This window comes from Coffea arabica, chromosome 1c, assembly GCF_036785885.1.
Source record: "Coffea arabica cultivar ET-39 chromosome 1c, Coffea Arabica ET-39 HiFi, whole genome shotgun sequence".
Lineage (NCBI taxonomy): Eukaryota > Viridiplantae > Streptophyta > Magnoliopsida > Gentianales > Rubiaceae > Coffea > Coffea arabica.
This window is the reverse complement of record NC_092310.1, coordinates 27,429,804-27,573,982: the sequence shown is the minus strand read 5'-3', so window position 1 is coordinate 27,573,982 and position 144,179 is coordinate 27,429,804. Positions and strand designations below refer to the sequence as shown.

At 39.2% G+C, this 144,179-nt stretch overlaps 1 long non-coding RNA gene across 1 annotated transcript; it reads right to left on the bottom strand.

The window, feature by feature from the left end:
* Positions 1 to 35,141: 35,141 nt before the first annotated feature.
* LOC140006419 (uncharacterized) lies at positions 35,142 to 119,732 on the bottom strand. Its single transcript, XR_011814029.1, has 2 exons — positions 117,142 to 119,732; positions 35,142 to 35,608 (listed from the first exon to the last, which is right to left on the bottom strand). It is a non-coding gene; the product is annotated as an uncharacterized lncRNA (long non-coding RNA).
* Between the last annotated feature and the right edge of the window lie 24,447 nt (positions 119,733 to 144,179).

Here is a 144,179-nt window from a genome sequence, read left to right as displayed (position 1 = left end):
TTTGGGTGCTAATTTTGTACATTTTATTTAAGTATTGTTTAAATTGTTATTTTTGTATTATTGTTATTTGTTTAAAAAAAAAAAGAGAGGGCTGATGCATGCGGCGTGAGATCATTCGCACGAGAGCTTGTTTCTGTTTGGCTTGGCTCCCAATGGATCGGAGGGCTCTAGGATGCCCAGAAAACCTCCACTCTCATCCTCACCTTTGAGGTGAGGGTTTGAGAGTGGGGTGTTTGATATAAATAGAACAAAAAACGCAGCTTTGAAAAAAGGGGGGAGAGTCTGGACAGCTGAAAATCTGAAAAGAGAGGAAGGACTGAATGACGGCTAGGTTGAGGGTATTAGGAGAGGGCTCCCGTGAGAGAGAATCTGGGGTTGGCGGCTGGTTAAGAAAAGGGGACAGAAAATCAGGAGGCGATGGTAGAGGGAGAGAAGGAGAGAAAAAGGCTACGGGTAAGAAGAGCAAGAAGCAGAGTGACAGCGGAAAAATCTAGAGCAAGAGAGAGAGCTGGGGCTTCGGTGACGGCTAAGAAAAGAAAAGCCAGAGAGGAACCTGTTGGGGTGGCGCGAAGGGAAAAAGGAAGAGGCCGAGAGAGGCAGTTTTTTCTTGGCAGAATAGAAAAACGGAGGAGAAAGGAAGAGGAACCAGAAACTAGGAAAAGAATAGCGGCTGAGAAACAAAGAGGTTTGGGATGGCTAGTTGAGTGAGGAAACTGGAAAAGAGGGACGGCTAGGGCGAGAAAAATCGGAGAGTGAAGAGGACAGCAGCAGAGCATGGAGGGACGGCTGGAAATCTGAAAAAGGGAAAGGAAAAGATCTAGTGACGGCTGGAAAGGTGCAACCGAGAGAGCTAGGAGGAGAGGGAGTTGCGGACAGCTAGGTTTAGAGAAGGAGAAGCCACCAAAAAGAGAGTTGGAACTAGTGGCAACCACGGAAAAGGAACCCGCCGCCACCATTGTTGCCGAAAGCTTCATCAGAAACGGTACTGTAAGCCTTTCTTTTGCCCTTTCTTACCAATAGTTTCTATTGATAAATGACGGGTCTATGAGAATCATGATTTTGTTCAGTGTCTTGATGGCTGAATGTGATGTTTCCCGTGTGAGTGTGACCTCTTGTTCTGGTTCGTAGGCCGCCTGCTAGAATCCTTAGATCGAGTTTTCTGCTGCAACAAGATTGAATCTTTCGACTTGTTGCAGCAGCTTGGGCATATTAGTCTCCTTTTTCCTTTTGTTTGCTGAAGCTGTGGCTCGTTTGAAAGGCTTGTTTTGTTCTCTACTTTGATTGGAATGCTATGAATAGCATCTAATATTAGAGCTGTGTTTGGAAAGGTCATTAGCTGTGAAACTGATGAACGAATCTGGGATCTAAGGAATTCCTCCTCTGCTCAGTTGTTTCCCTCGTTGTACATTCAGCGTTGCTTCTTGGTGATAGTTTTAGGAAGCTTGATGAATATGTGGGATTGTTTTCCAGTTTAAGATCATCGCATGCTGTCAGTTCACCTGAAAAAATTGTAAACGAAAAACAACAGATCAGTGAAAGAAGATTGCTTTCTTGTGAATGCATTTTGAAACTGGGAGGGACCTGAATTTTAACCATGCATTGGGTATTCATTTTCTGGTTTGGGTCAGATGTCTTTAAGGGCTAGAGTTTAAGATTTTGGCAGGTATTCATGGCACTTGGTTGTGTTGTTTTGTTGCATCTTATGGAAATACTTAAACTAAACCTACCCATTTTCTATGTTACTCTGCATGAGCTCCTAGTTCGCTGTTTCAGGTTTGCGGCTTTGACACTTTATCTACTTCAGTTTCTGCTTGGTTGTCTTTGTTTGGCCGCAAGTTATGATCTGCTGAGATTTGTATTTATGGAAAATAACTCTTGTTTCATTTGAAGTGTTCAGTGCTAAAGGGGTTTGAGATGATAGGTTCACTGTTTTGCTTGAAGCTTTGCATGATTCTTCTGTATCAAAATTTGCAGAAGCATTGTTGTCGGAGAAAAACTGTTCTGAGATACCCGCATGATCCTTTCATCTAATTTGTTTTGTGCTTAAACATAAGGATTCTTGTGGTTAAAAGATGGAAAATGTTTGGAGTTTCTGCTACCATAGTCCAAGTGTTGGTTGTTTAAGTCATTAGTTGTAGTCGGATGGAAAGAAGCTACATCAAACACCATAAAGGCTTTGCTGCGAGCTTGCTGCCAAACCATCTTCAGTGAAGTATTTCCAATGTTTGCATGATTTCCTCCTATGTCTTTGCTTGTTTGGATGTCAAATTTATGTCTTGTTGTCTAGTTTAAGGTTTTGGGATGCTAGATCAAGAAAACTTTGGTTAAGTTGTGTGATCGAATCTGAATCTGGTGTTGGCAAGTGAAATGAAGAAGGCAGCAGTTTTGTTTGTCTCATTTGCAGAAAGCCTTCTACGTGATTGCATGGATTTTGCATGCCAAATAATTTCTAAAACTTCACTTTGACCCGTTGGCTTCTAACTAATGCTGCTAAGACCCAATCAATTGAATAATCTCCTAAATTTGGTCCTTGGTAGTTTTAATTTTACAACTTCATTGCTTGTTTGCTTCAATTGACTACTATGCTTTGTTTCAATTGCACTTAAATCATGACTTTAGGGGCTTTATGATCAAGTGAGCTTTGTATTTGCGCATTTCTTTTAATTTTTCTCATTTAAAGTGGTACCTTGACCCTTTTATTGTTTTGAAGCTACTTTCCCTTCATTTGCTTACCATTGCAAGGGAGGTACACTCTATCCTTTATTTTTTACTTTATTTGACCCTACGTGCGTATATGTGTCTTATATGTGCAATTGCATGACTTTAAGTATTTATTTCATTTTCACTTTATTTATTTCTTTAGTTGCGTAGTTTTTGCTTCAATTTTAGTTCAATTTTATCATTTGGGAGGCACTCGAATGCCAAAATTGTAATAGTTAGGGATTTAATTGTTTTATTCCTTCTTATTCCCCCTTTTAGATTGTAGTAGGCCTTCCCCCTTTTAGATTGTAGTAGGCCTTCCCCCTAAAAATGTAATAGTTAGGGCCTTAATTGCCTTATGTGTTTTGCATGTCTATGTGCTATGTGTTTAATCGCTTTCCTAGGTTTTGGCATCTAGATATGTGTGACGACCCCACTTCTCCCAAGGGCGAACCCAAGGGTATCGGCGGGCCGCCTGCCTAGCTCGCGCCAGGACTCAAAACTTAAAGCAACAAAACTAGATAAATCGAAAGAGCACTATATACAATATATACAATCCCAAAAGTTATATTTACATCTTCAAAAGTCTCGAGTCAAACCATTCTAATACACTATAACCACAACCAGCAGAAGATAGACCCTAAGAAGGGTCCTTATACAAACCACCAAAACAAAAACAAACATCCTAACTGTTCAACTATTACAAGCCAATCTAACTATACTAGTGTACGAGCCAAAAGTCCCCGCGTCGGCCCCTGCTAAGGAAAACAAAAGGAAAGGGGTAAGCTATATGCTTAGTAAGTAAACAGGGGCGAAAGTATAAATTTCACGTAACAACAGTTACACAGTAAACGTAAAGCAAAAGCAGAAAAGTAACATCACATAATAAGGATACAGGTGGCTCCAAAGCCAATTCATGTGCCATGTATGATCTCCTGCCGACACTCCGTCGACTACAATTAATGGTCCGTAGAACTTCACTTGTACTCCCACCGTACACCTTATCGCCCTCTCTAGCCAGGCACCTCACAAACTTGCTCGAGCGAACGAAATTGAGCTTGGTTCACAAGCTCGGATCACAAACTTGGTCCACATAATCGGTGAACCGGATTCTAAAAACTTGGTGACCTCAAACCAGGTTGGACTGACTTCGACCAAGCCCTAACCGGCTCGAATAGTCCATCTAGGTCATGAGATCGGGCCCCAAACTCACAAACTTCACAAAATTGATTCAAAAGTCACCCCGAGCCACAAGCTCAAGGGGTTTAGTTCCAAAATGATTCATATACATATATCATGTACAAATGTGTGCGCAAATTAGGGTTTAGGTCGAGTGCGATAAAGTACACCCTCGCCTAGGTACCCTTTTCATACATATCGAAACACATAAGCAACTAACACGTAAGAGCGGCCTGAATACTTACTCAAAATACAAAAGTAGTACAAAAGCGGAAATCACTTCGTGTGTTGGCTAGTAGTGGGCCCCACCGGCTCCGCCTAACTCACCACTGTCTGAAATAGAAGATTTTATCACATTATATCACAAACGGCTACTAACAGACCCAAAACAAGTAAAACGGCAAAATCCGACACACGCAAGTACGGAAACGGCAAAATCGGCACACGCGCTCGCGCGGAACGGCAAACGGAAACGGCCAAATCGGCCATCTCAACCCGTTTTGATCAAAAGTTAGGCTAGGAATATCGAATCAAGGTGAACGAGACACCGTTTCGAAGCTATGAGGAAGGCCTACAATTCTCATGAAGACACCTTAAACTAGATCCGAATCAACATAAGTCGAAATCATGGAAAACGGTACCAGAAGTTTGCATTTTGAATGACAGACAGGGTCTGTTTACTGGACCATAACTTCTAACTCACAAGTCAAAATCAGGAAATTCCAAAAGCATTAGAAAGCTGAGACATAAGGCTAAAACTTTGATGCTTTGGCCAAGACCTGAATCCACTCAGAACAGAACGAAAATTGAGTGCCAAAGTACCCGTCAGAACTGTCCAGATACAAGGCAGTTCTGACGATCAATTTTGTTTTGATCATAATGGAAGCTACGGAACTCGGATTTTGACGCACTTTATACCGTTTCAAAGCTGAGACCAAGATCTACATTTCTTATGAAGGATTTGACACCCAGATCGTACGGGATCAAAACGGAAAACCCACGGTCAGAAGCTGAAATTCAAAACGTACACAAACTAATGTCTAAAACAGGCCTGAGTGTTCTGTCTATAACTCAGAATACACTACTCCGTTTGATCTGAAATTTTACAGGAATATTTAGAACTTAAGGGGCTACATTTCATCAGTAGACCTCAACATCCAATTCCAAAGAAATTCCAGCCAAAACAACCAATTTCAGACGCAGTTCTTACATTCGGATGATTCCAGAACAGCAATAGTAATTTCGCCTTTTCGCATTCTACACTACTCCGATTGACCTCAAATTTTACAGACACCTCAAACACATCAATACCTACAATGTTCATGTTTTAAGTCAAGGCCAATTCGGCCTCTAACCATGAGATAAAAAACCGGACAGAAATGAGGGATATGAAACCCTAGTCTTCCAAATTTTCTTCCAAACCAAGAATTGCTTGCAATTATCAATCATTTACACCTACTAGAGTTATTAAACATCATTTCCAATCATCATAGATAGCCACAGCATCATGTTCATATTAAACCAGAAAAATCACCAATAAATTGAAAACTTCATCAATTCATCCAAAAGCAAGAAATAACCACAAAATTCATCACTTTAACTATCACTAGGCATCAATTAAGCTTCATTAGATGAAGGAGAAGGTTCATTCATTACTCACCTAGTAAAACAAGAGAGAGAGAGAGTTGCTTGACACCTTAGCTTCTCCAAACACTTCACCAAACTACTAAATAACACCTAATGAAGAGATTTTATGGAGTAGAAACAAGTTTATGTGATTGTTTTGGAAGATTTGAGCTAGAGAGAAGCTAGAAATTGGAAGAGTTTTCTTTCTTCTTTGTTCAAGATGGCCAACCAAGAGGGAGGAGGAAAGAGTGAATTTTTGGTAAGTTTTTGAGATATTTTAACTAAATGGTAAAAAGTCAAAAAGGTGAATAGTTGTCCAACAAGTCCAACCAATGAGACAGTGACACTTGTTACTCCATTTAAAGCATCTCTATCCTTTTTCTCTCTCACATCAATCACATCACAACCTCTACTTATCTCTTAACACCCGATAAATTTCACCCAGTGTCCGGAACTTAACCTAATTGGCCGAATTTTTCCGAACTTTTCGCACTAGCGGGTCCCACATCCGTTATATATCCTTAATTTCTCAAAAACTAACCGATACTAGAAAAATCATCTAAAACCCATATTTACTCATAAAAATTATCCTGGAAATTTTTCTAATAAAGAAAATGTGGAAAAAGGCGGGCGATAAATAAAACTCCACTTAAGCTTTCTAATATTGTAACACTAGAGGTTTGCTAATCCAGAGTTTGCCATCCATTTTCAAACTTGTTAAACCTCTGTAAACTATAACAAATCCTATTTTTACTTGTGCCAAAACACACACTAGAATACCGCATAAACTAGGGTTTTATCATAAGCAAAGTTAGGATTTTCAATCTTAGCCGAGCTTAGGGTTTCTCCTTAGCCTTAAAACCTTAATTTAACCGTACAAAATAATGAATAACCCTAATATCAACTTACGAATGAGCTGGGGCCTCACAATCTCCCCCACTTAGGACAATTTCGTCCTCGAAATTAATTCTTTGGTCAAAGCGTACCTTCGAAACCCGCCGAAGGGTCAGTCACCTCTTCTTGACCCACTGCATACACTCTTGCTGGCCCTTTGGGTCGATTTTCCCCGGCATTTGACGGCTTCGTTGTAGTCCCTTCAGTCGGTGGCTTGAGTCCTTCCTTCTGCATCTTGGGGCACCGGGCAATCAGATGTTCGGTGCTACCACATTTGAAGCATTTCCGTACCGAACTATTTTTCCAGCAATTTTCATCAGTGTGATTGCCCCCACAGAAACCACAGGTTGGTTTAGTGGCCGTACCAGACCCTCCACGCTGGGCGCTCCTCCGGGGCTCTTGCCTATCCGGACCTCGCCCAAATTTGTTCGGGGTTCTTGTAGGTCGTGGACCATCTGCGCCTTTGCTTGTCTTAGTAGGTGGCTCGTTTCGCGAACTCTGTCCAACCGTTGAGTCATTCGAGCTCGGTTGCCTCCTTTTCCGGTCATGGGAGGCTTTAACCTGTCCCCTGGCAGTCTCAATCCGTTGTGCTTTTTCTAGCGCTTGGCTAAATGTGTCCAACTGAGCAGCTGCTAGAGCCTCCTGGATCTCCACATTCAAGCCTTGGACAAAGCGACGAATTCGCTTTTGCTCTGTTAGTACCGGCTCTGGGGCAAAACGGGAAAGTTTCATAAACTGAGTCTCGTATTCCGCCACACTCGATGCCCCTTGACGTAGGCGGATGAAATCATCTTCCCGTTTTTCTTGCACAATGGGTGGTAAATATTTTTCGTTAAATTCCCGTGTGAAGTTGATCCAGGTCCAGGGGGTTTGTTCGTGCTCCCACTTGGTTTTAATCACATTCCACCAGGCTCGGACGGCCCCTTCAAATTGAAAAGCAGCAAAGGATATCTGCCGTTCCTCCGAGTACCTAAGCGCGGCAAAAATATCTAGCATACTGTCCATCCAACCCTCCGCTAGGTCAGGGTCGGGTCCACCTACAAACTTAGGGGGTGCAAATTTTTGGAACCGTTCTAAAGCACGGTCCTCTCTCTCATGATTACCCGGATTATGTCTCGGATTATGTCCAGGGTTCCCAGTACTGCTCCCCTGGCCCTGTTGATTTGACATTCGCTCCAGAAGATCGGCCATCCGCTGGATGGCTGTAGCGACTTGGTCTGGCTCTTGTCCTTGTTCCCTTTCAGGGCTTCGTGCTCGCCCTCTACCTCCACCTCGAGTACCGGAGGCCATTTAAGTGCAAAAGTCTATAGATCGGAACATTACATATACTTATTATTCAGACGATGAGCAAAAGTACGGACGTAAAGCGTATGCATAGAAGACACACAAAAGATAAGTTCAAAATGCTTTTCAAATATATACATATATTTACAAAATCACACCAAAAGATTTACACATTACCGACCTCCAGTCGGTACAAAACCCAATGTACACATGAGCACTGGCTCCAAAATCTAGTCAGACAACCGAATAACAAAAGAGAGTAGTCATGCTCGTTCCAACAAAAGTCATACACTAGCTAAACAAAAGTACAAAAGCGACCCTAATCGCCTCCCCTAGGGCCCAGGTTCCCAACGGAACCTAACGTGTCCACCTCGTCCATCCTCTCTGGACCGGTGGCCCGTGGCGGTGCCTCTGTGGCTAGATCTGGTAGGAGCTCGCAGTCGACCGACATACTCCGAGCCCTATCCCTCAGCTAGCTCTTCATAGCGAAGAGGTGCTGGTGTGTGTCCTGAAGCTGACGGTGCAAAGCATCCGTCCTCTCCCTCTCCTCTCGGAGACCCTGCTCCAAGTCCCTAATACGCATCGCCTGCCCAAGGCCAACCTCTCTAGCCTCGTCTAGCTGTCTAAGCAGGCTGCGTCGCTCGTCGTCCACAGCCAGGACGACCTCGTCAGGATAACAGTATGTGTACCAACATCCACAAGGTCGGTACGCCACCTGACCAAAAGGGGAGTATAAAGTGTAAGGCTCTCCAGGTCTCTGCCGATAGCGGATCGCCCGCTTACGCAGCATTCAATCCTCTACGCCTCTCGAACTCGGAAATCTCGGTCCCACGCCACTGGGTCCCGTACCACTCGAACCGCCCGGATACATACCTACAAAACATTAAGTCGTCAGTCAACCGGCATTTCAGCTTAAAAGATATCATTCAACTTAAAATGGTCAAATATGCCTAGTGCCTATCGCGTATGTCCCACTTGCCCAAGTCCTCTAACCTAGGCGCTCTGATACCACCTGTGACGACCCCACTTCTCCCAAGGGCGAACCCAAGGGTATCAGCGGGCCGCCTGCCTAGCTCGCGCCAGGACTCAAAACTTAAAGCAATAAAACTAGATAAATCGAAAGAGCACTATATACAATATATACAATCCCAAAAGTTATATTTACATCTTCAAAAGTCTCGAGTCAAACCACTCTAATACACTATAACCACAACCAGCAGAAGATAGACCCTAAGAAGGGTCCTTATACAAACCACCAAAACAAAAACAAACATCCTAACTGTTCAACTATTACAAGCCAATCTAACTATACTAGTGTACGAGCCAAAAGTCCCCGCGTCGGCCCCTGCTAAGGAAAACAAAAGGAAAGGGGTAAGCTATATGCTTAGTAAGTAAACAGGGGTGAAAGCATAAATTTCACGTAACAACAGTTACACAGTAAGAGTAAAGCAAAACCAGAAAAGTAACATCACATAATAAGGATACAGGTGGCTCCAAAGCCAATTCATGTGCCATGTATGATCTCCTGCCGACACTCCGTCGACTACAATTAATGGTCCGTAGAACCTCACTTGTACTCCCACCGTACACCTTATCACACTCTCTGGCCAGGCACCTCACAAACTTGCTCGAGCGAACGAAATTGAGCTTGGTTCACAAGCTCGGATCACAAACTTGGTCCACATAATCGGTGAACCGGATTCACAAACTTGGTGACCTCAAACCAGGTTGGACTGACTTCGACCAAGCCCTAACCGGCTCGAATAGTCCATCTAGGTCATGAGATCGGGCCCCAAACTCACAAACTTCACAAAATTGATTCAAAAGTCACCCCGAGCCACAAGCTCAAGGGGTTTAGTTCCAAAATGATTCATATACATATATCATGTACAATGTGTGCGCAAATTAGGGTTTAGGTCGAGTGCGATAAAGTACACCCTCGCCTAGGTACCCTTTTCATACATATCGAAACACATAAGCAACTAACACGTAAGAGCGGCCTGAATACTTATTCAAAATACAAAAGTAGTACAAAAGTGGAAATCACTTCGTGTGTTGGCTAGTAGTGGGCCCCACCGGCTCCGCCTAGCTCACCACTGTCTGAAATAGAAAATTTTATCACATTATATCACAAACGGCTACTAACAGACCCAAAACAAGTAAAACGGCAAAAGCCGACACACGCAAGTACGGAAACGGCAAAATCGGCACACGCAAGTACGGAAACGGCAAAATCGGAACACGCGCTCGCGCGGAACGGCAAACGGAAACGGCCAAATCGGCCATCTCAATCCGTTTTGATCAAAAGTTTGGCTAGGAATATCGAATCAAGGTGAGCGAGACACCGTTTCGAAGCTATGAGGAAGGCCTACAATTCTCATGAAGACAACTTAAACTAGATCCGAATCAACACAAGTCGAAATCATGGAAAATGGTACCAGAAGTTTGCATTTTGAATGACAGACAGGGTCTGTTTACTGGACCATAACTTCTAACTCACAAGTCCAAATCAGGAAATTTCAAAGGCATTAGAAAGCTGAGACATAAGGCTAAAACTTTGATGTTTTGGCCAAGACCTGAATCCACTCAGAACAGAACAAAAATTGAGTGCCAAAGTACCCGTCAGAACAGTCCAGATACAAGGCAGTTCTGACGATCAATTTTGTTTTGATCATAACGGAAGCTACGGAACTCGGATTTTCACGCACTTTATACCGTTTCGAAACTGAGACCAAGATCTACATTTCTTATGAAGGAGTTGACACCCAGATCGTACGGCATCAAAACGGAAAACCCACGGTCAGAAGCTGAAATTCAAAACGTGCACAAACTAATGTCTAAAACAGGCCTGAGTGTTCTGTCTATAACTCAGAATACACTACTCCGTTTGATCTGAAATTTTACAGAAATATTTAGAACTTAAGGGGCTACATTTCATCAGAAGACCTCAACATCCAATTCCAAAGAAATTCCAGCCAAAACAACCAATTTCAGACGCAGTTCTTACATTCGGATGATTCCAGAACAGCAATAGTAATTTCGACTTTTCTCATTCTACACTCCTCCGATTGACCTAAAATTTTACAGGCACCTCAAACACATCAATACCTACAACTTTCATGTTTTAAGCCAAGGCCAATTCGGCCTCTAACCATGAGATACAAAACCGGACAGAAATGAGGGATATGAAACCCTAGTCTTCCAAATTTTCTTCCAAACCAAGAATTGCTTGCAATTATCAATCATTTACACCTACTAGAGTTATTAAACATCATTTCCAATCATCATAGATAGCCACAGCATCATGATCATATTAAACCAGAAAAATCACCAATAAATTGAAAACTTCATCAATTCATCCAAAAGCAAGAAATAACCACAAAATTCATCACTTTAACTATCACTAGGCATCAATTAAGCTTCATTAGATGAAGGAGAAGGTTCATTCATTACTCACCTAGTAAAACAAGAGAGAGAGAGTTGCTTGACACCTTAGCTTCTCCAAGCACTTCACCAAACTACTAAATAACACCTAATGAAGAGATTTTATGGAGTAGAAACAAGTTTATGTGATTGTTTTGGAAGATTTGAGCTAGATAGAAGCTAGAAATTGGAAGAGTTTTCTTTCTTCTTTGTTCAAGATGGCCGACCAAGTGGGAGGAGGAAAGAGTGAATTTTTGGTAAGTTTTTGAGATATTTTAACTAAATGGTAAAAAGTCAAAAAGGTGAATAGTTGTCCAACAAGTCCAACCAATGAGATAGTGACACTTGTCACTCCATTTAAAGCATCTCTATCCTTTTTCTCTCTCACATCAATCACATCACAACCTCTACTTATCTCTTAACACCCGATAAATTTCACCCAGTGTCCGGAACTTAACCTAATTGGCCGAATTTTTCCGAACTTTTCGCACTAGCGGGTCCCACATCCGTTATATATCCTTAATTTCTCAAAAACTAACCGATACTAGAAAAATCATCTAAAACCCATATTTACTCATAAAAATTATCCTGCGAATTTTTCTAATAAAGAAAATGTGGAAAAAGGCGGGCGATAAATAAAACTCCACTTAAGCTTTCTAATATTGTAACACTAGAGGTTTGCTAATACAGAGTTTGCCATCCATTTTCAAACTTGTTAAACCTCTGTAAACTATAACAAATCCTATTTTTACTTGTGCCAAAACACACACTAGAATACCGCATAAACTAGGGTTTTATCATAAGCAAAGTTAGGGTTTTCAATCTTAGCCGAGCTTAGGGTTTCTCCTTAACCCTAAAACCTTAATTTAACCGTACAAAATAATGAATAACCCTAATATCAACTTACGAACGAGCTGGGGCCTCACAATATGCATGCTTATGTGTTATGTGAATTACGTGCTCACATGTCTACTTGCTTTAATTATGCACATTACTTATATATATGTGATGGATGAATGCGTCACCTTGGCTAGTCCAACGCTGGCCATGGTTTTTCCCCTCGAGCTCTCGTAAGTCCAATGCTTGTGAGAGAATTTTAGAAAAGGGCTAGTCCAATGCTAGACCCAATAGGCCGTCCCCTCTCGTTGGTACATACTTGCATGTTTCACTACATTTCATGCATTTTTCTTAGTTTTTTAGCATTCGGCATGCCCCTCCAACCCTTTCCCTTTCATTTTAGGTTTTTGCATCCTCATGCTAGTTATATGGTACATTTGCTTGAGAGTCCCCTTTCGGTAAGAGAAACGAGCGAGTGTGGCTACAAAATAGCCTTAGCACGCTAGTTCTTCCTTCTAATCAAAGGGAAAATTAAAATCATGAAGTTAGGAGTCATTCCCATACCCGACTTGATGCATTCCTCTAGGTTCATACACTCTCATTTTTTATCATATCACTTCCTCACCTTTTTTATCCACATTTTCTCACTACTTATTGTGAGAACCCGTTTTGCCCTAATATTTTTCCTAGGGTTTATTTCCCCCTTAATTGCATGTTTTCTGCATTTTCAGGCCTAGGAATATTTTTCTGGTAGATTTTATGAGTAATTATAGTTTTTAGATGATTTTTCTAGTATTGGTGAGTTTTTAGAAAATTAAGAATATATTTTGGACGTGGGACCCACTAGTGCGAAAAGTACGGAAAAATTCGGCCAATAAGGTTAAGTTTCGGATACTGGTGGAAATTTATCGGGTGTTAAGAGATAAGTAGAGGGTGTGTGACGCCCCGAAAAAAAATGAGTTTGAGAACCCGGAAATTTTCTAATTTTCTAGGGTTTATTTTTTTAACGCCCGCCTTTTCTACATTTTCTTGATTAGAAAAATTCCCCAGATAAAGTTTATGAGCAAAAATAGTTTTAAAATGATTTTTCTAGTATCGGTTAGTTTTTGAGAAATTAAAAGCGTGTTTTGGACGTGGGACCCGCAAGTGCGGTAAATGCATTATATTTTTTGACAACTTGTTGGAATTTTGTATTGAGTGATATTATTTTACAAGGTGTTAAGATATTTGTCTTGGAGAGACAAGAAGATAATCTCAAGCTTAAAGGGTGACAAGTGTCACCTTGTTATTGAAGGTTGGACTTTGACATTTGACCATCTTACTACCTTTACCAAATAAGTACCAAATTGATCCAAAATTACCTTCATTCTTCATCATCTTGGCTGAGCTTCACAAGGAGAAAAGAAAGGAAAGCTTTCATCTTACTTCTTCATTTCTTGCTCCAATCAAACAATTTAACCGATTAAACTTGGATTTCCTCCATAAAACCTCTTAGTTTAGTGGTATTAAGGTTGGTTGTGAAGTGGTTTGGAAGACCAAGGAGCTAAGTTGCTTCTTTTCTTGGGTTTGTAAGGTAAGTGACTAAGGAACCTTTCCTTTGATCTTGATAATGTTCAATTAGTGATTGGTGGTGGTTGAATAAGTGATTTTATGGTTGATTTCCTGATTTTGGTTGAAAATGATGAAGTTTTATTATTTTTGGGGATTTTTCTGTTTTCATATGGATATGATTATGGGGTCATGTATGATGATTGGAAATGATGTTTAATGACTCTAGGAGGTGGAAAAAGTGATTAATTGCAATCAATTTCTGTTTTGGAAGGAAAAGTGGAAAACTAGGTTTCAATGTTCTTCATTCTGTCCGAATTTATAGCTCATAGATAGAGGCCGAATTGGCCTTAGCTTAAAACATGAAAGTTGTAGGGAATGACATTTTAAAGGTGTCTACAAAATTTCAGGTCAATCAGTGTAGTGTGGAATGAGAAACGTCAAAATTACTATTGCTATTCTGGTTTTACCCGAAATTGGGATTTGCGACTGTAATTGGTTGTTTTGGCTGGAATTGCTTCCGAATTGGATGTTGAAGCCTTCTGATGAAATTTATTCCTGTTTCTTAGCTTTCATCTGGTTTTGGAATTTCTGGATTTGGACTTGGAGAGCCTGAGTTATGATGTTTCCGCTAGAATGCGTTCTGTGAATCTATTTTTGTGATTCTGGTATGGTATCTTGCATTTTTGACCTGGTTACACTCGAAACTGGGTTGAGTGACCTTCTGGAATATTGTAACCCTATCTCTTAGCTTCGAAACGGTGTATCTTACACCTTCATCCGACAATCGTAGCGCCTTTTGTACCATTACCGCAAAATGACGTCAAAACTATTTTTCTGGTTATGAGCTTAACTTTCATTTCCAGACTTTTTCCTAGCTTGACTTGTCTTTGTACTACTTGGAGCTTGCTGAATGACTATTGGATGAACTTGTTGTTGTGTGTGTACCTTTGGGACTGGCTGAGGAAATAATGAAGCCATGATGGCTGGAAAAGTAAGTAAATTTAGGGGAAGTGCTGTCCGAACTTTTAAAGGACTTGTTTGCATTGAGTTTGTGATCTAAGACTTGGATTTGAGCAAGGCAATGTTATGTGATGGATGATTTCTGAGCCATGGAGGTGAGTGACCCCAAACTATTGTTAAAGCTTCTTATGAAATGTTTCTTGCATTATTTACTCGACTGCATCTCATGCGTGCTTGCATGTGAATTCATGATATGATTTTGGCTTCAATGAGTTCTTGGGGAGTCTTGTGCTGGACACCAACGTCTCCACCTCTGTTTACTTGGAGCAAATGGCTCCGGAGCTCAAAAAGGGGCTCCCTCTTAATGTTAATGTTAATGTTAAATGATCTATTTGAGCGTTGGGTGTTCAAGTACTATGATTTCACTGGCTCACGAGAGCAATAAATGGACATTTGTTCTTTGAATCATGACATCATCGAAAGGATCGAAATGCAATATTGTGAAATATATTTGATTACTGATTTTACTGGTTACTCACTGAGTTTCTAGCCCACCCCAAAAATATTTTATTCCCCTCCACAGGGCTCAAGGCGAAGGAAAGACTTGTTGTACTTATTCACGTGACTGGATGGCTTATATTTTGTACAATTTGGATTTGGAATCATTTTATGTATAGTTGGGAATTAGTTTCCGCTGCATTTATGACATGTAATTATTGGAGACTTGGATGTATGTTTGTGGACCATGTGATGTAAATTTGAGATTTTTATTGTAATATATTTGAGGATTGTAGTGATCGACTGAGTCCCGGCGAGAGCCGGGCAGGCGACCCGCCGAACCTTTTGGTACGCCCTAGGGGGAGGTGGGGCCGTCACAGGGTGACATGGCATTGATGTGAGAGGAACCAAGTGATAGGAAGGCATTAAATGAAGTGCCAAGTGGCACTATGTGATTGGTCCACTTGTTGGACATTTTTGACTTTTCTTATCATGGATTAAATATCTCAAAAATTGACTAAAAATTCATTCTTTCTTACCTCTTGTTGGCCGATTCTCTCTCTTGGACAAGGAAGAAAAACTTCTGCAATTTACAAGCTTCAAACTATCTCAATCTTCCATTCCAACCAATTAAACTTAGATTTGCTCCATAAAATCACTCCATTAGGTGCTAGTAAGTGACTTGGTGAAGTTTTTGGAGAAGCTAAGGTGTTCCACCACTATCTTTCTCTTGTTTACTAGGTAAGTGGTACTTGAACTTCCTCCTACACTTAATGATGTTTAATTTGTGCCTAATGGGAGCTAAAGTGATGGATTATGTGATTTATTTCTTGGTTTGTGATGAATTGGTGAAGTTTTTATTTTTTTGAGGAATTTTCTGGTTTAATATGATCATGGTGTTGTGGTTGTTTATGATGGTTGATGATGAGGGGTAATGACTATGGTAGGTGTGAATGATAGATAATTGCAACCAATTTTGGATTTGGAAGGAAAAGTGAAAGTTAGGGTTCTATCATCCCCAATTTCTGTCCGGTTTTATATCATGTGGTTAGAGGCCGGATTAGACTTTACTCAAAACATGAAAGTTGTAGGTATTGATGTGTTTGAGGTGCCTGTAAAATTTCAGGTCATTTGGATGAGTGTAGAGTGAGTTATGCCGTTTTTACTGTAGCTGTTCTGCTTTGATCAGAATGCAAAAACTGCGATAGTAATTGGCCCTTTTGACTGGAATTGGTTTGGATTTTGAAGTTGGTGTCTTCTGATGAAATGTAGCTGAATGTCTTAGCTAACATATGCCTTTGGAATTTCGGCATTTGGACTTGTATGGACTGAGATATACCGATTACAGTTTTCTGTGTTTTGCAAACCTGTTTTGGGAATTCTGGGTTAGTATTTGGCATATTTGACCTAGTTGTGTTAGGAACTGTGTGAGAACTCGTAAAACCCTAATATTTTCCTAGGGTTTATTTCCCCTTAATTGCATGTTTTCTGCATTTTCTGGCTTAGAAATATTTTCTTAGTGGATTTTATGAGCAATTATAGTTTTAAGATGATTTTTCTAGCATTGGAGAATTTTTAGAAAATTAAGAGTAAATAGTGGACGTGGGACCCACTAGTGCGAAAAGTTCGGAAAAATTCGGCCAATAAGGTTAAGTCTCGGATACTGTGTAAAATTTATCGGGTGTTAAGGGATAAGTAGAGTATATGAAGTGATTGATGTGAGAGAGAAAAGAATTATAAGATTGCATTTAATAGAGTGACACTTGTCACTTTCTTATTGGATACCTTTTATGAAACACTATTCACCTTTTGACATTTTTTTTTGACTTTTGACCCAACTAAGTAAATATCCAAAAATTCACCAAAAATCACCATTTTTCTTCTCTTGTTGGCCGGCTCTCCTTAGCTCAAGAAGGAAGGGAACTTCTCCATTTTTGCAAGCTTCCATTTGGTCCAATCTACCACAAACCAAAGCTTAGAGTTGATTTCACTCCATAAAAACTTTCCTTCTAGTGTTAGTAAGTAGTTTGGTGAGATTTGTTTGAAGGCCTAAGGTGGTCAACATCCCTCTCTCTCTTGGTTCTTGGTAAGTGAAGCTTGAAACACCCTACTATCTCTAATGATGCTTATTTTGTGCTTAATGGAGGCATGAGAGGAGTAATATGTGATTTGTTTCTTGATTGGGTTTGTTTTGGTGAAGTTTTCATTTTATTGAGAATTTTTCTGGTTTAATATGAAATGAAGGTTGTGGCTTTGCATGATGAATGGTAATGGTTGATAATGACTCTATGAGGTGTATTGGATAGGAAAATGCAACTAATTTTGGATTTGGATGGAAAATTGGAAAGTTAGGGTTCTTGAAGCCCCAATTCTGTCCGGTTTTAGATCACTGTGTTAGAGGCCGAATTTGACTTTGCTCAAAACATAAAAGTTGTAGGTATTGATGAGGTTGATGTGCCTGCAAAATTTCAGGTCATTTGGATTAATGTGGAATGAGATATGACGAAATTACTGTAGCTGTTCTGCTTTGGACAGAATGCGAAAACTGCGATAGTAATTGGCCATTTTGACTGGTATTGGTTTAGATTTTGGAGTTGGTGTCTTCTGATGAAATTTATTTGGATGACTTAGCTAACTTATGCCTTTGGAATTTCGGCATTTGGACTTGTATGGACTGAGATATACCGATTACAGTTTTTTGTGTTTTACGAACCTGTTTTAGGAATTCTGGGTTAGTATTTGGCATTTTCGACCTAGTTAAGATAGGAACTGGATTGAGTGATCTTCTACATTGTTGTAGCCCTGTTCCATAGCTTCGAAACGGTGGGTCTTACACCCCCAACCGATATTTGTAGTGAGAGTTGTACCATTACCGCATTATGACGGCAAAACCGATTTTCTTCTTAAGGCTTAAGTTAAAGCCCTTTCTTAATTTCTGGTTTACTATCATGCTTATTTGTGCATACGAAACCCTATTGGGGTTGTGTTAAGCATTGCTATACGACTCGTTATCGAGTCTCATTGCATTTGTTGCGTGATTCTAGGGCGTGACGGTAGTTCACGGCGGATTGGTGACCACGGTGTATGAAACACCACTTTCTCGCTTGGTGAGTATACTACTCACTTACTTGCTATAATGTGGCTTTGTGCTATGTGTATTTGATGCCTTGAAGGCTTAATTGGTTATTGAAAGTGATTGAGGTGAGGGTGTACTTGACCGCTCTCACCCCTTGTGATTTTCTTCATAGCTATCTACTGTTCCACTGAAATACTGCATTTGTTATATGAGATACTGAATTCCATGCATGGAAACTGAATTGGGTTGTTTGGACGGTTGTCCTACTACTTTACTGTATCACTGAGCTCAACCCCGTTTGGTAGTCAATTGAATCGAGCCGGCGAGGGCTTGGTCGTAAAGATTGAATTGCCACGGGGACTGTACTGGGGAACCTTGTGGTAATGAGACCCTTGGTTCCGGTAAACTCGAGTATTACCAAAAATATTACTGAATGGAGTGCGGGCCCGGTTGGGGTATGTTGGGTGGAAGGAATGGAAGTAAAGAGTTGTCTACGGTTTGGTATTTTAACATTGACGGAGAGTCAATGAGGTTGGTTCAAGATTGCATGCGTGGAAATGGGCTCTTGAGAGCCGACCGTATCCTTTTACCGTTTTGCTTCATTGCTTGTTTGTGCACTTTAAATGAAGGTTCATTCTTATATGACTTTGATTGCTTATTGGGTGGTATACCACTGGGCTTTGGCTCATTCCGTGTTATTTGTTTTCCTTACAGGGATATAATTGCTTTTGAAAATGGACTGGATAGTCAATTGCCATACTGAGCTTGTAAATGTCTTTTGTATAGCTCTTGAAGTGAAACCCTAATGTATAACGGGTTCATTTCCTTTTGATAGGCAAATCGAATGTGTACTCCTTAATGAATGGTTTTGGCATGCCATTATGGTTGTAAATGTTGATTTCCATTGTATACATATGCTTGGCTATGGTTTAGATAAATTTCGGCTTCCGATTTTTTCGTTTTTTTATTTTGTGTTTTTGACTTGTTTGCGCGCAATGGTATGTTCCGGAACGTTTTAGATTGACGTAAACCGTACCGTTAGTCCTGGCGAGAGCTGGGCAGGCAGTCCGCTAACCCCTTTGGTTCGCCTTAGGGGAAGGTGGGGCTGTCACAAACTGGATTGAGTGGCCTTCTACATTGTTGTAGCTCTGTTTCATAGCTTCGAAACGGTGCATCTTGCACCCCTATCCGATAACCGTAGTGAAAGTGGTGTCATTACCGCATTATGAGGTCAAATACGTTTTTTTTGTTAAGGCCTAAGTTAAAGCCATTTCTTAATTTCTGGTTACCTATGATACTTATTTATGCATATAAAACCCTAGTAGGGTTATAATTGGTATGGCTATATGACTCGTTATCGAGTCTCTTTTAGGGCGTGCTTTCATTTCGGTTGTTTCCTAGCTAACTTTTGTACTTGTACTGCTTTGAGCCTAGTGAACGGCTTTTGGGAAATGAGGTGACTCTTGTGTGAAAGGTTGGGACTGATTTGAGGATATAGTGAAGCCTTAATGGCTGGGAAAAGTAAGAAATTTAGGGGAAGTGCTGCCCGATTTTCTAGGCCGTTTGGTTCCTTTAAGTTGGATTTGCCTTTGGGTGGAAATGAAAGGCTTTTGGGTTGTTTGCGCCTAAGTCTTCATGCTACCTTTTCGTTTCCAAGGGAATCATGTTTTTGCATTCTTGCATTAGTATTTATTTGGCAAGGCGTACGACGTGTAGTCGAGCCTCACATGTGCATTCTGTTTACTCGATTCTGGAAGTAAAACCTTCAATTGGTTTATTTTGATTATTTTAGGGTTTCTTGGCGATTAAGGCCAATCTGAAGTGAAACTTTTTGAAGTTGAATCGGTGAGTGTACCACTCCCCTCCATTGCTGTTTAACTTGATTTCTGCTCTGCAATCTGTTTATTTGTTCGAGACGGGGGTGTACTTTATCACACTCGTTCTCTAGTCTGTTCATATGCCAATTTACTATGCAAAATTTGAATCTGTTATCTGTGTCTGCATCTGTTCGGATTTCTATGACCTATGAGCTCAATCCTGTGGCTAAGTTATTCGAGTCGGGCCGGCAAGGGCCTGGACGATTAGATAACGAACCACGGTAGTCTGTTCGGGGATTTTTGGGTATTGAGACCCTTGATTCCGGTATACTCGAGTATTACCATTTCTGTTCGGTTACGGTGAGCGGGCCCGGTAAAGGGGTGTTTGGTGGGCGGAATTCGGTGTAAAGAGGGGTCTACGGACGTTTTGGTTCAATATACGTTGACGGAGAGTCAACCGGTTTGGATCAAGTACTGCGCTGGGAAATTTGGCTCCTGAGAGCCACCCGTATCCTTCTGATTTGAATCATTGGTTCTTTTGCTTTACATCTGACATGTGTATCTGATTTGTTAAATGTGAAATGCCATGATTTTAATGCTATCTGTTTGGTACCTCATTGAGCGCAAGCTCACCCCTTTCCGTTCCTTTTGTTTTCCTTACAGGAGATTAAACCCTTTTGGTCTGCATTTGACAATCGGTTGCCGACTTGAGCTAGTTGAACATATCTTTTGTATAGCTCATGTATTAAAACCCTAAGTGTACTTTTGGGGCGTTTCTCTTTTGATTTGGCAAACCGTGTATATGTATTATCTTTTGAAAGCTTTTGTATGTCATTTTGATTTGTAAACGCTAAAGTTCAGATGTAAATGTTTGTTAGCTATTTCGGTTGGGTTTTGACGGGTCGGTTAATATTCATGGCCGACTCCGGATTTCATTTTTTTTGTTTTGGGTTATTTTACCATCTTGACTTGTTTACGCTCGTTTGTAAGTTCCGGATCGCTATTAATAGCTCTACTCTGATCTGTAATCCTGGCGAGAGCTGGGCAGGCAGTCCGCTAACCCCTTTGGTTCGCTTTAGGGGAAAGTGGGACTGTTACACTTATATTTTTTCTCAATCCACTTGCCATGTTCACACATTTCTTTACTTTCCCTATCACTTATTTATTTTTCTACCTCACAAATTGCACCCAATTGCACTTATATATTTACTACTATTATACCATATTTTCATTCACTCGCACACAAACACCTTTATGTTCTCAATTGGCACATATGCACTTTTCTTACATTTGCACACTTACACTCATACTTGAGTCTTCATTTGCATTAACCATGACCTCTATGAGGGCTTTCCTTCTTGGCCATCATAACTCATGTGATTGGGACCAAAAAGCCTCATAAGAGACATTTTAGATTTAGGATTGCATTTTTCTTTCCTTTTCATATCCATTAGTCACATCCAACATGCAACGCATATTTTGGGTAGAAGAATTAGGAAAAGTGGGGTTAAGTCACGCAACTAGCTTTGGCTAGGGTGAGGGAGTGCCTTAGGTTTTGCCTTTGCCTTCTCCCTTATCAAATGTGACCCCCGATCCCTTTCTTTGGTTACGTAGACCTAAAAATTCTTTAAAAAGGGTTTGTTTACTTTTCTTTCCAAAAATCACTTTTTTGGGTGACTTGGTACACCCTAACTCTATACCAAGTGGCGACTCCTTTTCTATCTAAAACCCTTTTTGAACTTTGTTTGGCCAAATCGTCGTATTTCAATCCCACGGCCTTTTATTTTCACTTTCACACACGTTCACGTACATATCTTACACACTACCCTCACACCATCAAAAAGTGGGGCGCGACAGTCACTTAACTTTCAAACCAATCCCACAGTCCGGCATCCTAAACTTCAAACCAAGGATACACTACAAAGATCTGAAGTCAAAGCTCTGATACCAGCTATGATGCCCCCACTTCTCCCAAGGGCGAACCCAAAGGTATCCGCAGGACGCCTGCCCAGCTCTCGCCAGGACTCAAGGCAATTCAAATCGAACTTAACGATACATACCAAATACTACAAGTCGAAATAAAGAAAAGTCGCTTCCTTAACTAAATATTCAAATCTTACATCATGCTCACAAAAGATACATCAAGTCCCAAAATACAACCATTAAAAGTCGACTACACATTTACAGCCCAGATTCCAATCAAAAGTATAATCTAGTCGGCTTTTCCAAAATCTTCCAATCCAACCTGTTAAGGAAAACAAACTAATGGGATGAGCCAATACTCAGTGAGGCCAAGAAACACACATGCAAACACATAATCCAAGTAGCCACAATTTACATAGTAAGTAAAACAATAACGTTCGAATAATTCACATTTCGAATAGGAAAAATAAACAGAAACAATTGAACGATACTGTACCTCTCAGGAGCTAAATTTCACGTAGTCGAGTCGAAGTCTTGATCACATCTCACGTTGACACTCCGTCAACCACATAAATATCAAATCCATAGATACACCACTTTTCTTCGAATCCCGTCACCGTTACACCCCCTTACCAGGCCCGCTCATCAAATTTTTGATAATACTCGAGTATATCATGGCAATACTGCGCGAGTAATGCCGAGCAAGATCTCTCCAATAGATCATGCTCTACGAATATCTCATGGCTTGCTAAGCTTATCGACCAAGCCCATGCTGGCTCGATTCGCAAAGTTAGCCAACGAGTTTGGGCGTCCCCCGAATACGAATATGAATACGAATATAAGTAGATGAGCAACTGTGGCGGCCCCACTTCCCCCTGAGGCGAACCAAAGGGTTGGCGGGCCGTCTGCCCAACTCTCGCCAGGACTCACGCAAGCATTCTAACCCAAATCCTTTCGAAGGATAACTTACTCTATGATAAAACAATTTTTTCCAAAAAGGATCATCCTTAAATCCACATTAACTTCAGAGATAGCAATGATAAATTAGCCCGTCGAGGCTCTTAAACTTTCCACGTACTACGTACCAAAGTATAAAGTCGCACCAATCCGGATAGATAAATACATAAATCCCTATTACAAACTTACAAGCCAAGTAATCGAATTAGGGTTACACATTTTCCAGCTTCAAGTGGCAATCCAAAAGAAAGTACACTATAAAAGAAAACACATTACAGCCCACAGAATAGGTTATAGTATCCAAATACAATCCAATAGGAAAACATAAGTAAGCATCCAGCTTTTAGTTTCCAGAACCTGTTAAGGAAAACAATAAACATGGGGTGAGCTAAAGCTCAGTGGTGCCCCAAAACATGCAATCACATAGATCAAACAACGGATAACAATTTAAACAAATTTAATCAGTTAAGAAAGCGTATAACAGCACAAGGTAGGATACAGGGGCTCTCAGGAGCCATTTTCCCCGCTTGATCAGATACCCTCGTAGTTGACCCTCCGTCAACTTTCACTACTTATAGTCCATGTAGATCCACTTATTTTAATCCTAACCCGTCACCATTCATACCTCTGCTTCGGGCCCGAACTTCATCTACCGACGCAGTATACTCGAGATATACCCGTATTAAATTAGTCGAGGGATTCACCCAACGACGTAACTACATTTAGATTCACAGATTCATATGTTTGGTAGTTGGATTCACGAGTCGAGGGATTCACCCAACGACGCAACTACATTTAGATTTACGGATTCATTTGTTTGGTAGTTGGATTCACGAGTCGAGGGATTCACCCAACGACGCAACTACATTTAGATTCACGGATTCATTAGAAAACGTTTCATACACGTCACCACTCGAACGGCTAGTGCGATGAAGTACACACTGCTCACTTCGATGGATCAAAAACCATTTATTTCATTTTGACAATTATCACATAACGAGTTGATAAAGCACTTAACCACATAGGCATAAAACACGTAGAGACACTCACCAAGAGTGAAGTTCAAATGTCAAGTTGGGAATCGAGTTCCGCGTCCTCGCAATATCCTAGAATATCAAATATTGAAATTATAAGTTTTTAAGCTTATACAGATCGAGGTTTAATATAATACTAGTTTACTTTCCCATAGTAATTTCAAAAATCTACTTAGGTTGAAGCTTAACCAAAGTAGAAAAAAAATGTTTCTTATAGTTTTCGTTGAGGTACTTTTCCAAAAGAAATAATTAGTATTATTTTCCTGAAATTAGTCGACAAACCTCTGAACATCAAAGCTAGAAAGATACTTTGAAAATTTCTTTAAATCTACTGTTCTTGCAAAAATTGTCACTAAGACTATTTTATCTAAGATAAAGTTTCGTGCCGAGCAAGTTATTAAAATTATAAAAACTATTATTTTGGAGCTTTTCCTACCGACCACTATCCAAGGCAAATCTAAAAAAAAAGGAGTAAGACTTAGGGTTTTCAGAAACTAGAGAAATTATTTTTCTATACCTATGAAGGATAGTTTGAGCTAAAGAAATTTGTCGGTTTTGGCAGAACACTAGATATTAAGTTTTATTATCTAATACTAGGAAAAATATTTTTGGTTAGCTTGATAAAATTTACTCGAGTTCGCAAGATCGAAACAACTTTCACAGCTTTGCTTCCAAATCGAAATCACATTACAGCTCAAATTTGTCGACTTGAAGAAATCACGTTTTAAATAGCGAATCACTAGGCTTTATAAATCATTGGCCCTAGGTTTCGATAATTTCATTTCCGAAAGGAAAATAAAACAAGTGACCAAGGCTTCGTCAAACATTAGCTCTTGGTTTTTGGCAAATCTCAAATCATATCTCACTTAATTAAAATAACGTAAGGCCTTTAAGCAATTTCAGCAATTTAAGTTCATCACTTTAACACTTATATAAAAATCATTCAAATGGTCAAGGGCTTCATCAATCATTAGCCCTTGACAACATCAATTACTTCCAACCACAATTCAATCAAGAATTTGAACCACAAGTAACCTAAAATCTCAATCCAAATCCAAATTTAGTTTCACGAAGAAGCAGGACCTCCATACAAAACAGTCTACTTTGAGGATTCACTGCCAGCAGTACACATGGAGTAAAAATACGAAATTTCTACAGGACAAAGGCCTATGATTCTAGTTTCAAATGCCACTGACGGCGCCTTAATCGGATTTTCCTATACCACGATATAGACATTTTACTGGGACTGGTCAGTGAACATCTGGAAACCTGAGATTTCATTTTTCAATTGTGAAAACTCCTTTTTCTATTTTATCACCATAATGTTTTTATTTAAACCATCCATACATTTCTTATAGACTCCCAAAACAACATATCCCAGGCATTTCAACCATTATATTTCCAAGAAAAATAAAATAACTTTCCAGAACCCAATTAAACTTACCAAAGGCAACTGAAAATTCTGGTTCAACCTTGCTTGCGGCTTCCACAATTTTCCAGCAACCAATATACTTTAAATCAAATCTTTTTCTTTGATTTAAACATGGTTTCAAGTACTCAAGTTCGGCATGTAAGCACTTATCTAGTTAGTAAAAATTTCTACTTCAAAACCAAGTTCATATAGCAACTAAAATCATCCAGAAAATCCAGAAATTTTGTCCAACTAGTCACGGTTGAACATGCATGAAGAACTTTCTGTTTTCATTTTATTTTCTTTGTTAAACCATGCTTTTAAACTCTCAACTCCCTCATGCAATTATTTGGCTAGAAAATAAACATTTCCAGTTCAGAGATCTAGTTCAGACAACAGCCATTAACATCAAGATTTTCTAAAAATTTTCCTGCTTGGCTCGGATGATCATGCGTTGGCAGATTGCACTTTAAATTTTATTTTTCTGTTTTAACTAACTAATTAACCACATGCAGAGTCTAATTACTTGTTATTAGCTATCTACTTATGATTATAAGCTCAAACAACCAAATTAAGGCAACACAGGCTGCAAAAATCCATCTAAGCTCTCGGTAGTCTCCCTACTGGCACATAACAGAAATTCTTTTCTTAAAAAAAAACTCATCCGGCTGCCTATCATCCACATGCAGGTTATTAGATGATTTAAACTTCTTGTTTTTGAGTAGCTAAACACTTAATTAAGCTCAGATTATCGCATGAAGTCAGAAATAAAACTACATTTCCCAAATCAGTTCCTCAGCAGAAATGTTTAACACATGCAAGGCCACGGCTAGCTTAAACTACCTCTGATCATCCATTTTCCTTCCAGAAAATTTACCTCACAGCAAGCTAAGCTTTCACGCGAAAATCTGGAAAATTTTTCTCTCCTTGCTCTCGGCTTCACGCACAAGCTTGGTCCTGGTTTGATGAGTTGCGGCTGGAAGTGGTGAAGTGCGGTTTGATTGAGGTTGCAAGTGGCTACAGCTGGGAACTGGTTGCAGCTGGTGAAGATGAAGGTGCAGAATGGTGGGAAACTTGCTCACGGTTTCTCTCTGCCTCTACTCCAGCTCACGGACAGAACCAGAAATGGTTGCAGCTCGCGGCTTCTTCCCTCGATTGTGAAGTGCGACTCTCCCTCACTCTCTCCCTTTGTCGACAATGGCAAGGCAGAGTGAAATGCAGTTGTGGTTTGAGATGTGAAGTGGAAAGGAAATGAAGAGGGTGCCGTGGTTTAGGAGATGGTTGAGTGTGGAAGTTGGTTTACGTATAGAATTGGTGAGGTTGTGATTGGTCCATTGGGGCGGTAATGAATTGGTGAGGTTGTGATTGGTCAATTGGGGCGGTAATGGACAAGCTGTAAGAGGGAGTGTTTGGCCGTGCATGGTGATGGTTGTGGTGTAGTGGAGGTTTTGTGGGATTGTGAAGGGCATTATGATCTATTCACTTTGCCCCCTAACCTCTACTTAACTCTCAATTCTAACTTAATACCAACAATTTACCCCAATTGTGATTTGAAGGCCTAATTATACACTAGTATACTTAAACCATTTTTATCGAATTTTATCGAGTGCAAATTAGTATTAATGTTCCTATTAAATCCTAACATTTAACGTTAGCACTAATTGAAATTAATCATGGAAATTTAAATAATTTGTTTAAAGATAGAAAAGTTATCGACTCAAGTGTCATAAGTTTTGCATCAAGGAATTTAAGTATTCTAACAATTCATGTTAGCACGAAGAATTTAATCTAACTCTAAGATATTAATCTGGTCTAACAAAACTAAGAAATTCCATAATTTAGGAAACTTATATTATTTTTCACATAAACCTGTTTTTACGTACTTAATTGAAATCAAATAAAAGTAATGCTAGAATTTATTATGGAAAAGAAAAAAAATGTGAATGAAATATGAAATGTTGTTCATATATGCATTTTCAGGGTTCTCACAGCAACGCTCAAATCGATGATTCCAAATAAGAATCACAAATACGGATCACATATACGAATCACATCCACATTACCATGTACAAGTCGGATATGAATTCACATAGCAAAATTCGAATATAATTTCATTTGAAAGAGCACGAGTGCGGTAAAGTACACCCTAGTAGTGGGCCCCACCAGTTCCGCCCAGCTCACCACCGTCTGAAATAGAAGATTGTGTCACATAATATCGCAAACGGCTACTATCGTGCCTAACACAAGCAAAACGGCAAAAACGACACGCGCGCACGTAAATATGACGGACGGAAACGGAAACGGCCGTTAGCGGAAATGGCAGATTTGACACTCGTTTCTAGTTTACTCATAAGTTGAGCTACGAATATCGGATTAAGGCGTATGAGATGCCATATCGAAGCTTAAAGGATGAAAAACAACTGTTATGAAGACATCCAGAACTGAAACTGGAGGCTTCAGTCCCAAATGAACCAAACACAATCACTTACGAAATCTGGCCAATGCACAAATAGTCAGTTTTGAGTGCAAACTGTTTTCTATGCTACATATGGTCAAAAGAGCTGAAAATTGGCAGTTACATGGTTCATTCCAAATGGAACAACTTTCATGAAGGTCGGCAACCCAAATTCGGAACGGAAATTGGTCATCAGGACCAAAACAGATTTGACCAAAAAAATGGTCATTTTTACGGGCAGGCCTTATTTGCTCGGCTATATCTCAGGTTTTATAAATCCGATTCATGAAATTCCAAGGGCGTTAGAAAGCTCTGATATAGAGCTATAAGTTTGGTGTTTTGGTCGCAAGCCCAAACAGCTTGTAACCTAGTCAAATGTGAAGCCAAAGTTCCAGTCGTAAACTGTCCGGGTATAAAAACAGTTCTGACATGCATTCTAATTTTGATCATAACCCAGCCTACACAAGTCCAAATCCAGAAATTCCAAAGCCATCCTAAAGCTTAGAAACAGGGCTACAACACTGTAGAAGGCCACTCAATCTAAATCCTAGCACAACTAGGTCAAAAATGCAGAATACCAAACCAGAACCGTAATTGCAGGTTTACAAATCACACTATGCTATAATTAGTCCAACTCAGTCTATACAGGTCCAAATGCATTGATTCCAAAGGCATGCGGTAGCTAAGACATCCAGCTACATTTCATCATAAGACACCAACATCCAAATCCAAAGTAATTCCAGTCAAAACAGACGATTACAAACACAGTTTGTACATTCTGATCAACCCAGAACAGCTACAGTAAAATCGACATATCTCACTCTACACTACTCCAAATGACCTGAAATTTTACAGGCACCTCAAACACATCAATACCTACAACTTTCTTGTTTTAAGAAAAGGACAATTCGGCCTCTAACCACACGATACAAGACCGGACAGAAAGAGGGATTATGAAACCCTATCTTTTCACAATTCATTTCCAAACCCAAAATTGGTTGCAAATTCCTATCAAACACACCTACTACAGTCATTACCCCTCAATACCAACCATCATACATCACCACAACATCATGATCACATTAAACCAGAAAATTCCTCAAAAAAATAAAAACTTCACCAATTCATCACAAACCAAGAAATAAATCACATAATCCATCACTTTAGCTCCCACTAGGCACAAATTAAACATCATTAAGTATAGGAGGAAGTTTAAGCATCACTTACCTAGTAAACAAGAGAGAAGAAGTTGTAGAACACCTTAGCTCTCCAAAAAAACTTCATCAAACTAACCACTAACACCAAATGGAAAGATTGTATGGAGTAGAAACTAGTTTAAGCACTTGGTTTGGTTGATTTGAGCTAGTTGGAAGCTTGAAATGTTGAAGAGTTTTCTTCCTTCTTGCAAGAGAGAGGGCCGGCCACGATGGTAAGAGAAAATGGTGATTTTTGGTTAAATTTAAGATATTTAACCAATTTGGTCAAAAGTCAAAAAAATGGAATAGTAAATCTTAAGTCAAAACCAATGAAATGGTGACACTTGGCACTACCATTAATGCATTCCTATCCCTTCTTTTTCCTCTCACATCAATCAATTCACATCCTCTACTTATCCCTTAACACCCGATAAATTTTACACAGTATCCGGAATTTAACCTAATTGGCCGAATTTTTTTCGAACTTTTCGCACTAGTGGGTCCCACGTCCAATATACGTTCTTATTTTCTCAAAATCTAACCGATACTTGAAAAATCATCTAAAACTCATATTTACTCATAAAAATTATCCTGGAAATTTTTTTAATAAAGAAAATGCGGAAAAAGGCGGGCGATAAATAAAACTCCACTTAAGCTTTCTAATATTGTAATACTAGAGGTTTGCTAATCATTCAAACTTACTAAACCTTTGTAATTAAAACAAATTCTATATTTACCTATGTCAAGGCACACACTAGAATACCGAATATAAATTATAGCTCGAACCTTATAATAATAATACGTGAACTAGGGTTTTCAAGCTTAACCGAATTAGGGTTTCCTTCCTAGCCATAAAACCCTGATTTTTTTCTATACCGAATATCAAATAACCCTAATATCGACTTACGAACGGACTGGGGCCTCACATAGCCTCTGAAATTTGGAACTCTATTAGAGTTGTAATCCAGGTTTAAAAAAAATAAGCAGAATGAAAATTAAAGTTTCGAGCACCAAGATATGGTAGCTCAAAGTTACCCAAATTTCCTTGTTAAACAAGGGTTTTCCAAAATCAAGTCACGAACTTTGGAAGTTTAGTTGAGCAATGAAACGGCCTCAGAATAACACCAAAATTAGTAGTATAATACTACCATATAAGGGTTGTTCCTCTACCAAATTTTATGGAGAAATAAGCACAGAAAGTGGGTTAACAAAATCGTTGAAATCACAAGAAATTCTAAGGCTAAGCTGCCTTTGAACTTCCGTTTTGCCGTTTCCAAACATTTGGTCAAGGAACATCTCCAACATGGTTCATTCCAGTAGGGAATGTCCAAAATATGTTGAAGGTACATTCGATAGATGATTTACAATAAGAGGCTTTGTATAACAAGTCCCAAACCGTAGTTAGTTTCAAATCTGTCCAAATGCATGGTTTTCCTTCGCAAAACCAGTTTCGAATTTTGATCATAAATCACTCAATTCAACTCAGAATTGAGCTTGGTCGGTGGATTTGGAAAATAGATTCATAAGGCTACATTTTCACAGAAGAAACCATTTTCAAAATCTGTCCATAACCAGCTCATACGTGAGCATCAAATCGCAGTTCATAATCTGCCTCCTAGTGACAAACGAAACAGGACAGAAATTTTCAAACGAATGGTTTGGCTTACTCGAGTGGAACCAGAACATGAATTTTATACCAAATGAAATCTGGGAATGTCTAGTTTCCAGTGCCACAAACGGTACTCAATTCCAACATCGGAGCAATGAATTATAGCCGAAACAAGATGACTGTCTGGTAGTGACGGGAATCATTTTCCAGTTTTCTAAACTTTGGAAATCACTTCATTTAACCAACCAAATCATATTATTTTTCCATGAAACTTTTTACACAATCAGTATAACATGTAAACAACATAAACAAGCCATTAGGACCTCAAAATCTTGCATGAAAGTGGTAGAACAAACATGGGGCAAAATGGTCACTTTTTCCCCTTGCACCTCATTTGAGTTTTCATCAATAACCCAACATTAATCCACTAGTTTAAGCACTAAATAAACATTATTACCATCAAAACACCACAAATCAGTCCATATATCCAAGGTGGGAGTTCATAGAGACCACACAACCAAATTTTCCATCAAAACAAACTACCCATATGCAAGTAAGAGTTTAAAGGTGCACTAGAACTTCCATAAATTAAGTTTCCGAGGTTTGATCGTTACCTACTTACTTTGATGTGTACAACAGAAATTTTCGGTCCTCTCCTTGGCCAAGAAAACCGTGAAAAGCTCCCCCTTTTCTTAGCTAGATGTAATCTCCAAGAGTTAAGTTAGGTGCGGTCAAATTTTGAAGTGAAACTGAGGAAGTTTGATGGAGGAATTTGAAGACGAAAGTTGAAGCTTGGAGCTCTCTTTTCTCCTTGTGTTGTTCAGCTGATGAGAGCAGAAAAAGAAGAGCAATTGCTGATAATAAGCTTCCGTGAGAAGCTTTAAGATTTGGCCAAAGTTTGTTTCAAAAGTCAACTAGGAATAGTGCGCGTACGCGCGCGTTTTGTGCTTGATTCCTCTCGAGTTTATTTCACTAGTGTACTAAACCTCTAATGTACTTATATCCATATAAATATTATTCACTCTTAATTGTCTCAAAATAATGGTTTAAAGGCCCTCAATTAAATGCACACGTGAAAACGCGTACTTCCGATTTATACGTGATAGAGTGAAATTTCTAAAAATTCTTATAACGATAATATTACTAACTAATAATTGAGAAGTTAAACATAAAAATACCTATTTTGAGACTAATGTACAAGTTTCCAATTTTTTCCAAACTTATTGTATCCTCGATTCAATTATTTATTCCAATCGCGTATTCACTATTTTCACTTAACGAGTCTTCAGAAATTAAAATTTGAAACGAGTCACTTTAAAAATATAACTAAGCCATAGATCCCTTTAATTAGGTCTAAAAAGGTTAGAAAATAATATTTGGGGCAATTGGCCAAATAAATAATTAAATGAGCTAGAATTTGGAGTTTAAAATAGGTAAATTTTTGTGAGTCTTTACATGAGTCGAGTATTAATTCCTCAATGAACTTAATCTACCATTGATCAATCTTAATTCTCTAATATTAATACACTCTCGATTCAAATGTAGTCTCGAAAAACGTGCACTCATTGTTCCGAACTAAACGAGTTTTCGAAAAGTGAATTTTTCCAACAAAACGCTTTAAAAAATATAAAAGAGGCGTCATTCCATATAAATGGATTTCAAATGATCGAAATAAATAATTTGGAGAAAAATAAGTAAATAAATATTTAAGCAAACTATAATACATAAAAAAAAAAATTTTCGGGTCCTCACACACTTCTTCGCGTAGACAAATGTACAGTAAGAAACTATGCTCCAATGTTCATGCGCGACGGCTAGGTGAAGGTACTGATCTGCATTTTCCAGAACATTTACGGCAAAACCGTCCTTCCAAAGCACCCAAATTTTATTCGTTGCATTACATAAGCCTAGCTTAAAGCCAAACTTGTTAACGCTTCCTCCAAGTGACCAGCTTCTACCATTGGCTTAAGAATTACCAAAAAGGAGATTTTGTGATGCTTGATTAGTTTTTTAAGTCTACGAGTTGAGGCCTTTCCAGCAATCCCATGGATATTCCATACTAATGTGCTAATCATGTTGACTTCCAGTAGAGAATTCAGAGATGGCTTGACAGGCCTGCCGTGTGAGGATTGTTATTAGCAAACCTCTAATTATCTCTTAACACCTTATAAAACAATATCCCTTTGCACAAAACTCCTTTTAATCTTCTAAATTTATCGCACACACCTTACTAGTGGATCTCACTTGTATAATGCACTACGAACTTAACATGCACTAACTTATAGAAGAAAAAAGATAAAAATCTTGACTTACTTATACAAGTATCTAAAAAATTAAGGCAAATAAAGTAAAGTGAAGGAAAACGTATTCAAAGAAATAAGATAAAATATAAAATAATTTTTGAGTCCTCACAAAAAACCTTCATTTTTCTCTTCAAGCAAAAATTGCCACGCCAATCTCTATACATATGTCTAGACATACTAATTTACAAGATAAGAATTCATATTTGAAGACACGCATTAAATCTTCTCTTATAAGCTTGTCAAGTAAAAAGTTAAGCAGGGCTATTGAAACAAAAAAATGGAAACACAAATAAGAGAAAATTTTCTATTCTTAGTGCTATTGGTAAAATAACATCATCAATTCATACCCAAAAAGAAGGTATAAAGATCCTATGTAATTGCATTATGTATAATAACTTTCATGCTTTTGCATGATGATATGACATCTAAGGTATCTTTCTCACCCAACTCTTTATTATATCATATTTCTTTTACTTTTATTTAATGAAGTCAGAGCTCAATCAGTAATACTTTATTTGCTCAACATATTGTGATTATGATCATTAAACAAGTCAAAAGATATGTCTGCAACAATGATCACTTCTCAAAGCAAAAGTTTTCAATTTTTTGCTCAACACATTTCTATATTACATGAATTGAACCCCTCAAATATTAGTTTTTTTACTTTTTACTTCACTAATTCTACCAATATAGACAAATTGATGTAATCCTGTGGCATTACAAGATAATACTTGATTTAAAATTTGAAGAAGCCAAAGTTTCTTCTAGGAAATTATAATAACCTAAAACCTGGAAAATCAAATAGTGTAAAAAATACATTGGAGGGATGAAATTGATCTATAATTCACTAAAAACATAGATTTTCTAATCACACATAGATTTTGATTAAAAATATTAAAAATATTGTTTAGATTAGGAAGAAAAATATATTGAGAGGAATGAACTGTTCAAAAACATATTTTGAAGGTCTAAAATAAAATTATTTTTACTTCCAATAGAAGAACCAAAAAGTTCATCAATGCAAAGAACAATATGGCCAAGGGACTTTATGAACTAAGGCGTGTTGAGAATTGTAGGGACCACTAAGAAACCACGCATCCTTTGCATTTCGCGCTTATGAGTGTGTCTCATGTGAGATTATTTATCATTTATTTTTCTTCTTGAAATATCGTCTCAACATGATAATAGCACCAAAGGGGAATGCTTGGCAATATCAAATCAATCACTACTTATTTAACATTATCCTTCTCTTTATTCTATTGCATGCTATGAATGTGGATCTGTTCTCGATTGATTATTTTAAATGATTATAAATTCTAATTTTAAAGAATCAATTTTTGTAATGTATTCATGTTCTTTTATATTCAAATTATATATTTTTTAATAACAAAAAAGTTAAAATTCATAATCAATTAAAGAGTAGCTTTTATTAATTTTGATTATTCTCTACAATCACTTTTTTCTAATAAGATTTTACAAAATCTAAAGCAAACAAGAACAAGACTTGTTTTTCCAAATATTAATGTACTTTTGTTTCATGAAAAGATGTTTATATTAACTCTTACATCTAAAGGATCTATTATATTTAAAGGCCCAACTTAGCTAGTAGAGACATTAGTTAAGTGATTGTGATATTTCTAAATTTTCTGAATGAATTTTTTGTTATATTTATAAGGATTAACTTTTTATGCATTGACAGTGTAATGATTTTTTGTGCTAATAACTTTGGATATATGCTACATATGCATGATTTGAATTTTAAATTTGAATTCATGTTATATGATATAATTTAAACCATCTAGTGTAAAAAAAAATTATGCACTGACAATGTATAAAAAAAAATTATCCCATTTATAATTCCAATAATTTATACTATTAACCAATTTAACTACCAAAATTCTTGTTTTCATTCCCATAAATTTTGAACATGTACTTATAATTAATTACATACACTTATTCATATTCTCATGTACATGGTTACAACAAACTTCGATATGAAAAATATAAAATTTTATTCACATAACAAGTGAATTTATTTTATACCCACAATCAGTGTTACTCGTTTTTAAATTTTGTTTACATAACACACATCGCTACTTTCTCTTTTTGTCAATTATTGTAGATTTTATAAAATATAAATTAGTCTAAATCAACAATTGCTATTCTTTGGTAGATTATAGATTGTAATTGTTTTTGTCTATTAAAAATCTAAACACAAAAGCAAATAAAAGCACCAATAAAATATTTTAATTTTTTAAAATCAGAATATAGAATCAAGTGGAGTGATAAAAACAAAATATGTGACGATCCCACCTACTTCTAGGGCGTACCCTAAAAGTTAGCGGACCGCCTGCCTAATTCTCGTCAGGGCTCACTTACTTACCTTAACTTCAGAGATAACATTACCATTGAACAACTGAACATTCACTCTTAAGTACAACTCCAATCAGCTTGAAACATAAATTTGTCTAATAAAAGAAACAAAATACATGTTCTAAACATCCATTCTTAATGTCACACAAACTCAAAACAAAAGATTCAACCATCTCAAAATACGAAAGAAACCATGACTATACTATATACACACGGTAACAGATCTTCCCAAAATAACTTTCTAATTCAATCCAATCACTCTTCAATCTCCAACTTCTGTAGGGAAAACAAAGCTAAAAGGTTGAGTTAAAGCTCAGTGAGGTTCCACACAAGCAACAATCAATTAAACACTTAAACAAGTAGCAAAATTAAACAATTAAGGAAACACTTCACTGAATGAATTAGAGAACACTTCACTGAATAACCACTTTTAAAAGGATATGGTGCTCGCATTAGAGCCACTTCAATGCACTACACACTCCACCCAACTCCTCCGTATAACCTCCAAAACAATAAACACTTCCCTTGTAACATCCCGAATATTAGGAGGTTGTTTATGAAGAAAATATTAAAGTGTATTTATTTGGGTTTGATTTAAAACCTAATTTTGTTTTAAAAAGACTAGAAACCCTAATATTGTAGCCAAAAACCCTAGTTTACTTGTGACTAACCGGTTTTCCTAAATCTCTCATATTTTAATTGAAACCCTAATTTTAATTACTGGAATTGGAAAATTCCTCACGTTTTCTTAAAAATTTCTTTTTATTTGAAAATTATCATTTATTAAAGCCCTACCATCCAATTATTCCATGATAAGTGCAAATGAATCTAGAAAGTAGGGTTTTATTCTTCGGTTTCAAGTTTGGAGCAAAATTAGGGTTTTCGAGATTTTCCGCCGGATGAATTTTCGGTACAGAGTAAGGATTAAATTTGGAGATTAAAAGTGACTTTTAAGTGAAAAATAATATGTGATTAGTAGCAATGATATAAGGTTAGTGAATGGGAAGTAAAAACCCTAATACGTGTGTTTTTAAGAAAAACGGCGCGAACCGGCGGGTCCCGCGCACTACCGATTCAACGCACCACTTGACCACCACTTTCTTGCCATACAAGCTCATTAATATTTGAGCAAAATATCTCCTAAATTCCAGCTAAGCCTGACCGAAATTAATGGCTGAAAATACAAGAAAGAAAAAGAAAATTTTACTTGGTAAGGTTTGTGACAAGTGTCACACCCTTAGTGGCCATTGACCAAGACAATTGTTCAACCTTCTTATCTCCAAATTGGCTTCATTCACCTTCATTTTTCTGCCGAAGAGCCGTGAGAGGGAGAGAGAAAGACCAAGAGAGAAAACTTCTTCATTTCATCTTGAATTCAACAACTAAGTGAGAAATCAAACAAAACAAACCGATTAAACTTACCTTTGAGTGATTAGTTAGTGATTTGGGGTGAGATTTTTGAAAGAGAAGGCTTGGGCTACACTTAGTGAACTCTAGTCAAGGTAAGAAAGCTTATCTCTCTAAATTTTACTTTCAATCTTGTTAAATTAAGCTTAGCAACTTGATTTTGCGGTGGAATCATGGATATTATCATGTTTTGGAAGTTTCCCCTTTTATATGATGAACTAGGGCTTGAGGAATTTCTGCCCAATTTGTTGTATGATACTTGTATGTTGTAATTAAGGTTGTATAAGGTGTTTTGGTAGTGATTATACCAAGAAATTAAGGAAAGTTGCACTAAAAACTAAAAAAATTCCAGAATCTGGAAATTTTTCCCAACATTCTGTCTGAATTTGTAACTGTATGTTAGAGGCCGAATTGGCCTTAGGTCAAAGAAGGAAAGTTGTAGAGAATGGTATTTTATAGGTGTCTACAAAATTTCAGCTTTTTTCTAAAACATAAAAGTTGTAGTATTCTGACTTAGCTTTTAAATGCCTCTAAGAACACCTGATTCGGACTTTTGTACTCTGAGATATGACCATTACAGGGTAACGCGGTTATATAGCCGACGAATTTGTTTCTGGTTTAGTAATTTGAGGATTTGACTAAGTTACATTAGGAACTGGACTAAGTTACCTTCATGAACATTGTAGCCCTGTGTCTTAGCTTCGAAAAGACATAAGTTTTGCCTCAATCCGATAAGCGTAGCCTCGGATATGTTATTTCCGCATCCACACGTCAAATCTGTCTTGTGCTAGATTGTATTTTTGCACTTGTTATTATTGTGATTCTTATTCTTATGATATGATGAGCCTATGGAACGGCTTTTGACTTGAATTATGATATGTGTGACTTTGGGTTGTGGCTGAGGAAAAATAATGAAGCCTAAATGGCTGAAAAATTAGGTAAACACAAAGGGCATGCTGGCCAAATTTACGCTCGGAGACTACAGAACTATATTTGCAACTTGAGTAAGGATTAAGAGTGATTACTACTTGAGCCATCTAGGGTGCTTGAGTCTTCTTGTTCCGAGGTATATAAGTAAGGACTTGGCCGAACTTGTACCCTTGAGAAATGAAATAATGATTGCTCGGAGTATGTTTTCCTTATACTTTCGACTCACATGGCATTTTCAAGTATAAATGTTACAAAGTTTTATCGTTTAAAAAGCGAGCAAGTGTTTCACGACTACTCTCCAAGTGAATTCCAATTTCTTGATTTTTATTGAACGAAACGTCTAAGTTTCGAATCTTAGTCATGTTTCAAAGTTCTCAAACTGAGTTTTATCGCAGATTTGGACTCCGAACCCGGAGTATAACCTGAAAGTGACCAGTAAAGGCACTATATCTTTTGCTGAGTGCTTTCAAATACCGAATTGCACTAGATACTTGAACTTGATACGTGACCAATATGATTACATGTTATATACGTGAATTGTTAGGGCAAGCGTGTACTTTATCGCACTTGCCCTTACGAGATATACTTGTTTATTGTTGCAATTGACTTGATATACTTGTTTATGATGCGCGCATTTCCTGGAATTCCGAAAACCCTGTGGCGAGTTACTCTAGTCGAGCCGGCAAGGGCTTGGTCGATTGGGTAACGAACCCTGGGTCTCTTGTATTGTCGAGTGGAGTGATATCTCCTCGACTAATCGGTATACTCGAGTATTACCACCCGTGTTTCTTGAGGATTTTGGGCCCAGCTGGGGGTTTGAACGGTGGACGGAGAGTCGTGTAAGTGGTGTTCTACTGGATTGGTTACTTACTTGAAAGTTGACGGAGTGTCAACTACTACGTGATGAAGCTTCTGGTAATGAAATGGGAATTTGGCTCCTGAGAGTCATCCGTATCCTTATACTTTGGAGTGATTATTGCTTATTGGATTATTGTTGCTTGTGAAAAACTTCTACACTCGCTCATTTTAAGATTGCTACTTGACGTGTTATTGCTCACATTTATGAACTCTTCATGCTCGTTACTTTGCTATATCGAAAACTTGTACTTATAAATAATGGTCAATTTGCTATTTGGAACCTCACTGGACTTTTAGCTCATTCCACTCCATTTGTTTCCCTTTCAGGGGTACGAGCGAGGTGTGAGATATGTAAAGTCTAGCATAGACTAGTTGTTTGATTTTTGACTTGTACTTGGATTGTATACGTATTGAACTAGTTTGGTGTATTGAGACTTTGTACCTCGATTTCTATCAATGTAAATTATAAGCTTGAATTGTGAATGTTATTTATGGTTCATGGATGTGTGTACATGACTCGATTGAGATAGTGAGTGAGTCCTGGCGAGAGCTAGGCAGGCGGTCCGCCGAACCCTTTGGTACGCCTTAGGGGGAGGTGGGGTAGTCACAGGTGGTATCAGTGCTCCTTTTGAGCTCGTGCCGGGAGAAGGTTCTCGGACTGTGGGAATTGACTTGTTAAGTGTGGAACGATTGTCTATTGTTGGGGACTTTAGATATGTATGTTGGGTAGGAATCTCTAATGTAGACACCAAATTTTGAATAATTTGTATGTGGCATCTACTTCATGATTTTGTTTTTTTTTTTAGATCGCTTGCATTTAGTTCATTATTGTGTGTTTTGCATTTCTAGTTGTTTTTTTTATTTTAGTTTTAGTCATTTTGCCCTTTCAGTTTGTCTATTCATTTTTGTTTTGTCATTTTAGGTTTTTAATCACTTTTAAGTTTTAGATTTTAGTTTTTAGTTTTTAGTTTTTTTAGTTTTTAAGTTTATAGAGTTTTTAGAAAGAAAAGAAAAATCATTTTAGTCATTTTGTTTTTATTCAATGCTTTCTTGAAAGAAAAATGAAAATACAAAAGGCACACATAGGAGCCATCGGATGGCCAGGGAAAAGAGGGTTTAAGGGGGATGATTTCCAACCATTGAACATAGGGTTTTGGGGGTGTTTAGTTGATATAAAGGGAGAAGAAAGTAGTAGCCGAACAGGGGGTTTTTTTTGGGAGAGCATCGACAAGCTGAAAGGAAAAAACTGAGCAAGGGTTTTCACGGCTAAAAAAACTGGAGAGGTCTGAGTGAGGGACACAGCTAAAAATCAGGAGGGAATTTTACAGGGAGTGACGATTATAGACAGAAAGGGGAAGAGAGGGAATTGAAAGGAGGAGCAGGAGTTGCGGCTGCATCCGTAGGAGGAAGACCGACGTGAGGAAGAGACTAGGAGGCTTGTTTTTCCAGAAGTTCCATAGAAGTTTGATGCCGGCTCATTCCTTCTGACTTCAGCCCTGTCAAAAATCTCTATCAGGTCAAGATGAACCATGTTTTATCAGTGTCGAGCTTGATGATTGGTGAAGTCCGTGAGTTAAGTTGGTAGATAATCAGGTTTTTCTTTCTTTTTTTTTTGTTTTGTACATTGTTCACGAGCGGGAGCTGCGAACTTACTAAAAAAACAGAAAAAAAGTGGCAGAATTTTCTTGCAGAGGTTTTGTGTGCTTGAATGTTCAATTTCTGTGATTTTGAATGCTCAATATCAGTCCTTGGCTGTTTGGTTGAGAAGCTGTCTGTGTTGAATGAAGATTGGCACCTGATGAACATCACAAGCGTAGTTAACTGTAGCTAAAAATACAGGTTGCTGTTTCGATGATGGCATGATCTTTTGTATGAGTTTTTTTGATGTTCAAGCATAATGATCTTGCTTTATTGCATGGTCTCTTGTTGGTTTGGAGTTTTGTAGGATTGGGTGATGAATCTACATATTCATTGGAACTCATGAAATGCTTCATGCGCATGTTAGTTGCAACAGAAAGAAATCAGCCGAATGCATGAGTTTCGTTGTGTCTTTTGTATGAGTTTCATCTTACGTTTTGCTTGTTTAGATGTTGAAGTTCTATATTCGGTTGTTTAATCTAGAGTTTTGATGTTTGGTGGGTAAGGTTTAGATCAAAATTGAGCGTGGGGATTGAAATTTGCGTTTGGAATTTAAAGTTGCAGCAAGCATTTCCTTTCTGTTGTCTACCTCGTGAAATTTGCATGTTTTTGCATGAAAATAATTTCAAAAATTGCATTCCAACCCCTCAAATCCCCCTTTGTCCTACTATGGCCCGATTAGGTGTTTGTTCTTACAATTAGGTCCTAAAACACTTGCACTTTAACCCCCTAAGTTCCCTCTTGTCTTGTTATGGTCCAATTAGTTGAGTAATTTAATCAATTGTGTCATTCTAGAATTTTAATTGTTCTTGACATGCTTTGATATGATTTTGGGTAAAACTTTTAGTGAGTTTAGAATGATTTTGTAGATTTTAATAACCTTTATAGACTTATAGCTTTGATTTGAAACTTTAGTGGAATGTTGAATTTTGCCTTTCTATTGTAAGATGGGGTTTTTATTCATTTCTTGTGAATTTTATCATTTGATTGGAGGTCTCACTTTAGGTCCTTGCTTTTGTTGCATTTTAATCACTCAAGTCCCCTTGTTCACCGTGGCCTCAAAGTTTGGAAAAATCAAATCCATTTTGCCTTTCTTGAGCTTAATCCTATGTTTGCCTATTTTATGTGACTTTTTGGGATACATTTATTTTGGGTTTTAGATCATAATTGTGGCTTAAATAATTTTAGTTGGTTTGTTATCTTGTTGGGCTTAGATTTATGTTTGGCTAATGATATTTAGTTGGGTTTGTGTAAGAGGGTTTAATTCATTTTTGGGTTTTTGGCTTGGGCTAGAGGGTCATGGTCCATGTGTTTTGGTTGGCTAATTTTTGGGCCAAAATAATACTAGCCCACTCGTTTTTTCCTTGGACTTCCGATTGGGCCAAGTGATCTTGGCCCAAGAAGGGTGACAATGGCCCATTCCCTTTTGTTTTGGGATTTCCGATTGGGCTTGGAAGCTTTGGCCCAAACAAATAAAGGAAATGGCCCAATGGTTTGGTCCATTAAGAAGCCAGGAAACAATTTTGTAAATCAGTCCCTGAATTTCTCCTTAACTGTGCTGTGGCCTTGGATATTTTCAACTTCTTTCAATTGGATCCTTAGTTTAATTGCAAATAGGTCCCTGAACTTTATTTTACTTTAATTTTGGTCCCAAAATTTTGTCAATCTTTGCAATCAGGTCCTTTCTTCTTTTGACTTCTTAAATGTGGATTGTTGACATGATTTAATTGATTCAAATTCATGCTTATTTTTATCTTTTGTGATTATTTAAGTGGTACCTTGACCTCTTTATTATTTTGGAGGGTAAGTTAGTAATTTCACTACGTTAGGGCGTCGCTTCAAGGGAGGTACACTCTATTCTCCATTTGCACTTCATTTGACCCTACGTGCTCCTACGTGTTATGTGAATATGCATGCCTACTTCGCTTTCCTTACCTCCTTGCATGCATTTACTTGCTTTTACTTTTATTTAAGTTTTATGGGGTATGTGTACACCTCTTGGCTTGTAATAGATAGGGCTCGGAGAGCATCTTGTCCATTTCCCCTTCCCCTTTATGCTTTCATGGGGTATGTGTACACCTCTTGGCTTGTAATAGATAGTGCTCGGAGAGCATCTGGTCCATTTCCCTTTCCCCTTGGTTGCTTGCTTTTGTTGTTACATGTTAAATTGCTTTATTAGGCTCTTGCATCTAGTCGAGCATGCTAAGTGCTACGTGTTATGTGTTTACGAGCGTTTTGGCATGTCTACTCACTTTTTGTAGTATAGATGAATGTGATGGATGAATGTACGTTTCCGTTAGTCCAATGCTAGTCGGAATTCATAGAATGGGCTAGTCCAACGCTAGACCCTTAGGGATTTCCTCTCGTTAGTACATGTGTGCATGTTCATTACATGTCATGCATTCTTGTTAGTTTTATCATTTTGCATGCCCCTCGAACCCCTTTTCCCTCCATTTTAGGATTTTTGCATTTCATGCTAGTTATAGGGTTCATTTGCTTGAGAGTTCCCTTAAATATGGGATATAGACGAGTGTGGCTTTTTCTAAAGCCTTAGCACGCTTATATCCTCTCTATACAAGGGCAAATTGAGTCACGATTTAGGTCTCCCCGTCCCAATATGCATGAATTCCCTAGGCTCATGCATTCTAAGTCCACTCCATCATTACACTTTCACTTTTCCTCCCATTTTGCACACATGCACCTTTGTGTTTCTTCACTTGCACACGAGCACTTTTATCATTACTTGCACACATGCACTTCATATTATCATTTCACATACCATACCTTGCCCACTCACGTGCACATTTTCATTTACATATTTATTTTCTTTTATTACTTTTTCAAACTCATGTCTTCATATTGCACACATGCATTCCATTCATTTGCATCCCATTTGCATTATTCGTGACTTCTTCAAAGGATCGATATTGGGCTTCACAATTAATGTGATTGGCACCACTCAACCTTTGAAGGGAAATTTCCCCCAATCCCCCTAGGTCTAGGGTTTGCATTCATGTAGGGCACCCAAATGTAATAAATTCTTTGGTTAAAACAAGAAAATCTTTGATTAAATCAACGCAACTAACCTTGGCTAGGTCAAAGGGGTGCCTTGGATTTTATTCTTGCCTTCCCCTTTGTCAAATGTGACTCCCGAACCTTTTTCTTTGGTTTACGTGGATTAGGAGTCGTTTAAAAGGGGTTTTCTTACTACTTTTTCCTATTTTTCTTTAAAATCCATTTTTTAGGTGACTTGGTACACCTTAACTCATTACCAAGTGGCGACTCCAATTGTTTCAAAAAAAACTCTTTTTAAACCACATTTTGGGTCAAATCGTCGCATTCTCAAACCCCTATTTAGACCCATTTTTCTTTTCAATCACAATTCATTTTTCAATCACAAGAATACATTTTTTTTAAAAATTCATTTATTTATTTATCAAAAAAAAATGGGGCGCGACATCTAATACGGGTGATTTGCTCTTGAGCCTGGCCAGCTTGAGTGGTGAATTATCATATTTTCATATTCTTGTCCCCGAATACCAAAGAGTGACATCTTTACGATCAGTTGAGATCTCGTATAATATTCGGATAAGGTTGGATGGTGAAAGCAAAGGAGTCTGGACTTAAAAAATATTGAAGATATTCATGGGATTTGGGATCCTTCTTATTCACGTTTTTCGAGCCTTGATTAAGTGTAGTGCCTGAGCGATACCTTGGGTTAATGCTCTATAAGTTATGTGACTTGTTTTGATCGAATGTGTTGTATTGCCTTGTTTTATGATTTGCAATATTCTGTTTTATGTTGTTTATATTTATATAGTTACTTAGTGGTTATATTCTATCATTAATTAGTTGGTTATATTGCTATAGTTGGTTAGCTGCGAAACATGGAAGATCAAAGAAGTCGGACCAAGAAAATTAACCGAGAACGCGGTTCTAGGTGAGGCCGTGAAGGTGAACAAGCACAGGAACCGGTGCCAGAATCGAGAGAAGAGAGAGAGGCAACGGTTGACCCACAACCTGAACCCCAGGCTGCAGGGGAAGATCAAGTGGCAACTGCCATTCAACAGATGACTAACATTCTGGCTCGGTTAGTGGAACAACAGGGTCAAGCCCCTGTAAACCAACCTAGAGACCCTGATATGGGGCAGGATAAAGCTTTGGAGAGATTCCAAAAGTTCTCCCCACCCAAGTTTTTAGGAGGGCCAGACCCGTATGAGGCTGAGAAATGGCTGGAGGCCATGATAAATATCTTTGCTGCCCTAAACTATACTGAGGAGAGACAAGTCCAATTTGCTGTATTTCAGTTTGAGGGGCCAGCTAGGGCTTGGTGGAATGTAGTGAGGGCCAAGTGGGAGAGAGAGGGAACTGCCTGGACTTGGCTAAACTTTGTACGGGACTGCAATGAAAAATACCTTCCACCCATCGTCCAGGAGAAGAGAGAGGACGAATTCATTAAACTCCGTCAGGGGATGTTGAGTGTAACTGAGTATGAGACTCAGTTTACAAAGTTGTCCAAATTTGCTCCCGAACTGATAGCTACGGAACAAAGAAAAGTACGGAGGTTCATACAAGGACTGAACGTGGAGTTACAAGAAGCCTTAGCGGCGGTCCAAATTAATACATTCACAGAGGTTCTGGAGAAAGCCTTGAGGATAGAGACTGCTAGGGCACAAGTGAGAGCTTTTCATGCAAAAAGGAGAGGTGCGCCTGGTGGAAGTCAAAGGCAAGGACAAAGTGATTTAGATATGCCACCTTCTGAGATAGGTCGAGAAGATGGTAGTGAGAAAATTTCAAGGACGTCTAAGGAAAGTACTCCAAGAGGAGCTTCGCGTGGCTGGGGCCAAGCAAGAGGTGCCTCACAAGGAGGTCAGACCTCAACCCCTCAAGTACCTTGCGGGTACTGTGGGAAGGGCAATCACGTGGAGAGTGATTGTTGGCGAAAGGCAGGAAAATGTTTATGGTGTGGTAGCACCGAACACCAGCTTGAAACCTGTCCCCGTAGATCACGCCTAAACCCTGAACAAGCAAGTGTAGGAAGGACTAAGCCAAGAGTGCCAGCTAGAGCGTATGCCTTGAACCAACAGGCAGTACCTGAACCAACAGAGATAGTAGAAGGTACGATTCGTGATTTCTATTGTTTCCCTAAGTTTTGGCTATAGTGAGACCTAGGAGCCGGAAATGAATATATAAGGGAAATACCCTACGTTATTCGAAGTGCATGTATGAATTTCGAGGACGAAATTCTTTTAAGGAGGGGAGATTGTAACATCTCGAATATTAGGAGATTGTTTGTGAAGAAAATATTAAAGTGTATTTCTTTGGGTTTGATTTAAAACCTAATTTTGTTTTAAAAAGACTAGAAACCCTAATATTGTAGCCAAAAACCCTAGTTTACTTGTGACTAACCGGTTTTTCTAAATCTCTCATATTTTAATTGAAACCCTAATTTTAATTACTGGAATTGGAAAATTCCTCACGTTTTCTTAAAAATTTCTTTTTATTTGAAAATTATCATTTATTAAAGCCCTACCATCCAATTATTCCATGATAAGTGCAAATGAATCTAGAAAGTAGGGTTTTATTCTTCGGTTTCAAGTTTGGAGCAAAATTAGGGTTTTCGCGATTTTCCGCCGGATGAATTTTCTGTACAGAGTAAGGATTAAATTTGGAGATTAAAAGTGACTTTTAAGTGAAAAATAATATGTGATTAGTAGCAATGATATAAGGTTAGTGAATGGGAAGTAAAAACCCTAATACGTGTGTTTTTAAGAAAAACGGCGCGAACCGGCGAGTCCCGCGCACTACCGATTGAACGTACCACTTGGCCACCACTTTCTTGCCATACAAGCTCATTAATATTTGAGCAAAATATCTCCTAAATTCCAGCTAAGCCTGACCGAAATTAATGGCTGAAAATACAAGAAAGAAAAAGAAAATTTTACTTGGTAAGGTTTGTGACAAGTGTCACACCCTTAGTGGCCATTGACCAAGACAATTGTTCAACCTTCTTATCTCCAAATTGGCTTCATTCACCTTCATTTTTCTGCCGAAGAGCCGTGAGAGGGAGAGAGAAAGACCAAGAGAGAAAACTTCTTCATTTCATCTTGAATTCAACAACTAAGTGAGAAATCAAACAAAACAAACCGATTAAACTTACCTTTGAGTGATTAGTTAGTGATTTGTGGTGAGATTTTTGAAAGAGAAGGCTTGGGCTACACTTAGTGAACTCTAGTCAAGGTAAGAAAGCTTATCTCTCTAAATTTTACTTTCAATCTTGTTAAATTAAGCTTAGCAACTTGATTTTGTGGTGGAATCATGGATATTATCATGTTTTGGAAGTTTCCCCTTTTATATGATGAACTAGGGCTTGAGGAATTTCTGCCCAATTTGTTGTATGATACTTGTATGTTGCAATTAAGGTTGTATAAGGTGTTTTGGTAGTGATTATACCAAGAAATTAAGGAAAGTTGCACTAAAAACTAAAAAAATTCCAGAATCTGGAAATTTTTCCCAACATTCTGTCCGAATTTGTAACTGTATGTTAGAGGCCGAATTGGCCTTAGGTCAAAGAAGGAAAGTTGTATAGAATGATATTTTATAGGTGTCTACAAAATTTCAGCTCAATCGGAGCAACGTAGGTTGCGAAACATCCAAAATACCCTTACTGTTTTAAGTTTTTCCCCAGCAGTCCGTGTGATCAGTTTGTCCAGTTCATCACGTTTTTTGACTACGATTCGTACTGATTTAGCTTTTTGCTAAAACATGAAAGTTGTAGTATTCTGACTTAGCTTTCAAATTCCTCTAAGAACACCTGATTCGGACTTTTGTACTCTGAGATATGACCATTACAGGGTAATGCGGTTATATAGCTGACGAATTTGTTTCTGGTTTAGTAATTTGAGGATTTGACTAAGTTACATTAGGAACTGGACTAAGTGACCTTCATGAACATTGTAGCCCTGTGTCTTAGCTTCGAAACGACATAGGTTGCGCCTCAATTCGATAAGCGTAGCCTCGGATATGTTATTTCCGCATCCACACGTCAAATCTGTCTTCTGCTAGATTGTATTTTTGCACTTGTTATTATTGTGATTCTTATTCTTATGATATGATGAGCCTATGGAACGGCTTTTGACTTGAATTATGATATGTGTGACTTTGGGTTGTGGCTGAGGAAAAATAATGAAGCCTAAATGGCTGAAAAATTAGGTAAACACAAAGGGCATGCTGGCCAAATTTACGCTCGGAGACTAGAGAACTATATTTGCAACTTGAGTAAGGATTAAGAGTGATTACTACTTGAGCCATCTAGGGTGCTTGAGTCTTCTTGTTCCGAGGTATATAAGTAAGGACTTGGCCGAACTTGTACCCTTGAGAAATGAAATAATGATTGCTCGGAGTATGTTTTCCTTATACTTTCGACTCGCATGGCATTTTCAAGTATAAATGTTACAAAGTTTTATCGTTTAAAAAGCGAGCAAGTGTTTCACGACTACTGTGACGACCCCACTTCTCCCAAGGGCGAACCCAAGGGTATCGGCGGGCCGCCTGCCTAGCTCGCGCCAGGACTCAAACCTTAAAGCGATAAAAACCAGAAAATCCAAAAGAGTACCTTACATACTATATACAAATCCCAAAAAGGTTATAATTACATTCTCCAAAAGTACCTGCTCAAACTATTACACCCTTATAATTACAACCAAAACTAAAAGGTAGACCCTAAGGAGGGTCCTTATACAAACCACCACAATAAAAACAAACATCCTAATTGTCCAACTATGACAAACCAATACTAGTGCAAGTGCCCATAAGTCCCCGCGTCGGCCCCTGCTAAGGAAAACAAAAGGAATGGGGTAAGCTATATGCTTAGTAAGTAAACAGGGGCAAAAGCGTAAATGTCACGTAACCACAGTTACTCAATAAGAGTAAAGCAAAAGAAGAAAAGTAACATCACATAATAAGGATACAGGTGGCTCCAAAGCCAAGTCGTTGCCATGCGTGACCTCCTGTCGACACTCCGTCGACCATACATAAGGTCCGTAGAACTCCACTTGTACACCCACCGAACACCTTATCACCCTCACTGGCCAGTCACCTCACAAACTTGCCCAGGCGAACGAAATCACAAACTTAAGCTTGAGTCACAAGCTCGGGTCACAAAATTGGTTCACATACTCAGCGAACCGGGTTCACAAACTTGGTGACATCAAACCAAGTTGGACTGACTTCGACCAAGCCCTAACCGGCTCGAATAGTCCATCTAGGTATTGAGTTCAACCTCAAACTCACAAAATTCACAAAATTATTCAAAAGTCACCTTGAGCCAGCAGCTCAAGGGTTTTAGTTCCAAAATTGCTCATATACATAAGCCATGTACAAATATGTGTGCAAATTAGGGTTTAGAGCGAGTGCGATAAAGTACACCCTCGTCTAAGTACCCTCTTCATACATATCGAAACACATAAGCAACTAACATACAAAAGCGGCCTGAATACTTACTCCAAATACAAAAGTAGTACAAAAGCGGAAATCACTTCGTTGGTTGGCTAGTAGTGGGCCCCACCGGCTCCGCCTAGTTCACCACCGTCTGAAATCGAAGATTGTGTCACAATATATCACAAACAGCTACTCACACACGTAAAACAAGCAAAATGGCAAAATTGGCACGCGCAAGTGCGAAAACGGCATAAAGGGGCACACGCGCGTGCGCGGAACGGCAAACGGGACGGCCAAATCGGCCATCTTAAACCGTTTTGGTCGAAAGTTAGGCTAGGAGTGTCGGATCAAGGTGAACGAGATACCGTTTCGAAGCTAAGAGGAAGGGCTACAATTATCATGAAGATATCTCAACCCAGATCTCAATAGGTATAGGTCAAAAAGGCACGAAATAGTGCCAGCTGTTTCATGGCAAGTTACCAAACATGCCCTGTTTGCAAGGCCGTAACTCACGGCTCAGAAATCGAAATCAAGAAATTCCAAAGGCGTTAGAAAGCTGAGACATAAGGCTAAAACTTTGATGTTTTGGCCAAGACCTGAATCCACTCAGAACAGAACGAAAATCGAGTGTCAACGTACCCGTCAGAACTGTCCAAATACAAGGCAGTTCTGACGAGCGTTATTGTTTTGATCATAACAGGAGCTACGGAACTCGGTTTTCGACGTACTTTATACCGTTTCGAAGCTGAGACCAAGATCTAAATTTCTTATGAAGGAGCCGACACCCAGGTCGTATGGAATCAGAACGGAAAAATGCACGGCAGAAACTGAAATGCAAAACGTACACAAACGGACGTCTAAAACAGGTCTGAGGGTTTTGTCTATAACTCGGAATACATTAATCTGTTTGACCTGTAATTTTACAGGTAAATTCAGCACTTAAAAGGCTACAACGTTGAAGAAGGCCACTTAACCCAGTTTCGAGTGTAACTAGGTCAAAACTGTAAGATACTAAACCAGAATCGTAAAACAGGTGAACAAACCGCAACCTGGTGCAAACAGCATAACTCAGCCTACTTAAGTCCAAATTCAGAAATTTCAAAGGCATACGAAAGCTTAGAAACAGGGCTACATTTCATCAGAAGACTAGAACAACCAATTCTGAAGTAATCCTATCCAAAATCACCAATTACAAGTGCAGTTCTTACATTCGGACAAAACCAGAACAGCAAGGGTATTTTCAACTTTTCTCACTCTACGCTACTCCGATTGACCTGAAATTTTTCAGGCACCTATAAAATGTCATTTCCTACAACTTTCATGTTTTAAACCAAGGCCAATTCGGCCTCTATCTAGGACCAAAATATTCAGACAGAATGAAGAACCAAGAAACCCCAATTTTCCAGATTTCATTCAAAACAGAAATCACTTGCAATCTTCCACTTTTTCCACCATCTAGCATCATTACATACCATTTCCAACCATCATATATAGCCACACAATCATGCTTATATTAAAACAGGAAAAATCCCAATAAATATAAAACTTCACTAAATCATCCACAAATCAAGATATAAACCATAATTTTTCATCTCTTAACACCACTAAGCATGAATTAAGCTTCATTAGGTGAAGGAGAGAGTTCATTCATTACTCACCTAGTAAAACAAGAGAGAGGGAGTTGCTTGTCACCTTAGCTTCCACAAACACTTCACCAATCAACTTACTAATACCAAATGAAGAGGTTTTATGGAAGGAATTCAAGATTAACCGGTTAGTTTATGAGATTGAGCAAGATTAGGACAAGGAATTGAGAGAGATTTTTCTTTCTTCCTTTGGAGAGAATTTCGGCCAAGAGAGAGAAAAGAATGAGGAAGATTAAGCTTCATTTGTCTTATAAGAAGGTTGGAAAAAATAAGAATTAATTCTAGCCACAAGTTTGGTTAACACTTGGTTGAATCACAACCACACAATTTTCTCTCTCTTGTTGCATTTTGAACCACTAATTTTCGGCCAATAAGAAGCTAAGAGGGGGGAAGATATTTTGCTCTATTAGTGGTAAACTTGCATGGCAAGTAAGTGGTGGTCAATTGGTGCGTTCAATCGGTAATGCGCGGGACCCGCCGGTTCGCGCCGTTTTTTCTTAAAACACACGTACTAGGGTTTTTACTTCCTATTCACTAATCTTATCTTATTGCTCCTAATTACATATTATTTCTCACTTAAAATTCACTTTTAATCACCAAATTTGATCCTTTTTCCGTACCAAAATTTCATCCGGCGAAAATCACAAAAACCCTAATTTTGCTCCAATGCTGAAACCGAAGAGTGAAACCCTACTTTCTAGGCTCACTTGCACTTATTATGGAACAATTGGATAGTAGGGCTTTAAATCTTAATCCCTACATAGGGTTTTCGAAATACTCCTAAAACCAAACGTTACCGCCCAGCTAATGAATATATCAACGTAGAACGGACTGGGGCCTCACAATCTCCCCCACTTAGAACAATTTCGTCCTCGAAATTTTTCTATGAACGGAACCTATCGAATCTAAAGTAACCAGTGGCCTGTACCTTCTTCGTCCTCAGAAGAAACGAGGCTTTTCATTCCAGTCCCTTCTCTATTTGACGGTCCAGGGTCGGTCTGGGTTGGCTGCTGGGTTCCTTTCTTTTCACGCAATAAACTAGGGCAATTAGCAATCCGATGCTCGGTGCTCCCGCAACGCAGACACCTTCCATCCTTTTTCCAGCAATCCACCTCCATATGGTTGGATTTTCTACAGTAGCTACAAAATGAGAAAGCGATTGGGGTCTGATCCTCTTGTGAGACATCATGCAGTGGTCCTTCTCCACTTGGGTTTCCTCCCGGAGTATCCTCCTTAAGTGTCTCCAAAATTTTCACACCCCTTACTCCACGACCCTTCTTAGCGATTGGCCTACCTCGCTTACACTGTTCTGGCCTTTTATCTCTTTTCTTTGCATGGAAGATATTTACTTGTGGCCTTGCAATTCCTGTCCTTTGAGCTTCCTCTGGAAACCCCATAGCAGTAGTGTTTTGTGCCATTGTTAAGGCCTCCTCAGAAATCCCTTCGTATTTCCTTTTTAGCTCCAAGTTCTGGTGCAAGAGCTCAATCTTTTCTGAATACTCGTGCTTCCATCGCCCTTCCCAGTATGCGGCTAGTCTCCTTTGGACCTCTATTTCGTCTCGAAGAACTGCAATTTCCTTATACATCTCGACCCCATGTGCCATCTCACGGAGTTGCTGGACCTTCGATAGTAGCCTGCTGGCCAAAACAATGGGTCATAATAAATTCCTAAATACCAATGACACTCTCGGTCCCTGGTTTTGTTCAGTGGTTGTTTCCCCTTTTTCTGGACTCTTGGCCCCGCTTGGCTCCACGGCCACGACCATGTCCGCGACTACGTCTTCCCTCTATGTTTTTTTTTTCTTCCAAAGAGTACTTTAATAAATGAAATACGCAAATAAACTTATACGCACATAACACGCCATATTAAGGAGACAGATAATCAATTACACAAATACATATCAAATTGGATAGATAACCATGTACACACACACACATACTAACATCATGTAGTAACTATATACGGGCGAGTCAAAAGAAAAGGTGAAATCGTCCCAGTCTCAAATAAATAACCCCGTCCGATCTATCACGTTACTTTCTATCCAAACTAGACGTCCATTGACCTCTTGTGCTCATTCTAGTCAGACAAAGCCTGTTCATGTTTCCAAAATGAAATTTCAAGTACTTAACGCTGCCTCAACTTTAGAGTACTCGGGCACAAGAATCCGAAATAAGATAATTCACATCTCGAGCTGGCCAGTCCCAAGAGTAAACTATCTACAATCGAAATTCCTACCCGACGTACCTATTTATGATCCTCAAATACCACGGAAAAATTAAAGGCCCATAACATTTGCAATTCACAGCTTATGCTCGAACGAGCACTTAGTCCTTCATATTTATTCACCACTTAGTCCAGGCTCACTCCGCGCAGAGACCACGCGAAGCAGCTATATATTTTATCCCTCAATTACTTAACTTTCATATCAAATCAAATCCCACAGTCCGGCATCCTAAACTTCAAGCCTAGGATACACTACAGAGATCTGAAGCCTAAGCTCTGATACCAACTGTGACGACCCCACTTCTCCCAAGGGCGAACCCAAGGGTATCGGCGGGCCGCCTGCCTAGCTCGCGCTAGGACTCAAACCTTAAAGCGATAAAAACCAGAAAATCCAAAAGAGTACCTTACATACTATATACAAATCCCAAAAAGGTTATAATTACATTCTCCAAAAGTACCTGCTCAAACTATTACACCCTTATAATTACAACCAAAACTAAAAGGTAGACCCTAAGGAGGGTCCTTATACAAACCACCACAATAAAAACAAACATCCTAATTGTCCAACTATGACAAACCAATACTAGTGTAAGTGCCCATAAGTCCCCGCGTCGGCCCCTGCTAAGGAAAACAAAGGAACGGGGTAAGCTATATGCTTAGTAAGTAAACAGGGGCAAAAGCGTAAATGTCACGTAACCACAGTTACTCAATAAGAGTAAAGCAAAAGCAGAAAAGTAACATCACATAATAAGGATACAGGTGGCTCCAAAGCCAAGTCGTTGCCATGCGTGACCTCCTGTCGACACTCCGTCGACCATACATAAGGTCCGTAGAACTCCACTTGTACACCCACCGAACACCTTATCACCCTCACTGGCCAGTCACCTCACAAACTTGCCCAGGCGAACGAAATCACAAACTTGAGCTTGAGTCACAAGCTCGGGTCACAAAATTGGTTCACATACTCAGCGAACCGGGTTCACAAACTTGGTGACCTCAAACCAAGTTGGACTGACTTCGACCAAGCCCTAACCGGCTCAAATAGTCCATCTTGGTATTGAGTTCAACCTTAAACTCACAAAATTCACAAAATTATTCAAAAGTCACCCTGAGCCACCAGCTCAAGGGTTTTAGTTCCAAAATTGCTCATATACATAAGCCATTGACAAATATGTGTGCAAATTAGGGTTTAGAGCGAGTGCGATAAAGTACACCCTCGTCTAAGTACCCTCTTCATACATATCGAAACACATAAGCAACTAACATACAAAAGCGGCCTGAATACTTACTCCAAATACAAAAGTAGTACAAAAGCGGAAATCACTTCGTTGGTTGGCTAGTAGTGGGCCCCACCGGCTCCGCCTAGTTCACCACCGTCTGAAATCGAAGATTGTGTCACAATATATCACAAACAGCTACTCACACACGTAAAACAAGCAAAACGGTAAAATTGGCACGCGCAAGTGCGAAAACGGCAAAAAGGGGCACACGCGCGCGCGCGGAACGGCAAACGGGACGGCCAAATCGGCCATCTTAAACCGTTTTGGTCGAAAGTTAGGCTAGGAGTGTCGGATCAAGGTGAGCGAGATACTGTTTCGAAGCTAAGAGGAAGGGCTACAATTATCATGAAGACATCTCAACCCAGATCTCAATAGGTATAGGTCAAAAAGGCACGAAATAGTGCCAGCTGTTTCATGGCAAGTTACCAAACATGCCCTGTTTGCAAGGCCGTAACTCACGGCTCAGAAATCGAAATCAAGAAATTCCAAAGGCGTTAGAAAGCTGAGACATAAGGCTAAAACTTTGATGTTTTGGCCAAGACCTGAATCCACTCAGAACAGAACGAAAATCGAGTGTCAACGTACCCGTCAGAACTGTCCAAATACAAGGCAGTTCTGACGAGCGTTATTGTTTTGATCATAACAGGAGCTACGGAACTCGGTTTTCGACGTACTTTATACTGTTTCGAAGCTGAGACCAAGATCTAAATTTCTTATGAAGGAGTCGACACCCAGGTCGTATGGAATCAGAACGGAAAAATGCACGGCTGAAACTGAAATGCAAAACGTACACAAACGGACGTCTAAAACAGGTCTGAGGGTTTTGTCTATAACTAGGAATACATTAATCTGTTTGACCTGAAATTTTACAGGTAGATTCAACACTTAAAAGGCTACAATGTTGAAGAAGGCCACTTAACCCAGTTTCGAGTGTAACTAGGTCAAAACTGTAAGATACTAAACCAGAATCGTAAAACAGGTGAACAAACCGCAACCTGGTGAAAACAGCATAACTCAGCCTACTTAAGTCCAAATTCAGAAATTTCAAAGGCATACGAAAGCTTAGAAACAGGGGTACATTTCATCAGAAGACTAGAACAACCAATTCTGAAGTAATCCTATCCAAAATCACCAATTACAAGTGCAGTTCTTACATTCGGACAAAACCAGAACAGCAAGGGTATTTTCAACTTTTCTCACTCTACGCCACTCCGATTGACCTGAAATTTTACAGGCACCTATAAAATGTCATTTCCTACAACTTTCATGTTTTAAGCCAAGGCCAATTCGGCCTCTATCTAGGACCAAAATATTCGGACAGAATGAAGAACCAAGAAACCCCAATTTTCCAGATTTCATTCAAAACAGAAATCACTTGCAATCTTCCATTTTTCCACCATCTAGCATCATTACATACCATTTCCAACCATCATATATAGCCACACAATCATGCTTATATTAAAACAGGAAAAATCCCAATAAATATAAAACTTCACTAAATCATCCACAAATCAAGATATAAACCATAATTTTTCATCTCTTAACACCACTAAGCATGAATTAAGCTTCATTAGGTGAAGGAGAGAGTTCATTCATTACTCACCTAGTAAAACAAGAGAGAGGGAGTTGCTTGTCACCTTAGCTTCCACAAACACTTCACCAATCAACTTACTAATACCAAATGAAGAGGTTTTATGGAAGGAATTCAAGATTAACCGGTTAGTTTATGAGATTGAGCAAGATTAGGACAAGGAATTGAGAGAGATTTTTCTTTCTTCCTTTGGAGAGAATTTCGGCCAAGAGAGAGAAAAGAATGAGGAAGATTAAGCTTCATTTGTCTTATAAGAAGGTTGGAAAAAATAAGAATTAATTCTAGCCACAAGTTTGGTTAACACTTGGTTGAATCACAACCACACAATTTTCTCTCTCTTGTTGCATTTTGAACCACTAATTTTCGGCCAATAAGAAGCTAAGAGGGGGGAAGATATTTTGCTCTATTAGTGGTAAACTTGCATGGCAAGTAAGTGGTGGTTAATTGGTGCGTTCAATCGGTAATGCGCGGGACCCGCCGGTTCGCGCCGTTTTTTCTTAAAACACACGTACTAGGGTTTTTACTTCCTATTCACTAATCTTATCTTATTGCTCCTAATTACATATTATTTCTCACTTAAAAGTCACTTTTAATCACCAAATTTGATCCTTTTTCCGTACCAAAATTTCATCCGGCGAAAATCACAAAAACCCTAATTTTGCTCCAATGCTGAAACCGAAGAGTGAAACCCTACGTTCTAGGCTCACTTGCACTTATTATGGAATAATTGGATAGTAGGGCTTTAAATCTTAATCCCTACATAGGGTTTTCGAAATACTCCTAAAACCAAACGTTACCGCCCAGCTAATGAATATATCAACGTAGAACGGACTGGGGCCTCACAACTACTCTCCAAGTGAATTCCAATTTCTTGATTTTTATTGAACGAAACGTCTAAGTTTCGAATCTTAGTCATGTTTCAAAGTTCTCAAATTGAGTTTTATCGCAGATTTGGACTTCGAACCCGGAGTATAACCTGAAAGTGACCAGTAAAGGCACTATATCTTTTGGTGAGTGCTTTCAAATACCGAATTGCACTAGATACTTGAACTTGATACGTGACCAATATGATTACATGTTATATACGTGAATTGTTAGGGCAAGCGTGTACTTTATCGCACTTGCCCTTACGAGATATACTTGTTTATTGTTGCAATTGACTTGATATACTTGTTTATGATGCGCGCATTTCCTGGAATTCCGGAAACCCTGTGGCGAGTTACTCTAGTCGAGCCGGCAAGGGCTTGGTCGATTGGATAACGAACCCTGGGTCTCTTGTATTGTCGAGTGGAGTGATATCTCCTCGACTAATCGGTATACTCGAGTATTACCACCCGTGTTTCTTGAGGATTTTGGGCCCAGCTGGGGGTTTGAACGGTGGACGGAGAGTCGTGTAAGTGGTGTTCTACTGGATTGGTTACTTACTTGAAAGTTGACGGAGTGTCAACTACTACGTGATGAAGCTTCTGGTTATGAAATGGGAATTTGGCTCCTGAGAGTCATCCGTATCCTTATACTTTGGAGTGATTATTGCTTATTGGATTATTGTTGCTTGTGAAAAACTTCTACACTCGCTCATTTTAAGATTGCTACTTGACGTGTTATTGCTCACATTTATGAACTCTTCATGCTCGTTACTTTGCTATATCGAAAACTTGTACTTATAAATAATGGTCAATTTGCTATTTGGAACCTCACTGGACTTTTAGCTCATTCCACTCCATTTGTTTTCCTTTCAGGGGTACGAGCGAGGTGTGAGATATGTAAAGTCTAGCATAGACTAGTTGTTTGATTTTTGACTTGTACTCGTGCTATTCCTCGAATGGAACATGTTGTACTTGGATTGTATACGTATTGAACTAGTTTGGTGTATTGAGACTTTGTACCTCGATTTCTATCAATGTAAATTATAAGCTTGAATTGTGAATGTTATTTATGGTTCAAGGATGTGTGTACATGACTCGATTGAGATAGTGAGTGAGTCCTGGCGAGAGCTGGACAGGCGGTCCGCCGAACCCTTTGGTACGCCTTAGGGGGAGGTGGGGTAGTCACAGGTGGTATCAGTGCTCCTTTTGAGCTCGTGCCGGGAGAAGGTTCTCGGACTGTGGGAATTGACTTGTTAAGTGTGGAACGATTGTCTATTGTTGGGGACTTTAGATATGTATGTTGGGTAGGAATCTCTAATACGGGTGATTTGCTCTTGAGCCTGGCCAGCTTGAGTGGTGAATTATCATATTTTCGGATTCTTGTCCCCGAATACCAAAGAGTGACATCTTTACGATCAGTTGAGATCTCGTATAATATTCGGATAAGGTTGGATGGTGAAAGCAAAGGCACAGGGAATGCGAGTAGGCTGGACTTAAAAAATATTGAAGATATTCATGGGATTTGGGATCCTTCTTATTCACGTGTTTCGAGCCTTGATTAAGTGTAGTGCCTGAGCGATACCTTGGGTTAATGCTCTATAAGTTATGTGACTTGTTTTGATCGAATGTGTTGTATTGCCTTGTTTTATGATTTAGAGGGGTTTATGATTTGCAATATTCTGTTTTATGTTGTTTATATTTATATAGTTACTTAGTGGTTATATTCTATCATTAATTAGTTGGTTATATTGCTATAGTTGGTTAGCTGCGAAACATGGAAGATCAAAGAAGTCGGACCAAGAAAATTAACCGAGAACGCGGTTCTAGGCGAGGCCGTGAAGGTGAACAAGCACAGGAACCGGTGCCAGAACTGAGAGAAGAGAGAGAGGCAACGGTTGACCCACAACCTGAACCCCAGGCTGCAGGGGAAGATCAAGTGGCAACTGCCATTCAACAGATGACTAACATTCTGGCTCGGTTAGTGGAACAACAGGGTCAAGCCCCTGTAAACCAACCTAGAGACCCTGATATGGGGCAGGATAAAGCTTTGGAGAGATTCCAAAAGTTCTCCCCACCCAAGTTTTTAGGAGGGCCAGACCCGTATGAGGCTGAGAAATGGCTGGAGGCCATGATAAATATCTTTGCTGCCCTAAACTATACTGAGGAGAGACAAGTCCAATTTGCTGTATTTCAGTTTGAGGGGCCAGCTAGGGCTTGGTGGAATGTAGTGAGGGCCAAGTGGGAGAGAGAGGGAACTGCCTGGACTTGGCTAAACTTTGTACGGGACTGCAATGAAAAATACCTTCCACCCATCGTCCAGGAGAAGAGAGAGGACGAATTCATTAAACTCCGTCAGGGGATGTTGAGTGTAACTGAGTATGAGACTCAGTTTACAAAGTTGTCCAAATTTGCTCCCGAACTGATAGCTACGGAACAAAGAAAAGTACGGATGTTCATACAAGGACTGAACGTGGAGTTACAAGAAGCCTTAGCGGCGGTCCAAATTAATACATTCACAGAGGTTCTGGAGAAAGCCTTGAGGATAGAGACTGCTAGGGCACAAGTGAGAGCTTTTCATGCAAAAAGGAGAGGTGCGCCTGGTGGAAGTCAAAGGCAAGGACAAAGTGATTTAGATATGCCACCTTCTGAGATAGGTCGAGAAGATGGTAGTGAGAAAATTTCAAGGACGTCTAAGGAAAGTACTCCAAGAGGAGCTTCGCGTGGCTGGGGCCAAGCAAGAGGTGCCTCACAAGGAGGTCAGACCTCAACCCCTCAAGTACCTTGCGGGTACTGTGGGAAGGGCAATCACGTGGAGAGTGATTGTTGGCGAAAGGCAGGAAAATGTTTATGGTGTGGTAGCACCGAACACCAGCTTGCAACCTGTCCCCGTAGATCACGCCTAAACCCTGAACAAGCAAGTGTAGGAAGGACTAAGCCAAGAGTGCCAGCTAGAGCGTATGCCTTGAACCAACAGGCAGTACCTGAACCAACAGAGATAGTAGAAGGTACGATTCGTGATTTCTATTGTTTCCCTAAGTTTTGGCTATAGTGAGACCTAGGAGCCGGAAATGAATATATAAGGGAAATACCCTACGTTATTCGAAGTGCATGTATGAATTTCGAGGACGAAATTCTTTTAAGGAGGGGAGATTGTAACATCTCGAATATTAGGAGATTGTTTGTGAAGAAAATATTAAAGTGTATTTCTTTGGGTTTGATTTAAAACCTAATTTTGTTTTAAAAAGACTAGAAACCCTAATATTGTAGCCAAAAACCCTAGTTTACTTGTGACTAACCGGTTTTTCTAAATCTCTCATATTTTAATTGAAACCCTAATTTTAATTACTGGAATTGGAAAATTCCTCACGTTTTCTTAAAAATTTCTTTTTATTTGAAAATTATCATTTATTAAAGCCCTACCATCCAATTATTCCATGATAAGTGCAAATGAATCTAGAAAGTAGGGTTTTATTCTTCGGTTTCAAGTTTGGAGCAAAATTAGGGTTTTCACGATTTTCCGCCGGATGAATTTTCTGTACAGAGTAAGGATTAAATTTGGAGATTAAAAGTGACTTTTAAGTGAAAAATAATATGTGATTAGTAGCAATGATATAAGGTTAGTGAATGGGAAGTAAAAACCCTAATACGTGTGTTTTTAAGAAAAACGGCGCGAACCGGCGAGTCCCGCGCACTACCGATTGAACGCACCACTTGGCCACCACTTTCTTGCCATACAAGCTCATTAATATTTGAGCAAAATATCTCCTAAATTCCAGCTAAGCCTGACCGAAATTAATGGCTGAAAATACAAGAAAGAAAAAGAAAATTTTACTTGGTAAGGTTTGTGACAAGTGTCACACCCTTAGTGGCCATTGACCAAGACAATTGTTCAACCTTCTTATCTCCAAATTGGCTTCATTCACCTTCATTTTTCTGCCGAAGAGCCGTGAGAGGGAGAGAGAAAGACCAAGAGAGAAAACTTCTTCATTTCATCTTGAATTCAACAACTAAGTGAGAAATCAAACAAAACAAACCGATTAAACTTACCTTTGAGTGATTAGTTAGTGATTTGTGGTGAGATTTTTGAAAGAGAAGGCTTGGGCTACACTTAGTGAACTCTAGTCAAGGTAAGAAATGTAACAGCCCCACCTTCCCCTAAGGCGAACCAAAGGGGTTAGCGGACTGCCTGCCCAGCTCTCGCCAGGACTACGGAGCGGTTACACGCGTTCTAAAACGATTCGGAAATGCAAAAGTGCGCTCGGACAAGCCACAAGAACCAAAATAACAAAATAATAAGCAAAAGGAAAACAATGAATAGTGCCTGGAATAGGGGAAACCGAGAACCCACCAAACAGTAATACATAGCAATTCAACATTTACAACTACACTTGGCATGTCAAAAACTATACATATGGTATACACATATTCGGTTTGCCATTCAGAAGATGAACCCAATACACATTAGGGTTTCATGAGATGAGCTATTCAAAATAGACATATACATGGCTCAATTTGGCAACCAACAAGTATGAGCTTCCAAAAGTGATTATTTTCCTGTAAGGAAAACAAAAGGGAACAGAAAGGGGTGAGCTTGCGCTCAATGAGGTACCAAACAGATAGCAATAAAATCATGGCATTTCACGTTTAACAAATCAGATACACATGCCAGATATAAAGCAACGGAACAACTGATTCAAATCAGAAGGATACGGGTGGCTCTCAGGAGCCAAATTTCCAGCGCAGTACTTGATCCAGACCGGTTGACCCTCCGTCAACGTATATAGAACCAAAGTGTCCGTAGACCCCTCTTCACTCCAAATTCCGTCCACCAAACACCCCTTTACCGGGCCCGCTCACCATATCAGTAACAGAAATGGTAATACTCGAGTATACCGGAACCCAAGGGTCTCAATACCCAAAGATCCCCGAACAGACTACCGTGGTTCGTTATCTAATCGTCCAGGCCCTTGCCGGCCCGACTTGAATAACTTAGCCACAGGATTTGAGCTCATAGGTCACAGAAAGGTCGTTGGACACAAGCTTCCAAACGACGTCAGAACAGATACAGTTTCAGATACAGATAACAGATTCAGTACAGTTTCAGATACAGATACAGATAACAGATTCAGATAGACGTTCAGAATTGGAATATGAACAGACCAGAGAACGAGTGTGATAAAGTACACCCTCGCCTCCACTTTATCAAAGCAGTACTTGGCTTCAATAGTCATAAGTCAAGTATTCAGATATTCAGATATTTCACATAAAGGGTAGCAGGCAGTGGTACACTCACCGATTCAACTTCAAAAGTTTCACTTCAGATTGGCCTTAATCGCCAAGAAACCCTAAAATAATCAAAATAAACCAATTGAAGGTTTCATAACTAGAATCGAATAAACGGAATGCACAAGTGAGACATACTAATGCAAGGGTGCAAAAACATGATTTTCTTGAAAACAAAAAGATAACATCAAGACCTAGGCGCAAACAACCCAGAAGCCCTTCATTTCCATCAAAAGGCAAATCCAACTTAAAGAACCAAACGGCCTAGAAAATCGGGCAGCACTTCCCCTAAATTTCTTACTTTTCCAGCCATTAAGGCTTCATTATTTCCTCAAATCAGTCCCAACACCTCACACAAAAGTCATCTCATTCCCAAAAGCCGTTCACTAGGCTCAAAGTAGTACAAGTACAAAAGTTAGCTAGAAAATGACCGGAATAAGAGTAAGCCTTAAAACCATGCCAACCAATAGGGTTTCATAAAGCCATGCCAATCACAACCCCAATAGGGTTTCATATACATATATAAGCATAATAGCAAACCAGAAATTAGAAAATGGCCTTAGTCTTGGCCCCAAATAGAAAACTGTTTTACACTCATTATGCGGTAATGGCGTCAAATTCTCTACGGTTATCGGATGGGGGTGTAAGACCCACCGTTTCGAAGCTATGAAACCGGGCTACAATAATGTAGAAGACCACTCAATCCAGTTCGTAACACAACTAGGTCAAATATGCCAAATACTAACCCAGAATTCCTAAAACAGGTTCACAAAACACAAAACACTGTAATCAGTATATCTCAGTCCATACAAGTCCAAATGCCGAAATTCCAAAGGCATATGTTAGCTAAGACACTCAGCTACATTTCATCAGAAGACACCAACTCCAGAATCCAAACCAATTCCAGTCAAAATGGCCAATTACTATCGCAGTTTTCGCATTCTGTCCAAAGCAGAACAGCTACAGTAATTTCGTCATAACTCATTCTACATTAATCCAAATGACCTGAAATTTTACAGGCATCTCCATCACATCAATACCAACAACTTTCATGTTTTGAGCAAAGTCTAATTCGGCCTCTAACCCAGTGTTCTAAAACCGGACAGAATTGGGGTTCAAGAACCCTAACTTTTCAAATTTCACACCAAATCCAAAATTGATTGCATTTAACCACATTTCACATCCACTAGAGCCATTTCCAACCATTACAATTCATCATACAAGCCCCCAACATCAAGATCATATTAAACCAGAAAAATTCCCAATAAAATAAAAACTTCACCAAAACAAGCCAAATCAAGAAACAAATCATATATTCCTTCTCTCATGCCCCCATTAAGCACAAAATAAGCATTATTAGATGTAGTAGGGTGTTTCAAGCTTCACTTACCAAGAACCAAGAGAGAGGAAGATGTGGAGCACCTTAGTCCTTCAAACAAAGTTCACTAAAGCTCTCACTATCACTAAAAGGTAAGATTTTATGGAGCAAAAACTAAGTTAATCACATGAGTTGGTGGATTTGGTCTTGTTAGAAGCTTGAATGTTGAAGAGTTTTGTCTTCCTTGGAGCTTAAGAGGGCCGGCTATGGTGGAGAGAAAATGAGGAAATTTTAATGAATTTTTGAGATATTTAACCTTTGGTCAAAAAGTCAAAATTTGGAATAGTAATTCTTAAAAAAGTATCCAATAAGAAAGTGACATGTGTCACTCTATTCAATGCAACCTTATCATTCTTTTCTCTCTCACATCAATCACTTCACACACTCTACTTATCTCTTAACACCCGATAAATGATATACAGTATCTAAAAATTAACCTTATTGGCCGAATTTTTCCGAACTTTTCGCACTAGTGGGTCCCACGTCCACTATTTATTCTTAATTTTCTAAAAACTCACCAATGCTAGAAAAATCAGCTAAAACTTATATTTACTCATAAAAATTATCTAGAAAATTTTCCGGATACAGAAAGTGCAGAAAACAAACCATTGAAAATAAGAAAACCTGGAAATATAATAAAACCTAGAAAATGGAAAGATTACGGGTTCTCACACTCTCTCCCCCTTAAAGAAATTTCGCCCTCGAAATTTTACCTTCACAATTTAAAGTAACCAATGGCCTGTACCTTCTCCGTCTTCAGAGTCAGAAGAAATAAGGTTCTTCATTTTAGTCCCTTTTCCACTTGACGGGCCAGGGTCGGTCTTGGTTGGCTGCTGGTTCCTTTCTTTTCGCGCAATAACCCCCGGGCAATTAGCAACCAAATGCTCGGCGCTCCCACAACACAGACATCTCCTCCCCTTTTTCCAGCAATCCACTTCAATATGATTGGATTTTCTACAATATCCACAAATTATCTCACCTCTCACTCCACGGCCCTTCTTCACAATTGATCTACCAGCTTTACCCTTTTTCTTTGCATGGAAGATCTTCAGTTGTGGCTTTGCAATTCCCGTCCTTTGAGCTTCCTCTGGCGTTCCCATAGATGTATTACCTTGTGCCATTGCTACGGTCTCCTTGGAAATCTCTTCGTATTTCCTCTTTAACTCCATATTTTGGTGTAAGAGCTCAAGTTTCTCCGAATACTCTTGCTTCCATTGCCTTTCCCAGTACTCGGTCAGCCTCCTTTGAACCTCTAATTCATCTTGGAGAACCAAAATTTCCTGATACGGATCAACCCAATGTGTCATCTTACTGAAGTGCTGGAACTCGGATGCTAGCCTGCCGGGCAAAACAATGGGTCATAATACATTCTTAAGTACAAGTGGCACTCCCGGTCCTTGTCCAGCTATTGTTTCCCTTTTCTTTTCTTGATTCCTGGCCTCATTTAGTTCCACGTCCACGACGACATCTTCCTCACATATATATATATATATTTTTTCTCTCTTTTCTTTTTCCCCTTTCCCACAGTACTGCAACGCATAACTACAGTAAAGTGAGAAAAGTAATCGAATTCTAGCACACCAATTACACCAAAGACATATACACATATAACACGCCATGTATCAAGAAAACGGATAACCAAGTACACCAACACATGCCAATTAGACAGATAATCCTATGCACAATACCCAAACCACTGTCATGTCATAAGGGTATCAAGCAAATCAAGAGTAAAGGCGATATAGTCCCAGACCCAATTAAAATAACCCCGTCCGATCCCTCACGTCACTTACTATGCAAATTAGATATCCAATAACCTCTTGGACTCATTCTAGCCAAACAAAGCCTATTCATGTTCCCAAAATGCAAATTCCACATACTTAACACCGCCTCTACTCTGAAGTACTCAGGCACAAGAATCCGAAATAAGACAATTCACCTCTCGAGCTGGCCAGTCCCAAGAGTAAACCATTTACAATCGAAATTCCCACCAGACGTACCGATCTATGTTCCTCAGATACCACAAGAAAAGTTAAAGCCTATAACATTCACAATTCAGAACTTAGGCTCGATCGAGCACTTATTCCTTCATACCAATTCACCACATAGTCCAGGCTCACTCCGCGCAGAGACCACGCGAAGCAGGCTCTGATACCACCTGTGACAGCCCCACCTTCCCCTAAGGCGAACCAAAGGGGTTAGCGGACTGCCTGCCCAGCTCTCGCCAGGACTCACGATGCAGACTAGAACTATCTATAGCGATTCGGAACTTACGAACGAGCGTATACAAGTCAAAATGGTAAAATAACCCAAAATAATAAAAAAAAATGAAATCCGGAGTCGGCCAGGAATAGTAACCGACCCGTCAGAACCCAACCGAAATAGCCAACAAACATTCACATCTGAACTTTAGCGTTTACAAATCAAAATGACATACAAAAGTTTTCAAAAGTTAATATATACACACGGTTTGCCAAATCAAAAGAGAAAACGCCCCAAAAGTACACTTAGGGTTTTAATACATGAGCTAGTTGAACATATCTTTTGTATAGCTCATGTATTAAAACCCTAAGTGTACTTTTGGGGTGTTTTCTCTTTTGATTTGGCAAACCGTGTGTATATATTAACTTTTGAAAACTTTTGTATGTCATTTTGATTTGTAAACGCTAAAGTTCAGATGTGAATGTTTGTTGGCTATTTCGGTTGGGTTCTGACGGGTCGGTTACTATTCCTGGCCGACTCCGGATTTCATTTTTTTTTATTATTTTGGGTTATTTTACCATTTTGACTTGTATACGCTCGTTCGTAAGTTCCGGATCGCTATAGATAGTTCTAGTCTGCATCGTGAGTCCTGGCGAGAGCTGGGCAGGCAGTCCGCTAACCCCTTTGGTTCGCCTTAGGGGAAGGTGGGGCTGTCACAAGAAAGCTTATCTCTCTAAATTTTACTTTCAATCTTGTTAAATTAAGCTTAGCAACTTGATTTTGTGGTGGAATCATGGATATTATCATGTTTTGGAAGTTTCCCCTTTTATATGATGAACTAGGGCTTGAGGAATTTCTGCCCAATTAGTTGTATGATACTTGTATGTTGCAATTAAGGTTGTATAAGGTGTTTTGGTAGTGATTATACTAAGAAATTAAGGAAAGTTGCACTAAAAACTAAAAAAATTCCAGAATCTGGAAATTTTTCCCAACATTCTGTCCGAATTTGTAACTGTATGTTAGAGGCCGAATTGGCCTTAGGTCAAAGAAGGAAAGTTGTATATAATGATATTTTATAGGTGCCTACAAAATGTCAGCTCAATCGGAGCAACGTAGGTTGCGAAACATCCAAAATACCCTTACTGTTTTAAGTTTTTCCCCAGCAGTCCGTGTGATCAGTTTGTCCAGTTAATCACGTTTTTTGACTACGATTCGTACTGATTTAGCTTTTTGCTAAAACATGAAAGTTGTAGTATTCTGACTTAGCTTTCAAATGCCTCTAAGAACACCTGATTCGGACTTTTGTACTCTGAGATATGACCATTACAGGGTAATACGGTTATATAGCTGACGAATTTGTTTCTGGTTTAGTAATTTGAGGATTTGACTAAGTTACATTAGGAACTGGACTAAGTGACCTTCATGAACATTGTAGCCCTGTGTCTTAGCTTCGAAACGACATAGGTTGCGCCTCAATTCGATAAGCGTAGCCTCGGATATGTTATTTCCGCATCCACACGTCAAATCTGTCTTCTGCTAGATTGTATTTTTGCACTTGTTATTATTGTGATTCTTATTCTTATGATATGATGAGCCTATGGAACGGCTTTTGACTTGAATTATGATATGTGTGACTTTGGGTTGTGGCTGAGGAAAAATAATGAAGCCTAAATGGCTGAAAAATTAGGTAAACACAAAGGGCATGCTGGCCAAATTTACGCTCGGAGACTAGAGAACTATATTTGCAACTTGAGTAAGGATTAAGAGTGATTACTACTTGAGCCATCTAGGGTGCTTGAGTCTTCTTGTTCCGAGGTATATAAGTAAGGACTTGGCCGAACTTGTACCCTTGAGAAATGAAATAATGATTGCTCGGAGTATGTTTTCCTTATACTTTCGACTCGCATGGCATTTTCAAGTATAAATGTTACAAAGTTTTATCGTTTAAAAAGCGAGCAAGTGTTTCACGACTACTGTGACGACCCCACTTCTCCCAAGGGCGAACCCAAGGGTATCGGCGGGCCGCCTGCCTAGCTCGCGCCAGGACTCAAACCTTAAAGCGATAAAAACCAGAAAATCCAAAAGAGTACCTTACATACTATATACAAATCCCAAAAAGGTTATAATTACATTCTCCAAAAGTACCTGCTCAAACTATTACACCCTTATAATTACAACCAAAACTAAAAGGTAGACCCTAAGGAGGGTCCTTATACAAACCACCACAATAAAAACAAACATCCTAATTGTCCAACTATGACAAACCAATACTAGTGCAAGTGCCCATAAGTCCCCGCGTCGGCCCCTGCTAAGGAAAACAAAAGGAACGGGGTAAGCTATATGCTTAGTAAGTAAACAGGGGCAAAAGCGTAAATGTCACGTAACCACAGTTACTCAATAAGAGTAAAGCAAAAGAAGAAAAGTAACATCACATAATAAGGATACAGGTGGCTCCAAAGCCAAGTCGTTGCCATGCGTGACCTCCTGTCGACACTCCGTCGACCATACATAAGGTCCGTAGAACTCCACTTGTACACCCACCGAACACCTTATCACCCTCACTGGCCAGTCACCTCACAAACTTGCCCAGGCGAACGAAATCACAAACTTGAGCTTGAGTCACAAGCTCGGGTCACAAAATTGGTTCACATACTCAGCGAACCGGGTTCACAAACTTGGTGACCTCAAACCAAGTTGGACTGACTTCGACCAAGCCCTAACCGGCTCGAATAGTCCATCTAGGTATTGAGTTCAACCTCAAACTCACAAAATTCACAAAATTATTCAAAAGTCACCTTGAGCCAGCAGCTCAAGGGTTTTAGTTCCAAAATTGCTCATATACATAAGCCATGTACAAATATGTGTGCAAATTAGGGTTTAGAGCGAGTGCGATAAAGTACACCCTCGTCTAAGTACCCTCTTCATACATATCGAAACACATAAGCAACTAACATACAAAAGCGGCCTGAATACTTACTCCAAATACAAAAGTAGTACAAAAGCGGAAATCACTTCGTTGGTTGGCTAGTAGTGGGCCCCACCGGCTCCGCCTAGTTCACCACCGTCTGAAATCGAAGATTGTGTCACAATATATCACAAACAGCTACTCACACACGTAAAACAAGCAAAATGGCAAAATTGGCACGCGCAAGTGCGAAAACGGCATAAAGGGGCACACGCGCGTGCGCGGAACGGCAAACGGGACGGCCAAATCGGCCATCTTAAACCGTTTTGGTCGAAAGTTAGGCTACGAGTGTCGGATCAAGGTGAACGAGATACCGTTTCGAAGCTAAGAGGAAGGGCTACAATTATCATGAAGATATCTCAACCCAGATCTCAATAGGTATAGGTCAAAAAGGCACGAAATAGTGCCAGCTGTTTCATGGCAAGTTACCAAACATGCCCTGTTTGCAAGGCCGTAACTCACGGCTCAGAAATCGAAATCAAGAAATTCCAAAGGCGTTAGAAAGCTGAGACATAAGGCTAAAACTTTGATGTTTTGGCCAAGACCTGAATCCACTCAGAACAGAACGAAAATCGAGTGTCAACGTACCCGTCAGAACTGTCCAAATACAAGGCAGTTCTGACGAGCGTTATTGTTTTGATCATAACAGGAGCTACGGAACTCGGTTTTCGACGTACTTTATACCGTTTCGAAGCTGAGACCAAGATCTAAATTTCTTATGAAGGAGTCGACACCCAGGTCGTATGGAATCAGAACGGAAAAATGCACGGCAGAAACTGAAATGCAAAACGTACACAAACGGACGTCTAAAACAGGTCTGAGGGTTTTGTCTATAACTCGGAATACATTAATCTGTTTGACCTGTAATTTTACAGGTAAATTCAGCACTTAAAAGGCTACAACGTTGAAGAAGGCCACTTAACCCAGTTTCGAGTGTAACTAGGTCAAAACTGTAAGATACTAAACCAGAATCGTAAAACAGGTGAACAAACCGCAACCTGGTGCAAACAGCATAACTCAGCCTACTTAAGTCCAAATTCAGAAATTTCAAAGGCATACGAAAGCTTAGAAACAGGGCTACATTTCATCAGAAGACTAGAACAACCAATTCTGAAGTAATCCTATCCAAAATCACCAATTACAAGTGCAGTTCTTACATTCGGACAAAACCAGAACAGCAAGGGTATTTTCAACTTTTCTCACTCTACGCTACTCCGATTGACCTGAAATTTTTCAGGCACCTATAAAATGTCATTTCCTACAACTTTCATGTTTTAAACCAAGGCCAATTCGGCCTCTATCTAGGACCAAAATATTCAGACAGAATGAAGAACCAAGAAACCCCAATTTTCCAGATTTCATTCAAAACAGAAATCACTTGCAATCTTCCACTTTTTCCACCATCTAGCATCATTACATACCATTTCCAACCATCATATATAGCCACACAATCATGCTTATATTAAAACAGGAAAAATCCCAATAAATATAAAACTTCACTAAATCATCCACAAATCAAGATATAAACCATAATTTTTCATCTCTTAACACCACTAAGCATGAATTAAGCTTCATTAGGTGAAGGAGAGAGTTCATTCATTACTCACCTAGTAAAACAAGAGAGAGGGAGTTGCTTGTCACCTTAGCTTCCACAAATACTTCACCAATCAACTTACTAATACCAAATGAAGAGGTTTTATGGAAGGAATTCAAGATTAACCGGTTAGTTTATGAGATTGAGCAAGATTAGGACAAGGAATTGAGAGAGATTTTTCTTTCTTCCTTTGGAGAGAATTTCGGCCAAGAGAGAGAAAAGAATGAGGAAGATTAAGCTTCATTTGTCTTATAAGAAGGTTGGAAAAAATAAGAATTAATTCTAGCCACAAGTTTGGTTAACACTTGGTTGAATCACAACCACACAATTTTCTCTCTCTTGTTGCATTTTGAACCACTAATTTTCGGCCAATAAGAAGCTAAGAGGGGGGAAGATATTTTGCTCTATTAGTGGTAAACTTGCATGGCAAGTAAGTGGTGGTCAATTGGTGCGTTCAATCGGTAATGCGCGGGGCCCGCCGGTTCGCGCCGTTTTTTCTTAAAACACACGTACTAGGGTTTTTACTTCCTATTCACTAATCTTATCTTATTGCTCCTAATTACATATTATTTCTCACTTAAAAGTCACTTTTAATCACCAAATTTGATCCTTTTTCCGTACCAAAATTTCATCCGGCGAAAATCACAAAAACCCTAATTTTGCTCCAATGCTGAAACCGAAGAGTGAAACCCTACGTTCTAGGCTCACTTGCACTTATTATGGAATAATTGGATAGTAGGGCTTTAAATCTTAATCCCTACATAGGGTTTTCGAAATACTCCTAAAACCAAACGTTACCGCCCAGCTAATGAATATATCAACGTAGAACGGACTGGGGCCTCACAACTACTCTCCAAGTGAATTCCAATTTCTTGATTTTTATTGAACGAAACGTCTAAGTTTCGAAACTTAGTCATGTTTCAAAGTTCTCAAATTGAGTTTTATCGCAGATTTGGACTTCGAACCCGGAATATAACCTGAAAGTGACCAGTAAAGGCACTATATCTTTTGGTGAGTGCTTTCAAATACCGAATTGCACTAGATACTTGAACTTGATACGTGACCAATATGATTACATGTTATATACGTGAATTGTTAGGGCAAGCGTGTACTTTATCGCACTTGCCCTTACGAGATATACTTGTTTATTGTTGCAATTGACTTGATATACTTGTTTATGATGCGCGCATTTCCTGGAATTCCGGAAACCCTGTGGCGAGTTACTCTAGTCGAGCCGGCAAGGGCTTGGTCGATTGGATAACGAACCCTGGGTGTGACGACCCCACCTCCCCCTAAGGCGTACCAAAGGGTTCGGCGGAGCGCCTGCCCAACTCTCGCCAGGACTCACTCACTATCTCAATCAAGTCATGTACACACATCCATGAACCATAAATAATATCCGCAATTCAAGCTTATAATTTACATTGATAGAAATCGAGGTACAAAGCCTCAATACACCAAACTAGTTCAAAACCTATACAATCCAAGTACAACATGTTCCATTCGAGGAATAGCGCGAGTACAAGACCAAAAGTCAAAAGTCAAAACAAAAGGCTACGCTAGTCTTTTACAAGTCTCGCGCGTCACTCGTACCCCCTGTAAGGAAAACAAATAGCGTGGTATGAGCTAAAAGCCCAGTGAGGTTCCAAATAGCAAATTGACCATTATTTATAAGTACAAGTTTTCGATATAGCAAAGTAACGAGCACGAAGAGTTCATAAATGTGAGCAATAACACGTCAAGTAGCAATCTTAAAATGAGCGAGTGTAGAAGTTTTTCAAAAGAAATAATAATCCAATAAACAATAATCACTCCAAAGTATAAGGATACGGATGGCTCTCAGGAGCCAAATTCCCATTGCATTACCAGAAGCTTGATCACGTAGTAGTTGACACTCCGTCAACTTTCAAGTAAGTAACCAATCCAGTAGAACACCACTTACACGACTCTCCGTCCACCGTTCAAACCCCCAGCTGGGCCCAAAATCCTCAAGAAAGATGGGTGGTAATACTCGAGTATACCGATTAGTCGAGGAGATATCACTCCACTCGACAATACAAGAGACCCAGGGTTCGTTACCCAATCGACCAAGCCCTTGCCGGCTCGACTAGAGTAACTCGCCACAGGGTTTCTGGAATTCCAGGGAGTGCGCGCATCATAACAAGTATGTCAAGTCAATTGCAACCATAAACAAGTGTATATCATGTAAGGGCAAGTGCGATAAAGTACACTCTTGCCCTAACAATTCACGTATATAACAGGTAATCATATTGGTCACATATCAAGTTCAAGTATCAAGTTCAATTCGGTATTTGAAAGCACTCACCAAAAGATATAGTGCCTTCACTGGTCACTTTCAGGTTATACTCCGGGTTCGGAGTTCAAAATCTGCGATAAAACTTAGTTTGAGAACTTTGAAACATGACTAGAATTCGAAACTTATACGTTTCGTTCAATAAGAATCAAGAAATGGAAATTCACTTGGAGAATACCCGTGAAATACTCGCTCACTTTTTAAATGATAAAACTTTGTAACATTTATACTTGAAATGGTCATGCGAGTCGAAAGTACAAGGAAAACGTACTTTGAGCAATCATTATTTCATTTCTCAAGGGTACAAGTTCGGCCAAGTCCTTATTTATATATCTTGGGACAAGAAGACTTAAGTACCCTAGACGGTTCAAGCAATAATCACTCTTAACCCTTACTCAAGTTGCAAGTAGTTCTCTAGTCTTCGAGCGTAAATTTGGGCAGCATGCCCTTTGTGTTTACCTAATTTTCCAGCCTTTTAGGCTTCATTGTTTTCTCAACAACAACCCAACATCACACATAAAACAATTCAAGCCAAGAGCCGTTCCCTAGGCTCACAATATCATAACAACAAGAATTGCATCAAGTACAAGTGCAGAAATTCAATGTGGCACAAGACAGATTTGACGTATAAAAGCGGAAATAACTTGTCCAAGGCTACGCTTATCGGATTAAGGCGAAACCTATGCCGTTTCGAAGCTAAGACACAAAGCTACAACACTCATGAAGGTCACTTAGTCCATTTCCTAATGTAACTTAGTCAAAATCTCAGATTACTAAACCAGAAACCAATTCACCGGCTGTTTAAACGCAGAACACTGTAATGGACATAACTCAGTGCACACAAGTCCGAATCAGGTTTTCTTTGAGGAATTTTAAAGCTACTTCAGAACACTACAACTTTTATGTTTTGTCCCAGAGCTAAATCAGAATGGATCCTGGTCAAAAATCATGATAAACTGGACTGAACTGAAGAAACGGACTGCTGGGAAATTCTTAAAACAGTAGGGGTATTTTGGACTTTTCACGTTCTGCTTTGCTCCGTTTGAGCTGAAATTTTGTAGGCACCTATAAAATGTCATTCGCTACAACTTTTATTCTTTGACCTAAGGCCAAAACAGCCTCTAACATATAGATAAAAATTCGGACAGAATGTAAAGACCATTTTCCAGATTTTGGAAATTTTAAGTTTCTAGTGAATCTTTCCTCAATTTCTTGGTCCAATCACTACCAAAACACCATATAACACCTCAATTGCAACATATAAACATCATACAATCATTTGGGCAGAATTTCCATAAGCCCTAGTGCATCAAATAAATTGGGGAAAACTACTAAAACATGCTCATCATCCATAATCTCACCATAAAATCAAGTTACTAGGCTTAATATAACAAGATTAGAAGTAAAACTTGGAGAGATAAACTCTCTTACCTTGAATAAAAGTCACCAAGAGTAGCACAAGCTCTCCCCCTCAAGAATCACTCCACAACTCACTAGCTAGTCACTAGAAAACAAGTTTAATCGGTTTACTTTGCTCGATTCCTCACTTATTTGTTGGATTTGGAGATGAAATGAAAGATTTTCCTTTGGAGTTTCTCTCCTTGTTGTTTTCAGCCAGCCCAGCAGAAATGAAGAAGAAATTGCTAAGTGTTGGATTTAAATGGTTACTAATGGTCTTGGTTAAGAAGCCATGAGGTGGTGACAAGTGTCACCACCACCACCCTTTCTTTTTCTCTTTCTTTCTTGCCTTTCTTGGCCACTAATTTCGGTCAAGGCTGCTACAATATAAGAAGATATTATGTACAAAGTCAACAAACTTGTTGGGTAAGAAAAATGGTGGTCAAGCAGTGCGTTCAATCGGTAATGCGCGGGACCCGCCGGTTCGCGCCGTTTTTCTTAAAACTCACGTACTAGGGTTTTTACTTCTCATTCACTAACCTTATATCATTGCTACTACTCACATATTATTTCTCACTTAAAAGTCACTTTTAATCACCCAATTTGGTCCTTGCTTCGTACCGAAAATTCATCCGGCAGAAAATCGCGAAAACCTTAATTTTGCTCCAAACTTGAAACCGAAGAATAAAACCTTATTTTCTAGGTTTATTTACACTTATCATGGAATAATTGGATAGTAGGGTTTTAATAAATGATAATTTTCAAATAAAAAGAAATTTTTAAGAAAACGTGAGGAATTTTCCAATTCCATTAATTTAAAATTAGGGTTTCAATTAAAATATGAGAGATTTAGGAAAACCGGTTAGTCACAAGTAAACTAGGGTTTTGGGCTACAATATTAGGGTTTCTAGTCTTTTTAAAACAAAATTAGGTTTTAAATCAACCCAAAGAAATGCACTTTAATATTTTCTTCATAACCAACCTCCTAATATTCGGGATGTTACACTGGGTCTCTTGTATTGTCGAGTGGAGTGATATCTCCTCGACTAATCGGTATACTCGAGTATTACCACCCGTGTTTCTTGAGGATTTTGGGCCCAGCTGGGGGTTTGAACGGTGGACGGAGAGTCGTGTAAGTGGTGTTCTACTGGATTGGTTACTTACTTGAAAGTTGACGGAGTGTCAACTACTACGTGATCAAGCTTCTGGTTATGAAATGGGAATTTGGCTCCTGAGAGTCATCCGTATCCTTATACTTTGGAGTGATTATTGCTTATTGGATTATTGTTGCTTGTGAAAAACTTCTACACTCGCTCATTTTAAGATTGCTACTTGACGTGTTATTGCTCACATTTATGAACTCTTCATGCTCGTTACTTTGCTATATCGAAAACTTGTACTTATAAATAATGGTCAATTTGCTATTTGGAACCTCACTGGACTTTTAGCTCATTCCACTCCATTTGTTTTCCTTTCAGGGGTACGAGCGAGGTGTGAGATATGTAAAGTCTAGCATAGACTAGTTGTTTGATTTTTGACTTGTACTCGCGCTATTCCTCGAATGGAACATGTTGTACTTGGATTGTATACGTATTGAACTAGTTTGGTGTATTGAGACTTTGTACCTCGATTTCTATCAATGTAAATTATAAGCTTGAATTGTGAATGTTATTTATGGTTCAAGGATGTGTGTACATGACTCGATTGAGATAGTGAGTGAGTCCTGGCGAGAGCTGGACAGGCGGTCCGCCGAACCCTTTGGTACGCCTTAGGGGAGGTGGGGTAGTCACAGGTGGTATCAGTGCTCCTTTTGAGCTCGTGCCGGGAGAAGGTTCTCGGACTGTGGGAATTGACTTGTTAAGTGTGGAACGATTGTCTATTGTTGGGGACTTTAGATATGTATGTTGGGTAGGAATCTCTAATACGGGTGATTTGCTCTTGAGCCTGGCCAGCTTGAGTGGTGAATTATCATATTTTCGGATTCTTGTCCCCGAATACCAAAGAGTGACATCTTTACGATCAGTTGAGATCTCGTATAATATTCGGATAAGGTTGGATGGTGAAAGCAAAGGCACAGGGAATGCGAGTAGTCTGGACTTAAAAAATATTGAAGATATTCATGGGATTTGGGATCCTTCTTATTCACGTGTTTCGAGCCTTGATTAAGTGTAGTGCCTGAGCGATACCTTGGGTTAATGCTCTATAAGTTATGTGACTTGTTTTGATCGAATGTGTTGTATTGCCTTGTTTTATGATTTAGAGGGGTTTATGATTTGCAATATTCTGTTTTATGTTGTTTATATTTATATAGTTACTTAGTGGTTATATTCTATCATTAATTAGTTGGTTATATTGCTATAGTTGGTTAGCTGCGAAACATGGAAGATCAAAGAAGTCGGACCAAGAAAATTAACCGAGAATGCGGTTCTAGGCGAGGCCGTGAAGGTGAACAAGCACAGGAACCAGTGCCAGAACCGAGAGAAGAGAGAGAGGCAACGGTTGACCCACAACCTGAACCCCAGGCTGCAGGGGAAGATCAAGTGGCAACTGCCATTCAACAGATGACTAACATTCTGGCTCGGTTAGTGGAACAACAGGGTCAAGCCCCTGTAAACCAACCTAGAGACCCTGATATGGGGCAGGATAAAGCTTTGGAGAGATTCCAAAAGTTCTCCCCACCCAAGTTTTTAGGAGGGCCAGACCCGTATGAGGCTGAGAAATGGCTGGAGGCCATGATAAATATCTTTGCTGCCCTAAACTATACTGAGGAGAGACAAGTCCAATTTGCTGTATTTCAGTTTGAGGGGCCAGCTAGGGCTTGGTGGAATGTAGTGAGGGCCAAGTGGGAGAGAGAGGGAACTGCCTGGACTTGGCTAAACTTTGTACGGGACTGCAATGAAAAATACCTTCCACCCATCGTCCAGGAGAAGAGAGAGGACGAATTCATTAAACTCCGTCAGGGGATGTTGAGTGTAACTGAGTATGAGACTCAGTTTACAAAGTTGTCCAAATTTGCTCCCGAACTGATAGCTACGGAACAAAGAAAAGTACGGAGGTTCATACAAGGACTGAACGTGGAGTTACAAGAAGCCCTAGCGGCGGTCCAAATTAATACATTCACCGAGGTTCTGGAATGTAGACACCAAATTTTGAACAATTTTATGTAGCATCTATTTCATGATTTTCATTTTAGATTGCTTGCATTTTAGTTCGTTATTGTGTGTTTTGTACTATTAGTTGTTATGATATTTTAGTTTTATTCATTTTCGCCCTTTTAGTTGACCTATTTCATTTGCTATTTATTCTTATTTACTTTTAGTTTTAGTTTTTAGTTTTAGCTTTTAAGTTTAAAATTAGCATAGTGTTTTTAGAAAAAAGAAAAGGAAAACATCAAAAATATGTTTTAGTCATTTTGTTTTTATTCAATGCTTTCTTGAAAGAAAAATGAAAATGAAAAATCATAAAAAAGGAAAAAAGAGAAAATTAAAGAAAAAGAGGAAAAGGAAGAAAAAATTCCAAAAAAATAGGCTTTAGTTGGATTGGAAAAATGAAAAAAAGAGAAAAAGAAAAAAAAAAAAGGAAAATTTGTTCACAAAATATGTTTATTTCTTTAAATTCAATCTTTGGGCACTTTAGTTATTTTTATTAAGTTATTTTGAGAAAAAGAAAATGATGAAAAATGAAATTTTGAAAAATTAAAAAATGGCCATTGTTGTTTAGTTTTTGTTTAAAATTATTTTTTTGTTTTGTTATTATTATTATTACCTGCTTTGTGTATTTTGTTATTATTATTATTTATATTTTATTTTATCATTTCTGTAATTATCAAGTTGTGTTAAAAAAAAATAAAAAAATAGCGGAGCATGCACGCTGCAATTTTTTGCAGCGTGCAAGGTACAACTTCAATAGCCATCGGATGGCTGGATGGAAAGGGAAGGACAAGCCTTCATCCTCACCATTGAGAGCAGGTTTAGGAGACTGGGAGATGGTATAAAAGGCAACAAGAAGTAGCAGCCGCGGAAGAAAAAAAGGAGGGAAGGGAGTGAACGGCAAAAAGAAAGAAACAAGAGAAAGGTTTGCAAGGAAAAGGGGACAGGGATAATTGGCGGCATAGGTTCTGGGCAGAAGAAAAGGGCTGGGTTCATAAAAGAAAGGGTTAAAGAGAGAGACCAGAGAAGGGGGGATCAACGGAGAGGTTTAAAAGGCAAAACAAAACAGAGGGGGGACGGCGGAGAGTGAGGAAAGTTAAAGGTTGGCGGCCAGGGAAGAAAGGAAGAGCAAGCCGGCTACGGGGTTTGTTGGGAGGAAAGGAGAGCAACGGAAAAAAGAAAAAGGCTGAGAGTGATAGTTAGCGAGTTGACAAGGGAAGAGAGGAGGAGTAAGGGACGAAAGCTGAACGGAGGAAGCTCACCACCACCAGCGACGGTCTTCTTCATCGAACCCAAGCTTCAAGTCCAAAGGCGAAGCAGGGTAAGTTAGTAATTTCACTACGTTAGGGCATCGCTTCAAGGGAGGTACACTCTATCCCTTATATTGGCACTTCATTTGACCCTACGTGCTCCTACGTGTTATGTGAATATGCATGCCTACTCCGCTTTCCTTACCTCCTTGCATGCATTTACTTGCTTTTACTTTTATTAAAGTTTTATGGGGTATGTGTACACCTCTTGGCTTGTAATAGATAGGGCTCGGAGAGCCTCTGGTCCATTTCCCCTTCCCCTTTATGTTTTATGGGGTATGTGTACACCTCTTGGCTTGTAATAGATAGGGCTCGTAGAGCATCTGGTCCATTTCCCCTTCCCCTTGGTTGCTTGCTTTTGTTGTTACATGTTAAATTGCTTTAGTAGGCTCTTGCATCTAGTCGAGCATGCTAAGTGCTACGTGCTACGTGTTTACGAGCGTTTTGGCATGTCTACTTGCTTTCATAACCATGAATGAATGGAATGGATGAATGTACGTCACCACACTAGTCCAACGCTAGTTGTGGCTTCTTTTATCGTTTCCACTAGTCCAACGCTAGTCGGAATTCATAGGATGGGCTAGTCCAATGCTAGACCCAATAGGTTTTTTTTTTCCTTTTTCATTAAGTGCATGATCACCACATATCACGCATTTTTCCTTAGTTTATCATTTGGTATGTTCCTCAAACCCCTTCCCCTTCACTTTAGGACTTGCATCTCATGCTAGTTAGGGTTCATTTGCGTGAAAATCCCCTTCCGATAAGGGAAACGAGCGAGTGTGGCTACTTGATAGCCTTAGCACGCTAGTTTCGCCTTCTAATCCGAGGGAAAATCAAAGTCGAAGAATTAGGCGTCATCCCCGTACCCGACTTGTTGCATTCCCCTAGGGTCATACTTTCATTTTTATCACTTCCATACTCTTTTAATCACATTTCTCTTACATTTCTCAATCCATATTTTTTCACTACATCTTTATCATTTATTTACTTTACTTCACAAATGAAATTCAAGTTTCACTTATATATGTACTATTCTATCTTCATTCATTTGCACACACTTATACTTTGATTTTTCATCCAAATTCACACGTGCACTTTCTTTACACACTCACACACTAATACTTTGATTTTTCATCCAAATTCACACGTGAACTTTCTCTTCACATGCGCACACAAACACTTTGTTTTTTTTTACACCATTTCATACATGAATCTTTTCATACCCTTGCACACTTGCACTTGAGTCACCATTTGCATCAATCGACCTCTATGAGGTTTCCCTTTATTGGCCGCCACAATTCATGTGGTTTGGGACCAACAACCTCACGAGAGACATCGTAGAATTTAGGATTGCATTTTTTCATTTTCGCATTCATATAGGCATAATCCAACATGCAATACATACCCTGGGTAGAGAGTTTAGGAAAGGTAAGGTTAAGTCGCGCAACTAGCCTTGGCTAGGTCAAAGGGGTGCCTTGGATTCTATCCTTGCCTTCCCCTTTGTCAAACGTGACTCCCGAACCTTTTTCTTTGGCTTACGTGGACTAGGAGTCGTTTTAAAAAGGGTTTATTACTACTTGGCTTTAAATCTCATTTTTAGGTGACTTGGTACACCTTAAATCATTACCAAGTGGCGACTCCAAACTTTTCTTTTCAAACCCTTTTTAAAACTATTTTTTGGGTCAAATCGTCGCTTTCCAAGTCCCATTGAGACCCATGTCTTTTCAACTCACAAAAATCATTTTCCAATCACAATTGAATTAAAAACATCTTTCTCAAACCATTTATTTATTTTATCAAAAAATGGGGCGCGACAGTTGGCGACTCCACTGGGGACTTCCTAAGTGGGTCCAAGCATTTTTGACTTAACCATTCGTTTCCTTTTTCTACCCTTTCTATGCATGGCATGTGGATATTAGGATTGCATTTTTCATTTTTTTTTAGGACCTTTTGTCTTATATACGTAATCAAACCAATCCCTCGACTCACGAATGTATGTTTGAATGAATGTTTATTTGTTATCTCGCGCTTGCATTGCATTTTGGGAGGTATGGGTCACCCTAGAGCCTCGCGTTGGTTCTTGACCCTTCCCCTCCAAACGAGCACTAGCATACGAGCATACGCTTTACTTCTTTTTATCCCTTTTATTTTTCTTTAGTGGCTTGTCACGCCACTCCACCCTATTAGGATTAGGTGACTCACTTGGACATGTGATCACGACACGATGTGTGTGTAGCATGTTCCAATGGGTCACTCAATCTTCCGCTTAAAGCTATTGGTTGATAGCCTTTAGCTTTTGGTCGAAGATTGAGGTTTTGATAGATTCACTCAAACACGTAGCCGTGACACGATGTGTGCGTAGCGGTGTTTGGGGAATCGCTCGAGCCACCGACAAAGAACCTTGGGATTGATGACCCTTGGTTTCTAAGTCTGAAGGCTCGGGGGCCTATTACCTATCGAGTCTAGATGCATTAGTAAGCCAAGCCTCATGCATCCATATTAGAATTGCCTAGGGTAGAGTCAGCCTTATCCTGAACTAGGGACACTATTCACGAGGGGAGGGGTCCCAACCCTCTTTCCTTATTTATCTTTATTGCCTTTTATATTATCTAATTGTCCAAATGTGTTATGTGTTATGTGTTGAACTCACGTTTCCTTGTCTCTTGTCTTTTGCATTCACAAACATTAGGAAATAAGAGGTCCGGCATGACTTTCTTTTAGAACCTACCCTTGTAGATAGGCTATTGCACGTCTAAAGATTTTTGTATATTGCATTCATAGATTAATGATTGCATATCATTCTAGGCCTACCCTGGCAGATAAAGGATTCCTTAGGTCACGTTTCATTTCGAATTGCATTTTTTCCTGCTTTAATAACTGGCATCATGCATAAACCCTAGAAAGGGAATGCCACTTAGGGGATCCCGTGTTAGGAATAAGCCACCTTGTGTCTCGGATACTTAATCCAACGAGACTTGCACGTTTACATTTTGTACCATCCAAAGGGGTAGTGCACAAGGTAAGGTAGGATCCAATCATTTTCGTAGAGTGATCTTTGGAATATGAGCATCTAATAATCACTTTTTGGCCATTTTATCAAAAATTGGTAAAAATCCCTTGCGTGAAGGACATTAATTTGAAGAAATTCACAAATGATTCCTCCTATTGAGACGATAAATAAATTGAGGCCAAATAGTGATTTTAGAAAGCTCATAGACTAATTTTCTGAAACCACCAATGGCCGGCCGATTCAATCGATCCATTTTGTCAATTCATAATCAATTTTGAATAAACCATTCATTTGACCAATTTACCCTTTTTAGGGTCATCCGGTCAATTTGGAATAAGTCGTCAATTCATTTGACCAATTTACCCTTTTTAGGGTCATCCGGTCAATTTGGAATAAATCGTCAATTCATTTGACCAATTTACCCTTTTTAGGGTCATTTGACCAATTTACCCTTTTTAGGGTCATCCGGTCAATTTGGAATAAATCATCAATTGAGATAAATCGTCAATTCATTTGACCAATTTACCCTTTTTAGGGTCATTTGACCAATTTACCCTTTTTAGGGTCACCTGGTCGATTTTGAATAAATCGTCAATTCATTTGACCAATTTACCCTTTTTAGGGTCATTCGGCCAATTTTTGAATAAATCACTAATTCAATTTCATTCATTTGATCAATTTACCCTTTTAGGGCGATCTGGTCAATTTTGAATAAATTCTCAATTTCATTCAATTCATTTGACCAAGTTCTTTTTTTTTTAGGGCGATCCGGTCAATTTTGAATAAAATTCTCAATTTCATTTAGTTCATCCGATCAAGTTCCTTTTTTAGGATGATTCGGTCAATTTTGAGTAAGTTTTAAATTTCACTCAATTCATTTGACCCGTTTCCCTTTTTAGGGTAATCCGGTCGATTTTTAATAAATTGTCAATTTCATTTGACCAATTAGGGTTTCAATGTCGGATTTCGAATTGAGAAACCTAATCAATTTTGAGAAAATCATCCATTGCATCCAGCTATTTGATCAGTTGGAATTTTGATCCGCGCTTCATTGAGAAAATTTGTCAGCGAATTCCAATCTCTTCGATAGGAAGTTCGTCAAGGTCAAACACGTGCGTTTTTGCAAAATCTTGTATCGATCAAAAGTGATCAATCCGTTCGAACGTTGACCTCATTTTTAACAAATGACTCTTGCCATTCCAATTGATCGAATTTTTCAAAATTGTTTTTCACTCAAGGAGTTGATCAGATCCATCAGGTATTGTATAGTGCCTACTCTAGTGGATTGCATTTTCATGCTAGGCCTACCCTTGGCACAAAAAGGGTTCCCCCATAGGACATGCATCCGAATTTCTTGGATATCTACTAACTCTTGCCTTTTTCTCTTTCTTTTCTTTATTTTTTTTGTTGTAATAACTAAGCGAGGGTTAAATCTAAAGGTAATCTTTCAAAAATTCTCAGGTAATATTTAAACATAGCTTCTCGTCGAAGCCCCATCATAACACGATCCCGTAGTCAAGCTCAGAGGAGTCGTGTAAACATGAGTTCACAACCGGAACAAGCAGATAGGTCTACTACTACCGCTCAACCCGAGACTGCGAGTTTGGGGGTTCAGTTGACTGAGATGCTTACTAAGTTTGGTGAAATGGCATCTGAAATGGCATCGCAAAAGAAGTTAATCGACGAGCTCGTTAGTAGCGGAGTGCAGCCCGAACTTGCGCCCATCAAACAACCGGAATCCGAACCATTCATCATCCCTCCTACTCAAACCACCGTTACTCCACCTTTCCTTATACCACCCGAAGGAACTTTCACATATCCCACCATACATTTGCCATACACTTACCCTCCTGGTCCTTCATTTTTCCCTGCTCATATGCAAGGCCCACAACCCCAACTTACTTCAAACATACCACCAGAGCTACATACTTTTTGTCACACTGCTGCTGAGCCATTCCTACCAGACCACGCTGCTCAAACCAAGCCAGAAATGGGGGAATCTTCCGCTCCCATTGATATAAAGCTGCTCAAACGCCTGGACCGTTTTGATGAGTTTATGAGGAGGAGTCAGGGTTTGAACAAACAAGGAGTGCTGGACTATGATGAGCTTTGTCTCTTTCCAAATGTGCAATTGCCTGAGGGGTTCAAAACTCCGAAGTTTAATAAATACGATGGTACGGGCAATCCCAAGACACACCTCCGATTGTTCGCCAACAAGTTGGGTAGGCCAACAGATGATGAAAATCTGCCTTTGAGGCTATTCCCAGAAAGTCTGGAGGGGGATGCACTCGATTGGTATTCCAAGCTGAAACCCGAAGAAACGAAGACCTGGCTTGACTTGTCCAACGCTTTTGTAAAGCAGTACGAGTATAATTGCGAACTGGCTCCAACACGAACCACGTTGGAAGGGACAAAGAGGAAGCCATCTGAAGATCACAAGACTTATGCCAAGAGGTGGAGGAAAATAGCTGCAAAAGTCGAGCCACCAATGACGGAGGACGAAATCATACGCACTTTCATTAAGGCACATGATCCGCCGTACTTTGAAGAAATTTTCCGCATGACTGGATGCTCATTTGCCGCAATTGTTAATAAGCTTGAGGAATTTGATGATTTTGTGAAGGCTGGGAAGATTGTTAATGTCTCTGCCCTCAAATCCCAGTTGGATGCCTTGCAAAGCCAAGGTAGTAATGGGAAGAAACAACAATCCAAAAAGCAAGAGGGGGAAACTGCTTTTGTCTGGAATCGAAACCCTGTTCCAAGACCCAGACCTCGACCACACTTTACCTACTCAAACCCTTACCCTTACTATTCAAGCCCTCAATCTGTTTACCACACCAATACCACTCATCCTCGACCTTGCCCTAATTACAATAACTCGCCTATGGCCCCTTTTCAAATATCTCAATCTCACTTCCAACAAGTTCGACCCCGACCCCCTTACAATCAACAATTTCCTCCACCAAATAGACCCACCTATAATTACCCTCAATCCATTGAACCCCAAAGTCGAAATCGTTCTCGCACCTTCACTAACCTAGGCAGGCCTCTGGACCAATTGTATGAACAATTAAAAGCCGCTGGTAGAATCAGTGTACTTCCTCCTCCAGCTCACCCTCATGGTGTTCCTGCCGACTACAATTCGCAGTCCACTTGTGCCTATCATTCGGGAGCACCTGGACACTCAACCGCCGATTGCAGAGCCCTTAAGCACAGAGTTCAAGACATGATTGAGGCAGGGGAAATAGTGTTAAGGGGAAAAGGTGAACAAGGACCAAGTGTAAATACAAACCCCTTTCCCAAACACAAGGACACCTTTGAAGCATCCACTACAAATGACGAAATTTGAAAATCCCGAAGGAGCTCTGCGCAATTTGGATGGCTGACTATCTTCCCTTACGAAGGGAATTTCGATAAATCTAAGGGTTGTCATTTACTAAAGTTCACGAAAACTTTTTCTTGCATATGTAAATAGTTTCATGAAAGCGTTTTTTTTGCAATCGAATTTTGTTTCGTTTCTACTTTGATTTGGAGTTTCATGAAATGCTCATTTTGATTATTTGTTTGTCTGATTATGATTCTGATTTTTGAGCTGGCCAAAGGTGAGGTTATTTGACTCTTTGAATATCACTGTTCTGGAATTTGATGAAACCCTTTTGAAAATTCCTCCATTAAAAAACCCTCATTGAGAAATTCCTTCATTGAGAAATCCTTCATTGAGAGAGCTTTCATTGAGAAAAACCATTGAAAAATCCCTTCATTGAAAATCACTTCGCTGGAAAAACCCTCATTGAGAAATTCCTTCATTGAGAAATCCTTCATTGAGAAAGCTTTCATTGAGAAAAACCATTGAAAAATCCCTTCATTGAAAATCACTTCGCTGGAAAAATCCCTTCATTTGGAAATTCCTTCATTAATAAATCCCTTCATTTGAGAAAATCCCTTTCCAGCCAGGTTGAAAGTTGATTGGTTAAAGCAGTATCATTAACGATTGATTCTGATTGATGAAAAGCAGTTGAATGCTATGTATTATGATCAACGTTCGCCACCGATCTTCTGAAGAAGGAAACAAAGTGCTAAAGCGATGAAAAACGAAGTCGAAGGCAAATTTGCTTCAAATTGACAAAGCTTATTGGGTATTCAAAGGAGAGATGGAAGGACAGACATTCCCTCAACCTATCAACTCGGATATGTGTAAGATGTTCTTTATTTGATTATGCAAAGTTTCTTTTAGGAAATCATGCAAGAGACGAGGCTAAAGTCAGGCCATCTTCCTTTCCAATCAAAACATTTCATCCCTAGTCATCCCCTTTGAACTATCAGAACAATAATTTTCGTTTGGCAACCCCTGAGAATTGCAAACCCCACACTGGGGCAAACTCATTTTGAAAAGTGATCAGAAAGAAAAGGAAAACCCCACACTGGGGCAAATTTATCTTTGAAAGAGATATGGGAAAAGAAAGAACCCTACACTGGGGCAAACTTATTTTGAAAGAAAAGTGAAAAGGAAGAAAGAACCCTATACTGGGGCAAATTTAGTTTTTTTTTTTTTGAAGAAAAATGCAATGAAGAAAATGCAATGAAGAAAAATTCAAGCAAGCTGGGGCAAATTTTCCTCGGTTTCGTTCAAAATTAGAGATAATTTCAAAATGATGCAATCTCAGGTTATTTCACACCTTTCATCAAACCTGCTTTCAAGCCTCAACTTTTCTTGAAAAACACCCCACCTGACCTCATTACAAAAGCCCAAAGTCCTGGCTTTCGTCACTTGCTGCATTTCTATTAGGGATTTTGCTAATCAACTGGCAGGTGATGTCCATAATGCCTTCGTTTAAGTTTATAAGGGAAGCGCATTTTACTGATGCCAGCAATCTTCAACTTACATTCCTGAGTCGACTATGGTTGAGCTCTTCCATTATTTCATTAGGTGAAAACCCACAAGGGCACCTCAAGAGAGAAAAAAAAAAGAAGAAGAAGAAAAAAAGAAAAAGAAAAAAAAGAAAAACCAACAAAAAGGGTGGGGGGCAACCTTGGTGAAAACCCGAATGGGCGCCAAGGTAGGTTTCTGCAATGAGAAAGCACAAAGAGGAACAACTGGTGGTTTGGTCCATTTAGATTTTCTTCTCATTTTTGTCATACCTCTGACAACATTGAAATCCGGAGCTAAGATATCCAAAGATTTGAATATGACATCTGTTGGCCAAAAGCCGTGTCATTTTGTAAAAAATATTCTTTTGTAAATACATTCTTAGGAAACTCGTTTTTTCCAAATTACTTGCATTCATGGCATTTTTTGTAGAATTTAAGCACAAATGGTTAGGTGTGCATTCTTGTGCATATTCATTTTTACATGACATGTGAATTTTCTTGCATACCTCATTCTTTATCATTGAATTGTGGTAAATGACAATCCCTGTGGTTTATTTCAAAAAGTATACTTGGATTCAGTCATCCTTTGGGAACAGTTGAAATCCAGCCAAGCCAGCTACACAAACTTCATAATATCGCAAAGCATATACCTGGTCAGTTTGAAAATCGGAAAAGCCTTAGGGCGAGGAATCCAACTCAATCGGCTGTCGTAGCAAAAGTTGAAAATGGCATCGGAAGACTCATGTTTACACGATTCTCAAAGGGAAACGGATCAAATGATGGTGGCAATTTCTTTTTCATTTGCAGAAAATTGCAGGCACAGATGAAAGTAATCACACTTCACACCGAAATCGATGTCGGAAAAAGTCCTCCGGTGAACAAAGGCAGATCGAAAATGTTGCAAGCAAATTTGATCAAAAGGTGCAACAACATGGCGATACAAAGTCAACTTTGGATTCAAATTGCAAAAATTCAACATACTGGGGCAAATTAATTTTTTGGAAAGATTCTCAAAAGTCAAAAAGAAAAGCAAAAAGAAAAGAAAATCATCAATCAAAAAATCAAATCAAATTTCATCACGACAGGCTCAAGTTTAATCCCACTGTCTGATTGTCAAAGCATTTCATTTACATTGCTATTGGAGCTGGGTTTGTCCCGCCAGTAAGCATTTCATTTTGCATTTGCCACCAGCCGTTGGGTTTGTCCCACTGGTGAGCCTTTCATCTTCATCGCCGCTAGCCGTTGGGTTTGTCCCACTAGTGTGCCTTTTGATTGCATTTGCCACCAGCCGTTGGGTTTGTCCCACTGGTGAGCCTTTCATTTTCATTGCCACCAGCCGTTGGGTTTGTCCCACTGGTGAGCCTTTCATCTTCATCGCCGCTAGCCGTTGGGTTTGTCCCACTAGTGTGCCTTTTAATTGCATTTGCCACCAGCCGTTGGGTTTGTCCCACTGGTGAGCCTTTCATTTTCATCGCCGCTAGCCGTTGGGTTTGTCCCACTAGTGTGCCTTTTGATTACATTTGCCACCAGCCGTTGGGTTTGTCCCACTGGTGAGCCTTTCATCTTCATCGCCGCTAGCCGTTGGGTTTGTCCCACTAGTGTGCCTTTTAATTGCATTTGCCACCAGCCGTTGGGTTTGTCCCACTGGTGAGCCTTTCATCTTCATCGCCGCTAGCCGTTGGGTTTGTCCCACTAGTGTGCCTTTTGATTACATTTGCCACCAGCCGTTGGGTTTGTCCCACTGGTGAGCCTTTCATTTTCATCGCCGCTAGCCGTTGGGTTTGTCCCACTAGTGTGCCTTTCATCTGCATTCGCCGCTAGCCGTGGGTCAGTCCCACTAGTGCACATTTCATTTTGTTCAGCCATTGGCCGTGGGTCAGTCCCACTAGTGCGCACTTCCTTTTGTTCAGCCACAGAGATCAAATCTCCCTCTTGGTACAAAATTTGAACTACCCCGAGGTAAAAACTCAATTTATTGTTTAAACCTTCCCAGTGAAGTCCCTTTTTAAATTTCCGTTCGGGCCAGTCCCGTTTAAATTTCCGTTCGGGCCAGTCCCGTTTAAACTCCTGTTCGGGTCAGTCCCGTTTAAATTCTTGTTCGGGTCAGTCCCGTTTAATTCCTGTTCGGGTCAGTCCCGTTTAAATTCTGTTCGGGTCAGTCCCGTTTAAATTTCTGTTCGGGTCAGCCCCGTTTTAAATTCCTGTTCGGGTCAGTCCCGTTTCATTTTTCATATTCGGGTCAGTCCCGTGTTAGAATTCTTGTTCGATAGAATCTTTTGCAGCCCAATAACACAGGTAAGTATTTGGTGTCTACTTCTTTGTCTCAAGTTTTTTCAAAACTCAGACAAAGAGGGGCAAACTGTAGACACCAAATTTTGAACAATTTTATGTAGCATCTATTTCATGATTTTCATTTTAGATTGCTTGCATTTTAGTTCGTTATTGTGTGTTTTGTACTATTAGTTGTTATGATATTTTAGTTTTATTCATTTTCGCCCTTTTAGTTGACCTATTTCATTTGCTATTTATTCTTATTTACTTTTAGTTTTAGTTTTTAGTTTTAGCTTTTAAGTTTAAAATTAGCATAGAGTTTTTAGAAAAAAGAAAAGGAAAACATCAAAAATATGTTTTAGTCATTTTGTTTTTATTCAATGCTTTCTTGAAAGAAAAATGAAAATGAAAAATCATAAAAAAGGAAAAAAGAGAAAATTAAAGAAAAAGAGGAAAAGGAAGAAAAAATTCAAAAAAAATAGGCTTTAGTTGGATTGGAAAAATGAAAAAAAGAGAAAAAGAAAAAAAAAAGGAAAATTTGTTCACAAAATATGTTTATTTCTTTAAATTCAATCTTTGGGCACTTTAGTTATTTTTATTAAGTTATTTTGAGAAAAAGAAAATGATGAAAAATGAAATTTTGAAAAATTAAAAAATGGCCATTGTTGTTTAGTTTTTGTTTAAAATTATTTTTTTGTTTTGTTATTATTATTATTACCTGCTTTGTGTATTTTGTTATTATTATTATTATTTATATTTTATTTTATCATTTCTGCAATTATCAAGTTGTGTTAAAAAAAAAAAAAAAATAGCGGAGCATGCACGCTGCAATTTTTTGCAGCGTGCAAGGTACAACTTCAATAGCCATCGGATGGCTGGATGGAAAGGGAAGGACAAGCCTTCATCCTCACCATTGAGAGCAGGTTTAGGAGACTGGGAGATGGTATAAAAGGCAACAAGAAGTAGCAGCCGCGGAAGAAAAAAAGGAGGGAAGGGAGTGAACGGCAAAAAGAAAGAAACAAGAGAAAGGTTTGCAAGGAAAAGGGGACAGGGATAATTGGCGGCATAGGTTCTGGGCAAAAGAAAAGGGCTGGGTTCATAAAAGAAAGGGTGAAAGAGAGAGACCAGAGAAGGGGGGATCAACGGAGAGGTTTAAAAGGCAAAACAAAACAGAGGGGGGACGGCGGAGAGTGAGGAAAGTTAAAGGTTGGCGGCCAGGGAAGAAAGGAAGAGCAAGCCGGCTACGGGGTTTGTTGGGAGGAAAGGAGAGCAACGGAAAAAAGAAAAAGGCTGAGAGTGATAGTTAGCGAGTTGACAAGGGAAGAGAGGAGGAGTAAGGGACGAAAGCTGAACGGAGGAAGCTCACCACCACCAGCGACGGTCTTCTTCATCGAACCCAAGCTTCAAGTCCAAAGGCGAAGCAGGGTAAGTTAGTAATTTCACTACGTTAGGGCATCGCTTCAAGGGAGGTACACTCTATCCCTTATATTGGCACTTCATTTGACCCTACGTGCTCCTACGTGTTATGTGAATATGCATGCCTACTCCGCTTTCCTTACCTCCTTGCATGCATTTACTTGCTTTTACTTTTATTAAAGTTTTATGGGGTATGTGTACACCTCTTGGCTTGTAATAGATAGGGCTCGGAGAGCCTCTGGTCCATTTCCCCTTCCCCTTTATGTTTTATGGGGTATGTGTACACCTCTTGGCTTGTAATAGATAGGGCTCGTAGAGCATCTGGTCCATTTCCCCTTCCCCTTGGTTGCTTGCTTTTGTTGTTACATGTTAAATTGCTTTAGTAGGCTCTTGCATCTAGTCGAGCATGCTAAGTGCTACGTGCTACGTGTTTACGAGCGTTTTGGCATGTCTACTTGCTTTCATAACCATGAATGAATGGAATGGATGAATGTACGTCACCACACTAGTCCAACGCTAGTTGTGGCTTCTTTTATCGTTTCCACTAGTCCAACGCTAGTCGGAATTCATAGGATGGGCTAGTCCAATGCTAGACCCAATAGGTTTTTTTTTTCCTTTTTCATTAAGTGCATGATCACCACATATCACGCATTTTTCCTTAGTTTATCATTTGGTATGTTCCTCAAACCCCTTCCCCTTCACTTTAGGACTTGCATCTCATGCTAGTTAGGGTTCATTTGCGTGAAAATCCCCTTCCGATAAGGGAAACGAGCGAGTGTGGCTACTTGATAGCCTTAGCACGCTAGTTTCGCCTTCTAATCCGAGGGAAAATCAAAGTCGAAGAATTAGGCGTCATCCCCGTACCCGACTTGTTGCATTCCCCTAGGGTCATACTTTCATTTTTATCACTTCCATACTCTTTTAATCACATTTCTCTTACATTTCTCAATCCATATTTTTTCACTACATCTTTATCATTTATTTACTTTACTTCACAAATGAAATTCAAGTTTCACTTATATATGTACTATTCTATCTTCATTCATTTGCACACACTTATACTTTGATTTTTCATCCAAATTCACACGTGCACTTTCTTTACACACTCACACACTAATACTTTGATTTTTCATCCAAATTCACACGTGAACTTTCTCTTCACATGCGCACACAAACACTTTGTTTTTTTTTTACACCATTTCATACATGAATCTTTTCATACCCTTGCACACTTGCACTTGAGTCACCATTTGCATCAATCGACCTCTATGAGGTTTCCCTTTATTGGCCGCCACAATTCATGTGGTTTGGGACCAACAACCTCACGAGAGACATCGTAGAATTTAGGATTGCATTTTTTCATTTTCGCATTCATATAGGCATAATCCAACATGCAATACATACCCTGGGTAGAGAGTTTAGGAAAGGTAAGGTTAAGTCGCGCAACTAGCCTTGGCTAGGTCAAAGGGGTGCCTTGGATTCTATCCTTGCCTTCCCCTTTGTCAAACGTGACTCCCGAACCTTTTTCTTTGGCTTACGTGGACTAGGAGTCGTTTTAAAAAGGGTTTATTACTACTTGGCTTTAAATCTCATTTTTAGGTGACTTGGTACACCTTAAATCATTACCAAGTGGCGACTCCAAACTTTTCTTTTCAAACCCTTTTTAAAACTATTTTTTGGGTCAAATCGTCGCTTTCCAAGTCCCATTGAGACCCATGTCTTTTCAACTCACAAAAATCATTTTCCAATCACAATTGAATTAAAAACATCTTTCTCAAACCATTTATTTATTTTATCAAAAAATGGGGCGCGACAGTTGGCGACTCCACTGGGGACTTCCTAAGTGGGTCCAAGCATTTTTGACTTAACCATTCGTTTCCTTTTTCTACCCTTTCTATGCATGGCATGTGGATATTAGGATTGCATTTTTCATTTTTTTTTAGGACCTTTTGTCTTATATACGTAATCAAACCAATCCCTCGACTCACGAATGTATGTTTGAATGAATGTTTATTTGTTATCTCGCGCTTGCATTGCATTTTGGGAGGTATGGGTCACCCTAGAGCCTCGCGTTGGTTCTTGACCCTTCCCCTCCAAACGAGCACTAGCATACGAGCATACGCTTTACTTCTTTTTATCCCTTTTATTTTTCTTTAGTGGCTTGTCACGCCACTCCACCCTATTAGGATTAGGTGACTCACTTGGACATGTGATCACGACACGATGTGTGTGTAGCATGTTCCAATGGGTCACTCAATCTTCCGCTTAAAGCTATTGGTTGATAGCCTTTAGCTTTTGGTCGAAGATTGAGGTTTTGATAGATTCACTCAAACACGTAGCCGTGACACGATGTGTGCGTAGCGGTGTTTGGGGAATCGCTCGAGCCACCGACAAAGAACCTTGGGATTGATGACCCTTGGTTTCTAAGTCTGAAGGCTCGGGGGCCTATTACCTATCGAGTCTAGATGCATTAGTAAGCCAAGCCTCATGCATCCATATTAGAATTGCCTAGGGTAGAGTCAGCCTTATCCTGAACTAGGGACACTATTCACGAGGGGAGGGGTCCCAACCCTCTTTCCTTATTTATCTTTATTGCCTTTTATATTATCTAATTGTCCAAATGTGTTATGTGTTATGTGTTGAACTCACGTTTCCTTGTCTCTTGTCTTTTGCATTCACAAACATTAGGAAATAAGAGGTCCGGCATGACTTTCTTTTAGAACCTACCCTTGTAGATAGGCTATTGCACGTCTAAAGATTTTTGTATATTGCATTCATAGATTAATGATTGCATATCATTCTAGGCCTACCCTGGCAGATAAAGGATTCCTTAGGTCACGTTTCATTTCGAATTGCATTTTTTCCTGCTTTAATAACTGGCATCATGCATAAACCCTAGAAAGGGAATGCCACTTAGGGGATCCCGTGTTAGGAATAAGCCACCTTGTGTCTCGGATACTTAATCCAACGAGACTTGCACGTTTACATTTTGTACCATCCAAAGGGGTAGTGCACAAGGTAAGGTAGGATCCAATCATTTTCGTAGAGTGATCTTTGGAATATGAGCATCTAATAATCACTTTTTGGCCATTTTATCAAAAATTGGTAAAAATCCCTTGCGTGAAGGACATTAATTTGAAGAAATTCACAAATGATTCCTCCTATTGAGACGATAAATAAATTGAGGCCAAATAGTGATTTTAGAAAGCTCATAGACTAATTTTCTGAAACCACCAATGGCCGGCCGATTCAATCGATCCATTTTGTCAATTCATAATCAATTTTGAATAAACCATTCATTTGACCAATTTACCCTTTTTAGGGTCATCCGGTCAATTTGGAATAAGTCGTCAATTCATTTGACCAATTTACCCTTTTTAGGGTCATCCGGTCAATTTGGAATAAATCGTCAATTCATTTGACCAATTTACCCTTTTTAGGGTCATTTGACCAATTTACCCTTTTTAGGGTCATCCGGTCAATTTGGAATAAATCATCAATTGAGATAAATCGTCAATTCATTTGACCAATTTACCCTTTTTAGGGTCATTTGACCAATTTACCCTTTTTAGGGTCACCTGGTCGATTTTGAATAAATCGTCAATTCATTTGACCAATTTACCCTTTTTAGGGTCATTCGGCCAATTTTTGAATAAATCACTAATTCAATTTCATTCATTTGATCAATTTACCCTTTTAGGGCGATCTGGTCAATTTTGAATAAATTCTCAATTTCATTCAATTCATTTGACCAAGTTCTTTTTTTTTTAGGGCGATCCGGTCAATTTTGAATAAAATTCTCAATTTCATTTAGTTCATCCGATCAAGTTCCTTTTTTAGGATGATTCGGTCAATTTTGAGTAAGTTTTAAATTTCACTCAATTCATTTGACCCGTTTCCCTTTTTAGGGTAATCCGGTCGATTTTTAATAAATTGTCAATTTCATTTGACCAATTAGGGTTTCAATGTCGGATTTCGAATTGAGAAACCTAATCAATTTTGAGAAAATCATCCATTGCATCCAGCTATTTGATCAGTTGGAATTTTGATCCGCGCTTCATTGAGAAAATTTGTCAGCGAATTCCAATCTCTTCGATAGGAAGTTCGTCAAGGTCAAACACGTGCGTTTTTGCAAAATCTTGTATCGATCAAAAGTGATCAATCCGTTCGAACGTTGACCTCATTTTTAACAAATGACTCTTGCCATTCCAATTGATCGAATTTTTCAAAATTGTTTTTCACTCAAGGAGTTGATCAGATCCATCAGGTATTGTATAGTGCCTACTCTAGTGGATTGCATTTTCATGCTAGGCCTACCCTTGGCACAAAAAGGGTTCCCCCATAGGACATGCATCCGAATTTCTTGGATATCTACTAACTCTTGCCTTTTTCTCTTTCTTTTCTTTATTTTTTTTGTTGTAATAACTAAGCGAGGGTTAAATCTAAAGGTAATCTTTCAAAAATTCTCAGGTAATATTTAAACATAGCTTCTCGTCGAAGCCCCATCATAACACGATCCCGTAGTCAAGCTCAGAGGAGTCGTGTAAACATGAGTTCACAACCGGAACAAGCAGATAGGTCTACTACTACCGCTCAACCCGAGACTGCGAGTTTGGGGGTTCAGTTGACTGAGATGCTTACTAAGTTTGGTGAAATGGCATCTGAAATGGCATCGCAAAAGAAGTTAATCGACGAGCTCGTTAGTAGCGGAGTGCAGCCCGAACTTGCGCCCATCAAACAACCGGAATCCGAACCATTCATCATCCCTCCTACTCAAACCACCGTTACTCCACCTTTCCTTATACCACCCGAAGGAACTTTCACATATCCCACCATACATTTGCCATACACTTACCCTCCTGGTCCTTCATTTTTCCCTGCTCATATGCAAGGCCCACAACCCCAACTTACTTCAAACATACCACCAGAGCTACATACTTTTTGTCACACTGCTGCTGAGCCATTCCTACCAGACCACGCTGCTCAAACCAAGCCAGAAATGGGGGAATCTTCCGCTCCCATTGATATAAAGCTGCTCAAACGCCTGGACCGTTTTGATGAGTTTATGAGGAGGAGTCAGGGTTTGAACAAACAAGGAGTGCTGGACTATGATGAGCTTTGTCTCTTTCCAAATGTGCAATTGCCTGAGGGGTTCAAAACTCCGAAGTTTAATAAATACGATGGTACGGGCAATCCCAAGACACACCTCCGATTGTTCGCCAACAAGTTGGGTAGGCCAACAGATGATGAAAATCTGCCTTTGAGGCTATTCCCAGAAAGTCTGGAGGGGGATGCACTCGATTGGTATTCCAAGCTGAAACCCGAAGAAACGAAGACCTGGCTTGACTTGTCCAACGCTTTTGTAAAGCAGTACGAGTATAATTGCGAACTGGCTCCAACACGAACCACGTTGGAAGGGACAAAGAGGAAGCCATCTGAAGATCACAAGACTTATGCCAAGAGGTGGAGGAAAATAGCTGCAAAAGTCGAGCCACCAATGACGGAGGACGAAATCATACGCACTTTCATTAAGGCACATGATCCGCCGTACTTTGAAGAAATTTTCCGCATGACTGGATGCTCATTTGCCGCAATTGTTAATAAGCTTGAGGAATTTGATGATTTTGTGAAGGCTGGGAAGATTGTTAATGTCTCTGCCCTCAAATCCCAGTTGGATGCCTTGCAAAGCCAAGGTAGTAATGGGAAGAAACAACAATCCAAAAAGCAAGAGGGGGAAACTGCTTTTGTCTGGAATCGAAACCCTGTTCCAAGACCCAGACCTCGACCACACTTTACCTACTCAAACCCTTACCCTTACTATTCAAGCCCTCAATCTGTTTACCACACCAATACCACTCATCCTCGACCTTGCCCTAATTACAATAACTCGCCTATGGCCCCTTTTCAAATATCTCAATCTCACTTCCAACAAGTTCGACCCCGACCCCCTTACAATCAACAATTTCCTCCACCAAATAGACCCACCTATAATTACCCTCAATCCATTGAACCCCAAAGTCGAAATCGTTCTCGCACCTTCACTAACCTAGGCAGGCCTCTGGACCAATTGTATGAACAATTAAAAGCCGCTGGTAGAATCAGTGTACTTCCTCCTCCAGCTCACCCTCATGGTGTTCCTGCCGACTACAATTCGCAGTCCACTTGTGCCTATCATTCGGGAGCACCTGGACACTCAACCGCCGATTGCAGAGCCCTTAAGCACAGAGTTCAAGACATGATTGAGGCAGGGGAAATAGTGTTAAGGGGAAAAGGTGAACAAGGACCAAGTGTAAATACAAACCCCTTTCCCAAACACAAGGACACCTTTGAAGCATCCACTACAAATGACGAAATTTGAAAATCCCGAAGGAGCTCTGCGCAATTTGGATGGCTGACTATCTTCCCTTACGAAGGGAATTTCGATAAATCTAAGGGTTGTCATTTACTAAAGTTCACGAAAACTTTTTCTTGCATATGTAAATAGTTTCATGAAAGCGTTTTTTTTGCAATCGAATTTTGTTTCGTTTCTACTTTGATTTGGAGTTTCATGAAATGCTCATTTTGATTATTTGTTTGTCTGATTATGATTCTGATTTTTGAGCTGGCCAAAGGTGAGGTTATTTGACTCTTTGAATATCACTGTTCTGGAATTTGATGAAACCCTTTTGAAAATTCCTCCATTAAAAAACCCTCATTGAGAAATTCCTTCATTGAGAAATCCTTCATTGAGAGAGCTTTCATTGAGAAAAACCATTGAAAAATCCCTTCATTGAAAATCACTTCGCTGGAAAAACCCTCATTGAGAAATTCCTTCATTGAGAAATCCTTCATTGAGAAAGCTTTCATTGAGAAAAACCATTGAAAAATCCCTTCATTGAAAATCACTTCGCTGGAAAAATCCCTTCATTTGGAAATTCCTTCATTAATAAATCCCTTCATTTGAGAAAATCCCTTTCCAGCCAGGTTGAAAGTTGATTGGTTAAAGCAGTATCATTAACGATTGATTCTGATTGATGAAAAGCAGTTGAATGCTATGTATTATGATCAACGTTCGCCACCGATCTTCTGAAGAAGGAAACAAAGTGCTAAAGCGATGAAAAACGAAGTCGAAGGCAAATTTGCTTCAAATTGACAAAGCTTATTGGGTATTCAAAGGAGAGATGGAAGGACAGACATTCCCTCAACCTATCAACTCGGATATGTGTAAGATGTTCTTTATTTGATTATGCAAAGTTTCTTTTAGGAAATCATGCAAGAGACGAGGCTAAAGTCAGGCCATCTTCCTTTCCAATCAAAACATTTCATCCCTAGTCATCCCCTTTGAACTATCAGAACAATAATTTTCGTTTGGCAACCCCTGAGAATTGCAAACCCCACACTGGGGCAAACTCATTTTGAAAAGTGATCAGAAAGAAAAGGAAAACCCCACACTGGGGCAAATTTATCTTTGAAAGAGATATGGGAAAAGAAAGAACCCTACACTGGGGCAAACTTATTTTGAAAGAAAAGTGAAAAGGAAGAAAGAACCCTATACTGGGGCAAATTTAGTTTTTTTTTTTTTGAAGAAAAATGCAATGAAGAAAATGCAATGAAGAAAAATTCAAGCAAGCTGGGGCAAATTTTCCTCGGTTTCGTTCAAAATTAGAGATAATTTCAAAATGATGCAATCTCAGGTTATTTCACACCTTTCATCAAACCTGCTTTCAAGCCTCAACTTTTCTTGAAAAACACCCCACCTGACCTCATTACAAAAGCCCAAAGTCCTGGCTTTCGTCACTTGCTGCATTTCTATTAGGGATTTTGCTAATCAACTGGCAGGTGATGTCCATAATGCCTTCGTTTAAGTTTATAAGGGAAGCGCATTTTACTGATGCCAGCAATCTTCAACTTACATTCCTGAGTCGACTATGGTTGAGCTCTTCCATTATTTCATTAGGTGAAAACCCACAAGGGCACCTCAAGAGAGAAAAAAAAAAGAAGAAGAAGAAAAAAAGAAAAAGAAAAAAAAGAAAAACCAACAAAAAGGGTGGGGGGCAACCTTGGTGAAAACCCGAATGGGCGCCAAGGTAGGTTTCTGCAATGAGAAAGCACAAAGAGGAACAACTGGTGGTTTGGTCCATTTAGATTTTCTTCTCATTTTTGTCATACCTCTGACAACATTGAAATCCGGAGCTAAGATATCCAAAGATTTGAATATGACATCTGTTGGCCAAAAGCCGTGTCATTTTGTAAAAAATATTCTTTTGTAAATACATTCTTAGGAAACTCGTTTTTTCCAAATTACTTGCATTCATGGCATTTTTTGTAGAATTTAAGCACAAATGGTTAGGTGTGCATTCTTGTGCATATTCATTTTTACATGACATGTGAATTTTCTTGCATACCTCATTCTTTATCATTGAATTGTGGTAAATGACAATCCCTGTGGTTTATTTCAAAAAGTATACTTGGATTCAGTCATCCTTTGGGAACAGTTGAAATCCAGCCAAGCCAGCTACACAAACTTCATAATATCGCAAAGCATATACCTGGTCAGTTTGAAAATCGGAAAAGCCTTAGGGCGAGGAATCCAACTCAATCGGCTGTCGTAGCAAAAGTTGAAAATGGCATCGGAAGACTCATGTTTACACGATTCTCAAAGGGAAACGGATCAAATGATGGTGGCAATTTCTTTTTCATTTGCAGAAAATTGCAGGCACAGATGAAAGTAATCACACTTCACACCGAAATCGATGTCGGAAAAAGTCCTCCGGTGAACAAAGGCAGATCGAAAATGTTGCAAGCAAATTTGATCAAAAGGTGCAACAACATGGCGATACAAAGTCAACTTTGGATTCAAATTGCAAAAATTCAACATACTGGGGCAAATTAATTTTTTGGAAAGATTCTCAAAAGTCAAAAAGAAAAGCAAAAAGAAAAGAAAATCATCAATCAAAAAATCAAATCAAATTTCATCACGACAGGCTCAAGTTTAATCCCACTGTCTGATTGTCAAAGCATTTCATTTACATTGCTATTGGAGCTGGGTTTGTCCCGCCAGTAAGCATTTCATTTTGCATTTGCCACCAGCCGTTGGGTTTGTCCCACTGGTGAGCCTTTCATCTTCATCGCCGCTAGCCGTTGGGTTTGTCCCACTAGTGTGCCTTTTGATTGCATTTGCCACCAGCCGTTGGGTTTGTCCCACTGGTGAGCCTTTCATTTTCATTGCCACCAGCCGTTGGGTTTGTCCCACTGGTGAGCCTTTCATCTTCATCGCCGCTAGCCGTTGGGTTTGTCCCACTAGTGTGCCTTTTAATTGCATTTGCCACCAGCCGTTGGGTTTGTCCCACTGGTGAGCCTTTCATTTTCATCGCCGCTAGCCGTTGGGTTTGTCCCACTAGTGTGCCTTTTGATTACATTTGCCACCAGCCGTTGGGTTTGTCCCACTGGTGAGCCTTTCATCTTCATCGCCGCTAGCCGTTGGGTTTGTCCCACTAGTGTGCCTTTTAATTGCATTTGCCACCAGCCGTTGGGTTTGTCCCACTGGTGAGCCTTTCATCTTCATCGCCGCTAGCCGTTGGGTTTGTCCCACTAGTGTGCCTTTTGATTACATTTGCCACCAGCCGTTGGGTTTGTCCCACTGGTGAGCCTTTCATTTTCATCGCCGCTAGCCGTTGGGTTTGTCCCACTAGTGTGCCTTTCATCTGCATTCGCCGCTAGCCGTGGGTCAGTCCCACTAGTGCACATTTCATTTTGTTCAGCCATTGGCCGTGGGTCAGTCCCACTAGTGCGCACTTCCTTTTGTTCAGCCACAGAGATCAAATCTCCCTCTTGGTACAAAATTTGAACTACCCCGAGGTAAAAACTCAATTTATTGTTTAAACCTTCCCAGTGAAGTCCCTTTTTAAATTTCCGTTCGGGCCAGTCCCGTTTAAATTTCCGTTCGGGCCAGTCCCGTTTAAACTCCTGTTCGGGTCAGTCCCGTTTAAATTCTTGTTCGGGTCAGTCCCGTTTAATTCCTGTTCGGGTCAGTCCCGTTTAAATTCTGTTCGGGTCAGTCCCGTTTAAATTTCTGTTCGGGTCAGCCCCGTTTTAAATTCCTGTTCGGGTCAGTCCCGTTTCATTTTTCATATTCGGGTCAGTCCCGTGTTAGAATTCTTGTTCGATAGAATCTTTTGCAGCCCAATAACACAGGTAAGTATTTGGTGTCTACTTCTTTGTCTCAAGTTTTTTCAAAACTCAGACAAAGAGGGGCAAACTGTAGACACCAAATTTTGAACAATTTTATGTAGCATCTATTTCATGATTTTCATTTTAGATTGCTTGCATTTTAGTTCGTTATTGTGTGTTTTGTACTATTAGTTGTTATGATATTTTAGTTTTATTCATTTTCGCCCTTTTAGTTGACCTATTTCATTTGCTATTTATTCTTATTTACTTTTAGTTTTAGTTTTTAGTTTTAGCTTTTAAGTTTAAAATTAGCATAGAGTTTTTAGAAAAAAGAAAAGGAAAACATCAAAAATATGTTTTAGTCATTTTGTTTTTATTCAATGCTTTCTTGAAAGAAAAATGAAAATGAAAAATCATAAAAAAGGAAAAAAGAGAAAATTAAAGAAAAAGAGGAAAAGGAAGAAAAAATTCAAAAAAAATAGGCTTTAGTTGGATTGGAAAAATGAAAAAAAGAGAAAAAGAAAAAAAAAAGGAAAATTTGTTCACAAAATATGTTTATTTCTTTAAATTCAATCTTTGGGCACTTTAGTTATTTTTATTAAGTTATTTTGAGAAAAAGAAAATGATGAAAAATGAAATTTTGAAAAATTAAAAAATGGCCATTGTTGTTTAGTTTTTGTTTAAAATTATTTTTTTGTTTTGTTATTATTATTATTACCTGCTTTGTGTATTTTGTTATTATTATTATTATTTATATTTTATTTTATCATTTCTGCAATTATCAAGTTGTGTTAAAAAAAAAAAAAAAATAGCGGAGCATGCACGCTGCAATTTTTTGCAGCGTGCAAGGTACAACTTCAATAGCCATCGGATGGCTGGATGGAAAGGGAAGGACAAGCCTTCATCCTCACCATTGAGAGCAGGTTTAGGAGACTGGGAGATGGTATAAAAGGCAACAAGAAGTAGCAGCCGCGGAAGAAAAAAAGGAGGGAAGGGAGTGAACGGCAAAAAGAAAGAAACAAGAGAAAGGTTTGCAAGGAAAAGGGGACAGGGATAATTGGCGGCATAGGTTCTGGGCAAAAGAAAAGGGCTGGGTTCATAAAAGAAAGGGTGAAAGAGAGAGACCAGAGAAGGGGGGATCAACGGAGAGGTTTAAAAGGCAAAACAAAACAGAGGGGGGACGGCGGAGAGTGAGGAAAGTTAAAGGTTGGCGGCCAGGGAAGAAAGGAAGAGCAAGCCGGCTACGGGGTTTGTTGGGAGGAAAGGAGAGCAACGGAAAAAAGAAAAAGGCTGAGAGTGATAGTTAGCGAGTTGACAAGGGAAGAGAGGAGGAGTAAGGGACGAAAGCTGAACGGAGGAAGCTCACCACCACCAGCGACGGTCTTCTTCATCGAACCCAAGCTTCAAGTCCAAAGGCGAAGCAGGGTAAGTTAGTAATTTCACTACGTTAGGGCATCGCTTCAAGGGAGGTACACTCTATCCCTTATATTGGCACTTCATTTGACCCTACGTGCTCCTACGTGTTATGTGAATATGCATGCCTACTCCGCTTTCCTTACCTCCTTGCATGCATTTACTTGCTTTTACTTTTATTAAAGTTTTATGGGGTATGTGTACACCTCTTGGCTTGTAATAGATAGGGCTCGGAGAGCCTCTGGTCCATTTCCCCTTCCCCTTTATGTTTTATGGGGTATGTGTACACCTCTTGGCTTGTAATAGATAGGGCTCGTAGAGCATCTGGTCCATTTCCCCTTCCCCTTGGTTGCTTGCTTTTGTTGTTACATGTTAAATTGCTTTAGTAGGCTCTTGCATCTAGTCGAGCATGCTAAGTGCTACGTGCTACGTGTTTACGAGCGTTTTGGCATGTCTACTTGCTTTCATAACCATGAATGAATGGAATGGATGAATGTACGTCACCACACTAGTCCAACGCTAGTTGTGGCTTCTTTTATCGTTTCCACTAGTCCAACGCTAGTCGGAATTCATAGGATGGGCTAGTCCAATGCTAGACCCAATAGGTTTTTTTTTTCCTTTTTCATTAAGTGCATGATCACCACATATCACGCATTTTTCCTTAGTTTATCATTTGGTATGTTCCTCAAACCCCTTCCCCTTCACTTTAGGACTTGCATCTCATGCTAGTTAGGGTTCATTTGCGTGAAAATCCCCTTCCGATAAGGGAAACGAGCGAGTGTGGCTACTTGATAGCCTTAGCACGCTAGTTTCGCCTTCTAATCCGAGGGAAAATCAAAGTCGAAGAATTAGGCGTCATCCCCGTACCCGACTTGTTGCATTCCCCTAGGGTCATACTTTCATTTTTATCACTTCCATACTCTTTTAATCACATTTCTCTTACATTTCTCAATCCATATTTTTTCACTACATCTTTATCATTTATTTACTTTACTTCACAAATGAAATTCAAGTTTCACTTATATATGTACTATTCTATCTTCATTCATTTGCACACACTTATACTTTGATTTTTCATCCAAATTCACACGTGCACTTTCTTTACACACTCACACACTAATACTTTGATTTTTCATCCAAATTCACACGTGAACTTTCTCTTCACATGCGCACACAAACACTTTGTTTTTTTTTTACACCATTTCATACATGAATCTTTTCATACCCTTGCACACTTGCACTTGAGTCACCATTTGCATCAATCGACCTCTATGAGGTTTCCCTTTATTGGCCGCCACAATTCATGTGGTTTGGGACCAACAACCTCACGAGAGACATCGTAGAATTTAGGATTGCATTTTTTCATTTTCGCATTCATATAGGCATAATCCAACATGCAATACATACCCTGGGTAGAGAGTTTAGGAAAGGTAAGGTTAAGTCGCGCAACTAGCCTTGGCTAGGTCAAAGGGGTGCCTTGGATTCTATCCTTGCCTTCCCCTTTGTCAAACGTGACTCCCGAACCTTTTTCTTTGGCTTACGTGGACTAGGAGTCGTTTTAAAAAGGGTTTATTACTACTTGGCTTTAAATCTCATTTTTAGGTGACTTGGTACACCTTAAATCATTACCAAGTGGCGACTCCAAACTTTTCTTTTCAAACCCTTTTTAAAACTATTTTTTGGGTCAAATCGTCGCTTTCCAAGTCCCATTGAGACCCATGTCTTTTCAACTCACAAAAATCATTTTCCAATCACAATTGAATTAAAAACATCTTTCTCAAACCATTTATTTATTTTATCAAAAAATGGGGCGCGACAGTTGGCGACTCCACTGGGGACTTCCTAAGTGGGTCCAAGCATTTTTGACTTAACCATTCGTTTCCTTTTTCTACCCTTTCTATGCATGGCATGTGGATATTAGGATTGCATTTTTCATTTTTTTTTAGGACCTTTTGTCTTATATACGTAATCAAACCAATCCCTCGACTCACGAATGTATGTTTGAATGAATGTTTATTTGTTATCTCGCGCTTGCATTGCATTTTGGGAGGTATGGGTCACCCTAGAGCCTCGCGTTGGTTCTTGACCCTTCCCCTCCAAACGAGCACTAGCATACGAGCATACGCTTTACTTCTTTTTATCCCTTTTATTTTTCTTTAGTGGCTTGTCACGCCACTCCACCCTATTAGGATTAGGTGACTCACTTGGACATGTGATCACGACACGATGTGTGTGTAGCATGTTCCAATGGGTCACTCAATCTTCCGCTTAAAGCTATTGGTTGATAGCCTTTAGCTTTTGGTCGAAGATTGAGGTTTTGATAGATTCACTCAAACACGTAGCCGTGACACGATGTGTGCGTAGCGGTGTTTGGGGAATCGCTCGAGCCACCGACAAAGAACCTTGGGATTGATGACCCTTGGTTTCTAAGTCTGAAGGCTCGGGGGCCTATTACCTATCGAGTCTAGATGCATTAGTAAGCCAAGCCTCATGCATCCATATTAGAATTGCCTAGGGTAGAGTCAGCCTTATCCTGAACTAGGGACACTATTCACGAGGGGAGGGGTCCCAACCCTCTTTCCTTATTTATCTTTATTGCCTTTTATATTATCTAATTGTCCAAATGTGTTATGTGTTATGTGTTGAACTCACGTTTCCTTGTCTCTTGTCTTTTGCATTCACAAACATTAGGAAATAAGAGGTCCGGCATGACTTTCTTTTAGAACCTACCCTTGTAGATAGGCTATTGCACGTCTAAAGATTTTTGTATATTGCATTCATAGATTAATGATTGCATATCATTCTAGGCCTACCCTGGCAGATAAAGGATTCCTTAGGTCACGTTTCATTTCGAATTGCATTTTTTCCTGCTTTAATAACTGGCATCATGCATAAACCCTAGAAAGGGAATGCCACTTAGGGGATCCCGTGTTAGGAATAAGCCACCTTGTGTCTCGGATACTTAATCCAACGAGACTTGCACGTTTACATTTTGTACCATCCAAAGGGGTAGTGCACAAGGTAAGGTAGGATCCAATCATTTTCGTAGAGTGATCTTTGGAATATGAGCATCTAATAATCACTTTTTGGCCATTTTATCAAAAATTGGTAAAAATCCCTTGCGTGAAGGACATTAATTTGAAGAAATTCACAAATGATTCCTCCTATTGAGACGATAAATAAATTGAGGCCAAATAGTGATTTTAGAAAGCTCATAGACTAATTTTCTGAAACCACCAATGGCCGGCCGATTCAATCGATCCATTTTGTCAATTCATAATCAATTTTGAATAAACCATTCATTTGACCAATTTACCCTTTTTAGGGTCATCCGGTCAATTTGGAATAAGTCGTCAATTCATTTGACCAATTTACCCTTTTTAGGGTCATCCGGTCAATTTGGAATAAATCGTCAATTCATTTGACCAATTTACCCTTTTTAGGGTCATTTGACCAATTTACCCTTTTTAGGGTCATCCGGTCAATTTGGAATAAATCATCAATTGAGATAAATCGTCAATTCATTTGACCAATTTACCCTTTTTAGGGTCATTTGACCAATTTACCCTTTTTAGGGTCACCTGGTCGATTTTGAATAAATCGTCAATTCATTTGACCAATTTACCCTTTTTAGGGTCATTCGGCCAATTTTTGAATAAATCACTAATTCAATTTCATTCATTTGATCAATTTACCCTTTTAGGGCGATCTGGTCAATTTTGAATAAATTCTCAATTTCATTCAATTCATTTGACCAAGTTCTTTTTTTTTTAGGGCGATCCGGTCAATTTTGAATAAAATTCTCAATTTCATTTAGTTCATCCGATCAAGTTCCTTTTTTAGGATGATTCGGTCAATTTTGAGTAAGTTTTAAATTTCACTCAATTCATTTGACCCGTTTCCCTTTTTAGGGTAATCCGGTCGATTTTTAATAAATTGTCAATTTCATTTGACCAATTAGGGTTTCAATGTCGGATTTCGAATTGAGAAACCTAATCAATTTTGAGAAAATCATCCATTGCATCCAGCTATTTGATCAGTTGGAATTTTGATCCGCGCTTCATTGAGAAAATTTGTCAGCGAATTCCAATCTCTTCGATAGGAAGTTCGTCAAGGTCAAACACGTGCGTTTTTGCAAAATCTTGTATCGATCAAAAGTGATCAATCCGTTCGAACGTTGACCTCATTTTTAACAAATGACTCTTGCCATTCCAATTGATCGAATTTTTCAAAATTGTTTTTCACTCAAGGAGTTGATCAGATCCATCAGGTATTGTATAGTGCCTACTCTAGTGGATTGCATTTTCATGCTAGGCCTACCCTTGGCACAAAAAGGGTTCCCCCATAGGACATGCATCCGAATTTCTTGGATATCTACTAACTCTTGCCTTTTTCTCTTTCTTTTCTTTATTTTTTTTGTTGTAATAACTAAGCGAGGGTTAAATCTAAAGGTAATCTTTCAAAAATTCTCAGGTAATATTTAAACATAGCTTCTCGTCGAAGCCCCATCATAACACGATCCCGTAGTCAAGCTCAGAGGAGTCGTGTAAACATGAGTTCACAACCGGAACAAGCAGATAGGTCTACTACTACCGCTCAACCCGAGACTGCGAGTTTGGGGGTTCAGTTGACTGAGATGCTTACTAAGTTTGGTGAAATGGCATCTGAAATGGCATCGCAAAAGAAGTTAATCGACGAGCTCGTTAGTAGCGGAGTGCAGCCCGAACTTGCGCCCATCAAACAACCGGAATCCGAACCATTCATCATCCCTCCTACTCAAACCACCGTTACTCCACCTTTCCTTATACCACCCGAAGGAACTTTCACATATCCCACCATACATTTGCCATACACTTACCCTCCTGGTCCTTCATTTTTCCCTGCTCATATGCAAGGCCCACAACCCCAACTTACTTCAAACATACCACCAGAGCTACATACTTTTTGTCACACTGCTGCTGAGCCATTCCTACCAGACCACGCTGCTCAAACCAAGCCAGAAATGGGGGAATCTTCCGCTCCCATTGATATAAAGCTGCTCAAACGCCTGGACCGTTTTGATGAGTTTATGAGGAGGAGTCAGGGTTTGAACAAACAAGGAGTGCTGGACTATGATGAGCTTTGTCTCTTTCCAAATGTGCAATTGCCTGAGGGGTTCAAAACTCCGAAGTTTAATAAATACGATGGTACGGGCAATCCCAAGACACACCTCCGATTGTTCGCCAACAAGTTGGGTAGGCCAACAGATGATGAAAATCTGCCTTTGAGGCTATTCCCAGAAAGTCTGGAGGGGGATGCACTCGATTGGTATTCCAAGCTGAAACCCGAAGAAACGAAGACCTGGCTTGACTTGTCCAACGCTTTTGTAAAGCAGTACGAGTATAATTGCGAACTGGCTCCAACACGAACCACGTTGGAAGGGACAAAGAGGAAGCCATCTGAAGATCACAAGACTTATGCCAAGAGGTGGAGGAAAATAGCTGCAAAAGTCGAGCCACCAATGACGGAGGACGAAATCATACGCACTTTCATTAAGGCACATGATCCGCCGTACTTTGAAGAAATTTTCCGCATGACTGGATGCTCATTTGCCGCAATTGTTAATAAGCTTGAGGAATTTGATGATTTTGTGAAGGCTGGGAAGATTGTTAATGTCTCTGCCCTCAAATCCCAGTTGGATGCCTTGCAAAGCCAAGGTAGTAATGGGAAGAAACAACAATCCAAAAAGCAAGAGGGGGAAACTGCTTTTGTCTGGAATCGAAACCCTGTTCCAAGACCCAGACCTCGACCACACTTTACCTACTCAAACCCTTACCCTTACTATTCAAGCCCTCAATCTGTTTACCACACCAATACCACTCATCCTCGACCTTGCCCTAATTACAATAACTCGCCTATGGCCCCTTTTCAAATATCTCAATCTCACTTCCAACAAGTTCGACCCCGACCCCCTTACAATCAACAATTTCCTCCACCAAATAGACCCACCTATAATTACCCTCAATCCATTGAACCCCAAAGTCGAAATCGTTCTCGCACCTTCACTAACCTAGGCAGGCCTCTGGACCAATTGTATGAACAATTAAAAGCCGCTGGTAGAATCAGTGTACTTCCTCCTCCAGCTCACCCTCATGGTGTTCCTGCCGACTACAATTCGCAGTCCACTTGTGCCTATCATTCGGGAGCACCTGGACACTCAACCGCCGATTGCAGAGCCCTTAAGCACAGAGTTCAAGACATGATTGAGGCAGGGGAAATAGTGTTAAGGGGAAAAGGTGAACAAGGACCAAGTGTAAATACAAACCCCTTTCCCAAACACAAGGACACCTTTGAAGCATCCACTACAAATGACGAAATTTGAAAATCCCGAAGGAGCTCTGCGCAATTTGGATGGCTGACTATCTTCCCTTACGAAGGGAATTTCGATAAATCTAAGGGTTGTCATTTACTAAAGTTCACGAAAACTTTTTCTTGCATATGTAAATAGTTTCATGAAAGCGTTTTTTTTGCAATCGAATTTTGTTTCGTTTCTACTTTGATTTGGAGTTTCATGAAATGCTCATTTTGATTATTTGTTTGTCTGATTATGATTCTGATTTTTGAGCTGGCCAAAGGTGAGGTTATTTGACTCTTTGAATATCACTGTTCTGGAATTTGATGAAACCCTTTTGAAAATTCCTCCATTAAAAAACCCTCATTGAGAAATTCCTTCATTGAGAAATCCTTCATTGAGAGAGCTTTCATTGAGAAAAACCATTGAAAAATCCCTTCATTGAAAATCACTTCGCTGGAAAAACCCTCATTGAGAAATTCCTTCATTGAGAAATCCTTCATTGAGAAAGCTTTCATTGAGAAAAACCATTGAAAAATCCCTTCATTGAAAATCACTTCGCTGGAAAAATCCCTTCATTTGGAAATTCCTTCATTAATAAATCCCTTCATTTGAGAAAATCCCTTTCCAGCCAGGTTGAAAGTTGATTGGTTAAAGCAGTATCATTAACGATTGATTCTGATTGATGAAAAGCAGTTGAATGCTATGTATTATGATCAACGTTCGCCACCGATCTTCTGAAGAAGGAAACAAAGTGCTAAAGCGATGAAAAACGAAGTCGAAGGCAAATTTGCTTCAAATTGACAAAGCTTATTGGGTATTCAAAGGAGAGATGGAAGGACAGACATTCCCTCAACCTATCAACTCGGATATGTGTAAGATGTTCTTTATTTGATTATGCAAAGTTTCTTTTAGGAAATCATGCAAGAGACGAGGCTAAAGTCAGGCCATCTTCCTTTCCAATCAAAACATTTCATCCCTAGTCATCCCCTTTGAACTATCAGAACAATAATTTTCGTTTGGCAACCCCTGAGAATTGCAAACCCCACACTGGGGCAAACTCATTTTGAAAAGTGATCAGAAAGAAAAGGAAAACCCCACACTGGGGCAAATTTATCTTTGAAAGAGATATGGGAAAAGAAAGAACCCTACACTGGGGCAAACTTATTTTGAAAGAAAAGTGAAAAGGAAGAAAGAACCCTATACTGGGGCAAATTTAGTTTTTTTTTTTTTGAAGAAAAATGCAATGAAGAAAATGCAATGAAGAAAAATTCAAGCAAGCTGGGGCAAATTTTCCTCGGTTTCGTTCAAAATTAGAGATAATTTCAAAATGATGCAATCTCAGGTTATTTCACACCTTTCATCAAACCTGCTTTCAAGCCTCAACTTTTCTTGAAAAACACCCCACCTGACCTCATTACAAAAGCCCAAAGTCCTGGCTTTCGTCACTTGCTGCATTTCTATTAGGGATTTTGCTAATCAACTGGCAGGTGATGTCCATAATGCCTTCGTTTAAGTTTATAAGGGAAGCGCATTTTACTGATGCCAGCAATCTTCAACTTACATTCCTGAGTCGACTATGGTTGAGCTCTTCCATTATTTCATTAGGTGAAAACCCACAAGGGCACCTCAAGAGAGAAAAAAAAAAGAAGAAGAAGAAAAAAAGAAAAAGAAAAAAAAGAAAAACCAACAAAAAGGGTGGGGGGCAACCTTGGTGAAAACCCGAATGGGCGCCAAGGTAGGTTTCTGCAATGAGAAAGCACAAAGAGGAACAACTGGTGGTTTGGTCCATTTAGATTTTCTTCTCATTTTTGTCATACCTCTGACAACATTGAAATCCGGAGCTAAGATATCCAAAGATTTGAATATGACATCTGTTGGCCAAAAGCCGTGTCATTTTGTAAAAAATATTCTTTTGTAAATACATTCTTAGGAAACTCGTTTTTTCCAAATTACTTGCATTCATGGCATTTTTTGTAGAATTTAAGCACAAATGGTTAGGTGTGCATTCTTGTGCATATTCATTTTTACATGACATGTGAATTTTCTTGCATACCTCATTCTTTATCATTGAATTGTGGTAAATGACAATCCCTGTGGTTTATTTCAAAAAGTATACTTGGATTCAGTCATCCTTTGGGAACAGTTGAAATCCAGCCAAGCCAGCTACACAAACTTCATAATATCGCAAAGCATATACCTGGTCAGTTTGAAAATCGGAAAAGCCTTAGGGCGAGGAATCCAACTCAATCGGCTGTCGTAGCAAAAGTTGAAAATGGCATCGGAAGACTCATGTTTACACGATTCTCAAAGGAAAACGGATCAAATGATGGTGGCAATTTCTTTTTCATTTGCAGAAAATTGCAGGCACAGATGAAAGTAATCACACTTCACACCGAAATCGATGTCGGAAAAAGTCCTCCGGTGAACAAAGGCAGATCGAAAATGTTGCAAGCAAATTTGATCAAAAGGTGCAACAACATGGCGATACAAAGTCAACTTTGGATTCAAATTGCAAAAATTCAACATACTGGGGCAAATTAATTTTTTGGAAAGATTCTCAAAAGTCAAAAAGAAAAGCAAAAAGAAAAGAAAATCATCAATCAAAAAATCAAATCAAATTTCATCACGACAGGCTCAAGTTTAATCCCACTGTCTGATTGTCAAAGCATTTCATTTACATTGCTATTGGAGCTGGGTTTGTCCCGCCAGTAAGCATTTCATTTTGCATTTGCCACCAGCCGTTGGGTTTGTCCCACTGGTGAGCCTTTCATCTTCATCGCCGCTAGCCGTTGGGTTTGTCCCACTAGTGTGCCTTTTGATTGCATTTGCCACCAGCCGTTGGGTTTGTCCCACTGGTGAGCCTTTCATTTTCATTGCCACCAGCCGTTGGGTTTGTCCCACTGGTGAGCCTTTCATCTTCATCGCCGCTAGCCGTTGGGTTTGTCCCACTAGTGTGCCTTTTAATTGCATTTGCCACCAGCCGTTGGGTTTGTCCCACTGGTGAGCCTTTCATTTTCATCGCCGCTAGCCGTTGGGTTTGTCCCACTAGTGTGCCTTTTGATTACATTTGCCACCAGCCGTTGGGTTTGTCCCACTGGTGAGCCTTTCATCTTCATCGCCGCTAGCCGTTGGGTTTGTCCCACTAGTGTGCCTTTTAATTGCATTTGCCACCAGCCGTTGGGTTTGTCCCACTGGTGAGCCTTTCATCTTCATCGCCGCTAGCCGTTGGGTTTGTCCCACTAGTGTGCCTTTTGATTACATTTGCCACCAGCCGTTGGGTTTGTCCCACTGGTGAGCCTTTCATTTTCATCGCCGCTAGCCGTTGGGTTTGTCCCACTAGTGTGCCTTTCATCTGCATTCGCCGCTAGCCGTGGGTCAGTCCCACTAGTGCACATTTCATTTTGTTCAGCCATTGGCCGTGGGTCAGTCCCACTAGTGCGCACTTCCTTTTGTTCAGCCACAGAGATCAAATCTCCCTCTTGGTACAAAATTTGAACTACCCCGAGGTAAAAACTCAATTTATTGTTTAAACCTTCCCAGTGAAGTCCCTTTTTAAATTTCCGTTCGGGCCAGTCCCGTTTAAATTTCCGTTCGGGCCAGTCCCGTTTAAACTCCTGTTCGGGTCAGTCCCGTTTAAATTCTTGTTCGGGTCAGTCCCGTTTAATTCCTGTTCGGGTCAGTCCCGTTTAAATTCTGTTCGGGTCAGTCCCGTTTAAATTTCTGTTCGGGTCAGCCCCGTTTTAAATTCCTGTTCGGGTCAGTCCCGTTTCATTTTTCATATTCGGGTCAGTCCCGTGTTAGAATTCTTGTTCGATAGAATCTTTTGCAGCCCAATAACACAGGTAAGTATTTGGTGTCTACTTCTTTGTCTCAAGTTTTTTCAAAACTCAGACAAAGAGGGGCAAACTGTAGACACCAAATTTTGAACAATTTTATGTAGCATCTATTTCATGATTTTCATTTTAGATTGCTTGCATTTTAGTTCGTTATTGTGTGTTTTGTACTATTAGTTGTTATGATATTTTAGTTTTATTCATTTTCGCCCTTTTAGTTGACCTATTTCATTTGCTATTTATTCTTATTTACTTTTAGTTTTAGTTTTTAGTTTTAGCTTTTAAGTTTAAAATTAGCATAGAGTTTTTAGAAAAAAGAAAAGGAAAACATCAAAAATATGTTTTAGTCATTTTGTTTTTATTCAATGCTTTCTTGAAAGAAAAATGAAAATGAAAAATCATAAAAAAGGAAAAAAGAGAAAATTAAAGAAAAAGAGGAAAAGGAAGAAAAAATTCAAAAAAAATAGGCTTTAGTTGGATTGGAAAAATGAAAAAAAGAGAAAAAGAAAAAAAAAAGGAAAATTTGTTCACAAAATATGTTTATTTCTTTAAATTAGAAAAAAAGGAGGGAAGGGAGTGAACGGCAAAAAGAAAGAAACAAGAGAAAGGTTTGCAAGGAAAAGGGGACAGGGATAATTGGCGGCATAGGTTCTGGGCAGAAGAAAAGGGCTGGGTTCATAAAAGAAAGGGTGAAAGAGAGAGACCAGAGAAGGGGGGATCAACGGAGAGGTTTAAAAGGCAAAACAAAACAGAGGGGGGACGGCGGAGAGTGAGGAAAGTTAAAGGTTGGTGGCCAGGGAAGAAAGGAAGAGCAAGCCGGCTACGGGGTTTCTTGGGAGGAAAGGAGAGCAACGGAAAAAAGAAAAAGGCTGAGAGTGATAGTTAGCGAGTTGACAAGGGAAGAGAGGAGGAGTAAGGGACGAAAGCTGAACGGAGGAAGCTCACCACCACCAGCGACGGTCTTCTTCATCGAACCCAAGCTTCAAGTCCAAAGGCGAAGCAGGGTAAGTTAGTAATTTCACTACGTTAGGGCATCGCTTCAAGGGAGGTACACTCTATCCCTTATATTGGCACTTCATTTGACCCTACGTGCTCCTACGTGTTATGTGAATATGCATGCCTACTCCGCTTTCCTTACCTCCTTGCATGCATTTACTTGCTTTTACTTTTATTAAAGTTTTATGGGGTATGTGTACACCTCTTGGCTTGTAATAGATAGGGCTCGGAGAGCCTCTGGTCCATTTCCCCTTCCCCTTTATGTTTTATGGGGTATGTGTACACCTCTTGGCTTGTAATAGATAGGGCTCGTAGAGCATCTGGTCCATTTCCCCTTCCCCTTGGTTGCTTGCTTTTGTTGTTACATGTTAAATTGCTTTAGTAGGCTCTTGCATCTAGTCGAGCATGCTAAGTGCTACGTGCTACGTGTTTACGAGCGTTTTGGCATGTCTACTTGCTTTCATAACCATGAATGAATGGAATGGATGAATGTACGTCACCACACTAGTCCAACGCTAGTTGTGGCTTCTTTTATCGTTTCCACTAGTCCAACGCTAGTCGGAATTCATAGGATGGGCTAGTCCAATGCTAGACCCAATAGGTTTTTTTTTTCCTTTTTCATTAAGTGCATGATCACCACATATCACGCATTTTTCCTTAGTTTATCATTTGGTATGTTCCTCAAACCCCTTCCCCTTCACTTTAGGATTTGCATCTCATGCTAGTTAGGGTTCATTTGCGTGAAAATCCCCTTCCGATAAGGGAAACGAGCGAGTGTGGCTACTTGATAGCCTTAGCACGCTAGTTTCGCCTTCTAATCCGAGGGAAAATCAAAGTCGAAGAATTAGGCGTCATCCCCGTACCCGACTTGTTGCATTCCCCTAGGGTCATACTTTCATTTTTATCACTTCCATACTCTTTTAATCACATTTCTCTTACATTTCTCAATCCATATTTTTTCACTACATCTTTATCATTTATTTACTTTACTTCACAAATGAAATTCAAGTTTCACTTATATATGTACTATTCTATCTTCATTCATTTGCACACACTTATACTTTGATTTTTCATCCAAATTCACACGTGCACTTTCTTTACACACTCACACACTAATACTTTGATTTTTCATCCAAATTCACACGTGAACTTTCTCTTCACATGCGCACACAAACACTTTGTTTTTTTTTACACCATTTCATACATGAATCTTTTCATACCCTTGCACACTTGCACTTGAGTCACCATTTGCATCAATCGACCTCTATGAGGTTTCCCTTTATTGGCCGCCACAATTCATGTGGTTTGGGACCAACAACCTCACGAGAGACATCGTAGAATTTAGGATTGCATTTTTTTGTTTTCGCATTCATATAGGCATAATCCAACATGCAATACATACCCTGGGTAGAGAGTTTAGGAAAGGTAAGGTTAAGTCGCGCAACTAGCCTTGGCTAGGTCAAAGGGGTGCCTTGGATTCTATCCTTGCCTTCCCCTTTGTCAAACGTGACTCCCGAACCTTTTTCTTTGGCTTACGTGGACTAGGAGTCGTTTTAAAAAGGGTTTATTACTACTTGGCTTTAAATCTCATTTTTAGGTGACTTGGTACACCTTAAATCATTACCAAGTGGCGACTCCAAACTTTTCTTTTCAAACCCTTTTTAAAACTATTTTTTGGGTCAAATCGTCGCTTTCCAAGTCCCATTGAGACCCATGTCTTTTCAACTCACAAAAATCATTTTCCAATCACAATTGAATTAAAAACATCTTTCTCAAACCATTATTTTTATTTATCAAAAAATGGGGCGCGACATGCCTTGAACCAACAGGCAGTACCTGAACCAACAGAGATAGTAGAAGGTACGATTCGTGATTTCTATTGTTTCCCTAAGTTTTGGCTATAGTGAGACCTGGGAGCCGGAAATGAATATATAAGGGAAATACCCTACGTTATTCGAAGTGCATGTATGAATTTCGAGGACGAAATTCTTTTAAGGAGGGGAGATTGTAACATCCCGAATATTAGGAGATTGTTTGTGAAGAAAATATTAAAGTGTATTTCTTTGGATTTGATTTAAAACCTAATTTTGTTTTAAAAAGACTAGAAACCCTAATATTGTAGCCAAAAACCCTAGTTTACTTGTGACTAACCGGTTTTCCTAAATCTCTCATATTTTAATTGAAACCCTAATTTTAATTACTGGAATTGGAAAATTCCTCACGTTTTCTTAAAAATTTCTTTTTATTTGAAAATTATCATTTATTAAAGCCCTACCATCCAATTATTCCATGATAAGTGTAAATGAATCTGCACCACTTGGCCACCACTTTCTTGCCATACAAGCTCATTAATATTTGAGCAAAATATCTCCTAAATTCCAGCTAAGCCTGACCGAAATTAATGGCTGAAAATACAAGAAAGAAAAAGAAAATTTTACTTGGTAAGGTTTGTGACAAGTGTCACACCCTTAGTGGCCATTGACCAAGACAATTGTTCAACCTTCTTATCTCCAAATTGGCTTCATTCACCTTCATTTTTCTGCCGAAGAGCCGTGAGAGGGAGAGAGAAAGACCAAGAGAGAAAACTTCTTCATTTCATCTTGAATTCAACAACTAAGTGAGAAATCAAACAAAACAAACCGATTAAACTTACCTTTGAGTGATTAGTTAGTGATTTGTGGTGAGATTTTTGAAAGAGAAGGCTTGGGCTACACTTAGTGAACTCTAGTCAAGGTAAGAAAGCTTATCTCTCTAAATTTTACTTTCAATCTTGTTAAATTAAGCTTAGCAACTTGATTTTGTGGTGGAATCATGGATATTATCATGTTTTGGAAGTTTCCCCTTTTATATGATGAACTAGGGCTTGAGGAATTTCTGCCCAATTTGTTGTATGATACTTGTATGTTGCAATTAAGGTTGTATAAGGTGTTTTGGTAGTGATTATACCAAGAAATTAAGGAAAGTTGCACTAAAAACTAAAAAAATTCCAGAATCTGGAAATTTTTCCCAACATTCTGTCCGAATTTGTAACTGTATGTTAGAGGCCGAATTGGCCTTAGGTCAAAGAAGGAAAGTTGTATAGAATGATATTTTATAGTTCCTACAAAATGTCAGCTCAATCGGAGCAACGTAGGTTGCGAAACATCCAAAATACCCTTACTGTTTTAAGTTTTTCCCCAGCAGTCCGTGTGATCAGTTTGTCCAGTTAATCACGTTTTTTGACTACGATTCGTACTGATTTAGCTTTTTACTAAAACATGAAAGTTGTAGTATTCTGACTTAGCTTTCAAATTCCTTGAAGAACACCTGATTCGGACTTTTGTACTCTGAGATATGACCATTACAGGGTAATGCGGTTATATAGCCGACGAATTTGTTTCTGGTTTAGTAATTTGAGGATTTGACTAAGTTACATTAGGAACTGGACTAAGTGACCTTCATGAACATTGTAGTCCTGTGTCTTAGCTTCGAAACGACATAGGTTGCGCCTCAATCCGATAAGCGTAGCCTCAGATATGTTATTTCCGCATCCACACGTCAAATCTGTCTTGTGCTAGATTGTATTTTTTCACTTGTTATTATTGTGATTCTTATTCTTATGATATGATGAGCCTATGGAACGGCTTTTGACTTGAATTATGATATGTGTGACTTTGGGTTGTGGCTGAGGAAAAATAATGAAGCCTAAATGGCTGAAAAATTAGGTAAACACAAAGGGCATGCTGGCCAAATTTACGCTCGGAGACTAGAGAACTATATTTGCAACTTGAGTAAGGATTAAGAGTGATTACTACTTGAGCCATCTAGGGTGCTTGAGTCTTCTTGTTCCGAGGTATATAAGTAAGGACTTGGCCGAACTTGTACCCTGGAGAAATGAAATAATGATTGCTCGGAGTATGTTTTCCTTATACTTTCGACTCGCATGGCATTTTCAAGTATAAATGTTACAAAGTTTTATCGTTTAAAAAGCGAGCAAGTGTTTCACGACTACTCTCCAAGTGAATTCCAATTTCTTGATTTTTATTGAACGAAACGTCTAAGTTTCGAATCTTAGTCATGTTTCAAAGTTCTCAAACTGAGTTTTATCGCAGATTTGGACTCCGAACCCGGAGTATAACCTGAAAGTGACCAGTAAAGGCACTATATCTTTTGGTGAGTGCTTTCAAATACCGAATTGCACTAGATACTTGAACTTGATACGTGACCAATATGATTACATGTTATATACGTGAATTGTTAGGGCAAGCGTGTACTTTATCGCACTTGCCCTTACGAGATATACTTGTTTATTGTTGCAATTGACTTGATATACTTGTTTATGATGCGCGCATTTCCTGGAATTCCGGAAACCCTGTGGCGAGTTACTCTAGTCGAGCCGGCAAGGGCTTAGTCGATTGGATAACGAACCCTGGGTCTCTTGTATTGTCGAGTGGAGTGATATCTCCTCGACTAATCGGTATACTCGAGTATTACCACCCGTGTTTCTTGAGAATTTTGGGCCCAGCTGGGGGTTTGAACGGTGGATGGAGAGTCGTGTAAGTGGTGTTCTACTGGATTGGTTACTTACTTGAAAGTTGACGGAGTGTCAACTACTACGTGATCAAGCTTCTGGTTATGAAATGGGAATTTGGCTCCTGAGAGTCATCCGTATCCTTATACTTTGGAGTGATTATTGCTTATTGGATTATTGTTGCTTGTGAAAAACTTCTACACTCGCTCATTTTAAGATTGCTACTTGACGTGTTATTGCTCACATTTATGAACTCTTCATGCTCGTTACTTTGCTATATCGAAAACTTGTACTTATAAATAATGGTCAATTTGCTATTTGGAACCTCACTAGACTTTTAGCTCATTCCACTCCATTTGTTTTCCTTTCAGGGGTACGAGCGAGGTGTGAGATATGTAAAGTCTAGCATAGACTAGTTGTTTGATTTTTGACTTGTACTCGCGCTATTCCTCGAATGGAACATGTTGTACTTGGATTGTATACGTATTGAACTAGTTTGGTGTATTGAGACTTTGTACCTCGATTTCTATCAATGTAAATTATAAGCTTGAATTGTGAATGTTATTTATGGTTCATGGATGTGTGTACATGACTCGATTGAGATAGTGAGTGAGTCCTGGCGAGAGCTGGGCAGGCGGTCCGCCGAACCCTTTGGTACGCCTTAGGGGGAGGTGGGGTCGTCACATCCCTCACTTAGATGGTCATATCAATATCAATAATCTGCTACTTTGTGGTAATACTCGAGCATACCAATACACTTACCCAAAGCTACCGTCCTATCCGACCAAGCCCCTTTGCTGGATCGAATAGTCCGTTGAACAAAGGGTTTTGGGGCCCAGTTCAGCCGGTATGATAAAGGACACACAAGGCTTACAGTCATGCACACTTACAATAACACTTGATCAATTATCAACCTTCAAAGTCAAACTAAGTCGAGTGCGATAAAATATACTCCCGACTTAGAAGACATGGGACAATTGAGATACACTTTACAATGAATCACTAGCAATATTCCATAATAAGACATTTATCACATAATTTCACTTAAGTAAACATAAACAATTAAACACACAAATACAGAAACACTCACCCCAGTCAAAAGTTACACTTCGATCTCGGAATTGCTTTCTTGCATATTGTTGTCTCCTAAGACAAGTTTAGGATCCTAAGGTGAATATACAATTCATATATGATCACTTATGATTTATTATCTTATGATTTAAACTATTAAAGTCATGTTTTGGCTTTAAAAGAACAAGATATAACAATTTCAACAACCTGCCTTATATTTTACTTCAAAACTTGTCTTTTTTATCAATTCAAATTAGGGAAATATACATGTATCCCAAGTTTAAAGTATTGTATGTTTAAACCAAGATTGTATCTTTCCCAATTCAATATTTAATGATTATGGGCTATGAACACTTCATTCGTTCCTTTTAAACAAAACCGGATTCTAAGTTGTTTGTAGTTTAGATTTGGTTTCACTACACCAGCCCCTCAACTTCTAAAGTCTTTAAAATGCTTATGAAGACAAGATTAAGTGGTTAGAAGCCGTTTAATGTATATGGCTACAACAGGTTACCTTTAAATTTCCAAAAACATCATAGAAGGCTTAACTAATTACCATTTCAGCCAGCAAACCAAAATTCCAGCAATATTACTTCAAATTTTCAACAAAACCTCATTCTTTTACTTGCTTAGAGTTTTAAGTATTTCAATGTACTTCGGTCTAGCATAGATCAAGGCAAGCAGCATCTATTTCAAGCAATCCATTCCATCAAACGTTAGTTGCTCCAACAATGTAATAGTTTGGATCTCAGCTTTTCTTTACTAGTTTTAGCTAGAATTCACTAAGGTTTTACTAGCCTTTCAAATGTTAAAAGTCAATAGAGTGCACATAAGAACAGGGACAAGATATTGTACAACGTCTCACTCAAGATGGCAGCCAATTATCATGATTTCCAAATATCACATGAGAGTTTCAGCCCCTCTCTCGGCCATTAAACAAATTTCCAGCAACCTTACTTCAAAGTTTTTGGTAGAGTTTCTATCTTTTACTTGCCTAGATCACCAAACACACAATACACATTCTGTCCAACATGAATTAAGATACATGACTCATAGTTTCAGCAGGTTATTCAACCAAATTCGCATACAATAGCTGTTACCAGTTATCGTAGCCTTCAAGTAAGTTCCTAGCAGTACATCAGTCCAACGTTTGTCATTTTTCCTTAGGTCCTTCCTTTCAATTTCAGGTCTCAACTAGACAGGTAGAACCTATTTATCGAGCCATAGGTAGCCTTAAACAGAACTTGTGAAGTTTCTAACTGAACTCAAAAGAGAAGATTGATCACAGCCCTTCCCTCACTCGGCCATGATGTAAGTTAGGCACGAATTAGCTTTTCATCAAAATTTCCCCCCTTAATCATTGCATGTGTATTCAAATCTAACAAACTTGCTAGACCTAACATGTTATACCCTGAGTTAAACTTCAATGTAAAGGCTTGGAACCAGATTCCTTGAAGAAACCTGCAATGATTCCTAATTCTTTCTCTTGGCTGCAACCATTAATTTCCAGCAGTAGCAGCAGCCTATCATTGGATGTTTCTGCATAATTCCTCTTCAATTTTATGTTCCAATTAAATGTTCAGGGGATATCTATTCAGCTACTGATTATTCTTAACAGAACACGAACGTTTATGAGCAAGATTTAGGAGGCTAAACAGTTTTAAAACTCATTTCTGCTCCTAGTTACGAATCTGAGGCATACCTGCATGCAACAGATTTCTCATACTCCAACTTCCTTTGTTATCTTTTCCATTTCTACACTACAAATCAAACTAAAATCTCTATTGATACCCCTCGGTTCCTACCAGTTCAGTCAAATATTCATTTCATCCTCAAAATAGAATTTTATCCTACCAAGCTCATTCTCCTCTGCTAGAACTTAACTTATAGCTTAACATATGCTCAGTTCTACTCAGTACATAAGCATTATTCACAAAAACTTACCTCTGGCCTTAAGTGTTAGGAATTGCAGACGTAATTAGTTTCTCTTCCCAACTTTTGTTCCCTTGAGTGTTAGCTCCAGCCTCCCTTACTTTCCTTGCGATATTTCCTCTTGTCCCTAGGTTAATTGGTGAAGAAACCAACCAAGCTCCCGCTCTCACTTCCTTAGTTTATCTCTCTTTTCTCACTCTCTCTGTTTTCTCTCGATGCTAGCTTGGTAAGGAGAGATGCTACAGATTTTGTCTTGCTCTCTGCCACCGCCCAATTTTTCTAGTTGGTTTCTCTTTTTCCTCGACTCGGTCACCGCTTGGATTTGGCTAACCATTGGCACTTACTTTCTCCTCTAATATTCACTTAGCTCTCTGCTTAGAAGACTTTAAGGATCAAAAGGAAAACAATTCATTATGTGGTCAATGTTCCAGTCGGTGCTACCAACTAAGCAGCTCACTCAGGCCACCGCTCAAATTTCTTGAAGATTATTTTACTTCCATTAAGTTCCAAATTCTCCAATTGTTTCTCTTTTTTTTACACCATTCTAGGATATTTCTAAATTCTCAATTTTTATATAAATTCAATTAGGCATTTAATTTAACCATTTATTCGTTATAATATTTCTAATATCAAAGTAATTAAAATAAAAGAAATTCATAACATACATATAATTTTTCTCGAGTTCTCACAAAATACACCCTTAGTTTAGGTGTCCATCTTGACTTATTTCTTTCATTGAATTAACCGATGGCCTATCTAGTCAAATTCATTTGAGAAATTAACAAATGACCTCATACCTAATCCGAAATGAACTGTATTATGTTTAAATGAGATGAGATTTATGTCCAGAATTTTAGTCGTAGGACAAGGTATGCAACCAAATATACTAGAAATAGCACTTTGGCTTCAATTTTAAGAATTTGTTTAGTTTTTCTTTATTAAATCATCATTTTATTGATAAGAAAACCACAAAACGTCAAGATTACAATGTTTAGTAGAATACCTTCCTACGAAAACTAGGAAGCCCTAGACGATCCAGACTAATATCCCCACGAACCATGCTTGGCAATGCCATCCCTCCATCAAAGAAGCAATCCTGTGCAGCATCGATAGCCATATTTGCAAAACGATCAGCCGATTTATTCGTTTCCTGAAAGCAATGTGAGATCTCTCAAAAATGATGCCTATAATTGAGTAGCTTATCCAACTCCCGTTGTAATCTCCAAGGACAGACTCGAGACCCTACATCAACTCAACCAGAATGAGCGAGTCGGATTCAACATGATGTAGACACCAAATTTTTTATTTTTTAACTTTATTTGTTTGATTAATTCAATCTTAACTTTATTTGTTTCAATTCTAGGGTTTTTATTTTATTTTTATTTTTATTTTTATTTTGTTCTAGTTTATTTTATTTTGGTTTTCATACTAAATTTCAGAAAAAAAGAAAAAAGAAGAAAAGGGAAAAATTGACAAGTGGAAATTTGCATGTGGGACAAGTGTCCCTTCTTGTTTTTTAACGACACATCACCAAGGTGGTAAGGGGTGAGGGACACTTGGTAAGTTTTAAGGAATTTTCGGGGAAAAAGAAAAAGAAAAGGAAAAAAGGAATTGAGGGGCCGAGAAAAAGACAGAAGAAATGCAAGCAAGAGGCAGCGGCTGAAGGGAGGAGCAAGAAACCAAAGAAAGGCAAGAAACAGAGGAATCGAGAAGAGGGCTTTTGGCTGAAAAGGAAAAGAAAAAACAGGGGAGTAAAAACTAAGAAAGGCCGAAGGGAGGAAAGGGGAAGATGTCGGCAGAGGAACGAAGGAAAAACTAGAAAATCTGGGAATTAGGAAGAGGGCTTCGTCTGAGGAGAAGCTTGGCCGAATAATAAAAAAAAACTTGAAAGCTTGGGGAAGCTTGGTAAAAAGGGACGGAAAAAGGACAGAGATGGGGAACGGCGGCAAAAGGAGAAAAATTGAGGAAAAAGGGAGCGACAACAAAAGGGGGGTTTCGGGCATTTAGACAAACAGAAAGGGAATTAGAGGGAGAGCTTTCGGAAGATTTGGGCAGAGGGTTCCGGCTGAAACAGAGGGAGCAAGAGAGGAGCTAAAGAGGCGATAAAAGTTGGCGGCTGAAGAGGAGGGCCGAGATAGAAGAGAGGAAAAGGGAAAAGAAGACTCCAGAGGCGGCGGGCTGAAAAATGGAGGAAACAAGCAACGAAAAACAGAGGGGCGGCGGACAAGGAACCTACAGGCAAGAAAAACGCAAGAAAGCTTCAGGAGGTTGAGGAAAACAGAGAAAGTGGATGGCGGAGGAATGGGAGCAGACGCCGTCCGCCGAATTTCACCACCACCACCTGAGAATTTTCTCTAAGAAAACACGATAAACTATCATTTTTCTTTAAACTTCAATTTCTTTTCAGAATATGAATGCTGGGGTTCTCAAAGCATGTCTTCCGTGTCTCTGTTGTTGCGATTCCTCTGTGATTGTCCACAATTTTTGCACACGCATGCTTATGGACTGATTGGACTGAATTTTTTGTTCCTGATAAATTTTTGGGGCCGATTGTAGTCGCAATGGAGCAAAGGATCGATGAGATTTGTTATATCCTTAACCTGTTCAATGAAATGCTTGAGTGAAAAAATTCTATTTGATAGATGATTCATCTGCACTTTGTGTGTTAAGAAAATGAAAAAACAACAAGTTCCATGTTTTGTCAAAACATAAAATCTGTTTTTCATAGTAGAAAAGATAGTTTTGATCCTGAGGGGCTTGTGCGCAACACCTTTTTCTGTTTTGCCGTTTCATGTTTTCCCCCTTTTGTGTGAATTTAAGTTAATGCTAGGAAAGGGGTTTTGTTTGCTTGAGCCAAACTGAATCTGTTTCGTGTGGTTCCTTTGGGGGGGGGGAGTTACAGAAGAAAGAATGCAGAAGAAAGCTGCAAGAGATCTTCGGGCAGGATGCATGATAGTTTCTGATTTTTTTCTTTATATTTTAGCCCCCCACCTTTTGTCTAATTGCACTATGGTTCAGAATCTTCTGTAATTGAATCATTCACGCTCCTGTTGAGTGTTCATCTTCTCTTCATAATTTAGGTGCATTTTTAAGACATCTTATTTCTGTGATTTGGGGGTATAATTAAACCTTAATTTGTTTTAATGGATTTATTATCTTTTTGGGTTATTGTGAATTGAGTAGCTTGGATTAATTGATGGGGCTTGGTTAATGGAATTTGTCAACTTATTTATTTGGATTTTTTGGCTTGGGCCAAGGGAATAAAACCCACTCCTTTTGTTGGGTTTGCCTTGTTAAGAAAGGAAGGCCAGCCCACCTATAGCCTCTGGGTTTTGCGGCGGGTTTAGGAAGGTTTTGGCCCAAGAGATAAATAAAATGGCCCAATGGCCTGTTTCTTAAGAATCTGGTAATTGGATTTGTGAATCAGTCCCTGGATTTCTCTTTAACTATATTGTGGCCCTAGAAACTTTCAACTTCATTCAATTGGGTCCCTAATTTATTTGCAAATACGTCCCTAAACTTTGGTTTTCTCTAATTTTGACCCCAAAACTTTGTTAATTTTTGCAATCAAGTCCTTCCTTCTTTTGGCTTCTTGAGTGTGGGTTGTTTATATGATTTAATTGATTCAATTTCACAATTCATTTTATCTTTCATGATTATGTATTAATTAAAGTGGTGTCTTGACCATTTCTTTGTATTTTGGAGGGCAAATAAGTGATTTCATTTCATTGGGGCCCCAATTCAAGGGAGGTACACCCTTTCCCTCATTTCTTACTTTATTTGACTATACGTGCCTTGTGTGCCTTTACATGCTCAATTGCTTGCCTTTTGAATTATTTGTTTATTTATTTATTCGCTTTATTTATTTTTTAATTTGGCATATTTATTTTAATTCAATTTTGGTTATTTGAAAGGCACTTGAATGCCAAATTTGTAATAGTTAGGTATTTATTATTTATTTATTTATTTATTTCCCCTTTTTAGATTGTAGTAGGGCTCCCCTAATGTAATAGATAGGGCTTTCTTTGCTTTTTTGCCCTGTGTGATTTGCATGCTTACGTGCTACGTGTTACTTGCTTTCTTAGGGCCTTGCATCTAGATACCATGCTTATGTGTTATGTGCTACATGCGATTTATGTGTTTATTTGCTTTATTGGCCTTTATATGATTTGCAATGAATGTGTGACGTCACCACACTAGTCCAACGCTAGTTATGGCCCCCTTTCCCGAATCCACATTAGTCCAACGCTAGTTGTGGCTCATTGTTTCGATTTTCCACTAGTCCAATGCTAGTAGGAATTCATAGATGAGGGCTAGTCCAATGCTAGACCCATTAGGCCCATCCCTCTCGTTAGTACATACTTGCATGTTTCACTACATTTCATACATTTTTCTTAGTTTTCTAGCATTTGGCATGCTCCTCCAATCCTTTTCCCTTCATTTTAGGTTTCGCATCCTCATGCTAGTTATAGGGTACATTTGATTGAGAGTCCCCTTTCGGTAAGGGAAACGAGCGAGTGTGGCTACAAAATAGCCTTAGCACGCTAGTCCTTCCATCTAATCAAAGGGAAAATTAAAGTCGTGAAGTTAGGAGTCATTCCCGTACCCGACTTGATGCATTCCTCTAGGTTCATACACTTTCATTTCTATCATATCACTTTCTCACTTTTTTTATCCACATTTTTTCACTACTTATATTTTTCTCAATCCACATGCCATGTTTGCACATTCTTTTTCTTTTATTTATTTTCTACCTCACAAATTGCACCCAAATTGCATTTATATGCACTTACTACCATTATACCATATTTTCATCCACTTGCACACAAACACTTTCATTTTCTCAATTGGCACACATTCACTTTTCTTACATTTGCACACATGCACTTTTCTTATATTTGCACACTTACACTCATACTTGAGTCTTCATTTCCATTATTCATGACCTCTATGAGGGCTTTCCTTATTGGCCATTGTGAGAACCCGTAACTTTTCCATTTGTTAGGTTTTATAATTTTTCTAGGCTTTCTTATATTCAATGGCTTGTTTTCTACACTTTCTGTATCCGGAAAATTTTCTAGATTATTTTTACGAGTAAATATAGTTTTTAGATGATTTTTCTAGTATCGAATAGATTTTGAGAAATTAAGAACGTATATCGGACGTGGGACCCACTAGTGCGAAAAGTTCGGAAAAATTCGGTCAATTAGGTTAAATTCCGGATACTGTGTTAAATTTATAGGGTGTTAAGAGATAAATAGAGGAGGTGATTTGATTGATGTGAGAGGAAAAAGAAAGGATAGAAATGCATTTACTAAGGTGCCAAGTGTCACCATGGGATTGGAAGTAACTTAAGAGTTACTATTCATTTTTTGACCTTTTGACTATTTGAGTAAATATCTCACAAAAATTGAAAAAAACTTACCATTTCTTACCTTCTTGTGGCCGACTTTCTTGAGCTAAGAAGAAAGGAAAATTCTTCAAGATTCTTGCTTCCATTTTGCTTGAATGTGATCATCCAACCATTTGACCTTGATTTCACTCCATAAAATTCCTCCCTTGGGTGCTAGTAAGTAGTTTAGTGAAGTTTGTTTGAAGACTTAAGGTGTCCAACATCTTCCTCTCTCTTGTTTACTTGGTAAGTGGTATATGAACACCCTCCTATATCTAATGATGCTTATTTTATGCCTAATGGTGGCTATTGTGCTAGAAATTGTGGATTATTTCTTGGTTTGAAATGATTTGGTTGAGTTTTTATTTTTTGAGGAATTTTCTGGTTTCATATGATCTTGATGGTGTGGTTGTTTTTGATGGTTTGTAATAAGGGGCTTTGGCTCTAGTAGGTGCATATGATAGGAAATTGCAATCAATTTTGAATTTGGAAGAATTTCTGGAAAAATTAGGGTTCTTGGTTGAACATTCTGTCCGAAATTTTAGGTCATAGATAGAGGCCGAATTGGACTTTACTCAAAACATGAAAGTTGTAGGTATTGATGAGTTTGACGTGCCTTCCAAATTTCAGGGCATTTGGAGTAGTGTAGAGTGAGTTATGTCGTTTTTACTGTTGCTGTTCTGGGTGAACAGATTGTGCGAACTGCGATAGTAATTGTCTATTTTGACTGGAATTGCTTTGGATTTTGATGATGGTGTCTTCTGATGAAATGTAGCTTGATGTCTTAGCTTTCATATGCCTTTGGAATCAATGCATTTGGACCTGTATAGACTGCCTTGGACTGATTAGAGTTTTGTGTGATTTGGGAACCTGCAATTACTGTTCTGGCTTGGTTTTCTGCATTTTTGACCTAGTTGTGCTAGGATTTGGACTGAGAGGCCTTCTACATTGTTGTAGCCCTGTCTTTTAGCTTCGAGATGGTGGGTCTTACACCCTAATCCGATAAGCGTAACGAATTTTGTACCATTACCGCATTAGGAGGTCAAAACTGTTTTTGTTGTTGGAACAAATGAGTTACATTTCCTGATTTTCTGGTTTGCTATAATGCTTATATATGCATATGAAACCTTATTGGGGTTGTGGTTGGCATGGCTTTATGACTCGTTATCGAGTCTCATTGTACTTGTTTACATGTTTTAAGGCTTACTCTTATTCCGGTCATTTCCTAGTTAACTTTTACTTTGAGCCTAGTGAACGGCTTTTGGGAAATGAGATGACTTTTGTGTGAAATGTTGGGACTGATTTGAGGATATAATGAAGCCTTAATGGCTGGAAAAGTAAGAATTTTAGGGGAGGTGCTGCCCGATTTTCTAGGCCGTTTGGTGCCTTTAAGTTGGATTTGCCTTTTGGTAGAATGAAAGACTTTTGGGTTGTTTGTGCCTAGGTCTTCATGCTACCTTTTCGTTTCCAAGGGAATCGTGTTTTTGCATTCTTGCACTAGTATTTATTTGGCAAGGCGTACGACGTGTAGTCGAGCCTCTCATGTGCATTCTGTTTACTCGATTCTGGAAGTAAAACCTTCAATTGGTTTATTTTGGTTATTTTAGGGTTTCTTGGCGATTAAGGCCAATCTGAAGTGAAAACTTTTGAAGTTGAGCCGGTGAGTGTACCACTTCCCTCCATTGCTGTTTAACTTGATTTCTGCTCTGCAATTTGTTTAATTTGTTTGAGACGAGGGTGTACTTTATCACACTCGTTCTCTTGTCTGTCCATATGCCAATTTTGAGTGCCTATCTGAATTTGCCGTCTGAAACTGCTATCTGAATCTGCTATTCTGTATCTGTATCTGAATCTGTTATCTGTGTCTGCATCTGTTCGGATTTCTATGACCTATGAGCTCAATCCTGCGGCTAAATTATTCGAGTCGGGCCGGCAAGGGCCTGGATGATTAGATAACGAACCACGGTAGTCTGTTCGGGGATTTTGGGTATTGAGACCCTTGATTCCGGTATACTCGAGTATTACCATTTCTGTTCGGTTGAGGTGAGCGGGCCCGGTAAAGGGGTGTTTGGTGGACGGAATTCGGTGTAAAGAGGGGTCTACGGACGCGTTGGTTCTATATGCGTTGACGGAGAGTCAACCGGTTTAGATCAAGTACTGCACTGGAAATTTGGCTCCTGAGAGCCACCCGTATCCTTCTGATTTGAATCATTGGTTCTTTTGCTTTACATCTGGCATGTGTACTTGATTTGATTTGCTAAACGTGAAATGCCATGATTTTATTGCTATCTGTTTGGTACCTCATTGAGCGCAAGCTCACCCCGTTCTGTTCCTTTTGTTTTCCTTACAGGAAAAATAAATACTTTTGGACTGGATTTGATAATCGGTTGCCGACTTGAGCTAGTTGAACATATCTTTTATATAGCTCATGTATTAAAACCCTAAGTGTACTTTTGGGGCGTTTCTCTTTTGATTTGGCAAACCGTGTATATGTATTATCTTTTGAAAGCTTTTGTATGTCATTTTGATTTGTAAACGCTAAAGTTCAGATGTAAATGTTTGTTAGCTATTTCAGTTGGGTTCTGACGGGTCGGTTACTATTCATGGCCGGCTCCGGATTTCATTTCATTTTATCTTGGGTTGTTTTACTATTTTGATTTGTTTACGCGAGTTTGTAAGTTCCGGATTGAAGCGGATAGCTCTAATCTGATCCGTAGTCCTGGCGAGAGCTGGGCAGGCAGTCCGCTAACCCCTTTGGTTCGCCTTAGGGGAAAGTGGGGCTGTTACAAGTGGTATCAGAGCCACTTCGCGTGGTCTCTGCGCGGAGTGAGACTGGGCCAAGTGGTGTTGTGGTCCTAATTTCATGAATATGTCTAAGTGCTCGTTTGAGCATAAGTTATGAACCGGGCATGTGATAAGTGTACGAATCATTATCATGGGACTCGAGGAAGCTAGGTATGTATGTCGGGTAGGAATCCTTAATAAAGATGGTTTACTCTTGGGACCGGCCGGCTCGAGTTGTGAATTATCTTAGATGGGATTCTTGCGCCCGGATACGAAAGATATGAGGGCCTAGGTTAGAAAGGATTTGGTGAACTAGAAAGGCCATTCTTCGGTGGATCGTTTATGTTTGTACCTGACTTAACTGGCTGTATATATGTGTGTGGCTTAATTTTGACCGACTTGTATATATATGTTGTGATCATGTTTGCAATGTATAAATGTATGTTAACGTGAAAGTTTTGTGTATTACTTACATGCTTTGATACTGCTTTGGTTTAGCATTCTTGCCTAGACCGAGTGAAACTTATGGAAGGAACACGAAGTGGTCGGGGACGTGGGCGTGGAACTAGACAACCCACGCCGGTTAGGGAAACGGGGGAAACCTCTACTGGACCCAATCCGGAACCCCAAATAGACCCCAATGTGCAGATAGCTGCCGCTATGCAGCAAATGACAAACCTACTAGCACAAGTAGTACAACAATAGGGCCAAAACCCAAACCCTAACCCCGGGAACCCTGGTAACCACGTCGAGAGCGAGGATAGAGCTCTCGAACATTTTCAAAAGTTTTCCCCGCCAAAGTTTATTGGGGGACCCGACCCCGACGTTGCTGAGAAGTGGGTTGAGAAAATGGTTGATATATTCGCGGCCCTACACTACCCTGACGAAAGGCATGTCACTTTTGCCGTGTTCCAACTGGAGGGAGCTGCCCGTTCCTGGTGGAACGTAATTAGACAGAAATGGGAGCGGGAGCAGACGCCTAGGACTTGGGTGAACTTCATCCGAGAATTTAATGCAAAGTTTTTCCCTCCTCTAGTCCAGGAGAGGAAGGAGGACGAGTTTATCCGGCTCCGGCAAGGGGCTCAGACTGTGGCAGAATATGAGAGTCAATTCACCCGCCTATCCAAATTTGCGCCCGAACTCATTATGACCGAGCAGCGGCGAATAAGGCGTTTTGTCCAGGGCTTGAACGTAGAAATTCAAAAAGATCTGGCGGTAGCCCAACTTAATGCCTTTAGTGATGCGGTGGAAAAAGCCCAGCGCGTTGAAACTGCAGGGTTACAAGTTAGAAACTTCCAAGCAAGAAAAAGGGGTTTTCCGGGGAGCAGCTCAGAACAAGCGGATAATAGTACAATCTCTAAAGTTCGCAAGGGAAACGGGGAAGTACGGCAACCAGGGGTGTCGCGTGATGTCCCTCAGGGAGGACTGGTCTCTGCTACTCGTGGTCCCTGTGGATATTGCGGAGGGCCAAGTCATACGGAAACAAATTGCTGGAAGAAAGAAGGAAAATGCTTGCGCTGTGGAAGCGCTGAACATCGGATTGCTAACTGTCCAGCTCGCCTGCGCGAGCGGAGAGGGACTCTGCCACCAACCAAGCCCAATTCTCAGCAACCCGCCAAGAGCAACCCTGGACAGACGAAAGGAGAAGGGACGGGATCGAAGGCACCAGCTCGAGTATATTCTCTAGAGCAGCATCAGGTCCCTGACTCGTCTGAGGATGGAGAAGGTATGGTCCGTTGGGTACTTTAGATTTGATAGATTCCGTTGATAAGAAAATTTCGAGGGCGAAATTTCTTTAAGGGGGAGAGAGAGTGAGAACCCGTAACTTTTCCATTTGTTAGGTTTTATAATTTTTCTAGGCTTTCTTATATTCAATGGCTTGTTTTCTACACTTTCTGTATCCGGAAAATTTTCTAGATTATTTTTACGAGTAAATATAGTTTTTAGATGATTTTTCTAGTATCGAATAGATTTTGAGAAATTAAGAACGTATATCGGACGTGGGACCCACTAGTGCGAAAAGTTCGGAAAAATTCGGCCAATTAGGTTAAATTCCGGATACTGTGTTAAATTTATCGGGTGTTAAAAGATAAATAGAGGAGGTGATTTGATTGATGTGAGGAAAAAGAAAGGATAGAAATGCATTTACTAAGGTGCCAAGTGTCACCATGGGATTGGAAGTAACTTAAGAGTTACTATTCATTTTTTGACCTTTTGACTATTTGAGTAAATATCTCACAAAAATTGAAAAAAACTTATCATTTCTTACCTTCTTGTGGCCGACTTTCTTGAGCTAAGAAGAAAGGAAAATTCTTCAAGATTCTTGCTTCCATTTTGCTTGAATGTGATCATCCAACCATTTGACCTTGATTTCACTCCATAAAATTCCTCCCTTGGGTGCTAGTAAGTAGTTTAGTGAAGTTTGTTTGAAGACTTAAGGTGTCCAACATCTTCCTCTCTCTTGTTTACTTGGTAAGTGGTATATGAACACCCTCCTATATCTAATGATGCTTATTTTATGCCTAATGGTGGCTATTGTGCTAGAAATTGTGGATTATTTCTTGGTTTGAAGTGATTTGGTTGAGTTTTTATTTTTTGAGGAATTTTCTGGTTTCATATGATCTTGATGGTGTGGTTGTTTTTGATGGTTGGTAATAAGGGGCTTTGGCTCTAGTAGGTGCATATGATAGGAAATTGCAATCAATTTTGAATTTGGAAGAATTTCTGGAAAAATTAGGGTTCTTGGTTGAACATTCTGTCCGAAATTTTAGGTCATAGATAGAGGCCGAATTGGACTTTGCTCAAAACATGAAAGTTGTAGGTATTGATGAGTTTGAAGTGCCTTCAAAATTTCAGGGCATTTGGAGTAGTGTAGAGTGAGTTATGCCGTTTTTACTGTTGCTGTTCTGGGTGAACAGATTGTGCGAACTGCGATAGTAATTGTCTATGTTGACTGGAATTGCTTTGGATTTTGATGATGGTGTCTTCTGATGAAATGTAGCTTAATGTCTTAGCTTTCATATGCCTTTGGAATCAATGCATTTGGACCTGTATAGACTGCCTTGGACTGATTAGAGTTTTGTGTGATTTGGGAACCTGCAATTACGGTTCTGGCTTGGTTTTCTGCATTTTTGACCTAGTTGTGCTAGGATTTGGACTGAGAGGCCTTCTACATTGTTGTATCCCTGTCTTTTAGCTTCGAGATGGTGGGTCTTACACCCTAATCCGATAAGCGTAACAAATTTTGTGCCATTACCGCATTAGGAGGTCAAAACTGTTTTTGTTGTTGGAACAAATGAGTTACATTTCCTGATTTTCTGGTTTGCTATAATGCTTATATATGCATATGAAACCTTATTGGGGTTGTGGTTGGCATGGCTTTATGACTCGTTATCGAGTCTCATTGTACTTGTTTACATGTTTTAAGGCTTACTCTTATTCCGGTCATTTCCTAGTTAACTTTTACTTTGAGCCTAGTGAACGGCTTTTGGGAAATGAGATGACCTTTGTGTGAAATGTTGGGACTGATTTGAGGATATAATGAAGCCTTAATGGCTGGAAAAGTAAGAATTTTAGGGAAGGTGCTGCCCGATTTTCTAGGCCGTTTGGTGCCTTTAAGTTGGATTTGCCTTTTGGTAGAATGAAAGACTTTTGGGTTGTTTGCGCCTAGGTCTTCATGCTACCTTTTCGTTTCCAAGGGAATCGTGTTTTTGCATTCTTGCACTAGTATTTATTTGGCAAGGCGTACGACGTGTAGTCGAGCCTCTCATGTGCATTCTGTTTACTCGATTCTGGAAGTAAAACCTTCAATTGGTTTATTTTGGTTATTTTAGGGTTTCTTGGCGATTAAGGCCAATCTGAAGTGAAAACTTTTGAAGTTGAGCCGGTGAGTGTACCACTTCCCTCCATTGCTGTTTAACTTGATTTCTGCTCTGCAATTTGTTTAATTTGTTTGAGACGAGGGTGTACTTTATCACACTCGTTCTCTTGTCTGTCCATATGCCAATTTTGAGTGCCTATCTGAATTTGCCGTCTGAAACTGCTATCTGAATCTGCTATTCTGTATCTGTATCTGAATCTGTTATCTGTGTCTGCATCTGTTCGGATTTCTATGACCTATGAGCTCAATCCTGCGGCTAAGTTATTCGAGTCGGGCCGGCAAGGGCCTGGACGATTAGATAACGAACCACAGTAGTCTGTTCGGGGATTTTGGGTATTGAGACCCTTGATTCCGGTATACTCGAGTATTACCATTTCTGTTCGGTTGAGGTGAGCGGGCCCGGTAAAGGGGTGTTTGGTTCTATATGCGTTGACGGAGAGTCAACCGGTTTAGATCAAGTACTGCACTGGAAATTTGGCTCCTGAGAGCCACCCGTATCCTTCTGATTTGAATCATTGGTTCTTTTGCTTTACATCTGGCATGTGTACTTGATTTGATTTGCTAAACGTGAAATGCCATGATTTTATTGCTATCTGTTTGGTACCTCATTGAGCGTAAGCTCACCCCGTTCTGTTCCTTTTGTTTTCCTTACAGGAAAAATAAATACTTTTGGACTGGATTTGATAATCGGTTGCCGACTTGAGCTAGTTGAACATATCTTTTATATAACTCATGTATTAAAACCCTAAGTGTACTTTTGGGGCGTTTCTCTTTTGATTTGGCAAACCGTGTATATGTATTATCTTTTGAAAGCTTTTGTATGTCATTTTGATTTGTAAACGCTAAAGTTCAGATGTAAATATTTGTTAGCTATTTCGGTTGGGTTCTGACGGGTCGGTTACTATTCATGGCCGGCTCCGGATTTCATTTCATTTTATCTTGGGTTGTTTTACTATTTTGATTTGTTTACGCGAGTTTGTAAGTTCCGGATTGAAGCGGATAGCTCTAATCTGATCCGTAGTCCTGGCGAGAGCTGGGCAGGCAGTCCGCTAACCCCTTTGGTTCGCCTTAGGGGAAAGTGGGGCTGTTACAGCCATCACGATTCATGTGATTGGGACCAAAAAGCCTCATAAGAAACATTTTTAGATTTAGGATTGCATTTGTTTTCATATCCCTTAGTCATATCCAACATGCAACACATACTTTGGGTAGAAAAAATTAGGAAAACGAAGGGCTAAATCACGCAACTAGCCTAGGCTAGGGTAAGGGAGTGCCTTAGGCTTTGCCTTTGCCTTCTCCCTTATCAAATGTGACCCCCGATCCCTTTCTTTGGTTACGTAGACCTAAAAATTCTTTAAAAAGGGTTTGTTTACTTTTCTTTAAAAAAAAATCATTTTTTGGGTGACTTGGTACACCCTAACTCTATACCAAGTGGCGACTCCATTTTCCATTCAAAAAATCCCTTTTAAAACCCTTTGTTTGGCCAAACCGTCGCATTTCACAATCCCATGGCCTTTTATTTTCACTTTCACACACGTTCACATACATATTCCACACACTACTTGCACACCATTCAAAAAGTGGGGCGCGACAGCTTGGCGACTCCACTGGGGACCTCCTAAGTGTGTCCAAGCATTTGATTTAGCCATTCTTTTTCGTTTTCTACCCTTGTTATGCGTAGCATTTGGATATTAGGGTTACATTTTCCATTTTAGGACCTTTTGCATTTCGCGTGTATCAACTCACTCTCTCACCTATTTGCGTACGATTGATTTAATGGATGGATGGTTTATTTATGTGATGTGATCTCACGCTTTGCATTGCATTTGGGTGGGGGGATATTTCCTTAGAGCCTCGTGTTGGTTCTCAATCCCTCCCCTCCAAACGAGCACTAGCATACGTGCATACGCTTTATTATTTATCCCTCCTTTATTTTTCTTTTAGTGGCTTGTCTCGCCACTCCATCCTATTAGGATTTTAGGCGACCCACTTGGACGTGTGATCACGACACGATGTGTGTGTAGCATGATCCGATGGGTCACTCAATCTTCCGCTTTAAGCTGTGGGTTGTTAGCCTTTAACTTTTAGTCGAAGGTTGAGGATTTTTTATAGATTCACTCAAACACGTAGCCGTGACACGATGTGTGCGTAGCTGTGTTTGGGGAATCGCTCGAGCCACCGACAAAGAACCTTGTGATTGATGACCCTTGGTTTCCAAGTCTGAAGGCTCGGGGACCTATGACCTATCGAGTCTAGATGCATTAGTAAGCCAAGCCTCATGCATCCATATTAGAATTGCCTTAGGGTAGAGTCTGCCTTACCCTATTAGGGACACTATTCACGAGGGGAGGGATTCAACCCCTCTGTTCCTTTTGTTGCTTTATCTTCTTATTGCTTTGCTACAACATGTTATGTGAATTTATCTGATTGAACTAACTTTTCTTGGGTTTTGTCTCCAATTGCATTCATAAGCCCTAGAAAATAAGAGTCCTGGCATGGTACTCTCTAGTAGTCTACCCTATTTGATGTGACACGTTTAAATTCAATGTTCCGCATGAATACACTTTATTTTAGGCTCACCCCGGCATACAAAAAGGGGTTCCTTTAGGACACGTTTCATTTGTGTATTGCATGTTTACTGGCTTTGATAAACTGGCATCATGCATAAACCCTAGAAAGGGAATGCCATTTAGGGGATCCCATGTTAGGAATAAACCACCTCGTGTCTCGGATACTTAATCCAAGGAGACTTGCACGTTTACATTTTGTACCATCCGAAGGGGTAGTGCACGAGGTAAGGTAGGATCCGATCATTTTCAAGAGCGATCTTTGGAATATGAGCGTCTAATAATCACCTTTTGGTCATTTTATCAAAATTGGTAAAAATCCCTTGCTTAAAGAACATTAATTTGAAGAAATTCACAAGTAATTCCTCACTATTGAGACGATAAATAAATTGAGGCCAAAATTTGATTTTAGAAGTCTCATAGACTAATGTATCGCAATAAATTTTTGAAGCTACCAGTGGATAGATTGATTTTCAAATAAGCTGTCCATTGGACCATTTTATTCGTCAATTTCATCCAGTCCATTTTATCAATTTGTTCATTTTTAAGGCAATCTAGTCGATTTTGAATTCATTTGACTAGTTTATCCATTTTTGGGCAATCTAGTCGATTTTGAATAAACCATCAATTTCAACTCATTTGACCAATTTACCTATTTTTAGGGCAATTCGGTTGATTTTGAATAAATCATCATTTTCATCCTATCCTCTTGATCCGCTTATTCCTTTTTAGGGTTTAAGTCTAAGATTCACTGAATAAATTAGTCGAGGCATTGCAATCCTTTCAAGAGTAAGCTCTCTTTCACATTTCATGTGTTGGTCAAAGTAAGCAATTCATTCGGACTTCGTCCTCATTTTTTTAGGACAAACATCTCATTTCACTCCAATTGGCCAAATTTTTCAAATCATTTTTCACTTAATTAGTTGATCGGATCCGTCGGGTATGGTATAGTGCCTACCCTAGAGGATTGCATTTTCATGCTAGGCCTACCCTTGGCATAAAAAGGCTCCCCCATAGGACATGCATACCGATTTTATAATTTTGCTTACTAACTCTGGGTATTTTTCTTTTATTTTTCCCCTTTCCCCCTGCATTCATAAAAATATTTCAATAAGGTGAAAATATCTTTCTATATCTGATAACAATTTTGATCTGATAAAGTTTCAAAATTACAAGTATTACTTGATTCTTAGGCAGGCCCTACAACATGAATGCGAAAATTTATCTGAAAGCGCTCGTGCAAAACATCTAAGGGATTTCATTGCTCAAAGAAAAGAGGATATTAAGAGAGAAAATGTGTATACACGTGCAAAGGAATTTTGTAGAAGTTTTCTCATATGTATTGCTTTTAAATTTTTCAAACATTGGCATTAATGAAGCTTTTATTCAGACAATTATTGTTTTGTATGTATATTCATGTACATTTCATTGTCTATTTTTGCTCATTGGAGATTTTATGATGAATTTTAAGAAATAAGACTAAATTGGGATTTTTTCAACCTCCAGCCTGAAAACTCACAAATGTATACACTAGATTGGTGATCCGAGCCATACAATAAGAGTGCTCAAAATTGAAAGAGGTCACTCAAAAGGCCCCATGATACTTAATCCCAAAATAAAATCAGTCACATTGACTGATAAATTGCAAATTGGAGCGAACTTTGCTTAGAAAAATGTCCATTGGTTTAACCAGATTCAATTCACATCTAAGTGAAAGCAAAAATGTGCATTATTCTTGTTTGTTTTGAAAATTTGGAATGATACTTTGAGCATTCTTTTCTCTACCTATACACATTTTATCATTTACTCTCCCATTTGAGCCTTTGAAAGAATAATTTCGTTTCAAATGAGAGTCTTAATAATCATTACCCTGCATCGGAAGATTTTCAAATATCAAAAGGAAATGGATTTTCAATGAGCAATTCGTTACTTTGGTTGTCATGAAGTGTAAGAATGATGCTTTGGCCATCGTTTCTGCAACATAAACACTGTTCTACCCCTTGCATCCTCATTTGAGCTAAAATTGGTGGTTCTTTTCAAAGCACCTATGATCGCACCCCACATTGGGGAAGGAGATTGAAGAATTTTCCAAAAAGAAAAGGGAAAGGTAAAAATGCTGAACCAAAAGAGAGAACCCCAAATGGGAAATTTTGATTCTACCTGAGCTTCAATTTAAAAAAAAAAAAAAGAAAGAGAAGAGAAAGAGAAAAGAAAGAAGAGTTGTCCGGCGGATTCTCTATATGGACAAACGGAAGTCATCCTCGGTTAATTGATTCAGATGCATGGAAAAAAAATTTTTGCCAAATTTTTCTTTCAAAGTTAATGTAAGGAACGGATTAAAAGTCAGGCCCTCTTCTTTTCCAATCAAACATTCTATCCCTAGTTATCCCTTTTGAGCCTTCAGAATAAATTATTTCGTTTGGCAACCCCTGAGGATCGCAAACCCCACACTGGGGCAAGTTTGAGTTGAAAAAGAAAAGAAAAGTCCCAAAGAGGTGAAAAGTGATAAAGTAATAAAAAAAAGAAAAAAAAAGAACCTCGGTTGAGCATAAACTGGGGCAAATTTTTGAAATTTCAAAGGAATGGCGGAAGGCCGAAAGAAAAATCAATCAAAAAGAGAAAGTTGAAAGAGAAAAGAGCCTCAATTGAGGTTAAATTGAGGCAAGTTCTGATTTAACCCTAAAATAGGGTTGGCGCAATAATGCGATCTCAGGTCATTTAAACCACGTTTGAAAATCTGCTTTCAAACCTTAACCTTTCTAAGCACCCTACCAGACCCCATTACAAAAGCCGGAAGCCCTGACTTCTGTTCTTTGCAATTTTTCTGTCAAGAAATTTTCTAATTGGCAGGTGATGCTCCTATACTGATGCCAAGAAGTTTTTAAATATATTTCTGAATTGATTAGCTGTGAAGTCGACAGTGTTCATCATATGAAAACCCGCGACCCACCTTTGGGAAAAGGAAAAGAAGAAAAGGCAAGCAAAATGAATGCAAAGGAAAAGCGAAAAATTTCGATGTTGAAAGTCCCCGTTAAGTGATGATGAAAGTCACCAAATCTAAGATCTTCGAGTTCAAAATAGGGGCAATTTTGGAAAAATGCAATTTTCGGTGTAACGTCCTTGAAAGTCTTATTCTTCAACTATCGTTTTCAAGCCACATTACAAGCTCATAAAGTCCATCGTTGACTTATCCTTCATGACAACCCAAAGTGAGGATTATACTTCTGAGGAATCCATCAATCATTTGTGATCTTGAGGCTATAACCTGTTTCCACATGTTTAGCTCTCATTTCTAGCCCACATGTTAAAAGCCTGGAAAGCTTATATGTTGATTAAATTTTCTTAAGAAATAAGGGTGACAAACTATTTGCTTTCACTAAAATGTGATGTTAAATGGATTACATGCAATTTGAGCACAAGAATAAGACCGCCCTTAACCTCTCATTTTTCCTTAGCCATCTCAAAAGCAGAAATAACACCTACTTGATTGGTCCTGAAAGATAAGTTAACAAGGAGTGGTGACCCATTACCCTAAGCATTGATGCTAAAGTGGGAAAGAAATCTTTTTTAATTTGGTATTATTTTGAGAAATTCATCATGAAATTTTCTGTTAGGAAGCATAGTTTCTTACTTTGTTCAAATAAATGGAGAATCATCCAAATAAATTTTTGCAATTAAAGGCTCCCACATAGGGGCAAATTTTCATTTGAGAGATTTTGCAAAATGAGCCCACATTGGGGCGAATTTTATTGTGAGATTCCACAAAATAAGCCCACACAGGGGCAAATTTTTTCGCAATACATTTGAGCATTGTAAGGCCCAAAGACAACCTAAGAGGGGGGTGAATTAGATTGATTAAAATCTTAATCGAATTTATGCACTTTTTCTTTAATAAAAATTTACCTTCTTTTCTAGTAATGATCAACCAAGTAGATTAGAAGACAAGAGCAATATTGATCAGAAAAACAAGAATAAATAAGCAATGAGAATTTTATTAAACAAAAAGTAAAATAGAATATCAAACCGATTGTCTACCAAGCTTTCCTCAAACTTGAAGACCAAACACAAGGTTGAGCAACTTCTCTTTGATGAAAGATGATCAACTAGATGTACAATGGAGGGAGCACTTCCTCCTTGCCCTAAGTCTCACTTAGTCAAGCTAAGAAGTTTTACAATCAACCAGATAACCCTCAACAAAGCTACACTAATGAGACTTTCAACCACAAGAGAAAAGCTTACAAGAAATTCACACCACTTAGAGAACAAATCTAACTTTGGAGACTATTTTTTAGCTAAAATATCTCTTGAGATCTTGTAAACAAAGTGTGCAAAAGTCCCTACTTGGTTCAGGCCAGTTTGATTTTAAAGGGAACCAGAAATGGGGTTCATCAATGCTTCCAACGGATAGAAGGCAGCTGAAGAGTCAACTAGCCATTGGGCTGTCGGACGTCCGACGACTATAAGATCGTCCGAACCAATCGTCCGAAGAACAGCCAAGTTGAGGATCGGACGTCCGATGCGTTTATATCGTCCGACTGCACAGCGTCCGATCGTAGGCAGAGAGCTGGCAAGTCATCTTGGAATTTTTCGGACGTTCGATGCGGTTGTTATGCGTCCGAGGTGTGCGTCCGATCCTTCCGGACGTCAGATGCTTCTTTATGAGCGTCCGACAGCGCTTCCTTCTTGATGTTCTTTATCCTTTCGGACGTCCGACAGATTCCTTCCGGACGTCCGACATGAGTGTCCTGTTTTTGCTTCTTCTTTTGGTTGATTTGCATTTCATGACCTATTCGTACCTGATTCTTTGATAGGCAGAAAACACTTATTTATGAAGAGGGTTAGATACACGTTTCAAAATTGTCATACTTAAAAGACAGTATCTTTGATTGGAACAAAACAATGACTAAATTCATTTATATTATTCCAATCTTGTTTGCCACATCCGAAGCAACGTAGCTGAAATTAAACAAACATATGCTTTCTTTGTTCCATCAGGCCTGATCAAAGTGTTCACTTTCTTGGTCTGTATAAACATTTCAAAGAACTTTTGTGATCATCAAAACCAAGAATAACATTCTCCCCCTTTTTGATGATGACAAAACAAAAGTTTGAAATGAAATTTGATGATTGCAGTATAAGCTCCCCCTTTCTCAAGAGCTCCCCCTTACTTAGTGGATCATAAAATTTTGAAAATTTTGAAAAACTCCCCCTCACTTGGCTGCCCATCCGAATTAAACAATTTTCAAAAATATGACAATTAAGCATATCAGCCAATCCAAATTTAAACAATCAATCCAACATATCCAACATCATCAATCAATCCAGTTCTCTCCCCCTTTTTGTCATCACAAAAGGGCAATCAATCACATCCATCTTATCCACAAACACATTCATCAATGCAAACCAAAAACAATTCATTACATTCACACAATCAGAATAGACAAACAAACATCCATCAAAATACTTAGACATCCATCAAAACAGTACTTAAACATCCATCAAAACATACCAAAAGAAACTTAAAATATCCATTACATTACATATTCATTGTTGAATACCACAAACACATAAACAAGACAAACACAATGCAGATGTCCTAAGTGATGAACTAAGTGGATCCAGGTGTCCTTCGAGAGAGCTGATATTGGGAGAGATCCTCCTCTTCAGTTTCTTCATCATCTTCAGCAGCCTCTTCAACTGGTGCCTTGCCTTTATCTGATGTGGAAGTGCCATGAGGAGTCACAGGGGTTGATGAACCAGGATCCGGAATTGATGAACTTGGATCAGTGGGGTGTGACTCTTTGTCATGGGAAACTTCCTCAACCACAGGGGGGGAAACAGAAGGTTCTTTTTGTCTAGGAAGGCAGTTTGTTGCTCAGAGGACATAGTGAGCATTAGACCATGTTCTAGAAGAAGAACATGCTGTTTGAGTTCACGAAAAAGCTCAATTACTTCATCACTGGAAGAGGAAGATGCTTTAGTGGCAGACTTCCTAGGGTGAATGGGAGTGAGTGAAATGAATGAAAGATCATGTACAGTCTTAGACCTCTGTTCACTAGATGATGCCCCCTTATATGCCCACAGATTATCTTTAAAAATAAGATTTGTCCTTTCAAATTATGCTTTGGTAAAGGCTTAAGAAGATGCTTCTTTGGGACACACACCTAGAATTGAAACTTTGAAAAACTCAAAAATCTTTTGAAGAAACTTTCCATAGGATAGTTTTCTGCGAGAATCAGTGGCATAGCGAAGTAAAAACTTGCACATGACAAAACCAAAATCAATCCGAATTTTTTCTCGAAGACAATAAAAGAGGTACAACTCCATTTTGTTTGCATCAGTTCTATGGCCATCAGTAGGCACAAGCAAGTTTGAAATGATAGAAAAGGCAATTAAATTCACAGGGGCAAGATCATTCAGTTTAGCATCAGCAGGGGAGGAAAAACTTCTTTTAAAATAGGTCAACATTTTAGTCCCATCAAAATGATTATCAGCAGTAGGGAGCTCTTCATAGGAAAAGAAATTAGCAATTTTATCTTTGCATAAACGTTCAATGGTAGTATTTAAAATGGAATTCACAGTTTCAGAATCAAAGATTAGGTCTACCCCATTTACCCTGGACATGATCTCAGTTTGATCAGTTCCTTTCCTAAGATTGGCAAAATATTGATGCAGCATGTCAGGATAATAGACATTAGGCATAGAAATGAGATGTGACCATTTCTGGAAAGCAAATAGACTCAGAATGGATTCTAAACCTATGGACCGAAATTCAGAAGGGTTTACAGTTCGTTGAGGGATGACACCTTTCTGGGATATTCAGGAGTATTTGTCTTTCGCAGCATCATCAAAGAATGGAGGGAGAGGGGCTGATTTAGGAGGCGGTTGAGAAGAGGTCCCCTGTCCAGATTCTGGTTGAGAAGTGGGTTGTGAAGTAGGCCGTGACATTTGACCCTTTATGGCTCCCCTCTTGAAGCGCTTGGATGAACGTTTGACCGTACGAAGATCCTCATCCTCATCCCTGAGTGGAAGCTTGCGTCCGGCAGTAACCTTTCCTCCTCTAAGATTCACCATTGTACGAAATGTGTGGAATGAAGGATGCAAATGATGCACACAGTAGTAGGGAAGTGAGTCGCACAGAAATTTTGGGACAGAAAGGCCTTGTACAGGATTTGACAGAGCGGTTATGAGAAAGTAGGGTTTTGAGGGAAATTTGGGAATATGCGAAATGATAGCTGATTCTGTGAAATGATCAGGAGAAATGAATCGCAACTGATTAGGAACAGTTTTGGTTAAGTCAATTTGGGAATGAGAGCTTCAAAATGGTACGAATTTGAGAGTGAGGGAAGAGAGAGTTTTCGTCCGAGAGGAAATAGAATAGGAAGAGACTGAAGCAAATGAGGAAGAAAGTTGTTTTAAAAAATGAGCCGTTGCACTGTCGGACGGCCGAACGAAGTTGTGCGTCCGACAGTTGCGTCCGAACAGGTGCAATTTGGAAAATGGCTGAAGAACATCATCGGACGTCCGAAGGCTATGAAGAATTTAAGATGATTTTTCGATTATTCCTAATTTTGATCTAAGATGGATGAATTGATCCAATTGCAGAGTTTTTGTAAAAATATCAGCAAATTGATCTTTAGAACAAACATAATTTACACAAATTTCACCTTTTTGAACAAGATCACGAATAAAGTGGTGCTTTATATCTATATGCTTTGTCCTAGAATGTTGAATAGGATTTTTGGTCAAATTTATAGCACTAGTATTATCACAGAATACAGGCATGCAGTCGTACAACAATCCAAAATCATTCAAAGTGTGCTTCATCCATAAAAGTTGAGCACAACATGCACTAGCGGCAATATATTCCGCTTCGGTTGTAGACAAAGAGATTGCATTTTGTTTCTTGCTAAACCAAGAGACTAAACAATTTCCAAGAAAATTACAAGTTCCACTAGTACTCTTTCTATCCACACGACAACCTCCAAAATCAGCATCCGAATAACCATATAGTGCAAACTCATTAGATCTAGCATACCAAAGACCATAGTCTAATGTACCTTTCAAATACCTAAAAATCCTTTTTACAGCATTCAAATGTGATTCTTTTGGACAAGATTGAAATCTAGCACACAAGCAAACAACAAACATAATATCAGGTCTACTTGCGGTTAAATAGAGTAGGCTTCCGATCATACCTCTATAATGCTTTTCATCCACATGATTACCTTCTTCATCTTTGTCAAGCTTTGTAGAAGTGCACATTGGAGTTCCAACTTGCTTTGAGTCCTCCATGCCAAACCTTTTCAGCAATTCCTTGGTATATTTTGCTTGATTTATAAAAATTCCCTCAAGAGTTTGATGTATTTGAAGTCCAAGGAAGAAATATAATTCTCCCATCATACTCATTTCAAATTCACTTTGCATAGTGGTGGAAAACTCCTTACATAGATACTCATTAGTAGCACCAAAAATAATATCATCAACATATATTTGCACAATAAGAAGATCATTCAACACTTACTTAGTAAAAAGTGTGGTGTCCACAACACCCCTTTTGAAACCATTTTCAATCAAGAAACCACTTAGTCTTTCATACCAAGCTCTTGGAGCCTGTTTAAGACCATATAAAGCTTTAGATAGTTTAAACACATGACTTGGAAATTTTGTATTTTCAAAACCGGGGGGTTGGTCCACATATACTTCTTGATCAATAAAACCATTTAAAAAGGCACTTTTAACATCCATTTGAAACAATTTGAAGCCTTTAAAGCATGCAAAAGCAAGAAGCATTCTAATAGATTCTAATCTTGCTACGGGAGCAAATGTTTCATCAAAATCAATTCCTTCTTCTTGAACATATCCTTTAGCAACTAATCTGGCTTTATTTCTTACAACAACACCCTTATCATTCAACTTATTTCTAAATATCCACTTTGTGCCAATGATAGGTTGATTTTGAGGTCTATCAACAAGTGTCCAAACTTTATTCCTCTCAAATTGATTAAGTTCCTCTTGCATTGCCAAAATCCAGTTTTCATCCTTTAAAGCATCATTGATATTTTTGGGTTCAAAAAGAGAAACTAAAGCAAAATTGTCAATCAATTTTCTAGATTAGGAACGAGTGTTTACCTTCTCGGATGGATCACCAATTATAAGCTCTTTTGGATGATTTTGGCTGAATTTCCAAGCCTTGGGAAGATCTTTGAGTGGATCATCATTTTTGTCTTCATCTTCCACTTCTTGATCATTATGAACTTCATTCTCCATTTCAGTTGCTGCTGGTTTAGAGCTTCCTTCATTTCCAATTGATAGCTTTTCCATTCCTTCTCGAACACCTACATCATCATTCTCACACGAACTTTTGGAATTATCATCATTGGTTTCGTCAAATGTTATATGTATAGCTTCTTCAATCACAAGAGTCCTTCTATTAAAAACTCTATATCCTCTTTTATTCTCACAATACCCCAAAAATATTCCTTCATCAGATTTTTTATCAAACTTACCAAGATGTTCCTTTAGATTCAAAATAAAGCATTTACAACCAAATACTTTGAAATAACCAACCGTAGGTTTCTTATCAAAAATCAGTTCATAAGGAGTTTTCTTCAAAATAGATCTCAAGCGGATTCTATTCATCACATAACATGCGGTGTTTACCGCTTCAGCCCAAAGATATTTAGGCAACCTACATTCATTCAACATAGTTCTAGCAGCCTCTTGGAGAGTACTGTTTTTCCTTTCTACAACACCATTTTGCTGTGGAGTCCTTGCAATAGAAAACTCATGAGTTATACCATTATAATCACAAAATTCTGGAAAACCACAATACTTGAATTGTATTCCATTATCACTTCTAATTCTAACAATTTTTAAACCAAGCAGATTTTGCACTTTAGCAAACAATGAAGTGAAATTCTTGAAAGCATCATCCTTATGAGCAAGAAATATTACCCAAGTATATCTAGAATAATCATCCACAATCACAAGAACTTTTGTGATCATCAAAACCAAGAATAACAAGCATTTCGTCCAAAAGTCAAATAATATACTTTTGAATCAATCACGCTGCTCTTTTCATAAGTAGTAAGTGCATCAATTTGAGTGCATGTTGTAAGCCCCCTGTGTAGGTATTCATGGCTGAGCATAATGAAGAAGCATCCAGTGATAT